Source organism: Mercenaria mercenaria, chromosome 13 (assembly GCF_021730395.1).
Source record: "Mercenaria mercenaria strain notata chromosome 13, MADL_Memer_1, whole genome shotgun sequence".
NCBI classification, from domain to species: domain Eukaryota; kingdom Metazoa; phylum Mollusca; class Bivalvia; order Venerida; family Veneridae; genus Mercenaria; species Mercenaria mercenaria.
Genome location: NC_069373.1, coordinates 45,231,326 through 45,334,484, shown reverse-complemented (window position 1 = coordinate 45,334,484; position 103,159 = coordinate 45,231,326). Strand labels below are relative to the sequence as shown.

The window sequence follows — 103,159 nt, the reverse complement described above, 5'->3', positions numbered from 1 at the left end:
ATTAATATGAAAATTTTGTCTATTTTTTATATTGATTTTCTATAAATTGATTTTCTGATATCAAGAAATCGAAGAGACGAGAAATTTCTTGGTATCAAAAATGAATGTTTTGTATAAAGAAAGTGATATTCTGATATCAAAAATTATATTTCTTGACACGAAGAAATGACTTTTTAATATCAAAATTATCTAAAAATAGCGGCGTGCCGTAAGAACTTGTATTTCGTGATACAATAATAAATTTTTGATATGAAGATATCGTTTTTCTGATACCAAAGAATTCATTTCTTGATATTAAGAAATAATGCTTTGATATCAGAAAATGCATTTCTTGATATCAGAAAATGCATTGATTAATACCAGATAATGCTTTGATTGATACCAGAAAATGATTATTGATATCAAGAAATCGATATTTTTTGTATCAAGAATTGACTTTTAAACATCAAAATACGTCTGAAAATTGTAAAATGGCGTCAAATAGAAAACTCTTGAAATATCAAAATAACGAAAAGTCATACATAAATGCAGTGGAAATCAAGAGAATTCTTATTACTGTGTGCACGTAAGACAATGTATCAAAGAGTATTGCTTCCAGTCCATTACATTTTGCAAACCCTTCCGAATTTTCTTTCCCAAAAAGGTGTTTGCGGTCAACTTTCATAAATCAAGGGCTTCTTATTTGCTAGAAACATACTATCTTAATATGGAATTTAGATAGATAGATAGATACTTTATTTAAATCCATTGCGTTTTTAAATACTTGAGGATAATAACACAATAATACATGATGAACAAACAGTGTGAAAACATGTAACATTTAAATATAAATCATTTGCCATGGGCCTAAATATCGTTTACTGCATAGTGCAATGAAAACATATCGACATAATCAGTGACTTTAGTCCATTTAAGTACAGTGTTATGTGTTTCAGATATATGAGCCGTGCCATGAGAAAACCAACATAGTGGGTTTGCGACCAGCATTGATCCAGACCAGCCTGCGCATCCGCGCAGTCTGGTCAGGATCCATGCTGTTCGCTTTTAAAGCCTACTGGAATTGGAAAAACTGTTAGCGAACAGCATGGATCCTGACCAGACTGCGCAGATGCGCAGGCTGGTCTGGATCCATGCCGGTCGCAAACCCACTATGTTGGTTTTCTCATGGCACGGCTCAATTATAACAATAGCAATACAGTCAAACCTTTATTGCGCATGCATTAATGCAGGTGGCTGCATACTACAGATGGTCACTTAGGCAGGTTCAGAGGTAAAGGAAACGTGTGGAAAAAGAAAAATAACAATACTTATTTTCTCGTCATAGTTTTGTCGCTAGCATATATTTTGAGTGAGACAACATACATGTATGTCTAAATCGTATTTAAAATGGTATTTCGAAAGGAAACATTAGCTGTGGTATAAAGCCTAATACCTTTGAAAGTAAAAAAATATATATATAATACATTATTTAAATTGTCTTGATTAAATAATATTCTTAGAGTCATTACGCTTTAACATTTCTCAAAACATGCACTGTCGTAAATGTTACGAGTTAACACTATTTTGAATTTCTCAAAACATTTTCCCCGTGAAGGGTCAGGTTTATTCTTAAATCGCTGAACTGAAATTTGCATCTTTAAAAGCCCCATCAATTCCTGTAAAGGTTCCGATCAAACCTAGTTCTGAAATGTTCGTAATGAAAGTTAGATTTTACAAATGTTCTTTCACGTGAATGTTCAGAATTATCCTCCTATTCTGAAATGTATGTAATGAGGTCTTTGCATCTCCGTGAATTTTGGAATTTCTCATTATTCTTCAATGTCTGTGATGGGGCTTTCATCTCTCAAAACCATTCTTCGCAATAACGGTCGAATTTTGCCTTATTCTTAAAACATTTTCATCTCTCAAAAACGTTCAATTCTACGAGGGTTTGAACTTGTCCTTATTCTTCAATGTCTGTAATTGGGGTTTTCATCTCTCCAAACCGTTCGTTTCAACGAAGATTGTAATGGAGATTTCATCTCTAAGAACGTTCTTCTCCGTATTCATAAATATATGTTATGGGGCTTTCATCTCTCAAAGCGTTCTCCTCATTGAAAATTCGAGTTTAACCTTATTCATAAATGTCTGTAATGGGATTTTCTCATCACAAAACGTTCATCTCATTAAACGTTCGAATTTTACCTAAACATTCTTAAATGTCGACAATAATTGTTTCATTTCTCAAAACAATGATTCAAATCTTATATTGTTTACTTTCATTCAACAATCCGATAACATTACCTTTATCACTTCAGATACATAGACACTATATTGTATTGAAACAATGAAACATCATACAATTGTTTTTATTTATACGTAGAAAGTCATGAGCATAAATATTTTTACATTAACTTTGGTGTTTATTAGTAAAATTACAAATTTTGAGTAGGGAGGTACCTTCATATTGTGCAATGTAAAATGAAAAATTCGGGACTTTACGTTTGTTTGACATGCCTTTCTCTGATACAGGTTTGCAATATCTATGTTCCATTTTACTTTTATTTTTATAGTAAAAGAAACCAGAAAAAATCAGCCGTCAATGAAAACATTTGATAAGAATTACGCTGGTAAATGACCTAGTCAAAAATATCATTCGTTGCTTTTTATTATTGTTGTGTTTACATTAAATTGCAGATAATATTCACTGTAATTACCAACATAATCGATATAAAATTACTCATATTTTTTTCATTTGTAATTATAATTATCATTTTGATAAAACTTTGCCACAAACTTCATTCTTTAACTTGTAGAATTCCAAAACTAACTGATATATATTTTTTTTTTCTGAAAAATATCTGGAATTCCCTGTTTCGATAGTATATGTGTTTTTGTCATGTGTATTAAACTGTGTATTTTTTAACTCTTCTTATAAAGAAATAAAATACCTTGTATCTTCTTTTTTTTTAAAATCGAAGAAGGTTAAAGATATAAGCAAAAGGGTCGGTTTATCATGTGCGTACAAAAAACTTGTATCTTAATATTTTTTTCAGCTGTTTAATTGTTTCATAACATTATTTGTTATGTATTTGTTCAATGTCTTCTAAATTGTGACGAACAAATATAAATTATCATTCTAAAGCCATCCTGTTGGATACCTTTCTCATGTCATTATATTTTCATTTTGAAATCCATGTTTAAATGTATCCAATATTTATACCAATGTTGCATTTTTATTTATGCAGACTAAAATATTTGCCTTTGTTAGATAAATAATCTTGCAATAAAAAATGATGTCATCGTTTATGTTAAGTAAATACATGTTGTCCAAAATGACTAAAATTCACAAATAAAAAAAATAACCAAAAGGGGTTTCTTGATAAAACTGAAAATATTCGAAATATATTTAAAATGATAATCATAATTCCAGTTTTAATCTACTTGAGAAATTGTTACATAACTAATCTATATATTATAGATCAAATTATTCATTCCAACATTCATTAAAAAATCGAATTACGTAATAATTACATTTAATATGAACTATACTTTTAAGTATTGAATGGCAAAAATTCCTGAAATACGTAAATTGAAAGTTACGCTATACTTGGACACAACTGAAAATTATTCTTTGACGTCCATTCAGGTAAACAGACAATGTATAACAAAATGGCGCGAAAAAAAGTAGTCAAGTATTGGCAGATTCAAATAGTTCTCATTTTTGCTTTTTACAGCTTTTTTTCTTGTTTTATTTCCATTTTTTGCTGAAATAACATGAAAGATTTATATTCGACATAAAGGTAATACTATCATTTTCAAATATGAAATAATGGCATTACAGACTTTGTCATGGAAACTTAAGTCAAACACTACCACTATAATCTGGGGTCTCGATGTTTAGCTAATTTTTCAGTGTGCTTGTTTGACTGATAATATTTTCCTTCAATCAAACTTGACACCCAACTTTCTTATATCTTTATTCAGCACTGACAATACATAGAGAAAATGTTGCAGACATTTAAAATGGGCCTGGTGTGTGCAGCAGTCTTTGGAAGTTTCTCAATTTTAAATATGATATATTGATTATGATATAGAGTAATGAAGACCAGCTGTTTAGCGTATTTATGCTGCTAAAAGTTTACACTCTACATTTCCTTAAAATTGTTAATAGTTAATTGATATGTTTTCGCATTTATTTAATTAATTGCTCTGTATATGTGTTTTAGAGAAGTTATGTCATTTACGAACAGCACAGAAAAGATATGTAGCATGCCTTTTTTATTATAGATATAATATCAAAATGTAAATTATTCATGTCTCATTTATATGATCATTGCGTTTATTATTTTTGCTTTATTATTTTATAGTATAGGAACTGTATACAAGTGTTCAGTACATAGTATTACGTCTATACAATTAGTTGATATACAATTACCTTATAATAATACATTGCTTCTATCAACATTAAAGGGTGTATCATGTCTCGTCGACTTGGAGTTATCAGTGTTACAGTTTGACAACCCACTTGGAACCTCGTACACAGGACAAAATGTCGAAAGTGATAGAAAATGCTGTGATTCAGGGGGAGGTAACTGTCAAAGCGCCGCAGACAAATGTGATGTTTATTTCACAATTTGCATCGGCAGGTCAGTGTCAGTGGACGGAGAACAAGCGTTCTTCTTTTTGTTAAGAACCCGCCCGAGATAATGTCACAAATACTATAAAAAGACATTTCAAACAACCGTTTGCTCTCTAGAAATCAGAGATTAAGATTTCAAAATGTGTACATATACATAAGGCCGTTGCGGATGGTCCGGCTAGTCCGGCCATGACCGAACCACTTTTTTGGCCGAGCATAATATCGGCCGTAATCGGCCGTACCAGTATTTTTGCATTAAATTTCATCTTTTGCTTTGATCAACAGTGCCGAAATATTGCCTTGTTAATGTAATTATCCACAACGAGCGCTATCTGTAACTATTGCCCGCGGTTGTGAAACAACTTCGGCACACTTCGTGTCAGACGTGTCGACCCTGTTTGACTGGATTAATCATAACTAAAAGATGATCCGACGGATCTTTAGGACTATATTCATAGTCGTTACTCAAACTCACACTTGACTCAAACTTTGGTATCACTCAAGTGGACCTCGAGTAGACCTTGAGGGAGTGTGAGTGGAGTGTGGGTGTATTACACCCTTGTGTAGAAAATACCTATACAGAGAGGTATAGATATCGTCAAAAGCATCTCCTAAAAGTGCCTGAAAACATAATATTGAGTTTCCAACTGAACCTAAATGGACACGTTCGGAATTACAAAACTAGGCTTAACAAGTGTTATCATGTACATGTACGTCGAATTTCGGATGTCTGTGACCGTCCTATTACAAATTATCTATGAAAATAAAATAAATGAGCCGTGCAATGAGCATAGTGGCTTTGCGATCAGCATGGATCCAGACCAGCCTGCGCATCCGCGCAGTCTGGTCAGGCTCCATGCTGTTCGCTAATGGTTTCTCTAAATGCAATAGGCTTTGAAAGCGAACATCATGGATCCTGACCAGACTGCGCGGATGCGCAGGCTGGTCAGGATCCATGCTGGTCGCAAAGCCACTATGTTGATTTTCTCATGGCTCGGCTCAAATGCAGTTAACCATTTTAGCATGAAACAAAACATTAAAGGGTAAGACCTTTTACTGATATGTTTCAGCCTCAGTAATGACCCGAAAAACGCAGGGTGTAACGGAACGTCTATAGACATGCAGAAAGATGTATCACACGACGTGTTGAAAATCACAGATAACAGAAACCTGAAACGTTTCGTCAATGTTACATCGTGGACAAAGGTATTTTTTCATAAAATATGTTAAACTACTGGCAGAAACCTTAAGCTAAGTATTAAATGAAGAAAAAATATCATTTTTAATAGGATACATATTTTGTATAAAAGAAATGTTCATTATCTAAATTAAGAATAAATTTCTTGTCATATGAGCCTTATCTATACGAGTTCGCAAAATAAGTGTACACTTTGGTAGGTATTTTCGTACGTTTCAGAACCTACTCTGTTCTAATGGCTATTATTATTAAAACAAGCAAGTATGATTTAGCCTTCCTTTCAGTTATAGCATTGCTGGAGGGTTTATATTAATCAGCAAGTAAATTTTATAGTTTTGTGGCTGCAAAAATAGCAAGCACACGGACATGTTCTACAGAATTACGTTTCCGATAGAATGAGAACATATTAAGCTACCTTTAAAATTACAGATTACAGATCTTTTAAAGTTTTAGGGGCTCCTTGGCCACGTGGTTAAGGTCACTGTTTTCGGATAACTTGTTCCTGTGTGTTCGGAACCTCACTTCTAGATGCAGAAGTCTTTCACGTAAGGAAGTCACGCTGCTGGTTGGCTCTACTAAGGTGCCCGTCCGTGCTTGAAGGGGCATCTGGGGCTTTCTACCAGAGTTGAAATGCTAGAAAATGGCCACAGCACATATGAAATATAATTATGTCGGTCTGGAGGAGATGTGCCGTAGAAGAACATAATTGTTCAATTTGTTGAGAGCAGTGCTATTGTTTGAATTTTTAGGGAAGCACTCAAATGATTGTAAATGTTTTGGACATAGACGAATTGCCAAGTACAAATACAGATCCTCATATCTTTCCTGATCTGATCGATGCTTTCAACAAGACTATTGACTTCGATCCTGCACAGAACTACTGGACAGCGAAGGAGAGAATAGTGTCAATGGTTGGACATGTAAGGTATTGTATAGAACACGAATTTTTAATATGTATGGGTCATTGAAGGTTTTAAAACCACATTTACTGATATGTTACGTAGGTATTTAAAACTTTAGATGAAGTTTATAGAATAAATTGTATTAACAACCAGGAACGAGAGTTCGGCTCTCGACACGGAATATTTGAGAAATCATATAAAAAATGCTTAAGGAAATATGATTTTAAGTAAGTGTAATTTATATACAGAAAAGAGAGTTTTATCAATGTGTCACTGTTGTTATCTAACGGGATATCGAATGTTAAAAGGCTTTATTCTTACTCTGGTTTTGTTAAGATTACTGTCTTACGGTCTTTAGATAGTTACTAAATGTTAGCTTTCTTTGGTGTTGATGTATTGCAAGAGAGCCAAATTGGATTACCATTAACAAAAACAATCTACTGAAATAAAAGGTCTTAAACATATACATTTACACTACAAAGAAAAATGCATATCGTTTATAGCCTTGACATTCGATTACGTGCCTGGTGCGCTGTAGGGTGGTATGGAACATCGTGTGAACACCGTTGTACTGCGGATTCCTTTCATGAATGTACAAGCTCAGGTGCAAAAATATCCCACCAAGAATGCACAGATCCAGGTATTAAACATTTTCATGTTAAAAAAACGTTGATTTAAAACAATATATGATAAAAATCTATAACGCGTCATTGTAGAATACATACTCGTATAAACAGCAAAATCTAGGACGTACATGAAGATACAGATAAAAATAATAAACAGACAATTCAAATTATTTACAAATGGTAAAGAACTTGCCAAACGGCTAGAAATAATTCATGTAATGTTCGACTTTTTAACATGTTAATATCGTACACACATTATTATATAGACTTTAATTCATTGCTTCTCTGTGTATAACTCGGGTCTTTTTGTTGCAAAATAGTTGTTGTTGTTGTCATTTGTTGTTTTTCATAGGTACAATCGTTCTTAGCGTAAGAGAGTCTATTTCAACTCTGCCAAATGCTACCAATATCCAGAGTTATATGGTTGACATCTTAGCAAATTACGCTTGCGTTAAAACAACGGGTAACATCAGCGTAAACATCTTTGAAGTCAGAGAAAACAGGTATTTCATCTATCTCAACTTCTACTAATGTATAGACATGTATAGAAAAGACGTATGTATACACGTGACATAATACCCCACTCACGGTCACATTTTATTGTCACCTGGTCGAAGCTACTAGTACTGTTTTTCACGTCTTTGGTATGACGCGACCATGGTGCGAACCAATGGCCTGAACTCATGTTGAATAAGCGATTTCATACCCAAAGTCAAAGAAATGTAAATATGTACCAGTGATCTGCCTTACACATCTATGCATATGCAGGATGAACTCTACCATAAAAATCGAGGGCATTTCATAATCAATCGATGTGTTGGCAAGCAGTTTAATTGCCATTCATTTTGATATTTCAATTTTACAGAATGTTTCAAAACAAGATTGAGCTTTATTGTGATTCGTAGATAAGTGATGTTTTTTTTCCCTTTATTTTCAGAAATGGTTATGTAGACATTGTTTTCAACGGCTACTGTGACAACATACCGGTCTCTAGTTTAAAATTTACAGAAATGGAGTATGTGATGAACACTGTGAAAACCAGACTGGTTCCTCTGGATGATTACTTTGGTGCCCCTATCAAAACGCCAGCAATAAATTTCGTCCAAGATAATGCGGTACATACCTTTTTATTCTTAACAATTTAGATATAAAAGGAAAACAAACGATGCATAATATAATTCAGATATAATGAGTTTCATTTAATTCATTAATTTTAAAATCACCGTAGTTAATTAAATAAAAGAAGGAACTGGTCAATGCTTTCTATTGCGTACTAATAAAAGCATTGAGATGCCTGGTGGGGCGGATTTTTTGTATGTTTTCCTTTTTATGACTGTGCGCCTTAGTGGTACTCATTGACAGCCGGATGAGGATATAGAAAGTTACATTTTGGCTGTTAAAACGGCTTTAAAAATGCCATGTCATTTATGCAAAATACAATTCAATAAAATCTATTAGGGCACAATTTCTATCTCACGATCAAAAAAAAAAAAAAAAAAAAAATTGTCACCGTGGGTAAGGCTACCACATACATGATCTGAATGGTCAACGTGAAAAGAGAACTGCTTTTCCATTGATGATTCATCCGCGATGTTGGTGAAATGAACTATTTACTGTAACACTGGGAAGTATATTTGACGTACTTAGGAATAAAATAAAGAATATATGATTTTCAGAAGTGTTCTTACACCTCTGGTAGCGGGTAAAACCGCCCTGAAAAACCCAGTGGATATACATCACACAGGAAGATCCAAATTTAGATATTTCAACAAAATGTATATCTTTTGGAATCTGTTAATTAACGACTGAAAAACGATATTTTAAATGGTTTGTTTGAATACTTTTATTATTTTGTGCACTCTCTGCATTTTGAGATTTGATACATGATATGCCAGTCATTTTACTGGTCTGTTCAAATCAATTCTGATTATCAGTTTGATTCGTTTCTACGAAACATGTTATAAATCTTTATCATTATAACTTGATCTATAACACTATAACTAGAATATGGAACAATAAGATTATTTAGTGAAGGCACACACAAAGTGTACATAACAAAAACATGTTTAAGTATTGGCGTCACAACAACAATAATTCTTCTCTTCTCTTCTCTTCTCTTCTCTTCTCTGATAACCTCGTGGCAATTAATGATTTCCATCAGAAATGAGGTATCGAATGTGATTAACAGAACTTTCTTCGAAATCGACCTAAAATAAATAAGTATAAACTAACAACAACCAGAAACAAAACATTGCAGTGCATCTGCTCTATCACCAATGTTTAATATTTATGTTATAATTAAAATGAGCTGCGCCATGAGAAAACCAACATAGTGCGTTTGCGACCAGCATGGATCGAGACCAGCCTGCGCATCCGCGCAGTCTGGTCAGGATCCATGCTGTTCGCTATTGGTTTGTCATTGCAATAGGCTTTAAAAGCGAACAGCATGGATCCTGACCAGACTGCGCGGATGCGCAGGCTGGTCTGGATCCATGCTGGTCGCAAAGCCACTATGTTGATTTTCTCATGGCGCGGCTCAAATAATTATTCGGTATCGTAGAACATTCTCATTCGTTCAACAAATACTGATAATGTTGTTGTTAATATATACTGACTTAGAGAAATACATGTAGCTTTTGAGTAACTTTTTACATGTTTAATATCTTAAGGTTGTGTGACCCATATATTGATACTAAAATATTATTCGCCCTGTCCTTTTTCAGGGAGAAATGATCATTTTAGTCAGAATAGTACACTTCAAACATTTGCTGGTGGGAGACTGTTCGACGAGAACAGATACACGATGTAATCCTACATTTCATATTTCATTTTCATGGACCACGTAAGTCATTTCTTTTAAACTATTTTTGAGAGCAACCTTATAATAATAATATGTAAATGTAACACTAAAAGTTATATTGAAACTGAAAGAAATACTCGTTTTAGATACATGTATTTTCAAGGAAGGAAGGAAGGTAGGTAGGTAGGCCGGTAGGTAGGTAAATAGGTAAGTAAGTAAGTAAGTAAGTAACATTGTTGGAGGTATAAAATAAAAGGGGCATTATAACAATAGCTTTATCTGAGATGCTTACGCGACTCTCGTGATCTAGGCCTAGCAAAATCTACTTGAGTTGAATACACCCTTAGTAAAGGCCATTTATGGCCAAAATGCAAAATAAAGGAAAAAACTCGCAAAGAATTGATTTTTTGTGTAAGTATTACACAAGATGTATGCAACAACATATAAAAAGTATAGAAAAGTATCATGATGCAAAATGTCTATTTTTGTGGTTAAAATGTTTAAAATATTAATGAAACTGCGGATTTCTGGAATCGGCTCATAACAACAGATTTATGCATCTAACGAGGTCCAACTTTGGCACTACATTAGATTGCTATATTGTGCAAAATGTAAACTAATTAGAAATTTAGAAGAAAACAAAATGGCGTCCTAAATCCAATATGGCCGCCATTAAAACGACATTTAAACCAGAATTGTCGTCGATTTTATGTCAAATTGTCTCATATCATTGCTTTTACATATAATAAGCTGGTTATTGTTAGTAACAGTATGCAGTTTACCTAAGATGGAAAACATACTGCCAGCAGGTTCAATACGGGGCAACAGTGAAGTATACAGACAAAATTGCCGAGTCATTCGGCAGTAGAAATTGTCGTAAAGCAGCGATAAATTCCTTATTTATTAACAAAATATATGAGTATGGGTACTTTTCTTTCTTAGTAAGATCATTTCCAATATCATAATCATGGTTTTGAGGCAAAATTACATTAAAAGGTGTTTTCAGTTAATTTTCTTTTTCATTAAATAGGAAAATGGCACAAAAAATATGGTAGATTCAAATAGTCCTCAGCCTTTTTTCTTCCCTTTTTTTGCTCTGTAGAGCTATTTTCCTTATATTTTGCAATTATTTTTCTGAAATGACATGCTTGACATTGAAATAATAAAATGACATAATTTGTCATGGAAACTTATATCATACACCACCACCACAATCTGGGGTCTCAGTTTCAGCTGATTTTGCAATTTGTGTGTTTGACTGAAAATATTTTTCTTGCATCAAACATAACCCCCGCTTTTCTTTGATTTTTATTCAGCACTGATAATATTCTTCAAGAAAATGTAAGTTACAGACATTCTAAATTGGTCCTGATGTGTGCTGCAGCCATTGCAAATATGTCAATTTTATATAGTATAATTCTTCATGTGAGGAAGCCATCCAGCTGGCTTACGGAAGGTCGGTGGTTCTACCCAGGTGCCCGCTCTTGATGAAATAATGCACAGAGGGGCACCTGGGGTCTTCCTCCACCATCAAAAGCTGGAAAGTCGCCATATGACCTATAATTGTGCTGGTGCGACGTTAAACCCAACAAAATAAATAAATCTATATAGTATAAAGACGAACAGCTATTTAGTGTGTTATAACCTTATGAACGACTTGGGTTAATAACAGTCATAGCTCATGGATCATGGATCTCAGCATCACACATCATGTTAAATACAATCGTATAGTAAAGAGAACCAACTATTTGTTAGATCAAGTACTCGTGTATTCAATGTAAAATATGTTCGAATTTGCACCAGTCAGAAACAAGTTTCATAGATAGCACCAGTCAAAGCACACCTCTGATAGGGTATAGATAAGTAGATGATGTACAATGAAGTCATTCTGTATCCACACATCAAGGATTCAACTTATAATATATTCCAGTACCTTGAAAAAAGAGCTGTTGCAGCTACACTGTCAGGGCAGATAAATTATATAAAAATGACGTTTGAGACTAAAGAAGAGTTGCAGTATTGTATTTCGAGCGTTAAGGCCAGCGCATAGAAATGAAACCTTTACGGGATAGATGATAGCAAATACAGGCTGATCATCGGAAATCTGAGACAGAGACGTTTGGTTTGGTCATCGTCTGAGTCAGTAAGAGAACGAGGTTCAACGTTATCGGCGAAGTACTGCCAAGGCATTGGGGTCATTTTAATGCTATATTTTATAGCATATAAGCGCTGAGAATCCAGGAGTTACGGCAATCATACTGAGTTGCAGCTTCATGTAAGAGAACACCGGCTGAACATCTATGCGAAAGGGCACTCGTATGTTGTCGATTCAAAGACATTGGCTGACAGGAACTTCAAAAAAAAAGAAAAAAAGTCTTATTATATAGGAGTTTGAGCTGATTATCATTAGTTGAAGATTATTAGTTTGAAACATTGAGTGATTCGCCTGACCCCTGAAATCATTACAGTCATGAATCATTTAGGCGAGGTAGCCAGAGAAAAAAATATTTATAAGGTTCTGTATATAGTCTCACCAGCTCTACGTTATAACATAGGACAGTCACCATAGCGATTGGACCAATTACATTGTTCAAGATACTAACGGCGTAAGCATTTTCCTGTGTCATATAACTCGTATCCTGATATTTACATATGCTATGTGGAAGTGTTGTTATGATATAGATTTCTATGCTACTGCGAATCGTACTTTAGTAAAATGTATTCAATTAATGTTTTTGTTAAAGGTTATGACACACTTAATAGCTGTTTTTTTTTAATTCTTTATAACATTCACATATTTCCAATGACTGCAGTGCACATCAGGACCTATTTTAAATGTCTGTAACTTATATTTTCTTGCAGAATATTGTCAATACTGAATAAAATGAAAAAGGAATGCAGAATAAATATTTTCAGTCAAACACACAAACTGCAAAATTAGCTAAACAATGGGATCCCAAACTATAGTGGTAGTGTATGATCTAAGTCAACATGACACATTCTGTAGTGTTATTATTTTATTATGAAAATGCTACCTACATGTCAAGCATAGATCTATCATTTGATTTCAGCAAATATTAAAAAGAAAATAAGGAAAATAGCTCTAAAGAGCAAAAAGTGAGGACTATGTGAATCCGTTATTATGCGACTACGATTTTTTGACCATTTTCCTATTAAGTGTCTGTATGCCTATGAGAAAAAACTTTTTTCTCTAAGATTGTGACAGTTTCATTTGAAATGTGTAAATACAAGGTTTTAGTTTACACCAACAATTTCTAAGGTTTTATGGCAATTTCAGTAACGTGTGACAACTCGTCAAATTTTGGCAAAAATAGCTGTCACAACATAATTTTCAATCAGTTATCATAACTGTAGCCTACTTTTGCCCTGTTTTGTCATTTTCTACTGTGATCTGCTACACTGTCGGGGCAAATTACACATTTAAACTGTAAAATATGTTCAACTGTACCTCTAACTACCAGAAATTAGCAATCCTTAGGATACCAAAATGTAGTTTTGAGAAAAAATACTGTGCATACACACAAATACATTGAAAATGTGTTGTTTTTTTTGTGTTTATCAACATTTAAAGCAAAATTGCAATAAATTTATCATCTTTAATCAAATTCTAGTCAAAGTAGACCTTTCCCATCCTCATCAGGTCAAATTTCAATTTTTACCAATGTTCCCTTGTATGTTACAGCACACTAAATAGCTGTTCTTCGTTATTCTATATAAAATTGTCATATTTCCAATGGCTGCAACACACATCAGGACCTACTTTAAATGTCTATATCTTACATTCTCTTGACGAATATTGTCAATGCTGAATAAAAATCAGAAAAATGGGGGTCATGTTTGATGCAAGAAAAATATTTTAAGTCAAACCATTTTAAGCGCCTTTTTCTTTTTCGGGGTCTGTATTGTCTAAATGACCCTGTGGCGGCCATTTTGGAATTGAGAAGCCATCTTGAATTTGTTTAAGATTGAAGTTTGTGTGTCTTCTATGATGCTGGTCATTTTTCACACTATTTGAACTTTGTGAAATGCTTAAACGGTTTTCCTGTGTAATGAGAATTTAATGGCGGCCATCTTGGATTTTGGTGGCCATCTTGGATTTTTTTTAAAAAGTCATGAGCTTAATTTTTTTAAGTTATAATTCTCTACTACCATGCAAAATTTCGCTTTCTTAATAAAAATAATGACATCATTATGGGCCGATTCCAGAAATTCACAGTTTCAATTATATTTTTAAACTTTTTACCCCAAAAATGCATTTTGCACCATGATAACATTCTATACTTTTAGTATGCTGTTACATACATATTGTATAATGCTTTCACCAAAAATCAATTCTTTGCGAGTTTTTTCCCCTTTTTTCATAAATGGCCTTTACTACCTCGCAGATCAAGTTGCTGCTGTTATAATAACCCTTTTTATGTGACTAGCATGTATTGCTTTGGCTAAATACTATGGTGGCATATTTCTGCATACGATAACCAAATAAGTTTCGAAAAAAATGTGTCTAGTTTTCACGAATAACAGAAAAGTTTTCGCGAAAATATAAAAGCTTATTTTCACGAAAACATTTTATTTTCACGAAAATTTTACCTCTTTTTCATGAACGTTTGGTTCATTTCCGCGAAACTTATCTGGTTTTCTTATGCAGAAGTGGGCACTAACGCATTTTTTTCCACTTAATATTTACAGTTCTTTTCGTGAAATGCTCTTATGTTTTCACGAAAACTTTTCTGCTTTTCGTGAAAACTCGAAACTTGTCTGGTTACCGTATGCAGAAATATGCCACCATAGAATACTTTTAAACTGTGTTTCCAGGGCATACGCCATCAAGCCCGTGGTAAAATCTGGAGAACTAACGGACTGTGATGGTGACCTTGTTGACCTTAATAAACATCAGTCTACCGCGAGCACACCCAATTCTACAACGCTCTTTCTTGTGGGGAGCTTACCGGAGAAGATGGTATACGTACTGCACTGTATTATTTTGATTTCTCAACAAAATAAGACATTATAGTAGTATAATTCATTCTATATGAAAGGAATTTGGAAATTAAGATCGTGTTGCATAAAAGTTTACTTTTGTAGTGTATTCAATTACGTTTGTAGTTGCGCCGGAGGTCTAAAAAGAAAGCAGATGATTTTGATTTCGCTACATATAGAAAGTACATATATTTGTGTAAGTTAAAATTAATCAAAATCGTAGGCAAAATGAAAAATATTGTACTTCCAGAATGGTCAAAGCAACAATCTCTATGTGGAGGTCCGTACCAGAGGTTCCAGTACTTCAATGGCGAGACACATATTTCCTTTGTCTGAAGTAATACTTGGGACAAACTTCTATGACTCTTACCCGAAAAGGTTTCAAAATTCAACGACCGGAAACACAACGTATGTTTTTGTAGTGTAGCAAGCTAGTGGACCCGTAATGACACTTGGCAATGAGCTTCGTTTACTTTCTATGTTTTTCTTTTAGAAAATCAAAACAATTTCAAATTGATAAGGAGGTATTTCGTCCTACCTGTGACTGTGCCAACAGTAAGGACATTATCATGTGCACGTTACTTTGTCTGTGCGTCAGCCACTTCTGTACGAATAGCCATGTACATTTTTTTCCCACGTAAACACAGTTTATAACAAAAACGTCCACATTCCACCCCCGTATTGTAAGATGAACATTAATACAGAGAAACATTTTCTGAACTTTGTATAAAAGCCATCCTGTTTTAACTTATTTAAATGATTGTTGATGTACATGTCAGAAATCTGTTGTAGACTGACTCTAGAGGTGATGGCGTGGTGCGGTAATTGTCAGCAAGGTGACGGTTGTCGGAGAGCAGTCACTCAAAAGTGCGATAAAAGTGTGACAGTAATAAAATCCGACTGTATTTGTAAGTTATTCAGATTTAAAACTATTTGAATACATTTTGTACACTTATATGCCCTTACCAGTGTTTCTGCGCCTGTATCAAAGAATTAGTTTTTTTTCTTTGTAGCTTGTTACCTTAATTTATATGGAATGTTCGTCATATTCGATGACTCATAAGTACGGTGACACTGATTCTATCTTTTTATGAGACAGTCGGAAAAAGAGCCACTGATTCTTCCGAAGAAATTATTAAAATATTTTGCAAACCGTACGCAAAAAAGAGATTTTTAAAAATCAAAGCCCAGACAGGACTGATAGCCAGTGCTTATTGAGTTATATTTCAACCGATACATCTGAAGAATCAACATTTCATTGTGCATAGACCGGTCATGATTTGAGCAATGTTGGTAGAGGTCCACTAGACAATGTTACATGCCAAATAGCTAAGCTCTGTGCATTAATGTGGTTGAGGACAAGAATGTTTCTTAAGCTTTTCCCTATAAAACTCTATGTAAAACTAAGTTTAATATCAACCCTTAACCTTTATCATAAACCCAAAACATTACCCTAAACCCTATTCCGAATAATTCGAATGTGAATAATAAAGTTCATAATTATTCTAGAATCCGTTGTTGCTTGTTTTGTTTAAAACAGTAGTCCCCAATTGCTCACACAATCCCACAATACCAAGATGATAAAATAAATATGGGACTATTTTTTTACGTCCAGAATATTTGTGTGATGTGGTCACATAGAAATAGAAGGAAAACTCAAACGACGATAGGTTAAAACTTGGTAGTTGATTTAGAGCTATAGCCAGTTGTTAGAGCACTGGTTAAAATGTGTAATTTAGTGCCACTAAGAAAAGATTGGAAGTGATAATATAGGGTAGATATAAACCGAACGTTGACACACTCGCAATTTAAAGGTTTAAAAACATAGTTCCGTGATTGTTGAGAACCAAATCTATTCCAAAAGTGTCGAGGCCAGTGATAATCTGCTAAGATACACTACAACATTACAATCATTACTTGAACTGATTTACTGTTCACTAACTGCCACTACACATGAAGATATAAGCAAAAAAAATCTGTTTTGATTTCTAACTTACAGCAAATGACGATTGTAAAAATGGCGGGAGATGCGTAGGACGAACTTCCTGTATTTGTAGATCAGGTTGGACAGGCCCAGTATGTTACACGGATATAAATGAGTGTGCACTTGGGGTTTGTGCACATGCCGATTCGTGCACAAACACACATGGAGGATACTCTTGCACGTGCTCAAAGGGGTTTACTGGTAAAAACTGTGATGTTGACATCGACGAATGTGTCACTCAACCTTGCAAACCAGGTTTGGCATGCTTAAATGCTTATGGAACTTACCATTGTATTGGCGTCTGCGCAAACCGTAAAGTAGGTGAAAATTGTAATGGCAGCATTGACTTTTGTAGCAACGACCCTTGTCTACATAACGGAACATGTTCAAGTTCGGCTTTCAATTTTTCTTGCAACTGCAACGACGGTTGGACAGGCTCAACTTGCCAAACAAATGTGAATGAATGTACAAACGCAACTCTGTGCCAAAATGGCGGAGTCTGTAAAGACACACCGGGATCGTTTAACTGCGCATGCCCAAACAATTTCACCGGAAATTACTGCGACATTGATGTTGACGAATGTCTGGATCCTACTACGTGTAAAAATAATGGTACATGTAATAACAATGAAGGAGGATTTTCGTGTAATTGTCCCGCCGCATTTTCAGGGGACACGTGCGAGCAAGATGTAGATGAATGTGCCAGTTTTAACGTCTGTCTAAATGGTATTTGTACCAACACTATTGGAGGATATAAATGTGATTGTTTGTCAGGCTGGGATGGTATCAGTTGCGACGTCGATATTGACGAATGTTTAGATCCTAGCTCGTGCAAAAATAACGCTACTTGCGTAAACCAAGATGGCGGCTATGCATGCAGGTGTCAAAATGGCTTCACCGGAACCATGTGTGAATCTGATATCAACGAATGTGGTAGCAGCCCTTGTCTTAATGGTGATTGTCACAATTCGTTTGGTGGATATAAATGTAGTTGCTACCCGGGTTGGAATGGCGATAACTGCGATATTGATAGGGATGAATGTCTATCTAGAGATCCATGTGTTAATGGCGGCACTTGTGTTAATACTCCTGGTAAGATCCTATTTCAGTATTGCTAAAGGCACGTCTTTTATCTTCTTTATTAATAAAAACCATTTACTCTCGTAATAAATATCTGAATGTTCGGTAATTGTTTTTGCGGTAACTCTCGTTTCCGCCCAAAAAGTTACCTTCCAGCCAGATATTTCTATCCGCGCCTTCAATCAATTAAAGATTCTTATGTTGTTACTTATTTTTTCGGTGTTTGTGATTCGTTTGGATCATTGTATACTCATTGCTTAATGAATACAATTGGTATGCTGTGGATGGATTTGTCATTAGCCTTCTTTCCAAATACGAACTGAAGTCTGTTTTTTGCAATCTTCGCAAAATTTCATGCCAGCGAATTTAAGTGATTTCACAGTACAATATGCTAACAAAAACTTGTCTACCAAAATTTTGTAATTGTTTTTTTTTCTAATATACGTTATTGTGTAACAATGTAGTAACTAAAAAAAAACATGTTTGGTAAGCATATTGTTAGCACGGCGGCGTTTTTAATCGCGATTTCCGCCGTTTATAAAGTTATCGTTGAACTCAGAAGGAGTTCGATAATCGGTTTATCGAACAAGTTTACACAATGTTTTCGTAAGGGTCTGTTTTTATTCGGTATTCTGTTCTTTATAGGTAGCTACGGTTGTAACTGTACTGAGTACTGGACCGGAGATCACTGTCAAACTGACGTGAACGAATGCGTGGAAAGATACGCTTGCAATTATAACGGAAACTGCACTAATTCAGTAGGCAGTTTTAGGTACGTTATTGCCAGACGTATCTTGTAATGTTATTCGTACTTTAATTCTTCTGTATTCTCATTTTATTTTCTTCATGGAAGGTAAAAATCTAATTAATATAACAGAAACACGATTAAAATCTTAAGTAGAACTAATGATATGTACAGAGTATATAAGTAATTCTAACACTGTCTGAATATTTCCCTATTAAACAAAGAAGCTATACAGCACATGTACTATTTGTACGTCACAGCTATCAGTGCGTCATAGCATTGAAAGTCATAATGGCGCGCTGGAAAAGAAAACCACACAAAATGGGCAAACATTTGGTGAATATCTTCAAAGTTTAGAAAATTATCGTTGTCAACGTGTTAGAATCAAAATAATATATCACAAACAGTGATTTGCTCTTGAATAAAATCATTGGTTTTCATTTGGATGCGTATTATTATATAAAATGTATAATTCCTTCGCATCTGAACTCCAAACTCCAAACAATGATTTTATCCAAAGACAAATCACTATTTTTGATAAAAAGCAGCTCATATGACTGAAATAATGTGTTACTATGAAACAAAGTCACTATTGTTTGCATGTTACAAGGATTACGTCATAGCGCCAAACGCCATAGCGGCGCGGTGGCACAAAACTAACAAACATGCACATGTTTGCTGGATGTCGTCAAGGATGTAGATGATACTCTTTGGTATCTTGTTACATTTGAAAAAAAATCAAACAGTGATTTTCCCAAGAGTAAAATAATACAGGATCTCAGTGTTCTTAAAGCGATGACTTATTATTTGAGGTAATTGACATTCTTTGCCTTTCTGGGGCCGTTAGATCTATTTATATTTTGTAAGCTACTTTAAGAGCCCGTGCTCTCCAAATAGGAGTTATAGTTTCAGTCTTCCCCAAATGTGTCGTTGTCTTTCTATGCCATACTACAAACAGATGAGATTCCGATGCTAAGTGTGGAGACCAGTTCATAACCTCGTATCCTCATCGGTCATTTTTAGCTCACCTGTCACAAAGTGACAAGTTGAGCTTTTGTGATCGCGCGGTGTCCGTCGTCCGTCCGTGCATCCGTGCGTGCGTCCGTGCGTGCGTCCGTAAACTTTTGCTTGTGACCACTCTAGAGGTCACATTTTTCTTGGGACCTTTATGAAAGTTGGTCAGAATGTTCATCTTGATGATATCTAGGTCAAGTTTGAAACTGGGTTACGTGCCTTCAAAAACTAGGTCAGTAAGTCTAAAAATAGAAAAACCTTATGACCTCTCTAGAGACCATATATTTCACAAGAATTTCATGAAAATTGGTCAGAATGTTCACCTTGATAATATCTAGGTCAAGTTTGAAACTAGATTACGTGCCATCAAAAACTAGGTCAGTAGGTCTAAAAATAGAAAAACCTTGTGACCTCTCTAGAGGCCATATATTTCAAAAGATCTTCATGAAAATTGGTCAGAACATTCACCTTGAAAATATCTAGGTCAAGTTCGAAACTAGGTTACGTGCCTTCAAAAACTAGGTCAGTAGGTCAAATAATAGAAAAACCTTGTGACCTCTCTAAAGGCCATATTTTTCATGGGATCTGTATGAAAGTTGGTCTGAATGTTCATCTTGATGATATCTAGGTCAGGTTCGAAATTGGGTCACGTGCGGTCGAAAACTAGGTGAGTAGGTCTAAAAAATAGAAAAACCTTGTGACCTCTCTAGAGGCCATATATTTCATGAGATCTTCATGCAAATTGGTCAGAATGTTCACCTTGATGATATCTAGGTCAAGTTTGAAAGTGGGTCACGTGCCTCAAAAACTAGGTCAGTAGGTCAAATAATAGAAAAACCTTGTGACCTCTCTAGAGGCCATATTTTTCATGGGATCTGTATGAAAGTTGGTCTGAATGTTCATCTTAATGATATCTAGGTCAAGTTCGAAAGTGGGTCACGTGCCATCAAAAACTAGGTCAGTAGGTCAAATAATAGAAAAACCTTGTGACCTCTCTAGATTCCATATTTTTCATGGGATCTGTATGAAAGTTGGTCTGAATGTTCATCTTGATGATATCTAGGTCAAGTTCAAAAGTGGGTCACGTGCCTCAAAAACTAGGTCAGTAGGTCAAATAATAGAAAAACCTTGTGACCTCTCTAAAGGCCATATTTTTCATGGGATCTGTATGAAAATTGGTCTGAATGTTCATCTTGGTGATATCTAGATCAAGTTCGAAACAGGGTCATGTGCGGTCAAAAACTAGGTGAGTAGGTCTAAAAATAGAAAAACCTTGTGACCTCTCTAGAGGCCATACTTGTGAATGGATCTTCATAAAAATTGGTCAGAATGTTCACCTTGATGATATCTAGGTCAGTTTTGAAACTGGGTCACGTGCCTTAAAAAACTAGGTCAATAGGTCAAATAATAAAATAACCTTGTGACCTCTCTAGAGGCCATACTTTTCATGGGATCTGTATGAAGGTTGGTTTGAATGTTCATCTTGATGATATCTAGGTCAAGTTTGAAACTGGGTCAACTGCGGTCAAAAACTAGGCCAGTAGGTCTAAAATTATTAAAATCTTTTGACCTCTCTAGAGGCCAATTTTTTCAATGGATCTTCATGAAAATTGATCCGAATGTTCATCTTGATGATATCTAGGTCAGTATCGAAACTGGGTTACGTGCGGTCAAAAACTAGGCCAGTAGGTATAAAAATAGAAAAACCTTGTGACCTCTCTAGAGGCCATATTTTTCATGAGATCTTCATGAAAATTAGTGAGAATGTTCACCTTGATGATATCTAGGTAAAGTTCAAAACAGGGTCACGTACCTTCGAAAACTAGGTCAATAGGTCAAATAATAGAAAAAACTTGTGACCTCTCTAGAACCATATTTTTCAATGGATCTTTATGAAAATTGGTCAGAATTTTTATCTTGATAATATCTAGGTCAAGTTCAAAACTGGATCACATGAGCTCAAAAACTAGGTCACTATGTCAAATAATAGAAAAAAACGACGTCATACTCAAAACTGGGTCATGTGGGAAGAGGTGAGCGATTCAGGACCATCATGGTCCTCTTGTTATTTTATGCATGCCAAAGGAATGAGTTATATTCTGGGGTTCTTTCAAAAGTCTACAATTCATGGTTTGTTTTGTTTGGATTGAACGTGACATCAAACATATATTGACTTTCGAAGATGGGAGAAGACCACCCCCGCCCCACCCCCTCTCCTGACCGGAGGTGTCCTCCGGCATTGTTTCATGTACGGGCCGTAAGCAATCGATGGCATCCTCAAATATAAGACGTCTACATCCCGAACGATGTTTCAAACCCACAGTAATGAGAAGCAAGTGATATATTCGAAGCTAACGACCCTTAGCCACTTGGCCGTGGAGACCGTTACTCTCAAATTTATAATCTTAGACCAAGGTAATCTGTTGTCAGTTGAAATAAGCAACTTAAATTGATTTTTACCTTTTAGTTGTTCTTGTTTCCGCGGATGGATGGGAGACACTTGTAACGATGATGTGGACGAATGTCTCACGCAGGTCTGCAAAAATGGCGCCACATGCATAAATAATGATGGAGGGTATACATGTAGCTGTCCGAGTAACTGGGGCGGGGATAATTGTACCAATGATGTTGATGAATGTAATTTGTATTCCCCATGCAAAAATGGAGGCACGTGTAAAAATAGTATAGGAAGCTATAAATGCGCATGCCCAGCAACGTGGACTGGTATAAACTGCACCGATGACATTGATGAATGTCTTTTAGCGAACCCATGTCTAAATGGCGGAACTTGTAACAATACAGACGGATCATACACATGTAATTGTCCATCCGAGTGGACAGGTCCTAAATGCGAAAGCGATGTTAATGAATGCCTTTTACTGAAATGTGCACACAACGGTAGCTGCTCTAATACTAACAATGGATATGTCTGCACATGTACCGCCGCGTGGACTGGTCCAACTTGTGCTGTTAATGTTGACGAATGTTCTAAATATAGCGGAATATGCAGTCACGGTGTTTGTAAGGATTCTGTCGGAGGTTACCATTGTGATTGCATTAACGGATATCAAGGCCAGAATTGTTCAATAGACATTAATGAGTGTAGTGCATCTGATGTGTGTAAAAATGGCGGTACTTGCGAAAATACGGTAGGTTCATGTATTTGTCATTGCCCGAAAGGATGGTCCGGAAAAAATTGTACTGATGATTTTAACGAGTGTCTGAATAAAAACCCTTGCCATAATGGCGGTACTTGTGTAAACGTTAAGGGAAGTTTTCGTTGCGCTTGCAACGCAGGATGGACTGGAAAAACCTGTGAAACAGATTTTAACGAATGTATTAAAATACCGTGCTTAAATGGTGGAAATTGTATCAATACACCGGGCAGTTTCCATTGTGATTGTGTAGAAGGGTGGGATGGAAATATCTGTCAATCAAATATAGATGATTGTTCAGCGGTCAAATGTCAAAATGGTGCCAAATGCCAAGATTTAGTGAATGATTATACATGTGTTTGCACGAACGGTTATACAGGAAAAGTGTGCGACATTAACATTAACGACTGCAAGCCAAATCCTTGTCAAAATGGCGGAAAATGCCATGATCATGTCGGATATTATGAATGCGTCTGTCCGAAAGGATGGGATGGACGTGTGTGTAGTGCAGACGTTGATGAGTGTAAGGATCGGCCATGTCAAAGAGGGCAAGCGTGTCATAATAACCAAGGCAGCTATGCGTGTATTGCGGATCATTTCGGATCTCTGTCTACTCCCTCATCTACTACCCATGTCCAGGCACCAAAGATAGTAGGTAAGTATTCAGTATTGTTTTAGAAAATTGATTTTATATCCATAACACGAGGAAAGTTCTATTTCCGTAATGTAATTGTGAAATCCTGTGAAAAACGATTTTGATCAATTAGATGAAGCAACGACCACCTATGTTAGCCACGACTGTTACAATGAGGGGAAATTGGCTTATGCAGTTATACATGTATATGCATTAGAGAATATTTCTGTATTAAAAATTGTAACAATAATACAAAGAAGTAAAATTCATTTTCCGTGATTTTTGTAAATATATTTTCTTTGTTTCAGATATTTTCTCGTTGCAATTCACTGGCCCGGTATCAGACGCACAAAGACCGCAAGTAAAGACAGGAATTACTACACTTCTTCAAAAACTAACCTGCCGAGACTCCAAAAATGTATTCGTTTCACTTGTTCACAATTCCGTAAACACGTTAGTATATATTTATACTACACTGCCGTATGATATTCGAGCGACAAAAATGCACAAACTATGTCGTTTAGTTCAAGTCTATATCCATGTTATAGCTTGGTAAAATGCAACTCACCGAAACAGAAAAGTCAAAGAAGCAGTCTTATACTGTTTTAGGTCTGCAAGATTTTTTGTTGTTCTCGTTTAGCTGGTTCACACGATTTATTTGAAGATTTTGTTTTTCTGAAATCTCTAAATGTGAAAACAAAAACACCAGAACTGAACAACGTCCCATTTCATAAACATACTACATTATGTTTTTAAATAATTTGGTATCAGTATGCATTATAAATAATACATGTATGAACTGTACTCTCAACTGAGAATAACCAGTACATATAAGTTTTGTTTTGCAGTCCAAATATCGTTGAATTTCATGCCCAGTGTGATGGTCACCACTTAACGAATGCGGAAGTGAACTCGGCTATTCGGACGTTTTCGGATAATACCCTCGCACAGTACTTCCCTGTTCAGCTGGCAAACACAAATAAAAGTCCAGAAAAACAGGTATATTTTAAAGGGATTTGTTTACAGATTATGTATATAAATGAAACCCTTTTTCAAAGCGTGTTGTAATTGCACTTTGCATCTGTTTGATGTAAGAAAATATGATTTGTTATAACGAAAAATCAACATTTTGCATGTGTTTTAAACAAGTATTTAATTCTAGTTTGTATGTTTCAGTTCTTATTTTTCTATATAAAACATATATACTATACAATGTATAAACAATCTGTGTATTGTCCGTAAGTATTGACCTGGCACTCATTAATCTTCACCAATATTTTCGGGCGTTTTCGTTAATTTACGCAATATTAGTATCCCGAAAGTATCTACATTACTAAAGTAACATGTAAAGTTTATCGATGACACGGTGGCGTAGAGGTAACGTGTCTTACTTCCACGTTCGTTACCACGGGCTCGAAATCACTTACGTGAATAGAGCTTTTTTTTTTTAATTTCTTCAGTTTAATGTAGTGTAATGTTAACGTTTATATTATTTTATGTATCACATTTCATGAATTTTAATTCTTTTCTCTTGTATTTTTTTCTGGAACGCTGGTGACAGGTAATTTGTCTTTTTATCTAAGATACTTTTAAAACAATTTTATTCCACTTTTTACAACGGGTAAATATGATTACTTCTAATAAATGAGCCATAAATATCACGATACGTTTGATCAAATGAGTAGTATTCAGTCTGCATATAAACTTTTTGGGGAAAAACGATATGGTCAGACGTAGGACTCGAACCCACAATCCTGATATTGGCAGGTAAACGCTTTGTCCGCACAGCTACCTGCACATGTGACAATATATCAGTTAGGAATTATATATGTAATATTTAGTTATATCGCTATTTTATTTTCGTACACCGAAAATTAATAAGGGAATATTCATGAGTGCCAGGTCAATATTTACGGACAATACATGAATATATTGTTATCGTCTTAGTGGAAGCAACTTTAACGCTGAACTGACTTTTTTTAGAACAAGATAGGCGCGTGATCTCGTCAAAAAATGTCACAGGGTGAGAAACATGTGCAGTCAGCCGGGGGCTCGTACCCGAGACCCCTCGCTTACAGAGCGAATGTTCTACCGGTTGTCTCCCCTAACGTGACAAAGTCCGTACCGTGACATAGGCAGTAATACATTTTGCTTGGTCTTTTATTTTTCAATGCACTAATGTGAAAACAGAATAAACGAATGAACAAAGTAACGCATAATTGAGCCGTGCCATGAGAAAACCAATATAGTGGCTTTGCGATCAGCATGAATCCAGACCGGCCTGTGCATCCGCGCAGTCTGGTCAGGATCCATGCTGTTCTCCAACAGTTTCTCTAATTGCAATAGGATTTGAAAGCAAACAGCATGGATCCTGACCAGACTGCGCGGATGCGCGTCTGGTCTGTATCAATGCTGGCCACAAAGCCACTATGTTGGTTTTCCCATGGCACGGCTCATATTATAACAGGCTCAAATATTAACCAGAATGCACAATTCCATGTAATTCCTTTTTACGTTCTTAAATCTCATGCAGTATAGTATTTGAATAGTTTTTTACAAGAATAAGTAAAATCATAAACTTAAAAAATCTAGGCGATGCTTATCGAACGAAACCTCTAGTGCATTATTTATAATTTGAGCCAATTGCTGTAATTTACAATTCAGAGTCAATCGCTTTGGTTGTACACGCCAGCCTGACTGCACGGAAGGGCAAGATTCTAGTACTAGTCTTTTTTCCCTTTTTTAACCTCCTAACGTCTTTCTTTCTGCACAACAGTTTGTGTGTATTCATATATTTTGCAGTTTAGGGTTTAAAGGTTTAAGGTATTTTTATCATAACTGTTAGGAAGCACTAGGTGGACTGAGTAGCTTAGGAAATCTGACAGCCGTACTTTCTTTAACCTCCCACCCGTGTCCATAATGTATCAATATTAAACGTTTGCTATAATTGCAATTGATGATGATAAAACTGAAACATACATACAGTATCTTGTAAAAAAAACATGCTTGGTTTTCCATCGCCGTTTTCCCTCTTTACATGTCAACGCATACGGTTTTGCATAAATAAATATATTTGTGTATAATATTGTTGAATTATTATGTGATTTTCCTCATATTTTCAAAATGTTGAACTGCTGCTTAAAATGCGTGGACATTCTGCCTGTAAAACAGAGGTATCCTTTATATAAACTCTCAGCACAAAATAAGGAAAATGTTACTCTACATTAATGAATGGATTGCTACATGTCAAATTTAAAGGGAGTGGTGATCTAGTGGATCTAGTGGTCAGGGCGTCGATAGCTCGTTCCGGTGGTGATGGATACGAGCCCGACCGGAGCCACGACCTTCTCATATGACACCAGCACTGGATTTTTTAATTAGCGGAAACGAGAGTGGTTGAAACAAGCACGAAGCATTCATTACAGTCTAGCTAAATCGGATTAGTATAAACTAAACTATCAACCTTGAATTGAGAGTTAATTACACGTCTTAAATAAAATGATAGTGTTTTAATGCATGTATTATTATATTATAGACTTGGATAGCCTCTCATATACCTACAGTAGCATGTGCTGCCGGCGGTGTTGTGGTTCTGGTTATCGCCATTGTTGTTATTGTGCGCTGTAAAAGGTACCTATATTTTTTTAAATCATATATTTGTCATTAGTGTCAAAACCTTGGACGCTTATTTGAATAATGTGTCGTCTTGTACAAATCTGAGAGAAAAAAGCAACCGGTGTCTTTCATGATAAACGGATTAAAATCCTAAATGAGTTACTTCATCCTATATGAAATATAATACAGTCTGTAAGAGAATCTTTTGGATGTATAGAAAAAACGACAAAGCCTTACACGTGGACAGTGTGCTGTTTCGACTGGCTGTTTTGCCAAGCACTGTTTATTCATAATGAATAAATTACATGGAATATACAGTTAAGATATTTATCAATTTTAGAAAGAAACCAGAACCAGATATATTCAACAAGGAAGTGGTAGAAGAACTTCAAGATATGGACGGAGAAGCAACTATTACTATCCGAAACCCAGTGTACGACTCACTGTATGCTCCACAGACACAAATATAACATGGATGGGGCATGGGGTTTCCAGGGGTAGCACATAGATTTCAAGGAATTACACGTTTAGAGGACACATCACACGAAAACTTTTGTTTATAAATGCAGTTATAGAAATATTAAGAACGGAGGTGACGCATTGTTATGTTCTTGGTTTTAGTCAACTTAGTGCACGTTTTCTTAGGTTTAAAATGCTTTGTGGAAGATTAAAGATATAAACTTGTACACTGATTTATCAAGTAAACTATTATAGTAGCACCGAGGATCAATTTATAATTTTAGATTTAATAGTTTTGCATTTATTGTTCAACCATAACTACACAATGTTAATTAAATACAAATAATTTTGTTACGTACACGTGGTATATGATAATATTGTAAAATATGTTATTTATTTTCATATTTCAAATAAAATATCTTCCGTTACAACACTTTTTGCCTCCATCAGCAGCAACAATTTAAGGATGCGTTGTCAAATTAAAAATGTTATAGTGTCCTTATAAAATTGTCAACCGTTTCATTAAAATAGAAGGCAGTTAAACGATGTTTTACTCGGAGTTTAGCCTGCTAGTGGCAAGTGATTTTGCCTTTGCGGCAAGTGCAGACCAAGGATGTGATCATGGTCAGCACTGTTTTGCTATTAAGTCAGTAAATATTTAGTAAACACCCCTTTGAATAATAAGTGGTACTGCCCAAATGGAATGATGAACCAGTCCATTGTAGAAATTTAGCAGGGTAAAGGTTAAAGATATTTACTTTACAACGGCTGCGGACTCCCGTCAGAAAGACTGGACTTTGTAATGTATATGTAATAATCTGACGGATAATTATGTTAAACCTTTAACGTAATTGTTTTGAACGGAAAAAGGAGTTTTTCATAAACATGTAGAAACGCTGTGCATTCAGTACACATCCAAAATTTTGGAAGAAACCGACGTTATAAGAAGCTGGTTTAACATAGACCCCAATAATATACAGAAGGCTAGTTAACATATTCGGTATCCACGCTAACAATGACTCGAGCTCGACAATTCTTTTACCGTCCGCATTTTCGTTTGGTTAAATTGTGGCCACATTGTGACCTTCTTGATTTCCTTGGACGATCAGCAGATTTTTATGTCGGGTTAGACTGAAAATTAGTGTCTAGAAAAAAAAAACAATTATTGAGTTTTGTTAGTGACCCACAACTAATATGTGTGGGCCAGTACTTTAGAAATGGGGACTACACTAACGCTTTGCCCTCCCAAAATCCCATCATATATATTTTAAATACCGACACCACACATTTCAGGTCACTAACAAAACCCATAATTAATAATAGTAAGTTTCCCGCATATAGGGGGCTCTGTGACCGAGGGTTAAAGTCGCTGACTTCAAATCACTCATCGATGTGGGTTCGAGTCTCATTGGGGCGTTGAAATCTTTGTGTGAGGAAGCCATCCAGCTGACTTACGGAAGTTCGGTGGTTCTACCCAGTAGCCACTCGTGATGAAATAATGCACGGAGGGGCACCTGGGGTCTTCTTCCACCACCAAAGCTGGAAAGTTGCGATATTACCTATTATTGTGCCGGTGCGACGTTAAACCCAACAAAAATAACAACAATAAACACACAAAAAATGAAATGACATGGAACGGTTGAATTCTGCTGTCCTTCATTGTCACGAAAATTATTGTGTTTATATTACATGTATTTGACATTTGAATAAAAGCAATCGAGAAAGAAAATATAACAACTGCAAACCAAACGTAACATTTTTTATTTCTTACGTTTATTTATTCCATTTGACATATATGTGTGTTGTCTTGGTTATTTTTAAACTTTTTAAATTATGAATATATCCCCATAGTAATGACAATACTTGAAAAAAATCATGCATTTAAATATAACAATGACAGTGTATATATGTATATAGTTTACATGTCTTATATAAATACAGACTGTTGCATTGAAGTTCAAATTGTTACCTTGATAGTGTACAAATATTCCATTTACAACATTTACGTAGCATCTTGTGAATTCTGGCCATGGTATAATATCAAGTATACATGTATCAAAGACGATAGTAGTTTAAAACTTTAATTTAGAATTCGACTTTATTGATGCAGTAAATTAATCAATAAAATAATATAGACATTTTACAGACATAATATAAGTGATTACGTTTGTGAGAATGACTACATTCAAATTGGTTAATTTCATAATTCATTTATCTTAAATGCATGTCATCTAAAGTAATACTTGTGGAATAAGCCTAATGTAACAGAAATATCAACAGATCAAAATAACTGAATAACCGTTTGATTGAAAGGCAATAAGTGTTTGGAGTCACTTCAGATACTCGTTTAATTAACGTTTAGTTGTGGCATTTACAGCCATAAATAATAGTTTACATAATCACAGCAAGTGAAAGGAAACACACTGGCACCAAAGGTTTTGATCTCACAGAAGAAACATAACTCTGACGTCAATATTTCTTTTTGCAAACAACAGTTTTGATACCTTGTGTACAACTATTTTGCCAGCATTTGTTTCTGTTTCAATCCATGAAAAAATGAAGTAACTCTCTGCTAACGTATGGGGAAAGAAAACTAAGTTTTAAAATTGATTTTCATCTGAGAAATGACACTGAAACAAGATTTCCTTATTTAAAAGATATGGCCAGGTCAGGCTGAATTTTAGAACATGCATATTTACATCCCTCGATGCAATCATATACACTGAAATGAAACATAAATGAATATCATTTATCCCACTTTTATCATCTTTCATAACGAAAAAGGCAATCGAGGAAATGTGGACACATTTGATCGACTCACCATGCAAGTTACAATGTCATTAAACTTAATTATTCAAATATTTGTTGTATGCATATAAATTACATACATGCAGTTCCGGTACTCGAAGTCTGATCTATAACAATTATGGAGTTATTTTTATTTATATCTTTTTAGTGGGATACTATATTCCAGAAGTAACATGCGCTCATATGATGATATTTGTACAATTACAATCCTTATAGTTACAGTTCATTGAAATGCAATGTGTGCACACCTGTGTGGCACATGTGAAATAATATTCCTAATGGTTAGACAAATCTTTGCATAGAAACAAAACGTGCATGATGTCTTTATAATTCTTAATATTATGACCTCGCTGCCATTTGAATAGAAGTAAAATAAGCAGAATTTACATCTACATATTTACATGCATAATTTATATCTCTTATAGGAATAACGTAAACCGCATTATCTATGAAATTACAGTCACAAAACGTATAAATAAAATATTGAAAATAATCATAATTAGAAATGTCATTATTAAGCACTAGAACATTTCTAGATGTAAAGACAAAAGAAACAGAATTCAAATTTGCAATTTGCAAGAACAATAGATAGTCATACATCGTATGCATTATTTTGTTATTGCTCAAACACACCATTACCATTGTTATAACGATAAAAAAAGAATAAAAATTCGTCTATAAAATATACATTCACAGGGCGTATATATTCTGTTGTTGAGAATAATCAAACACAATTTTAGCAATGTCATCACTATTCGTCTATCTGTAAAATATAGGTAAAATATGTATTTAAGAACTCATGACTTTCGTCAACGTGATAAAAGTCAATCATTAAATTACATTTTTGAGAGTTATACAAAAACACCATTTAGCAATATTAACACTAGGCGTTAGTGCTTTCTTTACTTGTAGAGGCAAACGAGTCATAAAGTGGATTTTCTCTGGCTATAACTCTTTCACTTAAAGTGCTGTCTCTGTCCTTTAGTTCAACGAATGTAGGTGTGTCATCATAAACAGGTTCATCTTCGCCGCTTGTGACATGTCTCCTAGATCTGTAAGAGATGATGTACGCATATTAACTAATGAAATACTGTGTTCTATCCGTTAAATATTTTTATATCTCATCACACACACTGAAAATATGAAATCTATATTTTCTCACTGTGAGAAATATAGCTCCGATCTACTTGTACATTGTGTATGAATCTTAAATTATTTGCTTAAAACAGGATGAAAATTGTAGTCGCACTGTGTTCATTATAGTATATTTCTCGACTCAAATTATTTTACTTAGTGAGGATTTCATTACGTTATAAAAAATAAAATAAAAAGGAACTTCATGTTGTGTGCGTCATTCTAACGTCACAACTCGTCTGACGTCATTCTGTTTACGTGCGCCTGTTGCCCGCGCTGAGATTAAAATTTGTTGCAAAATGCACATCTGAACGTAATTAAGCATAAAATAAAAAGAAAATTTGTTTGTTTTTCGTGAATATGGAATATATCTCACCTCGAAGCGAGATCATTTTCACATTTTCACTCGTGCTACGCGCTCGTGAAAATATTTGAAATTTTCTCACTTCTCAGTGAAATATATTCCATATTCACGATAAACGAACAAATATCCTCTATTATGTATTTGTTTTTCGTTAAGCATATAGTATATACGGCGATTATCATCTTTCCTGTAGCAATAGTGTTTTGATAATTCAATACAAATTATTGTTGTAATACTATACGAAAATCTTCTTGAATGAAATTGAAAAAGGAGGATGCATCTATTTTATAATTCAACACAGGTTTGGTAGACTAAAGTCAAACACTTATTGGACGGATTGTCGCAAATAGCTGAGAGTTTCAGTCTTAGGTTCTTCGGATCACAGGCAAATAGTTTTAATTATTGACAAGCAAGCCATTCCATAATTGTATCTTGTTTGATGGAAATCAATTAGATATAGTCATAACTTACTACCAACTATATTGAGCAGATTTTTAATTAACCAGGAATAGAAATCACATCTCGATACGCTTATTATATGAACTTTATTTTAATATACTAACCACATTTGAAATAGACAGGCACTTGACTAAAACAATTTTATAATAACCTTTGACCCTTTGCATACCTGTAACATTTACATCCTACTGCTACGGCACTGATAAGCACAACACCAACAACAGCACCAACAACAACCATCATGTTCTTCTCAATCCATGATTTCTAAAAATGGTATGCATACAAGTACACAGTGCTACATGGAGAATTCTCGAACAAGACTACTCTTGACTTATGTATTTTTCTTAGTTTAGTTAGATATAGCCAACTGATTGCAAGGAATGGTTTTTGCAAGAAATATTCAGCCACTCCGCATATGGTATTGAACTTTCTGTGCAATGTTTCCGGCTCATGCACTACTAAACCATACACCATTTCCGTTAAACTGGCATTAGGCAATACATGACTTGTTTTTCTAATTGAGAATTTTCATTCTATATCCCTTACATTGTGTTATGCAATATTTTCAGATATGGGAAAGTGTAACTTAGTAGCTTGCTCACCACCTCTTACGACTATGATCACATTAAAATGTTTCATTGATACTCATTTACTGGAATGATTGAAGCAACTTCCGTTGTGGGGAAATACAAATGAATGTTTTACTGCTGTTTGGTTTTGATAATGAAAAAAATAAAGATTCTTCCGAACATGTTGTTCGTTCAACTTAATCACAACTTGCACAGCTACTTACTATAATAGTTCAGTATTGAAAATTTCTATTTGACTTACATAACATAATGCTTAGAATATTTTAAAGAGTTGAATATACCTCAGGTGCTTTCCCCCCTTTCTGCTTAACTTCCAAAGGGAAGAGGGACTTCAATTTTTCTGGGGATAACGCATTAAATGCTTCTGCAATCTGTTTATTTGAGACATCTTGACCGTCGCACTGTGCATGGAATTCCACGGAGAAATTCCTGTTTTCATTATAAAGTACATTCAATTTCTACACAGTTTATAAGTAGTACCAAAATAATAGAAAATATCATATTGTATCTGTACTTAATGTATGAAAAAAATATAGTCATATCCTCAAACTGGCATATTTGTTGAATATGCTCAAATTGGCATACTTAAAGAACATGTTTAAAATGGTATACAAAGAAATACAATATTGCACAGACACTATAAATCGAAACTGGTCAAACATTATATGACTTCGCGTAGCATTACACGTTTGAAAAGCGGAAAAGGAAAATACAGAACAGCAGAATATATATTATTAATTGTTGTGCTAGTCGACGAAAACTGACAGAAAAAAAAAAACTTACTTTTTCTTGTCATTGTTCAAAAGTGTTACGGCAATATTTTTGCTATTGCGACAAGTCGTGATATTTAGTACACCTTTTATTCCGGCTGTAATGTTGTCATAATATGTCGAGTTTACCTCCTTCACAAACTCTAAGGTGTAGCTATCTGTGATCATAAATCATATATTCATTAGCTTTTTTAATGTATCAAAGAGACAAGCTTAAGAAACACGAGAGTTAGAAGTTATTAAAAATTTACATTTACTGTTCAGTTTGGGTACTGGTAACAATTATACACTTAAGGATTGCATAATCAAAACATGTCTGTCTAAGATATTTACCTTGTTATGTTAACACGAATGTGTATGATTAACGATAATTTCAAAACATGTATTTTAATTGAACGTACGATAAAAAGTAAATAATACGAACCAAAGCCTGTCGCTGCAGTAACAGTCAGTCTGGTGCTGCTTGTTTGTGTCGATGAGGTAGCAGCAGGTAACGTACTGCTTGTTTGAGTCGATGTGGTGGCAGCAGGTGATGTTCTGCTTGTTTGTTTCGCTGTGGCAGCAGCAGGCATTGTTCTTATTTGTGTCGATGTGGTAGCATCAGTTGTTGTTCTGCTTGGTTGTGTCGATGTGGTAACTGCGGGTGATGTTCTGCTTGTTTGTGTTGGTGTGGTAGCTTTGGGTGTTGCTCTGCTTGTTTGTGGCGATGTGGTAGCTACAGGTGTTGCTCTGCTTGTTTGTGGCGATGTGGTAGCTACAGGTGTTGTTCTGCTTGTTTGTGGCGATGTTGTAACAGCAGGTGCTGTAATTCTTGCTTGTTTCGACGTGGTAGCTGCAGGTGTTGTAATGTTTGTTTCGACAGATATGGTAGCTGCAGGAGTTGTACTACTTCTTTGTCTTGATGTGGCAGCTGCATGAGTTGTACTACTTGCTTGTGTTGTCGTCGTAGCTGTAGGAGTTGTAGTACTTGTTTGTAATGGTGTGGTAACTGCAGGTTTTGTACTTTTTGTTTGTGTCGTAGCTACAGGTGTTGTAATTCTTCTTTGTGTCGATGTGGTAGCTGCATTTGTTGCACTCGTTTGTGTTACTGTTGTAGATCCAGCTGATGTGCTGCCTGTCTGGTTTGGTGTGGTAAGAGTAGAAGCAGTTGTTGTAGTATGAGATGTAAGAGGCAGCGTCGAGGATGTTGAACCACGTTTACATACATAACTCCCGTTAGTATTACTACATGTATCTCCATTTTTACATGGATTGTCGCTATATCTACACTCGTTAATATCGCTTTCGCAATTCTTGCCTTGCCATCCTTGCATGCATCTGCAGATATAAGATCCAGCCAAATTAACACAAGTTCCATTATTTATACACGGGGAACTTTTGCATTCATTTACGTCCGTCTCACAGTGGATGCCGCTCCAGTTTGAAGAGCAGATGCACGTGTACCCACCGTCCACGTTAGAACATGTTCCGTTATTCTTGCAGGGAAAACTACCGCATTCATCCACATCGTCTTCACAAGTGTTTCCGGACCAGTTTGGAGGACAAATGCAGGTATAACTTCCCTCTGTGTTAGAACAGTTTCCGTTATTCTTGCACGGGGAACTACTGCATTCGTCCACATCGACGTCACAGTTGTTGCCGGACCAGTTTGGAGGGCAAGTGCAGGTATATCCGCCTTCAATGTTATTACACGTTGAATTATGTTTACAGGGTGAATTGTTGCATTCGTTTACATCAACAGAACAGTTTTGTCCTCTCCATTCTACAGGACAATGACATGTATAACTTCCATTCGTGTTGACGCACGAGCCTTCATTCTGACAAGGTCGAAATATATCACATTCATCGACATCAACAGAGCAGTTTTGTCCTGTCCATCCTACAGGGCAATGACATGTATAATTTCCATGCGTGTTGACGCATGAGCCTTCATTCTGACACGGCTGAAACATTTCACATTCATCGACATAAACAGAACAGTTTTGTCCTTTCCATTCTACTGGGCAATGACATGTATAATTTCCTTCCGAGTTGACGCATCTACCATTGTTGTGGCATGGATGAAACGTTTCACATTCATCGACATCAGCAGAACAGTTTTGCCCTTTCCATTCTACTGGGCAATGACATGTATAATTTCCTTCCGAGTTGACGCAAATGCCATTGTTGTGGCACGGATGAAATGTTTCACATTCATTGACATCCACAGAACAGTTTTGTCCTTTCCATTCTACTGGGCAATGGCAAGTATAATTTCCTTCCGAGTTGACGCATGAGCCTTCATTCTGGCACGGATGAAATGTATCACATTCATTGACATCAACAGAACAGTTTTGTCCTTTCCATTCTACTGGGCAATGACATGTATAATTGCCTTCCGAGTTGATGCATGGTCCTTTATTCTTGCACGGATGAAACGTATCACATTCATTGACATCAACAGAACAGTTTTGTCCTTTCCATTCTACTGGGCAATGACAAGTATAATTTCCTACCGAGTTGACGCATGAGCCTTTATTCTGGCACGGATGAAACGTATCACATTCATTGACATCAACAGAACAGTTTTGTCCTTTCCATCCTACTGGGCAATGACAAGTATAATTTCCTACCGAGTTGACGCATGAGCCTTTATTCTTGCACGGATGAAACGTATCACATTCGTTGACATCAACAGAACAGTTTTGTCCTTTCCATCCTACTGGGCAATGACAAGTATAATTTCCTACCGAGTTGACACATGAGCCTTTATTCTGGCACGGATGAAACGTATCACATTCATTGACATCAACAGAACAGTTTTGCCCTTTCCATTCTACTGGGCAATCACAAGTATAATTTCCTTCCGAGTTGACGCATGAGCCTTTATTCTGGCACGGGTGAAACGTATCACATTCATTGACATCAACAGAACAGTTTTGTCCTTTCCATTCTACTGGGCAATGACAAGTATAATTTCCTAACGAGTTGATGCATGAGCCTTTATTCTTGCACGGATGAAACGTATCACATTCATTGACATCAACAGAACAGTTTTGTCCTTTCCATCCTACTGGGCAATGACAAGTATAATTTCCTACCGAGTTGATGCATGAGCCTTTATTCTGGCACGGATGAAACGTATCACATTCATTGACATCAACAGAACATTGTTGTCCTTTCCATTCTACTGGGCAATGACAAGTATAATTTCCTTCCGAGTTGACGCATAAGCCTTTATTCTGGCACGGATGAAACGTATCACATTCATTGACATCAACAGAACAGTTTTGTCCTTTCCATCCTACTGGGCAATGACAAGTATAATTTCCTACCGAGTTGACACATGAGCCTTTATTCTGGCACGGATGAAACGTATCACATTCATTGACATCAACAGAACAGTTTTGTCCTTTCCATTCTACTGGGCAATCACAAGTATAATTTCCTTCCGAGTTGACGCATGAGCCTTTATTCTGGCACGGGTGAAACGTTTCACATTCATTGACATCAACAGAACAGTTTTGCCCTTTCCATTCTACTGGGCAATGACATGTATAATTGCCTTCCGAGTTGACGCATGAGCCTTTATTCTGGCACGGGTGAAACGTTTCACATTCATTGACATCAACAGAACAGTTTTGTCCTTTCCATTCTACTGGGCAATGACATGTATAATTGCCTTCCGAGTTGATGCATGAGCCTTTATTCTGGCACGGGTGAAACGTATCACATTCATCGACATCAACAGAACAGTTTTGTCCTTTCCATTCTACTGGGCAATGACATGTATAATGTCCTCCCGAGTTGATGCATGAGCCTTTATTCTTGCACGGATGAAACGTATCACATTCATTAACATCAAAAGTACAGTTTCTTCCTTTCCATTCTACCGGGCAATGACATGTATAATTCCCTTCCGAGTTGACGCATGAGCCTTTATTCTGGCACGGATGAAACGTATCACATTCATTGACATCAACAGTACAATTTCTTCCTATCCATTCTACTGGGCAATAACATGTATAGCTGCCTTTCGTGTTTCTGCATGAACCATTATTTTTGCATGGGTGAATTACATCACACTCATTTACGTCCTCGGAGCAGGTCGTTCCCGTCCATCCTGCAGTACAGTCGCACGTGTATCCTCCATCTGTGTTTTTGCAATTACCCTTGTTCCTGCAACGATGAAGAGTATCACATTCATTTATATCAGTAGAGCAGTTTTTTCCCGTCCATCCTGTGGAACAGTGGCACGTGTATGCTCCTATGCTATTGATACAAGTTCCATTGTGCAAACAAGGATTGTCGTTACACTCATCTAAATCAATGCTACAGTTCTTGCCAGTCCAGCCAGTGTTACATGAACATATATAATTTCCATTTTTGTTACTGCAGTTTCCATGAACACAAGGATGAATTTCTTTACATTCATCTGTATGATGCCGACATCGACTTTTAGGATCCCAGCCTTTGAGGCAATCACATCGGTATCTTTTAGGATAATGTAGGTTTACACATGTCCCGTTGTTTGCACACGTAACTACGGAACATTCGTCAAAATCATTTTCACAATGTTTACCTGTATACCCTTGGTAACAGTTGCATTTATAACTTCCGATTGTATTATTGCATGTTCCATTTTTGCAGGGATTACTTTGACATTCGTCAATATCATTTTCACAGTGTTTTCCTGCCCAACCAGCGTCGCAAGCACAACTGTAACTGCCGACTGAATTCGTACAGTTGTTACTATGTCGACTACATATCTGAAAATGCAGTTAATTTCTTTATGAAGTATACATTTAATTAATATTGAATTTTTTTAATATATTAAGAATAAAATATGAGATTCGAAGTAAGCAATCAAAATGGTAAACAGAATACACCGGAAAATACAAAATTATACCTAGTTATAAATGAAGTTTGAATGAGGAACTTGTATATAATAAACAAAGGTTATTTGAAGAAATATAATTGTTTGTTGTGTGTGTGTTGATTTGCCAGCAGTTGCAAATGATTAAAAATATTTGAAGTGGATAGGGGTTTAAAACTTTAATAAACAATTACATTGGCGAGTTATTACAATGATAAAGATTGCGGTAACTATCACAGAATACAATAAGGAATATTTTAAGGCATTCCGACTGGAAGGGGATAGTGAGCTATATAAATAGATGAAACGGATGAAGTAAAATAAAAAAATTACAACAAGAGCTTTGCAAAGTGGGGCAATATACGACCGAAGTTCTAGGAGGAAGTAAAATTTAAAGTTTTTCTCGCGTGTGTATAATTGAGGTGGATGTACTGTGGCAATGGGTGGGATGATTGGAAGTTTAGTGTGACAGCGGTCATGGAATACGATATTTTCTTATATTTCAATCTTGAGGTTGGGCTTGGGGCGGGGGATAATATGTATGTCTGTATGTGTGGTGGCGGCGTCGAATAATGTAGACTGATGCACTCCTGATATCACCTTATCGCCACCCACCTTTATTCCAGGTTAAAGCATTGAGTACATGCCTTTTGGTATGTGCACTACCCTTTTTATGGATATTTAAAACATGTAGACCATTGCCAAGAACAACAGAATGGTACATAAAATTTGTACTGGAATCGTAAAGACAGTACCTAATGCATTTAGTCTTCGTGTCATGTTTAAATGCAAGAATAGCGAAGCGAAATGCACGTTAGTTTCGTGTATTAACGTCTGCAGAAGCCCAGATATGTTGGTGACCCCGATCATTTGTCTTTGTAACTATAGCAAATCTGTGGGATTCTGTAGACCTTAATACACAAAAACGTACATTATCCCTACATCTATCCAATCCTAGGTTTTAAAGCAGACGCTGTTTTTTTCCTTTCTTTCTTTAGTAATGGTAACATTACCTTAACAGCCTTTTCTCATTACCAAAACAGCTCAAAACATCGTGTGAAATTGTACAGGTACACGCCAAGTTTCGTGTATCTTAAATGTACCAAAGCCTAATACCGCTCAGTGGAATGTTGATAAAGGTGGGAATATATCTGTCAAAATTTGTAATTGCATAAAACCTTTTCATTTTGCCTATTTCGGTCATGCACAGACAGAGAAAAAACGTATACAAACAAGATTTCCGTGGGCAACCGCTGTTGATGAACGTTTTGGATATGCTGTTACGGGACAAGCATAAGCAAATAATGGATCTCGAATCAATTTCGACCGAAGTCGAATAGCCCAAGACTTTTGAAATCTTTTTATATTCCTTTTAATTTATTACAAATTATCATTTTTCAACTTAACTTTACTTTATCTTGTAATAAGTGCTACCTCTACTGATACGCGGCTGCGTTGACGTTCAGTATTATTGTATTATTACGCGTATCTGACTCAAAGTAAGTTAACATGCCGTGATTTAATCCCTGGCAATGATAGACAAATAACATTCACAAAAGTACAATTTCGTTTGTTTTCCTTTAAATTTATTTGAGTCGAGAAAGTTGACATGCTAACTGTAAAGAAGTTTTCCGCTGTCGTTAACAATAGCGCTGTTCAGTGCTCGTTAAGGTGGAATAGCACTTTGTACTTTTTTTACAACCCGCATATGACTTTGATATCATATTAAAGTAGGAGTTATTCCCGGCATGAATGTGTAACTGTTTTCTTTGTTGTTGGTGAAACTTTTTAGCTATGACGCCGCAAACATTATCATGCACTTCTGTTTTAGCGCCACGTTTAAAAGCGATAAAAATCGGTTTATTTTCTCTGATTTGTTTATTTTTCAATTTACGGCAAAGACATTCTCAACTTTATGTTTGTTATTCAAGGGTCTACGGCGCTGGACAGTATTTGTCACTTTTGTTTTCAAAACGATGAAAAATAAAACAAAAAAAACAACATTCTCAAAATCTTAGGTTTTTTTTGATGAAAAAAAAAAAAAAAAAAAAAAACGCACACTCGTTTAAATGACGGAAAAACGGCTCGAATTTTTTTTGCCAAAGTTTTATATATTCAAGAAAAAATTATTTTTGATAAAACAAAGAAAAATTGAGAACTTTTACCATCTAGTATTCTTTTTAATCACTGACTTTGTCCCCTATCCGACGAACAAAAAGTGACGTCAAAGTGCGTTCTTAGATACAACGCGGATGTTTTCGTAAAAATATTCTATATACTTAAAAAGGCATGTATGCATTGAATATTGCCGTATAATTGTACTTCTTCTTTACTCAATTCTTTTTTGTTTTATGATAAAAATATTTCATGAATGAATTTTATAACAATTCTGTTTCCAGATGTTTTTTAATTTGGCAAAAATGTGCCGTCATGTAGGCAATCAAGGTCATTTATAAATATACCAATTTTTCATTTTTTTATGAAAAGGAAATTTTTAAAAAAATTAATAGCTAAAGAACGTAAAACCTGAAAAACGTTAAAAAAGATCTCGAGCCCGTCCGCTTCGCTCAATAGGGAGAGCGCAGATCTACAGATCGCGGGTTCGTGAGTTTGAGACCTGAGCGAGACGTACGTTCTCCGTGACGATATGATAAAAGTCAGTGTCTGAAATCATTCGTCTCCCACCTCTGATTCATAAGGGGAAGTTTGCAATTACTTGGCGGAGAACATGTTTGCACTGGTACAGAATCCAGGAAGACTGGTTTGGTGAACTGCCCGCCGTTACATAACTGAAATACTGTTGAAAAACCTAAGACAAACAATCAAAAGAAGGATCTCATGACTACAGTGAGGTCACACGAACATGTGACATAACAGATTCAACCAAGTGTAGTGATAAAGACTTTCAGGACGACTTTTCCGCAGCTGAAATAATTTTTTCTAAAATGTAGTACTGTTTGACAATACCTTGTTTTCCTTTATAATTGTAGTACTTTGCAGTGATAGGTGTTAGTATACAGAGGTTTAGCTTTTATACACGTACTTTTACCCTTGCTAGTATTTAAAGTAACAGTACGTACTTTATTTTGTTAAGCATCCCAGATGTCGCAGTTGTGAGCATTACAGTTTCAATTCACGCATATAATTACAAGTGTGTGAAGTTGGCGAGAAGTTCGACATTCGACATTGAACATTTGATCTCAGAACGACATTGGACATTTGAAGCGTGAAGTTGACAATAAATTAAACTTTCGACATTGAACATTCGATCTCAGGACGACATTGAACATTCGATACCAGAACGACATTGGACATTTAATTTAGAACACCATTAGACATTCGAATCCAGAATTACATTGGACATTCAATTTTAGAACGACATTAGACATTCGAATCCAGAACAACATTGGACATTCAATGTTAGAATGACATTGGACATTTGATACCAGAACGACATTCGACATTCGATTTCAGATCGACATTGAACATTTGATTTCAGATCAACATTGAAAATTCGATTTCAGAACGACATTCGACATTCGATACCAGAACGACATTCGACATTTGATACCAGAACGACATTCGACATTTGATACCAGATCTACATTCGATTTCAGAACGACATTGGACATTCGATTTCAGATCGACATTGAACATTCGATTTCAGATCGACACTGGACATTCGATTTCATAACGACATTGGACATTTGATACCAGAACGACATTCGACATTTGATACCAGAGCTACATTCGACATTCGATTTCAGAACGACATTGGACATTCGATTTCAGAAGGACTTTGGACTTTTGATACCAGATCGACATTGGACATTCGATTTCAGAACGACATTCGATACCAGAACGACATTCGACATTCGATTTCAGATCGATATTGAACATTCGATTTCAGAACGACATTCGACATTCGATACCAGAACGACATTCGACATTCGATTTCAGAACGACATTCGACATTCGATTTCAGAACGACATTCGACATTCGATACCAGAACGACATTCGACATTCGATTTCAGAACGACATTGGACATTCAATGTTAGAACGACATTGGACATTTGATACCAGAACGACATTCGACATTCGATACCAGAACGACATTGGACATTTGATACCAGATCGATATTCGACATTCGATTTCAGAACGACATTGGACATTCGATTTCAGAACGACATTGGACATTCGATTTCAGAACGACATTGGACATTCGATCTCAGAACGACATTGGACATTCGATACCACAACGTCATTGGACATTCAATTTTAGAACGACATTAGACATTCGAATCCAGAACGACATTGGACATTCAATTAATCCAGAACGACATTGGACATTCAATTTTAGAGCGACATTAGACATTCGAATCCAGAACGACATTGGACATTCGAATCCAGGACTACATTGGACATTCGATTTCAGAACGCCATTGGACATTCGATTTCAGAACGACATTGGATATTCGATTTCAGAATGACATTGGACATTTGATACCAGATCGACATTCGACATTCGATTTCAGAACGACATTGGACATTCTATACCAGAACGACATTGGACATTCGATTTCAGAACGACATTGGACATTCGATTTCAGAACGACATTGGACATTTGATACCAGATCGACATTGGACATTCGATTTCAGATCGACATTCGACATTCGATACCAGAACGACATTCGACATTCGATTTCAGAACGACATTGGACATTTGATACCAGATCGACATTCGACTTTCGATTTCAGAACGACATTCGACATTCGATACCAGAACGACATTCGACATTCGATACCTAGAACGACATTGGACATTTGATACCAGATCGACATTCGACATTCGATTTCAGAACGACATTCGACATTCGATTTCAGAACGACCTTGGACATTTGATACCAAATCGACATTGGGCATTTGATTTCAGAACGACATTCGACATTCGATACCAGAAAGACATTTGACATTCGATTTCAGAACGACATTGGACATTCGAGCCTAGAACGTTATTGGACATTCGAGCCTAGAACGTTATTGGACATTCGAATCCAGAACGACATTAGACATACGAACCAAGAACGACATTGGACATTCGAATCCAAAACGACATTATTAGTGTCAGTTAGCACCGATTCCTGAAAGTATGGGAGTGCTCCTGAAAGTGTCACAGACCACTTAAAAGGATTTAAAAAGAAACAGGAACTACTTGGTTAGTGTTATCACTCCTGGCACCAGTTCTTGAAAGTCTGCGAGCCCTCCTAATGTGTCGAAGACCGTTCTGAATGGTTTGAAAGGACACGTGGATTTCTGGGTCGGTGTTTTCTACCTTTGCACCGATTCCTGAAAGTCTGCGAGTGCTCCTGAAAGTGTCGCAGACCATTCTAAATGATTGATAAAGAAACATGGACTATTGTGACGATGTTTTCTCCCTTGGCACCGTTTCCTGAAAGTCTGCGAGTGCTCCTTAAAGTATCGTAGACCATTCTAAATTACTTAAAAAGAAACATAGACTATTGTGACGATGTTTTCTTCCTTGGAACCGTTTCCTGAAAGTCTGCGAGTGCTCCTGAAAGTGTCGCAGACCATTCTAAATGATTGAAAAAGAAACATGGACTATTGTGACGATTTTTTCTCCTTTGGATCCATTTCCTGAAAGTCTGCGAGTCCTCCTGAAAGTGTCGTAGACCATTCTAAATGATTGAAAAAGAAACACGGACTATTGTGACGATGTTTTCTCCCTTGGCACCGTTTCCTGAAAGTCTGTGAGTCCTCCTGAAAGTGTCACAGACCGTTTATAATCGGTTGAATTAATACAGAGGCTAATGGGACGGTGCTTTCTCACTTGGCATCTATTCTTGAAAGTCTGCGAGTGTTCCTGAAAGTGTCGCAGACCATTTTTAATGATTAAAAAAGAAACAAGAACTACTTGGTTAGTGTTATCTCTTTTGGTACCGGTTCTTGAAAGTCTGCGAGTCCTCCTGAAATGTCACAGACCGATCTTAATGAAATGATAGTTCTGGTGAACTTCCAAACAAGAACTATCATTTCAACCCATTTAGAACGGTCTGTGACATTTTTAGGAGGACTCGCAGACTTTCAAGAGTAGATGCCAAGTGAGAAAACACCGTCCAATTAGCTTCTGTACCAATTCAACCGATTATAAACGGTCTGTGACACTTTCAGGAGGACTTTCAGACTTTCAGGAAACGGTGCCAAGGGAGAAAACATCGTCACAATAGTCCGTGTTTCTTTTTCAATCATTTAGAATGGTCTACGACACGTTCTGAAATCGAATGTCGAATGTCGTTCTGGTATCGAATGTCGAATGTCGTTCTGAAATCGAATGTCCAATGTCGATCTGGTATCAAAAGTCCAAAGTCCTTCTGAAATCGAATGTCGAATGTCGTTCTGAAATCGAATGTCGAATGTAGCTCTTGTATCAAATGTCGAATGTCGTTCTGGTATCAAATGTCTAATGTCGTTATGAAATCGAATGTCCAATGTCGATCTGAAATCGAATGTTCAATGTCGATCTGAAATCGAATGTCCAATGTCGTTCTGAAATCGAATGTAGATCTGGTATCAAATGTCGAATGTCGTTTTGGTATCAAATGTCGAATGTCCTTCTGTGTTCGAATGTCGAATGTCGTTCTGAAATCGAATGTCCAATGTCGATCTGAAATCGAATGTTCAATGTCGATCTGAAATCGAATGTCGAATGTCGTTCTGGTATCAAATGTCCAATGTCATTCTAACATTGAATGTCCAATGTTGTTCTGGATTCGAATGTCTAATGTCGTTCTAAAATTGAATGTCCAATGTCATTCTAGATTCGAATATCTAATGTCGTTCTAAATTGAATGTCCAATGTCGTTCTGGTATCGAATGTTCAATGTCGTCCTGAGATCGAATGTTCAATGTCGAATGTCGAACTTCTCGCCAACTTCACACTCTTTATAATTACATTGATAAATAATATTCAGATGTAGGCTTACATTTGTGATTAAAATTTTTTTTCAAGCGGATGTTAAAACTACGGTGGTTTGTTTAGGACATGCATTTCTTTAGTTTTTTAAAGATTATTTTATTTTACATCTTATCTCGTGCTCTCGACAACTTATCTCGTGTGCAAGGAGCGCACGACATTTTGGCATTTTAAAATTAGCATAGCGCACTGGCATTCCACAGTCTCATTACTTCACTATTATAAATGAAAACCGTTTCCAAAATGATAAAAATGGAACTGCTAAACAATAAATTATAATATATAAAAATAGCCGCTGTGCCATTCAGTTATTTCGCCTATCTGAACATCAATACCCCTCCTACCCCACCTCCAACAAAAAAATATATTAAAAGAAAAAGAAACGTCGTATCAATTTTGGCCTTCCGGAATAACGAAATACGATTGTATTAATCAAATTTGAGATAAAAAGTGGTGAAAGTAATGAATAGTTATGGTATATCTGTCTGTCCACAACGAAATATAGTCTATCCCCACTTATCTGACCCCCACCCAACATCCTTCAATCCATCAGTGAGTTTAACAATGATACGATGTGTAACTTTTAAATAACGAACATTTTATATCATATAGATACAGGGAAGTTGTCATGCATGAGTGCGTGCGTACGTGCGTGCGTGCGTATGTCCGTCTGTCCATCTGTCCGGCTAATTTTTGTCCAGATCATAACTTCGTCGTATATTTTGAAAATACGTTATGCTTTACTCAGTGAGATCGATTCTCGCGTGCAAACATAGGAACTGTATCTTTAAGATAAATGTCACACTTGACTGAGGGGGTTAGACAAAGTTTGTGCTCACAAAAATCATCACACTGAGACAAGCATGTAGCTTTTTACCAATGTGGAGCAAAAAAAAAAAAAAAAAAAAAATAAATAAAACAAAATAAAATAAACTGACGGATGTTGAGAATGACGTCACACTGACACAATTTAATAGCGGCTTTCCAGCTTCTGATGATGTTCCCGTTATTTGTGCATTATTCAAGGGAAGAGATAAGCAGGAGATTATATGCGCGCACGAGATAAAATGTCGAACACACAATATTAGATGTCATGCGCTTGAGATAAGATGTCATGCGCTCGATATAAGACTTCGTGGGCTCGAGATAAGATGATTTAATCTAAAATAAATGCCTTTTCCCTAAACATAACATCGCATAAGACAGTGTTGTTATCCTTAAAATATTAACACTGTAAAGGTCGATCTTGTTTGTAGACAGGGATTTTTCTATAAAGAATAAAGATGTCAACATTCAAATTATTTGCAACTTTTTTTCCAACAATATGAAATGCTTAAATTGGCACATTGTCGTGACCGTGAGCAGGGTATACACTCAATATTAACTGAGACGGTCGGAAAAAGTGCTAGTGTAACAAACAGGTCAAAATTAATGAACTCACTGTCATCATATTTTTATAGGAAATGAAAATGTACTTTAGCAAATGCAATTTTAGTGTACATTTCAGCACTATTGTAAAGGCACAAATACGAGCAGCATTTCATTTCTAACTTTCGTATTTCTTTGAACTCCCTAGTTATTGAAATTCAGAATACGACAGCTTAGCTTGTGCAATTTCATTGTTGACGCAACATTAATTAGATAGAACTTTATGCGTTATATTTTCAAATGATTTTGACGTCACATTTTACTGACGGATATGTTTAATAAACCATTAACTAAAAATAACTGGATGGTAAAAGTACTTATTGTCTTAATATTCTATCAAACATAAGTCTACCTTGAATATATAAAATGTGGCAAAACAAATTTAGAGCCGTTTTTCCGTTAATTAGACAAGTGTGTCATTTTTCTAAAAATCTAAAAAATTGAGAATGTCGTTTTTCTTCATTTCTTTTCCATAATTTTGATAATAAAAGTAACAAATACTGTCCAGCGCCGTAGACCTTTGTATAACACACATAAAGATGTAAGTTTCATTGCTTTAAATTGAAAAATTAACAAATGAGAGAAATTAAACCGAGTTTTTATCGCTTTTTAACGTGGCGCCAAAACAGACGTGCATGGTAATGTTTGTGACGTCTTAGCTAAAACGTTTCACCAACAACCAAGAAAACAGTTGCACATTCATGCCGGGGACAACTTTTACTTTAATATGATATCAAAATCATATGCGGGTTGTAAAAATGTTACAAAGTGTTATTCCACCTTAAATATAGATATTTATGATCGAGGCAGTTTAAATCGAGTAAAGCGTTACAAACACTTTTCGATTTTCAGCATAAAATACGAAACACCGCTGGTGACATTTCAATTTCAAGAATTCACGATTTTTGAGTATGAATTCGTGAAGTAGAAATCATGAAGTATTCAAATGAAATCGTTAATTCTTGAAGTGGTATTTGTAAAATCATGAACTCGTAAATAATTGAATTCTTGAATTTTTGACATGAAATACAAAAATCGTGAATTCATGAAGTTGTGAAATATTGAATAATTGAAATATTGAATTAGTGAAATTCTGAAATATTGAAATCTTGAATAATTGAAATCGAGAATTTTTTGAAATTGTGAATTACTGAAATATTGAATTATTAAAATAATTGAATTTTTGACACGAAATATGAAAATCGTGAATTTATTAAGTTGTGAATTATTGAATAATTGAAATGTTGAATTTGTGAAATTGTGAATTATTGAAATCCTGAATAATTGAAATCGAGAATTTTTGAAATTGTGAATTATTGAAATATTGAATTATTGAAATATGGAATTTGGAAATCGCAAGTTATTGAACTTCAGGAATTCAAGAATTCATGAAATCAAGAATTCACGAATTCAAGAAATAAAGAATTAACGATTTTTGCGTGAAACTTGGAAAATGTGAATTATTAAATTTCAAAATTTGAGTGAAATTTAGAAATCGTGAATTTGTAAATTGTTGAACTTCATGAATTCATGAATTGACGATTTTTGCGTGAACTTTGGAAATCATAATTTGTAAAATTGTGAATTATTGAACTTCAAGATTTCACGATTTCAAGAATTCACAATTTTTGCGTAAAATTTGGAAATTATGAATTTGTGAAATCGTGAATTATTGAACTTAAAGATTTCACGAATTCAATATTACACATTTTTTTTGGAGATCGTGAATATTTGCATTATTGAACTTCAAGAATTCATGAATTTATGATTTCAAGAATTCATGAAACCAACAATATTTCACAATTTTTGGAAATCGTGAATTTGTTAATTATTGAACTTCAAGAATTCATGAATTCAGGATTTCAATAATTCGCGGTTTTTTGCGTGAAATTTGGAAATCATCAATTTGGGTTCTGGGTTCGAATGTCTAATGTCGTTTTGGATTTGAATTTCCAATGCCGTTCAGGGTTCGAATGTCCATTGTCGTTCTGGGTTCGAATGTTCAATGTCGTTCTAGGTTTGAATGTCCAATGTCACTTTGGGTACGAATGTCCAATGTCGTTCTGGGTTCGAATATCCATTGCCATTATGAAATCGAACGCCCAATATCGTTCACGATTTTTGCGTGAATTGGAAATTATGAATTTGTGAAATCGTGAATTATGGAACTTCAAGATTTTACGAATTCAATATTACACAATTTTTTTTGCGTGCAATTTGGAAATCGTGAACTTGTGCATTACTGAACTTCAAGAATTCATGAATTCACGATTTCAATAATTTACGAAATCAACATTTCACAATTTTTGGAAATCGTGAATTTGTTAATTATTGAACTTCAAGAATTCATGATTTCAATAATTCGCGATTTTTTGCGTGAAACTTGGAAATCATGAATTTGGGTTCTGGGTTCGAGTGTCTAATGTCGTTTTGGATTTGAATGTCCAATGTCTTTGTGGTTCGAATGTCCATTGTCGTTCCGGTTTCGAATGTCCAATGTCGTTCTGAAATCGAATGTCCAATTACGTTTTGGATTCGAGTGTCTATTGCCTTTCTGGTATCAAATGTCGAATGTCGTTTTAGAATCGAATGTCCAATGTCGTTCTGGGTTTGAATGTCCAATGTCGTTCTTGGTTCGGTTCGATTGTCCAATGTCGTTCTGAAATCGAATGTCCAATGTCATTTTTATTCGAATGTCCAATGTCGTTTTGATATTGAATGTCCAATGTCGTTCTCAGTTCGAATGTCCAATGTCCTTCTAGGTTCGAATGTCAATTATCAATTTGGATTTGACTGCCCAATGTCGTTCGGAAATCGACTGCTCAATGTCGAATGTTTAACTTCTCGCCAACTTCACGCTGTAAATGTCCAGTGTCGTTCTCTAATCCAATGTTCAATGTCGAATGTCGAAGTTCTCTCCAACTTCACACACTTATTGTTTTAACATTATTTTATGAAACATTTCTGAAGTATTTCTTTTATTATTATTTTTTATCGTGTACTGACACCAGTAGCTTGAAATGACCGCGGGGGCCTCCATGACCGAGTGGTTAAGGTAGCTGATTTCAAATCACTTGCCCCTCATTGATGTGGATTCGCGCCTTACTCGGGGCGTTGAATTCTTCTTGTGGGGAAGCCATCCAGCTGGCTTAAGGAAGGTCTGTGGTTCTACCCAGGTGCCCGCTCGTGATGGAATAGTGCATGGAGAGGCACCTGGGGTCTTCCCCTACCATCAAAGCTGGAAAGTCGTCGTATGACCTATAATTGTGTCGGTGCGACGTTAAACCTATCAAAATAAATAAATGAATTGACCGTTGAATAAACGAACGCTTTTTAAAGAACGGTCTACTGAAATATACGTAGGAGAATGTTTAATACTTGAGTATTTCTTTCAGTTAAGGAATAAGTGTGACAATTTCATACGCCTTTTAAGTTTATTGATGGAATAAATAATGGTATGTTCAGACAAAGGTCTCAAACTCACAACCCGGGATTGGTAGCTGAACGTTTTGTCCGCACAACCATATCTCCAAATGCTACTTGTTGATAAAGAAAATTTATGCATATCTTGCATTCAATTTGGTATGGCTATTTTGGTTCAGGCCCCGAATATTAATTTACGGAAACATACGGAATATCCATGAGTCCCAAGTCAATACTTATGGACAACATATATGTTCCAGTCTCATTTGTTGTTGTTTTCAAATAAAAAAGAAACAATAACTTATAATAAGATAAACATAAATAGAATCGTCTACTCATGAATATCACAGATCCAGGTGTTCCTGTGATTTCAAAGAACAAACTTGTTAAATTTTCCTTTTTCATTGTACAACATTTATTAGCAACAAGAGTTTTAGATACATTGAGTAATGAAGAAAACTGAAGTTAAGCATATTTGATCCAGTTGACGAAGTGGATGTTTCTTCATAAAAGTTTGCGACGGCCGACTCAGTTTAGCAACCCGACCAAGCAAATATAGTCAACAACTTCGTCTGTCGTTTGATATTTTCAGAAAGCTGAAACATTCAGTCAGACAATACACTACACTTAATTTCACATCTATTTTTCAGACCTTATCTCATGATGACTTCCCATATTTAACATATCCAGGAATCTGTCTTCTTCAACGAAAATCATTTCTTGATATGACACATTAATTGTACATACTGCAGCATTAAGGAACTAAATAAATAGCATCACTCTATTAATATTAAAAAGAAATATTTTAAAATAAAATTCTAACATTATTCAATTTGCTGTCCGGTTTAATAGCCCGGTATATTTAAGAAATAATAAATTTAATAATTTGCATTTTAGAGTACTACATTTTAAGCGTACTACGTCATTAAGGTCATATGCTGTTACAATTTACCCCCATGGTTAGGAAGCCAATTGAAGGTATAGATATTTGCTTCTTCTTTTTTTAGCTGAAGTTTGAGAAGTATTTTATAAACTAGTAATCTATCATTTCGCAAACTATTTATGAACAGAATCATGAGCGATTCATCACATTAGATCAGTTGACCTTGTGTTACGAGTTACGAGCTTAACTTTTATAAGACGTCACATAATTATGGCGTCAAACTTTACGTCATATACTTATGAAGTCACCACGTCGTAATTTGCTCGTAGAGATCAAAACCTGTTACGGTCCTACATATAATTCATTATGACTTTTTATCATAATTATGTTTTGAAATGCTGTTTTTAACCGTTTTGCCGTGAAATAATTCGTATGTAATGGAACAGAAGTAGAATCTCTTATTTCACAATCGTACATGGACCGGTAAGAGACCATTATGACGTCACTGATGACGTCAAAATACCGCATGGCGTTCAGTTAATTACAACTCGAATAAATGAAGTTGAGCAAAGGTATTATCAAAATATTTCAATGAGCCTATAAGAATGAAAACAATCAAGACCCTCTTGTGGTTAATCGTCTGATTAACCATGCTACAGAGTTAGATACTTTGATAACGCCCTCGTCGTTCAATTCCTGCTCTCCTAAACTCATAACTGTGATTAATCCGGCAACAAACCATCCAAATTCAGTGATTATTTAGAATCTAATAAACGTATCAATGTTTGGTTTATTCTAAAATGTTTGCTTGGCATCGAAGCAGCATCGACTCATTGATAGCGCGTAGTGATATGGACTGTGATATACATTATCTATTTGTAAGTTCTGTACTTGGTTCCAACAGATGATATCTTATTCTGTTGGTTTTTTAGAAGACAAAAGATTGAGTATAAACACTTTTGAAATAAAGAAATGATACATTACTAAAAGCTATATGAAGATGTGTTGGAAGCATGTAACACAATCAAGCATGCTCGGCCTGGTCAGGTATATTCACGAGACGTAATGAATTGCGAACCCTAGCACCCACTTAAGGAAAAGCTTTCGGACTGGACTCCATAATCTACCATGGCCAGAAAATATATCAATACTGATGAAGTCGTAATAGAAAAATATAAAGACAGACAACAAAAAATAATATCTGATAAAATTTAGATATACCCTTTGTTTAAAAGTACACAGTACCAGTAATTTATATTTGCAAAATGAAAATATACTGCAAATAGTCTATGCAAACATACAAATTACGGGATTATGCGTACAACAGTACTATGCATTAGATTTAAAACAGTTAAACACAGTATAAATGTGAGCTACTATCAAGAGCCCAGAAGATTTATTAATGAATAGTTATTACTGTTATGCCATTTAATTGTGAAGTAGCTTTTATTTCCAAAGCTACATACGAGCGTATTAAGTAAGGTTAGATACATCTGACTAGCATATTCTGCATTAGATTTGTTTGTTTTGGGTTTAACGCCGTTTTTCAACAGTATTTCAGTCATGTAACGGCGGGCAGATAACCTAACCAGTGTTCCTGGATTCTGTACCAGTACAAACTTGTTCCCCGCAAGTAACTGCCTACTTCCCCACATGAATCAGAGGTGGATGACTAACGATTTCAGACACAATGTCGTTTATTAAATAGTCACAGAGAACATAAGCCCCGCCCGAGGATCGAACTCACGACCCCGCGATCCGCAAACCCAACGCTCTATCTACTGAGCTAAAAGCGGGCGGGCTAAATTCTACATTAGAAGTAAATATTTAAAGACAAATATTGTAGTGTTACTCGTAGATGGACATTGGATATCTTTAAAGAATTTTACATATTTTTAAGAGCAGTCTTTTGTCTTAAGGTTAAACTTCCAATGAATTTAATTTCAAAGAACAGCGTTATGCATGTTAAATCTATCACAATTTTGCTAGAGAGTTTAAAACTACTTTAACAGTTAAATTTTATTAATGTACTAAATGTAAAAAGCAATTATAAAAACCATAACATCCTTTTACATGAAAATATTATTTTATTTTTACAAACCACTTACTAAAATGAATTTGAAAATAACTCTCTGTTGTATATTAAACGTTCGAATGAGAGCGTTTACAAACAATCGAGAATATCTCAATATCAAGAGTCTGGCTAATACGAGTAAAGTTCTATATTCATTTGGATCAGTGTTTATCATCTGGATTTAATCGCTGTAACTTTATATGTAAAAACTGATTGCTCAAGTACAAATCTGTGCAAACACCATTATCATGATAAAGCCGCAGACTTACCGATAAAGAACACTCATCGATGTCGTTTTCACATCTGGCACCAGAATACCCTTCACTACATATGCAAGCAAACGATGCATATTGATTCAGACAGATGCTTTCATGCTGGCAGAGTTTCATGGGAACCTTGCATTCATTTGTATCAGTACATTGTCTACCATGAAATCCTCTATTACACCTGCAGTGAAATGATCCTGGGCTGTTTGTGCAAGTCGAGGCGTTTGTACAAAAACCTAGGTCACATTCATCTATGTCGACTTCGCATGTTGGACCTGTCCAACCTGTCCGGCATTCACATATAAACGAACCTATTGTATTTTTACACGTACCACCGTTCTTGCAAGGGGACTGATCACTACACTCGTTTATATCTACACAAGCTTGTCCACCATACCCTAGTAAAACCCCAAATGAGGAAAGTTTCAATGCAAAATGGTAAAGTTAAATCTTAAAACCTACAAATATGAAGACTGAAGTTTGCAAAGCAAACTCGAATATAGTAAACTAAAGGATATTATAAGAATAAGAATTTTTCACTGGTTGAAGGTGTGGATGGAGATATCTGCCTCTAGGGTAACTGTAAAGGCGATAACGAGTCGACCTCTGACGAGTTACCGCGAAACAGTTACACAGAGCCAGATATTTACATCAGCACAATCAACTACTGATATATTCTTTTTCTTGCATACCGCATTCTTTCATGAATAGATGAATTAGAATAAAAAAAGAGTATTTCGTTTAAGGACTACTTTATTATATTAGCTTATGAATTTACGCATTCATTCATAAATTCCAGTACGTGAGTTACCTTACACCCCGGGGGTGTAAGACGAGTTTTTCCAGCGCTAGCAAAAACACGGGAAAATCCTGTCTGGCATGCAAGAAAATTATTTCCTGTGTTTAGTAAGTTTTATTCATATCACATATAGATATAATCTTTTATTTCCTCCAATCACGAAGAGCACAACATACATAATGAAACATATAAATCAATTTGAATATCAAGTTCTACATTACAAACATTTAGTAAGTTTTTTTTTTAAAAATATTTTACTTATTATATATTGTAATAAAACTGAAGTTCTATATACATATTATCAAAGACATACATTACTGATAAGTAGTGATAGTTACTTTAACAACAATAATATTGATGAAAATTAAAAGTAATGAAACATATATATGTTAAACAATGGAGAAGCAGATCATTGTGTACTATGAACTGCACAATTTGGAATATACAAAGAGAATATCATAAATGTTTTCTATAGAAAAACACTGTTCTTGTATAGATTATTAGATATTTAGCTATTAATTTTCTTAATTACCAAACAACGCCTATTTACAATCTGTATATTAAATACAAGAGCTGTCCGTAAGACAGCCAGTGCTCGACTATTCGAATTGTTGTCCTAGAAGCATGAATATTACCCTAAATGTTAAAAGATATATAGTGTTTCAATCCAGTATCTGCGTTAGTTTTGGAGACAGAAACTTGCATGCAAAACTTTAACAAGAAGTTTTAACTTCAAAAGGGACATGATTTGGCCAAAATGCACGTCGGAGTTATGGGACTTGATGCAATCAACTAGTTTTATAACCCAAAAGACACATGTGATGTTTCAGTGTAATATATGCATTTGTTTTGCAAATAGTAACTTGCACACAAAACTTTAACCAGAATTTTCTAAGTCCGAAAGGGGGCATATTTTGGCCAAAATGCATGTCAGAGTTATGGAACTTGACCCAGTGAGGTTGGTAATTGACCTAGAAAAAGAAAAAATAAGTTTCAAATCTATATGCCTTTAAGTAATAGCTATATGTACTTGCATGCAAAACTTTAACCAGGATTTTCTAAGTCCAAAAGGGGGTATAATTTGGCCAAAATGCAGGTCAGAGTTATGGGACTTGATGCTATAACCTAGTTTCATAACCCCGAAGAAACATGTGAAGTTTCAATTCAATATCTGCATCAGTTTTGGAAATAGTAACTTGCATGTAAAACTTTAACCAGGATTTTTTAAGTTCAAAAGGGGGCATAATTTGGCCAAATGCATGTCAGAGTAATGGGACTTGATCCAGTGAGGTTGGTAATTGACCTAGAAAAAGAAAAAAAAATAAGTTTCAAATCTATATGCCTTTAAGTAATAGCTATATGTACTGGCATGCAAAACTTTAACCAGGATTTTCTAAGTCAAAAAGGGGGCATAATTTGGCAAAAATACAAGTCAGAGTTATAGGACTTGATGCTATCACCTACGTTTATAACCCCGAAGACACATGTTAAGTTTCAATTGAATATCTGCATTAGTTTTGGAGATAGTAACTTGCATGTAAAACTTTAACCAAGTCCAAAATGGGTCATAATTTAGACAAAATACATGTCAGATTTATGGGACATGACCCAGTGAGGTTGGAAATTGACCTAAAAAAAGAAAAAATAAATTTCAAAACTATATGCCTTTAAATGATAGCCATATGTATTTGCATGCAAAACTAAGCTCGAAATCGAAATAGACTTGCACAAGCCCACGTGCAAAACTTGTTTACCGGTTTTAAGCAGGCGAAAATACACATGCAGAATATCGATTTGGTTCAGTATTTTAACAACATCTCTGACATTATATATATTCCGTTTTTTTGTGTGTTAATTCTAAGGTAATAAAATTGCAAAACTAGTCGTTTCTGTAACATGAAAAGGATAGCGAATCGCTAAAATAATTCCAAGCAGTTTTGTAAAATTTTATATTTACCATGTTTACAAACACATTTTCCGTCTTTGTTGCACATTTTAGTTCTAGTAGAGTGACATTGATGTTGACAGTGATCTCCAGACCAGCCTGAAGCACACCATAGCATCATGTCCAACACTAACCTAATATAAATATATTAGTAATTATACAACTCGGACGAGTAAAGCCTTTTAATTTAAAATTTACCAAAATTTGTTAATTATGAATAATTCCTCGCAACATGTAAAATAAATCATAATCGCGTTCAGTATTTGCAGACGAAACATTGATCTGCTTTAGAGATTCCTGTAGATGTGTATAAAATGTCAAAAAGAAACTCATAAAGTCAATTTATAAATTGTGTTAGGATGTGTCTGGCCAGACGTTGCCGAGTTATGTACCTGCTATTCTTGTTCAACATCAAAATTGTTGTCAAAGTGATAATCTGTTATTATGTAGGGAAAACGCATTTTCGTGTTATAACGTCTGCAGAATCCCGAGGGATTGGTTGGTGCCCGAACCCGGTAGGGCGGTGGTACCAACGTACTCCGAGGGATTCTGAAGATGTTATAATACGAAATGAACATGCGCTATCGCTATTCTAACATAAAATGCCTAAAAACTAATAAACGAATAAATTATCCATCGACGTTATTAAATTTCCATGAAACGCGTGGGAATAAGAATGTGAGTGAAGGCGATAAGAACGTGAAACATTCATTAAATTGAAACACAAAAATAATAGTATCAAAGGTTGAATCAGCCATTTGACTGACATATGTCTGTCAAGTAACAGAAAAGAACAAGCTTTTACTGATCTAAAGTTTTATATTAAGGTATCAGATAAACTTTAACTTGCTTTGAAGAAAACGTTTATTAAGAGAACACTTTCTTAGGACCACTTTTTCAGGTTTCATTTATGTAAATAAAGAAAACATGTGTTGTATTAAGAGACCAGTTGTGTTAAGAGACCACGTTTCATCCTTCCATTGGAAGGTCTCTTAAGGAAACGCATATTGCCACTTTCACACTTCATGCAGAAATGAGGAAGGGGTGGGTTTTTAAGAAATGGATGGCGGGAAGATAAAATACATATTCCTAAATTGATATAATACCCATGGACACATGTAATATTCAGTACTTTTTGGATAAGGATGTGGTACTATGAATGCAATAAGAAAACAGAGGTCTTCGTGAAAGTACATCCAACACAAATATTAAACTTTTATATAAGAAAACATCAGGTTTTGTACAATACCAGTGTAACAAATAATGTTGTACTTCTAAGATTTTCTTTCTAACGTACCAGATTTGCTTGAACAAGTAAAAATTTAACGCCCCGTCATCTCAACTCGGGATCGACGCCATCTTTCTCATTGTGAAAAAAAAAATCAGTGTGGGATTAGCATTGCAAGGGCATAACATGACATTCTACACAATGAATACCTTAGTACAGGTATCTAAGATGCTACGCTGCTCTGATGGGTTAAATGCATATCACTTGAAATTGATCTTGAAAAAGTGGTTAATTAAAGTTTATTTACATGCTTTTTAATTTTCCCACGACTTCTCGGCGATTCACTGCAAAAAGTATTACTGCGCTGGACTACCGGTAACTCTAATCATACAACGGGAGACAACATAGGTGTCAGCACGTGTATAATTTAAAAAAAACTATCAATGTTTATAATTTCATATAACGAATCCTATTCAGAAAATGCGTCTTTAATATCTGAAAATTATTAATTTCTATGGCCCTTTATCAAAAAATATTACTTACAACGGACTATTTTCCGAATCGAAGTCATTTCCGCTTTCAGTTGTGAAGTACTTCCGTTATACTTTTTGACAACAATAACAAATACAAAATGAATTAATCATAAAAACTGACTTCTACTCAGATCAGTGTACGTGTAGTTGTTAATACAACATTATACTTGTTCACTACGTTATGAAGTAAAGTATTTTTCGAACTGCATTTTCAATTAATCAACCAAATACGTTTGCATTTACAATTTGTCTGACCCCGATTTTTTACGTGAATGCCAGCAGACTAATAAAAGTATGGTGGAGAATTTAAGGACACATTTTAAATGGCATAAAAGTGAGGTTAATTGCATTTTTGTCGAGTTTTGATCATTGACATTCATGCTATGTATTAGTAAGTTATGTGAATGGGGTTTGAAAGTTATTTTGCACATATTCACATTGATTCGACCTCCAAACAAAATTCCATACCATATTTTAAAGATTTTTATGAAAATACATTTTCAAAAGTTTTTGAATGTGTTTCGATATTTAAGTGCATTGTATTCCGTGAATACCAAGTTGAAAATTAATAATGTAATCATTTATAGGTCCTTAGTGCAAGCAACTCACTTCTGTAACAATAATCGTTTAGGTAGCAGGGTACACTTCGAATTTTGGCTCCCGTCAATATTTGTAATAATTAGAACTTCTTGATTTTGGATGTCTGTAAATTAAGGTGAGAGATAATGATTATTAATTCTTTAGAAAATTTATACAGCCGATACATGTAAAATTCTGATGTCAGTTGGAAAACTAACTGCTGGTAGCTTTGTATGATCAATGAGACACCTTTTCGCGGAAAAAATCAAATCACGGAAGGGTTCTGTGCTTGTTGATTGATACTCAGGAACAGTTTCGCTATTGTGTGAAAAAAAAAACGAGCTGGACGGGCCCCATTCCGTTTATATCCTGACGTTCAGTAAGGACTATTAAATTGAGAAATGCAATAAAATTGGGCATTGTTCTTGCAGCGGGATCATTGCAGGCTGTTCAAAAAGTGCAACATGCTATTTTTCATGGATGGTGTAAACCTTTCGTTTTGATAACTTTCTTTACTCTTGTATGAGAATCCTGGTCTTGCCATTAATTAAAAGCATAAAAAATGCACGCAATTTATAAAATGGCCACCCTGATTCTGCTCATAAGGGAAGTGCAATATTGCGACTCGCTACATGTAAGACAATCCGTGCCCAAAATTTTCGCATCTAAGTGTACCCTGCTACCTTAATGTACTAAGTATTAAAGGGAATATACTCTTTTTGTTTTGGAAGGTGGCCTTCCTCCACCACCATATTTTTTCATATGCTTTACTTTGTAAACAAACTAAATACTGTGTTTGAGCTTACGGTATAAAGATAGTGAATTTATTTCACTTCTTTTCTTTAAATTAGAATCTGTAGGATATTGATAAATGTTTGGACAAGGTAAAGTGCTATTATTTTCACACAAAAGATTATTAATTGTTGACTTTGAATTTTCACAATGAGTCGTATGTAATTCAACAATAACTTTCTTTGAGTTTTTTTCATCTTTATTTTAGTGAGCATTCCTTTATGTACTAATAACAGTCGAAACAGTATCCATTTCATGTACCGAAACTTTGTATTTTTTTTTTGCAGATAAATTCTATCATACCACAATCACCTTTTTCTAATTTCAAAGTCTGCGGCACCTTAATGCAAATTGTACTGTACATACTGATTGGCATATTGTTCTGCTTAGTTAATAATAATTTATTTTAGGTCGATTGTGAAACAAGTTCTACAATTTATATTAATCAGTCTAGACACCTCATTCCTGATCGGACGCTCTACCACTACGCTATTGAGGCGGTCGATTGTTCTGTTTGAACTTACTACCATTTAAGTGATGCCAGTTTGAAAGGCAATATGTATAACCCTCTATCCGATCTAAACCCAATGGCTGGAATTTTCAGTAGCAATATTTACAATAAAACGGGTTAATCTTTTATCAGTAAAACAGAAATTTCTGTTTAGCCTCCCCTTCTCCCCACCCCAAAAAACAACAACAACAAAAAATCCAAATAGGTGTGTCGCCCGACCGACCTGAACCATTTCCCCTGACCTGAAACATTTTTGTTCCTGTGGTCGAACACGCCTAGAGACGCTGCAACGATCGTAGAGAAAGGTACGGTACGGTAACAGTTATTATACACGGATCATGTACGTTACGATACTGTAACCGTACATTACACAGGGATCAAAATGGCAGCGCTCCTGCACGGTCATGATTTGGCTGTAGATTTTCGTTGTAAATTTTGATGTAAAATAGTTCTGTCTTTAACAATACATAGGAGGATTTGTATATCACTGCATCAAAAAGCCTGACGCATGTGAAACTTCTGAAAAGTTGAAAAAATCTACTGGTTACTAGGACCGACAGAGCAAAAAATATTGCCCAGACGAAAATTTTCCGGTCAGAAAGTCGCCTCTTTTTTTGGTTTCCTAAGAAGAGCTACTTTAAATAAATGTAAACACCAAAAATATGTGAAAAGAATGTGTCAGTAGTGAGGCATTTGTCAGATACAATTGGAATTGTATCCTGAATTATTGACATGGTACGACAGGATTCGTATTCCTTCTTTAAATAAAGTATTTCTTTCAAAAAGCTTCGGACATACGGTCTGGCAGTTGCTCAGAAATCGTCGGACCTAGTGCAAAAAACTCTGTTCAGGACCAATGACTTTCCAGAATTCTGTCCAGGCGCATAAAGTTGTGCATTGTTTTCTTATACTATATGTACCCGTATAATTAAAATTTTATTGCGCCGTCAACTTACTGTTGGGTGAACATTTTTCGCACATGACTTGTATGATGTCACCCGCATGTTGGACTCCCTGGTCTCATGTAGTAATGGTAGAGCAGCGGACTCTAAGATCCAGGGGTCACTGGCTCAAATTCTACCAGAGAAGAGATTTTGCTTTGACTTTGATTCACCTCAATTGATATTTGTGTAAGGACTGGTTAGACATCAGCACTTTACAAGAACAGAATAAAATGTAGAAGTTTTATTGTAATTTTTGGCTCTCTGTTTTAATTGGATTGTTGTCTGCAGGGGACCGAATGGCTTGTCATTTTTTTTATTGTTGCATTCTATATTTAAAAACTTGACTAAAACAGTCATCAAAACACTATGATGCCATAATGCCACTTGAAATAAGACACCATGATTTATCTGCTCTGTAATAATATTATACATGTATAAGGGTATGTAACTGTATAAAAAGAATTATGTGCATTTATACTTCGTTTTATTAGTGGCTATGCCTATATCTCTTCCTTATATGAGTAAAAACTTTAAACGGTTTAGAATTTTTAAAATAGATAAACATTTTTATATTAAAGCAGCATGCCTCCAGATCGTTCGACAACAAAAATATATTATCTTTTTTTAGATATCTTGAAATAAATGCTATATTTCTAAGAAGGCTTTAAAACTTAATTACTAACAAACTTTATGTTATGGAAACACATGAGAATTTGCTGTTTTTACTACTTTTTACGACGAAAATCGAAAAGCGTTTGTCACGCTTTTACTCCAGGTAAACTGTCTCGATTATAAATATCTATATTTTGAAGTCATTATTCATTACTTCAGCTATAGCGCTATTGGTAATGACGACGGAAAAATGTCTTTATTGTCGCGGCGGTCCGGGGTTCCATTCCCGGCGCGGTCATATTTTTCTTGATTTGGAATTTTTAATTAAAATATTTTAGAAACAAATATTCATATTCTAATGTTTATAATATGACCAAACTTCAATTTGAAAGAAAGATTTTTTTAGCCAAATCTGGAGGCATGTTGCTTTAAAAGCCAGTTGTCCACTGGTTCCATATCTTTAGGAAAATTCTGGTTTTTCAAGCTGGAAATCATACAAACACTTATAGATGCATATGTTAAAGTTCATCTATAAAACATATTTTGAATATAACAGATTTTAATATTTCTGTCTGGTATTTATTTTTCACCCACCTAGCATATAGATATAGACATAACCATTTTAATGAAAGAGTTACGTAATATGCAACAACTGTTCTTTTGTAAAGCATTGCCTTTACAGCGTATGAATACTTAATACACATGTATAACATTTGAAATTATAGTTTTCTGGCATATTATTTTAAAATCTATTTTGGTAGCTGTTTTATTTTATAGTAGTTTGGCTCTTAGGTATTAATAATTGCTTAAATATAGTCAGGACACAAAGAGAATCGTCTGGAACCAAAGAATGTAGTCAGCGGGTCAGGTTTTATTAAGTCTGTTCGCTGACACCATGTTGCATGCAAATGTCAAACGCCACTTAGTGATCAATGCTTTCCTGGCTTTAATCGTGCCACAACAACATGAACAAAATGAAGAGGTCAAATCCATTTCCCCTATAAAACACCTCTTGATATCAGGATATTGTATTTGTAAAGGAATTCAGCAAAGGTCCCAGAGGACCCAAAAATATATAACAACATGTTCCAAGTTTCAAATTGTCATTATTTCCAAATAATTCTATAGGATTTTGCAAGCAGAAACACTCAGCATGTTTACTTTTTCTTTAAGGAATTCTCCCTCGGTGTCTACATCATATTGCGTTAGTTAAAAATTTAGAATTTTGTTCTGTCCTTCGATACCAAAAAGAAACAATTCCTACCTACCTACCTCTTTTTTTTCAAGGAGACTGGAAACACACATACTGTTTTTGGCCTTAGTCAGCCTTTGCAATAGATTTCCTCTCTCTTGAGATATTGCAGGGTGAGAGTAAATTATGTACGATAAGTGCTGTTATTAACCGACTGGGGCTAAGGGGCCACTAACGCTCTCAGATAACTTAAGACAAATTACGTCTCATGGAATTTAGCAAACTACAAGGGTTCTACATGCATTTTGCTGACTTATCAACTACTGTTTATCATTGTTGAGAAGATGGTCTCCGGTTTCGGCTTAAGCCAACATAGTGTCTGTCAACAACAGGCTTGGACAGAATTACAAATTTATCTATTAACTATCCAATACACGAAGCAACCTCACAGAAGGTTGCAAATTAAATTACTGATCCAGGCAACATTCGGGTTAAGATCTGAAAAAGGACGGAACTCTTGTCCTTCCCCAAACTGGAGAAGGTGTCAATCAATTACGGTAATAAAGGCACTTTATATTAGGCGATCTTTGCATAAACTGATATGTGTCGGAAATGCCCATAAAACTTTACTAAACATTCAGTACTATCACTGAGACTCACAAAAGGTTGGTGTCGTTTTAATTCATTACTGCAGAAAACAAAAATTTAGCGCTCCTGATTTCCCCTTACAACGTTATCAAAAACTAAATTTTCAGGACACTTCATAAAGTCGGTTTGTATAAATGCGGGAGAATACATACGTCTGATGCTGATCATTGGATTTTATTGTCATTCGATGGTTGGTTGTTTCATTATATGTCACTCCAGCTGTGTATGCCTGCAAATTTTGATTGTTCCGATCCCATTTCGACTGTCCGTTATATTTCACTTCAACATTTAAACTCTGAAATATGATGCATTGATGAATGGATTTTACATGCTTGAAATATTTTGCGAATATGACTAATCAATTAGATTAATGGACAAAATTACTTTATAAATTAAAAATGTAAGGTTAAAATGTCATAAACAACAATAAACATGATTGTGAGTTTCACAAATATTATTTGTTAAAAAATGTCCTTTAACTTTGCTCTGTAACAACAAAATAAAAATCCGAAAAACAATTGTGCCAACGTTTAAATGGTTAACATGTATTGTTTCTGGTAGTTCAAATTCGTAAAACATACTTTGTAAGTAAATCAATGACCGGAATGTGTTACAAATAACATTTCTGAATTATTTTTATGAGATAACAGTTTCTTCTGAGCCACAAGAAGATAATTTGGAATTTCTTGACTTCACAATAAATAAATGAAATTGCAATATAGTCATACATATGTGTAATTTTAGTTCATTCCTAGTCAGATAAATATTTTTACATGTTTTAGAATCAACAGACGTTCAGTGAGACGAGTACTAATTCATATAAAGAACGACATTTATTTTAAGTGTTGTAATATATCAGAAACTATTTTACATCGTATTTTGTTCGACAATACGTCACATTTTACAAGTATTCTCAATTAAATGATCTTTTAGGGTTTGAGAGCTATCTTATAATTGTTCAAGGTTTCTATGTTCCCTACACAGCACATATGTACAAGAAAAATCCACTAATGTTCAATATGATATGCTCTATATCAGTAGTGGAGGCTACACCATTCTGCTGCTGACTGGATATAATCCTTGACATTTATATTCAATTCAAATATTTCTGTGTTTTTTTTTTTTTTTTTTTTTTTGCTTTCAATAATGTCAGAATGTTTGGTGTTGTGATTATGGATGCTATGGATCAGCTGTAACTGAGACAATTATCAAATTCATTTAAAATGCGTTTATTTGACATAATTCAAGAAAATATCACTTATACAATATAATGTTTAATGTTCGCATGTGAATAAAATTTATCATTCACGATTTGATTTTCATAAGTTTGTGTGTCAGCATTTTAGTAATTTTATATTCAATGGATTTTGAGTGTATTACGTCGGTTGTAATAAAGTATGAACAAAATTTGAAAATAACTTAAGTTACTTTTAATGTTTCAGGCTATATATTATTTTTAAATGTTTCTTCTTCTTCTCTAAACCAACAAATTAACAGGACCAGTTCGATTTAAAGCATCGTGTATTGATGAAATATGCTTTTCTTTTTTCATGCGATCTGTTTAGCTTATATTCAGATAATTATATATCTTATGCATTGACTTTGCAGAATAATTTCATAATCTGACAAGTAAACTAAACATTTCACTCCAACCAATGCAGTAGGATACTAAAGGCATGGTTGTCAACTTAAATTAAAGTACTAAAACTGATAAACGAAAATAATTGTCATTAGAAAAATCCCTACCGAAATGCCTTTTAAACCAATATAAGCAGACGGTTGTGATAAATGGAAATCTGATCCTAGACATGACGTTAGACTACTTCCTCTCAAATGAGTTGATACTATTTCTACTTTCTTTTTGGGTCCACAGTTCCTACAATCAAAGACGTCTACACTAACAAACATTACCACGAAGTGTACATTTAAAAAGGTGACGAGCCTCTTTACCTTTGTAACCACAAAGTCCAGTAAGTGCTGAGAACACAAATTGAACTGACAAATTGAAAAACGATCTTTCGTTATATATACTTGGCGTCATTGAAAAGTTACCACTTAATATATACCTCTTTGCTTGTTTATACAATATCGACATCACATTTTCATTGCCTGTGCGCGGTCTATTACTCATAGACCATGTTTGATCATGTCTCCTAACCCATTTCATGACTGTCAGGTGAGAACAGCACATACGACGTGCAATTTCACGACATGAAAGTTCGGCGTCAACCATGCAAATGGCCTGATGGCGTTGATCGTGCCTTAAACGTGGCATTCTTAGCAAGGATATTCTGGATTTTTTAACGTATTCCTTTTAGTCTGTCGACTAACTTTCAAGTGCGATGAATGATTTGCGATAAAATTTTCGTACATGTCGACATTGCTGGAAAAAGTCATTTTGCACGTGCAGCCCGTGCCTCAAATGGAGTTAATCGAATTTGACAAATCTTTACACCAGTGACGTCTCAGTTGCGTCAAAAACGTAGTCGTGTTATGCTTTTAACACAGTCCAGTGCGATTTTTAAAATATAAGGGCCATTAGGGTGGTAACTTTTCAGTGACGCTGAGTATATATTTTTATCCGTACACAAAGTAATGTCATGAAATTTTTAGCATCATAACATGTCAACGTAATGAACGAAAGGATCAAAACTACTATTTCTTTAAAGCGCACTCTTTTAAGCAATTGAACAATGTTAGCTGATCTTAAAAACATTTTACGAAAGCTGGACGACAAATGATGTTTGAAAATTGACGAATATTCAGCTAATCGGCTCTTAATTAATTATCATCATAATTAAGGACAGTCTGTTGACAAAAATGGTGGTTATCGGGCGGTTGTTTAATACTTATTCAGAGTCGAGTGTGTCGTAATGTTAAAAACTGAGGTGATAAGTGCAAGTTATGTGCAAATTTATTCGATAAAGCTATGACCAATAACCCTCTATACTACTATCTCTCTCTTCCTCGCTTTACTTTCCCAGTCACATCTCTCTCTCTCTCTCTCTCTCTCTCTCTCTCTCTCTCTCTCTCTCTAACAACTTCTAGCACTCTAGCGTTTGGGGAAATGGGCAAATACAGAAAATCTATGTCTCCCAAACAGATTTATATTCGAATAAATTACACTGATGAAGGACATCCGGATTTGCTGGCACCAACGTGTCCAGAAGAGATGGCATTTGTATCATCGCGAAACAAACATGCGTAAATGCTGTTACAGCTTAAAACGTAAAAACGATTACAAGCTCAGTATGTCGATCATTAGACCAGCTCCTTTCCATTACATCAGGTTACATAATATAACTCGATTATATATCGTGTTGTTTTAGTGTTTGAATTATGCATTATGAGCCGAACACGTAAATAGTTTTTTGTCGGCCATCCTTAATTACGATGGTGATATTGTTTACGATATTCTGGATTATATGTAAGCTTTGAGTACTTGTTAGTAGATATTTGTCAATGTTTTCAAGGTAAATTACAGAAATTTCCAATTTGGACCTATGGAAGGGCGTCCATTAGAAACATACAAACATTGAGCGCGCATATGTAAAAATAACAACATGAGAGTGCGAGAACATCTCATCTTTTGTATACAACTTGTAGAAGAGAAAATAATTTCTTTCAGTTAAAAAGACCCTAATTCAACATAGTTTATACTAGCAAAGTTTAAAATAGCCCTGGCTTCATATTGAAAAGAAGGACACACCATATTTTGAAAGTTAAGTAAGGCAGTTATGAAATAATTATTGAATGCAAATTAGTATAATTTAGCAAAGCTTGACAGGATAGACCATGTAACAACATTTTTTATCTTAGTATGTGCTAATGAATAAGCAATGTTATTTTACTATATTGGAGTAAGCTTTAGGCATTTTAGACAAGTAAATGCAATGTTGTTAACTAATAAGTGCAATAAGTTAACTATTTGAAATGAACTGCATGCTATTTTAAATTGTTATACTTGATTAAACGCGATGTTACTCAGTTGGGGCAAAACTTAACAGAAGACTGAAAATATGTATGAAACCCTATATTCTGTTCTTTTCTACAATCTGGACGGATAAGACTATTCAAATTTGGGTTCATTAACTTTTTCAACAAATAGAAATATTGTTACTACTAGTAACGTTGGAAGTTTATAATAGCTGCCTTAAAACTTAGAATCAACTTGTTTATATTTCAGCATATGTATTTTTCTCATTTTTTATATATAATGATATACCATTTGGTATGTACTTGCATCATTCTGTCAGTAGTAATAAATGTTATTTTTGTATCTGTCACTATTATAAATGGTAAATTATGAAATAAACACCAAGGAATAAAACAAACATTAAATCAAAAATGTCATACCGGCCATGAGTTAAGGCCTATGAAATATGTGGTTGACTGTCCTTGCCCAGCTGATGACCGGTCTATCAAATGCCCGCTGCACAGTGCCAGGTTCGTGGTAGAAAGTGTGGATGACATGATAACGCAACTTTATAAGAAAACAGATGAGAAGTGGATTCATATGACATCTTTATAAAAATAGCAAATTATTATATTATTATTATGAAGAATACGCTGGAGAAAAGAGACGGAGCTGAATTAAAATGCTAATAAGTTAAACACAGATGCTTCACTATTGTTAAATATTCAGATACTTTTAACGCGTTCAGTTTGTCGCCGCTTATTGAGCCACGAGCAGAACAGAAAATGACATTCCTTAAGGACGATATCTACAGTTTCCGTCCCTATGAAATCTTTTTGTGAATTTTCGTGAAAGTTTGGTCATTTGTAGATCTCAGAAATAACTGACAAAAATGAAGGTCATCGAGATTCTTCTAAATATATTGCTTTTTCTACTATTTAAACAAAAATGCAAACGAATGCCAGATTAAGAAAAATATCATGAAAGTATGCTAAATGTTCTCGATCTATTTAATATAAAGTGTTTTGAAAGTCATGTTTTCTTTTGTTACAAGTGCTTTATGGTTTTGGAAATTTGATGACATTAATTACATCATCCCATTATCATGGTGAAAAATGTCAATTACCTCTCTCTTTTCTCACTCACTCGCTATGTATGTATTTAAGTATGTATGTATGTATGTATGTATTCCAATCTCAAAGTCGAATAAACAATATGTTGATGTATACACATTAAGAGAAAAACTGTTTTATGATTCTTTTAAAACTGATTCCCTAAATCCAGTACATAAATGTCTTTAAAGATATATAAAGGTATTGGTAGGTCATCGATATAAGCCGGAAAAAACTTCCTTTTGATTAAAATCTTAGTTAAAATTGCCTTAAACACCAAAATGTCTGATTTCTCGGACTTAATCATTCCAGTTATGTCAACATTGATGATGGTTTCCTCATAGGTAATGACAGATGTCGTCTTTAACTGGCTGTAAATATCACGAAATTCTAATTTGTCAGTTTTAAATTGTAATCAGCTTCTAGATCTATACCGACAAAACTTATTTTTAATTGACTAATTTTAAATAATAATGATACCCCTTTATAAACAGTTTTTAGAAATGAAAATATTCGACCAGTCTTTTGTCGTTGAGGTCGTAAACAAAAATAAGTCGAAAATTATTAGAGCTGAAATTGGAGTAAAAAAGAGAAGGACAGATTTTTATTAATATTTAATTTGATATGGAAAAGGAATATACATTTATGATATAAATGCACAATAACGATACAGTAGCGATCCTATCTGAACTCTAAAAAGCATAATGAAAGGCACCTAGTATCTTTAAAGTTAAAAATAGATAAATGATGTTTGCTTAAACAATAAAATAAACAAGAAGGTCATGATGACCCTGAATAGCTCACCTGAGTAATATGAGCCATATGTTTAAAATGGCAAACTGATGCTAAAATGTAAGAAAGAAGGTCAGTAGATCGCATTCATGGTCAGTGAAAGTCAGTTTTAAGATCGGTGTGCAAAACTGTACATGTCATCCAAATTTCACGGCTATATCTTAAAAATCAAGAAAGTAGGTTAGTAGGTCAAGATCACAGTAAAGTGACACATAATCTCTTGGGATCATCCGGTAATTATAATTAAACAGTCTAAGAAATTTGCCCCGATAATTTTTGAAGAATTTATTCCTATATAATTCGTATAAGAAGTGACCCCCAGGGCGGGGCCTCTTTTCAAACAAGGGGCATAATTTGAACAATCTTATTTGAGATCAACTAGGCAATGCTACATACCAAATATCAAAGGCCTAGGCATTGAACTTTCAGACAAGAAAGTTTATGTTAAATTTGGAAACCCCAGGGTAGGGCCTCTTTCCACCCCAGTGGCTTAATTTGAACAATTTTGGTAGAGGCAATGCAACATACCAAATATCAAAAGTTCTAGGCTTTGCAGTTTCAGGCAAGAAGATTTTTAAAGTTTTTCCCTATGCAAGTCTATGTAAACCTTAAGACCCCCGGGGCAGGCCCTGTTTTCACCCCAGGGGTATTATAAGAATAATTTGTGTAGAAGACCACAAGGCAATGCTACATACCAAATATCAAAGGCCAAGGTCTTTTGGTTTTAGACAAGAAGATTTTTAAAGTTTTTTTCCTATATACGTCTATGTAAAACTTGTGACCCCCAGGGCCAGGCCTCTTTTCACCCCAGAGGCACAATTAGAACAATCTTCACAGAAGACCATCAGATGATGTCACATGCCAAATACCAAGACTCAACGCTTGCGGTTTTGGACAAGAAGATATTTAAAGTGTTTCTTTTCGGTTTCCATGGCTACCAAAGTTCTGCATGGAATTCAATTATTTGAACAATTTTGAAAGGAGGCCACCAAAGGTTCGTTTCTATAAAGATTGATGTAATTCTATCCAGTGGTTTTCAAGAATTGTTTTTTTAAAGAAATGTTGACGGACGCACGGCGGACGACAGTCACTGACGACGGACGATGGACATTGAGCGGTCACAAAAGCTCACAATGAGCCTTTGGCTCAGGTGAGCTAACAATTTGTCCAACCGATATAAATCAGTAAGGTGCAGGCTCGGTTTGATTGAGCCTGTTCATGGACTGAAGTGGGGATGCAGGCTGTAAGCTAAATGATTCAATCAGATTACTCAGTTTTAACGATTAGCTTTATCTTATAGTGATGAGTTATATAGTAGTTTAGCATTCTCACTTGTTTTGCTGCGGATGTATGCACACAGTTATCCGTATATTACAGCTATGCCTACATGCTGAACTCTTGTCATGATAACTTATCACCCTCAACATCATAAACATGTGTGCCTGCAAAGAAGCCAGAGTGGAAATTAATAAAGAATGTTATTTTGATTGATATCAAAAAGTGGAAGAAGTCAGTAAAATACCTTGTGCAAGTATAAAGCAAAGACAATATCAATACTTACTAAAAGGAAAATAACAGAAGCTGTATACTAGTGTATACAATGTCATGTATACTAGTCTATACTACCGGTATCTCACGAAAAGAACTAAACTGTATAAAAATTACATTCAAAGTAAATCAATGATGTGCTTAAAACATGATATGGTAAAAAAAAGATATCGGAATATTTACCCCTCTAATATTGGTCTGTGTAACTGGTGGTGTTTTCAAAAGAATGCTCGGGAAATAGTGTGACAATGCAGTTTTATTTGTCAAGCTTAGAATGTACAAATGCGTACTGAACGTTAAACTGCTGATAGTAGCATTATCACACGTAGCTTTGAACTCGACAACTCTGGAACATAACAAAAAAATATTATTTTATAAAACACCGATCATAGCTGTATATATAATCATGGGAATAGTTTTGTTAATGAAACTGATGTCTTAATGCAGTAGGACAATTCAGAAAAAAATGCTCGTTTTCTGTCGGCATAAGCTAACTTACCCAGATATACTAAAATGCACGATCTGCACATGTACATTATGTGCTTTAGAGCAGATTTCTTGTAGAACAAACTTCATTAGTAGAAGTTGGAGGTTTGCGGCTTTGCAATTCAGAATTCTGGTAAATTCAAGTCTGGAAACGTCTGAAACAGAAGTGTCATTGCAAACATTAGAAAATCCTGACTGCAAAAGGTCAAGTAAATAAAATTTGAAAATATAATTTGTAATAAGCGTAATGTCTTGTGTCAATACAAAATAAACCCGTAAAACATTAAGCTAACAGAAAGTTATATAACGGCGAGCAGTTAAGCTAAATAGCACTTATCTGTGCTCCAAACGTAACTGCCAACTTCCCCACACAGGTCAAAGGTGGAGGACGAATGTTTGTAGTCGTTATTGAGAACATACTCCTCGTCCGGGTATTTGCGGCGCTTTCCCTATAAAGCTAAGCGGACAGACGACATATGATATTATACCTTAAAAAACCTTTCTTAACATAGCTTAAATAATTTTTAAAAATGGAAATAAAGTTTGCATTTGAATTTAATTATCAGCAGATAATACATAGTTCGATGGTACAGTATTTAGGATTGTCTTAATCATGCCGGGTATGGCAGAATAATAAAATGTTGTATTTCACCATTTATTGAAATTTCTCTCCCTCTGTTTTTTGTGTAATTTATGTAATGGTTACTGACCTCGTAGTTCAGTATTCCTGAATATGAAAAACCTGCGCACGTGAAAAACGTGTTTACCGTTTTTCAAGTGCGCAGGTTTTTCATATTCAGGAATACTGAACTACGAGGTTAGTAACCGACTTACACAACTGCGGACAAAAACGCACATGTCATCATGTCTGACAAAGAATACGATTCGTATCACAGGCTCTGGACATTTTCGATGAGCATAAAGCCAACAAAATCTTTCTGACACAGAATACTAGTCCAAAATATTAGACGTGTACATACTCATTTTTCCTTCAACATTCATTATTTTATTATTTTACATTTTATTTTCAATCTGCATTGTAACGTCTAAAAGGGCACTAATCAGTAGAATGTAGCATTTTCTCACACTTGAAATATACGATATACACAGGTTTAAACAGTCCAGCCTACCGTTATTTACCATATTCTAGTAATATATCGTTTAAATTTACCTTTAAAATCCCTCATATCCAATATATGTCAATTGTGTACAGTTTTCAATACACATTCCGCCATTTTTCAGGCATATTCAGCAGGTTATAATATATTTAGAATCGACTTAGACGAAAACAATTTTCCACGTGAACTATTTGCCAATTGATCTAGAGGGAAAATATTTCGCCTAAAATTGATTCTCAAAATAAACTGTGTTTACACAACATTCGGAATAGACCGGCAAAGTTGCACACCATAATACAGATACACGGCGATACAAACAGTGCAGTTGAAAAAAGGATTATTTTCGGTGTAAGTAGTGTTCTTTCACTTCGAATTGGGTTATGTTGTTCATAATTTGAAGATTAGAGGCGACATGAAGTGTGTTCGCTTCTCACTACATGTTATAAATGGCGATCCGATAAGACCTGACATAACTGATAGACGTCAAAATATGTTATGTCAGGTCTTATTGATAGGACTAACAGAATACGTACAGGTAAATTGGTAAAGATAATTACTGATTACTTTTAGGACTATGCTATTTTGAAATGTATGAATCAGGTGGGTCGAGAACATGGTACTGTTTCTGAGGAATTTCAAAGTTAGGGGAAAAAACAAATTTTATTCCAATGTAACAATACGTTAAAAACTCTTACTTCAATAAAAAGACTAAAGTTGGAAATCGTGCTATAATTTTCGGTACAAGAATTCTATGTCATCAAGCAGAAATGCTAAAAGCTTTATAGGACAACATTCGTTACAGATCTCATTTGTAACAGATTTCGCACGTATGCGATCGCATTCATAACAGGTAAAATGTGTTACGAGTGTGTTTGACCATCATGGGGATTGACATGAGAAGTACATATGTATCCTATTGAGTTTTATACTGCAAATGTTCAATCAGTTGGTTATCATCGCAACATCAATAAATGACTGCCATAAACATCATCACAAGTTAGCGTCATCGTCGTCGACGTCAATGACGTCATAAAATTATTTGAGCCGCATCATGAGAAAATGGACCTTCAAAAATCTTCGAGAATTTTGCAACCAGTGTGGTCCAAGATCAGCCTGCACATTCGCGCAGTCTGATCAGGGCCCACACCGTTCGCTGTTATTTTAAAGAAGGCTTATTCTACCTGAATATGAAATTTTCTGACCCTAATTCAGATGCATAAATGCACAGGTCAGTCTAAATATACCCTTTCCGGAAATTCACGAAAATGTCCGAATGCCAGTTTTCCCTTGACGTGGCTCAGTTTTTATTATCATTTCTGCATCCACTGCCACTACCACTATAAGATGATTACATCTTCAGCTACTTATACTGTTACCTCGACTAGCTGAAATGTAGACCCACATGCTCAGGTCACTGGTTCGGACCCGGTGGCGAAATATATCATATATTTGTAGCTTTCTTTCGTCATCCAGAGCTGTTTCAAGTTGGAAGACAAACAGGACGTTGCCATGTCCTTGGACAAATTATATACAACTTGTCATGGACGGAGTCGTTAGCCTGAAGTCTAGCAGGGTCCGACTTTGTGCTGCGAACTAATGTCTATTAGATTTAAAGAAAATACACCTGGATAAAATCAGTAATTATTGCCATCTCAGGGGCCATAACTCCAAGACGAATAAGGTTATATGACTAGTTTTCAAAAAGAACCGAGATATCATTTCTATATAAGTTCTGAGCAAGTTTTGTCAAATCAAATAAATGTTGTCTCTATCGTATTCACAAGAAAAATGTGAACGGACGGATGACGGATGACGTACAAAGGGTGATCACAATAGTTTTCTTTGTCACTTCGAACAAGTGAGCTAAAACATGTTACAAATGTGTTTCAGCTGTAAAATGCACATTTTTGTTCATTTTTCCGATCGAAAATGACATGCGACAAATGTGATCAGATGTCACATCAAAAATAGACATCAATCACATTCGTCTCAAAAATTGTTACATATGTGCTTGATTTCTGTTACATATGCGATCTCATTTGTAACACATGTTACATATGCGATCGCATTTGTAACACCTATTAAAATTCGATCTGATAAAAATGTGGTCCTACATAGCTATAACATACATAATAAAGCTGAAAACCTCTGTAATTGAGCTGAGCACTATTTTTTTTATTTCCATTTATTACTTTTTCAAAATCACATCTACAATTAACCACATGTGTCATTTTTTGTGCACATGCCTTTACAAATTAAAGAAGTCCGGGCTATATGGTGTGCGAGAATGGCCCTGAGCGCTTACGTGGAGCGCATTTACACGGATTTTGCTGCTCACAAAAATATACATATAACATTACCATCAATATAAATATAAAAAAATATATAAACTCCTTAAGAGCTTCAACGGCCAGTAGACTGTTTCAAGATAATGTCCAAGAACAATTAAAACTGGCCCAAACAGGACACCGTAGTACTGTCGTTTATAGTTACAAAAGGCCAACTGATGAACAGAAACAGGAGGTTTCAAAATGTTTACAATATGAGCGCATCGATTCCTCTGTCTCTGTCTCTGCTTCGGGTACATCTGCATCTTTGGCAATGTCAAAAGTATTTAACATTTCAAATTCAGAAATCATTTTCACAGAAGTTCTGATTAAAAAACTGCAAGTATTGTAAACTTTGTCACTTAAGTCACGTAAAGTGGAACTTTTTTTCATCTCACAGCATAGTAACAACATTTGCATTTTATGTTCGTTTAATGGAGGGTCACATATTTACAATAATTGAAAGGTGTGATTATAAATAATTTAAGCGGATTGGTTGCTAATGAAACTATATGAATTCACGATTACTTCTTGAATTTATCAATATAGATCCACAGTGACCTATGACATTTGATATTTTCGGAAGAGTGTTTATAAATAATTCAAACAAAAAGCATTTTTATTTGACCGGCATCAGAATAATTCATTTTATAAATAAACGCTTTTCTTTTTGTCTGAAGAGGTTAAATCTCACAGATCAGTGTTGTCCTATAATTTGACATTTAATGTTGGTTGACTGAACATGAATAAAACTTGACTTCGCATTCAATGGTGTTTTCCTGTATCATAACTCTAGCTAAGGTATGAATGCACGTGCACAGGTTAGTAACTAAATATGAAAAACCAGTTCACGTGCACAGGTTAGTAACCAAATATGAAATACCTCTGCACGTGCGCAGGTTAGTAACAAAATATGAAATACCTCTGCACGTGCAAACTCGGGTATTTCAAGTGGGTTATTAACCTGGGCCAAACAAAGAAGCAGTTGTGTAAATGATATTACAAGTCAGGAAATGTAAACGTTTTTGACTGGGTCAATTTCTGTATTAAGTCAAGTTGTCTAATTAGGGCGATTCCAGAATTAACTGTATGGGGGAGTCGGAAGGCACTTTTTGAAAATACCCACCACCCATAATTATTTATTTTCCTCTAACCCCACAACCCATGATTTTTAATTTTCCTCCAACCCCATTACCCATAGTTATGAATTTTCCTCCAACCCCAACACCTATAATTATTAATTTTCCTCTGACCCCATCACCTATAATTATTTTTTTCCAACATCAACCTGAATTTGTTTTATACCTCGAAATTTCCCAATCAGATCCCCAATCCCAACATTGTGCAGCCATTTCGCCACCTCTTCTGTGCTCCAGTTTTTCCACATGATGGCACATGCTCGCTTTATTACTCTGCGCATCTGTACGTCAAGGAAGTAATGTCTGTACAGTTGTCTGACGGTCGGCGAGGTCAAAATTTGTGGCTCGTGTATCGCGGTCGGTTAAGTAGCGACTTGTACTCTGTCCGGAATTAATGAAGAGAGATGATCAAACACATCCCCCATCCCATAACTTTTTATTTTTGTTCAATTTACCCACCACCCAAATAAATTATTTTGTGAAGTCCACTACCCATAATTATTAATTTCTGATGGACCCCACCACCCATAATTACGATTTCTGTATGGACCCCACCACCCATCAATAAAACAATCGGGGGCCGACCCCCCCCCCCCCCCCCCCAGGCCACAGTTAATTCTGGAATCGCCCTTATCATATTGCAAATTGTTTAAAACGCATTTTTCGCCACCAAAGCATGCAGCATCTGATTGTCTCATATTACAGAGATCCATTTTAATATAAAGTAAGATCTACACTTATCATTATCACGCACATCATTTTACCTGCGTCATTGCACGATGGTAAAAGCGTTGCTTGACTGTTTATACAAACACTATAAGGGTTGCTGGTACAGTTACGACTACAGTCAGGGCCGGAGTATCCATCTTGACACCATATCCTTATACCGAGATCTAAACTGGAAATATGAAAAAGGTTCTGTGTTTGAATTCTTGCACTTTCTTTCCCTTGCGAATTGTCCTGGTGTAATACATACCTTAAATTGCTGTCTATTGATATTTAATAACACTTTAATTATTATTGCTTTGTAGTTATTCTATCATACAATTCTCTCCCATAAATTTGAGACATAAGGACTAAGACAATTTTAGGCTGAAGGCAGAAATTATATTTTATTTGTTCGTTTTGCTATACCCCATTCAACAGATACAAGATTTACAACGATAAAATAAAGGCATTTGCACACAAGATCCTTGCAATAACACTGCAAGCATAGAAAACATTGCAAAAGTATCTGCCGGTCTCCGATCATTCAATGTTACAATGTTTACAATCAGATTCTTTGAACTTTAACATGCTCTAAGGTTAAAGTTTACAAAAACTAGTCGATCAAAAAGTAGCATTATATATGTTTTGAAACTAATGTTTGAGAATGAATGCAAAACAATAAGTATTATTAACTGACAGCTTTTTTCAAAATATAGTATACATGTTATTAGTACAACTGTTCAATACATCGTATTAATTAATCATGCAAAATACTTCTTTGACGATCAATTCAGTTCGTTTTTATATGTTCTCTTACATAATATATCAGATGATACAAACGACTGCTCAGCCCCGCCCCTCCCAACAAATAATAGATATAAAACAATAAAAAAGTAGGAACATTGAAGGGTAAAATAATGTAAGTCAGGACAAGATATCAAAAAGGAACTTATTGCTACATCGAAACTCTAACATTCCAATCGCAGTGTTACAATTACCAAACGGAATAAAAGAGTATGTCCTAACAGAATATATAAATTCATGCAGAAGAACACTGCCGACATAGTAAATGTTTATACTGACTGATATATAAATATGCAATGTGTTCACATAACAAAACAACTACAAATGCGAATGAAATAAAACTGAACAAACTACATCACCTCACAAAATTTGTAAATGATAACACATGTTCAGTAGAATTTTCATAGCTGGAACCAACGGTTAGTGCTCTGGTCGATGTGAAGTTTTCAATAAGGTCGTCGTTACCACTGTCTTGATCCACCACATTAGCCAAATATTCAATGCCTCCCTGAATTTAAGGTATTGAGATAAGTAGTATACGCATACATATGTCGCATGTGAATTATATACAGTTATACAACTCAGATGCATTAAGAAAACAATAAAATTATAACATGTACATCTGGAATTGTAGAAACCTGGTTGTTCAAGCGAGCTTTATGCCTTATAGTGGTATACGTACTTAAATGCTTTTAAATATCTTTAATTGTTTGGAAACTGTTCACTTAACACAAATATACAGTCTGGTCATAAAGGTTAAGCAAATACGAATAAGTATTGTCTTATTTGATAACCAGGGCATCAGTCAAGTGTTTAGACACTTCTTCAAACGGAAGTAATAAAAACATACAAAAGCACGCCATAAGTTGGATCACTCGGGAACCAGCTTCTGAGTTATTTTATGCAGAAGTCATGGAAGGAAGTTTGATCATGCTGTTATGTTATTTGAATTTATTTATCTATTTGGTTGGATTACACGTCGAACCGACACATGATAGGTCATATGGCGACTTTCCAGCTTTAATGGTGGAGGAAGACCCCAGGTGCCCCTCCGTGCATTATTTCATCACAAGCGGGCACCTGAGTAGAACCACCGACCTTCCGTAAGCCAGCTGGATGGCTTCCTCACATGAAGAATTCAACGCCCCGAGTGAGGCTCGAACCCACATCGATGAGGGGCAAGTGATTTGAAGTCAGTATGTTATTTGAAATCAGAAGCTTTAGGAAGACTATCATTTACATCGATTTTAACATTGCAACTCATAATGACATAAAGCTTATGGACAGAAACACAGAAGGGTACGTATCTTACCGAATGCCAATTATTCCACTTAAATGACTGAATCAAAATATTGTCGTGCGATGCTCCAAACAAGTTAGCATTCATGAAGACTTTTGTTGTAACCTTCGGACCGCTACAATGACTGTCACGACCGCTTTTTGTGATTCTGTGAAAAAATAATTTGTTCGAAGCATATGACTCTGTCACCATATGAGCATATATAAAATAAAAGATTATGTGTCTACTAGCATCAATTTACATTGCTTTGTTATTATCTAAGCTTTTCTACTTTCCAGATTTTTTTTTTATTAACGTTCTCATGTTTCAATTGATGAAATGCTTTATTTGAGATTGGTACATGATTTGTTCTAAAACCTTAGCTATAAAGTGACACTTTAAGTGAAACGGCCATTATGTAGCATATACTGTTTGTTAAGCAGCAGATACTGTATTCATGCTTCCAGTATGGTGCAGTCTTGCAGAAGTATTACTGCATAATAAATAATTGTTCTGCAAATGCAGTATATGATGCACATATGCTGTTTTCACGTTGCTTTGATATAAAACATGTAGCGTTATGCTGCGTTAGCAACTAGACCGCAAATATACTGCAAATTACATTGCAACTATACTGAATTGCATATGAATAAAAAAAATGAAATGAAACATACTACTGAAGGCATGCCGCATATCTGCTACACGAAACGTTTTTAAATGAGTCAGTACTGCATTTACATTGCAGTTATTGCGCAGATAGTTACGTTTTGGGCTTAATAAACTGTAACTATGATTTATTATCTAAGCATAAAAATGATGTACTGTATATCAAGGAAACCTCTTTTCACTGAAGACAAAAAAAAAAAAAAACACAAGATATTGAAGCAAAATAGTTTTTGGTCTCGTATGGTACTTACCCACCAATACAGATGACAAAGTATGAGTCGCAAACGTCTGTCGTATTGCATGCTGTAACTTGACCTTTATCACAACATTTTCTCTGTGAGGTAAAGTTTGAGCCATGGTATGATGTCCCTAAAGGGTTGTCGTATTGAAGAACCTCGACCTGGATATTCACGTGACCTGTTGCGAATAGTGACTAAAATGAAATGAAATTATTGTATTGTGATTAAGTTTGCTTGAGATCGAAAGATGTTTCATTCAATTTCAATATAAGACGAAAGGAAAATTGACAACAAATCCATGTCTAGCTCTTAATATCAATATATTAGGCTCTGCGATTGGCTTTATCTTGCTTTATGCTATTTTATTCTATCTGGCACAAACATTTTCTTGATAAAAGTGCAATAGAGTTGGATTCAAAGATGTTAATTAACTGAACATTATCTTGTTAAAGATTCTACATTGAAAACACTTAAGAAACGTTCAATCGCAACTCTTGGTATTTTATCAATACCTAAAAGATAACTATATGACATTTAGCAGAATATCAAAACAATTTGTCGTTAATATTACATCAAAATGTAAAGACAATTAAATCAGCAGTTATATGACTTTTCGCCATACCCCAATTCTATGAGACACAATAATACACATAAATGTTTAGCTTTTTATGAGCAAAGAAATCCACTCACAAAATGATTATTGACTTTCACTAGAATTTGGTAAAGACTAGACAGTCGTTTTAGATCTTGCACGAAAATCACGTTATTTTTTACATGCCGGCATTTCTGTACAACTTTTTCTAAAATCTAGTTTTAGAATTATTAATTTTAATCATACATGTGGTATTTGCAGATGGAATGAAACACTATATGAATAAAATATATGAAAAAATGTTCAGTTTTGTTACAATTTTCATATGCTATCACCAACGTGTTATTTTAATGGTACATGAACTATTTAAGGTTTATGGATATGTCATCAAACACGAAGAACATCTTTACTAACAGGCTACCTGTCTTTTACATGTTCTACTGTAGTGCCCTTTACTACTGGATACTTAAAATATTCTCAAAAAGTTGCTCCCCTTTAAAGATGAATACCATTTGTGAAAGGAAAAAAATAAACAATTTGCTAGTCCTAGTTATGTGAAATTTCAGCACTGGGACATTATTGCAAATGCGTCAAAAATGAAGATTTGTTACGACTGACAATGATGAGTTTTTAAAGGAGTTGAGTTGTCCAAAAGTCTTGCCCATTTATGCAGTCCTTTTACGGAATTCAACGTATATATCAGTAAATTGACAATCTTTTATAGAGTAATACACATGTTGTATTTGCTGTTCATTTTCATGTAAAACAACTTTTTTTTTTCAATGATTTCCCCATGAAATTAAAATAGCTGACAGTCTTGCAAAAGAATTTCAAAATTTGTGCATTGCACTGGTTGTTTTTCATGATACATACATAATGATTTGAAAATTATATCTAAGTTGCACGGGCGAAAGTAGGTGATAACTTAGAGACAAGAGTGCTTTGGCTTTTAAAGACTAACCAATCATATAAGAGTATATAAAAATGGTATATGAGCTCTAAAATGACATTTCTTTCAGCCAGCCGCCCAATATTTGTAATAAAATTTGATTAAAATGCAACAAAATCGCTTTTCGGATTTCAGTAAACGAAGCACAAATAATCTACTGTGGCAACACCGGTTATCATATCCATCAAACGTCAATCAACCGAGGCAAGGGCAGATGTCAGTCATGTCAGAAGTGTCTCCAAATACTTTATTTTAAAACAAAGGAGCAACATTTTAGAGGATATGATATCACCAGTTCAACAAATGGAGGGCAAGGTCCTAATAGCTATATGACTAATTATTGGGTTTGTTAGTGACCTTCAAAGGAAATATTGAGCGGGGGAGGTGGGGATGAGGCGTTAGCAGAGTACTCATTTTTATCATAATGACCCCATATATTTCCATGGAGGGTAACTAAAAAACCCAATAATTGATTTGTTTTATCGACCAATAATTTTCAGCCCAAACCCAACATGAAAATCTACTGACCACCACATGACCATCTTTTAACCTGTGAGATTGCTTGAATCTCGTTTGAGGTAAAACAAAAGAAATTATGCTGTGGGACTGTTCAAAACTTGTTTTCGTTTAGGCTTATAATGGGCCGTAACGCTATACAGAAAAAGGTGGCAATAATCGTGGAAAACTTTTCCACTGAAGATCTCCGTGCTGACCAAACGAAACGTTTACAATCTTTGTAGGGTACCACTAAAAATAGGATACAAAATATATCCTATATATCTTGCACGTTTGGAACACACATCCCTTTAGGGCCACTATACATGTATAAGCACTGTTTATGTAAAATATCTTACCATTCTTATTAAGAGTTGTGAATGTTTTCATTATGCAGATCTAAGACAAATCGCTTATTTCTTTGGCGGCAAACCTAAGCAAACCATTTAAACTAACTTAAAAGAGACACATTCAGTGTTGCTACAGGTAAAGCTTGGGAAATGTCCATCTAGAATTACATACAAAGATGTCCTTATACCAGTATTTCACCCTGATCTTGTCCTTCAAGTTTACTAAATACTTGATTTGTTCTTAGTCTACCCTGTATTTACCTTTCTTGCAAACCAGCCTTCCATGTTCATTGCAAGCTTTGTTTCCCGCATTTTGGCACGTAAGTTGACATCGATTTCCAGAGCGACCTTTTGCACACCACATCATCATCTCAACAACCAACCTTGAAATAAACATTTTTCATTTAGAAAAAAACACATGTATACAATTAAGTGCAACTGATGCTTGTTACTATAACTTATCCGCTGTATTTGTCGTCAACGCTTCGCTACTATGTCAAAATAACGTAAACTTTATGCACATTTTCAGGCATTTCGTCAATAATCTGTATTATTCTGAGGAGAGAAACCTTGTCTTTTTTTATTAAACGTTTAAAAAAGAAAGCAATATGTCTGGTTCCAGATCATTGCCGTTGCTCATGGTATTGTGATTTTGGCCCTTGATACTGTAGTTTTTTCCACCATTCAAGAGCACTGACGGATTGCTACAGTCTAACGGCTCCTAAAAATGTAACTGATCACTGCTACTTTGACTACACTTTTTCAGTCATATTTCTGTCGCATTCTCTGTCTGTAAACCTTTAATTTAGAAACTAATAATTCAGATCATTTCTTTTAATGTATTTACAGATACAAGATCTTTAAGTTATTTTAAACGCCTTTCAGCTGTGTTTCCTTACAGAATTTGTTTCATTTCATTGCTTTGAATAACCGAGTATTGGAAAACAGGAATAAAAACTTACAGTCAAAAACGCATTTATTACTATTGCTTTCTGTGTGAAGTTTTATAATAGCAATTGTGAATTTATTTATTTCTATATACATTTCAAACTAACTAACCCAAAATTCCATTATTTTATTACCAAAGCTACCCAGATATTTTATATAATTAGCTCCGAAAGGGTTTACCTTATTCATGTAAGTTTGAACTGTGTGATGCAATAACGCCGAAAAACTATTTTTAAGAAATATTTCATAAGAAATCACACAATCCGTAAAAATAATAGCTTGCGGGATAGCATTTTTGATCACATACGACTGAGCTCCGTTATTGGCTGTAAACACCATTTGATGAAATTTGGCTTCCTTATACGTCCGCCCGGCTTTGTACGACTGTATAACCTGTCGGTGACGTTGAAAAATATTTATATTGTGATTTCGATTGTGCTTCGTTATATCAGCATCTACAACCTAAAAAAGAGACACATTTTTCTTCACTAAAACATGAATTTCATGCAGAATTTGATTTACGGTCTAGAGAGAAATTGTTTGTTTTAGTAGAAAACAAAATTACAAATAACTTCGAGGGAGAGGGCATAGGAGGAAAGGGCGCGGTTACAGCAGATATTCTCATTTCGTTTTAAGACTAAATATACAATATCCCATCCTCCAAACAAATACAGTCAAGTTCAAAAGATAAGTTCAGTGTTCTCTATAAGACAACAATTTCTACAAATGAGCATACACTACATAGTCTTAATATAACCAATATGTTACTTTACGAAATATATCACAGGTATACATTTCTGTTGTACAGACAGCAGCTAGAACTAAATGCAATTGTATTTTCAAATTTAGTTAATAACGATAAATGTTCTATTAGACCTTTTCGCAGTAAATAGAATGTACACGAGTACGTAAATGTATACGTTGTACAATCAATTTCGAGAGGTTTCTCAAAACACTGGACAGAACAAATTTTGAATACAAGTTATTCAGCCAGTTAACATACAAAGTCAAAATAGGAACGTACGTAGTTCTAGCAAAAACCATCAGTGCGATAAACAAGATCAATTATTCATTTTCCTGTCTAACTCAGCTGTGCCATTACTGTGAGACTTGGTATTGATATTAACTAATAATACACAAAATGTATATAATATTCGTCTAGAGAAAAGAGGCATGCCCACTTGATGTTAGTGACTTATAGTAAGTTTTATTTGAATTATATTAGTATAGTAAAAAGAGTTGGAAATGTTATTGCGAAGGACGGATAGACGATACCGTATGCCTCACATCTCTTTGATACCCAGGAAACAAAACTCGGCTGACGGTAGTTCTGTCCAGAAAAAAATAGGCAACGACTATTAACAAACTAGAGGAGCTTGAGCTGACAAGTTATGCTCAGACTAGTTTCTCCTTTATTTATGTACGAAGAAAGCTTGGTCCAAATAATCCATTTACATAGAACTCTTTAAAATGACTTAGAAGAAATCGTCCGCTGCATATTGAAGAAATTAAATTAAAAATGCGTTACAGTTCGTCTCGTTAGTTAGCGGAAATTTTTTGGTTTTACTGTCATTCCGGTCTTTGTTGATTTTTCAACACGTATTTTGATAATGTGAAAATAAATCAATACAAGTAAGCAAATGATAGTACAAATGTACAAGTACATGTATATACTACACATGATTTATGCTCTTTATAATATATTATTTATATCATTAATTCTACAGACTTACACCAACTACATTATTAAACATTAGTTCTTGATGGACAGACAGTCATTACATCGACCTATTATTACATAAGAAATGATTCATACCGGCCATGCTGAAAGACCAACATAGTAATATCCGTGCGCATTTGAAGAGGAATCAATCGGATGTCCACTGCATATCGCTATAGTCCCGTTGTGGAGGGTAAAGTTCATTTGTACTTTCACTTCACAACTGTTGTTGGAAATATAATTATTTTTGATAATTCTTATTAATATGTTAATCTCTTAAGGAAATCATGCTAACAGGAAAGACTATAGTGAAAATGCATAGCTGTGGTTGCAGAGGCAAACTAAATGTTCCATGGATAAATATAACTGAGAATGAAGGGATCTCGGAGGCAAATTATAAACCAGTTTTAAATGTTTATACATATTGATGTCGGTAAATTATGCCTGGTTTCACCAATGTCAGACGCTCGAAAAGGGACTTTCTAAAAACAAACCCGTTAACTACCTAATTCTAATCTTGTGGAAAGACTGTTATTTACGCATTAACAAAATTGTTGTTACATTCATTCTTAAATTCAGACAAATACACTGTAAGTCGTATGGAAGAAAGACATATTTTACTAAATGAAGTTCAAATAATGTTCTGAAATGGAAGCCATTAACAGACTCAGATTATTTAAAAAAAATATTTTATCATTGTTTGCTTTTAAAGTTCATGCGAGATTAAGGATGAATTAAGATAGGCAAATCCATGATTTGCGCCCATTATATTTTGTCGTACATTTTGTTTGAACTCCAAAAACATTTTTATATAAGCATTATATTTCCCATCTCTTCCATTCGTTAACAATTTTTCATAAATTGCACATTTGTATTGACTATTAGAATCTGCTTTCCGGACACTCTGTTCAACTGACAAAAAACTTCGACGTCATCTATACAACTTTCTCTCACACTTTACGACGGATGCGTCACGTTATCACTAAGCGGTGATTTAATAAGTTCGGAACTATTCCTTTACATATGTAACAGTTTATTTGGATTGAACGTCATAACTTTCAATGGGCCATTATGGGAAAATGTAAACCTTTATATTTTGGACAATTTCGGCGATCTGTTTGCAAGTTACAGCTATTTTAGTATATGTAATGTCAAGATACTGCTAGCTGTAATATTGAAGTCATTTGCAATGAATATATTACTTGTCACAGGATTGCATGAGCTATTTTTACACTGCTTCGACATATGAGATTCTATTATATACCTATATAAATTCTGTAAAATTCTTGTATTTCACAAATGAATATGAACAGACAGACAAAAATTCCGTATTGTACCTTTTAAATTCCGTATTTAGTTCAAGAACAAAACAAGAATCAAAATGGTAAAGATATGTAATAAAAGGGTCATCATAACAGTAGCTAGATCTGGGACTTTGTACTCGGCTCTTGTGGATTTTGCAAGGTCGGATCACACTCGGCGCTTGCGCGCCTCGTGAGATCCGATCTGGCAAAATCCATTCGAGCCGAATACTGCATCCCAGATCAAGCTATTGTTATAATAACCCTATTATATATAGTGATGGAAAAGAGCACGAAATTACCGGAAAATAACGAAAATCCAGTATAGGCTACAAACGCTTACATGAATCTCAAGAAACTGTAGGAAAGAACAATTGTTGCACCAAAAAATCGTTGTGTATTCCTTACTCTTAAAAATTACATCATTTGTATGAGATTTTTCGCCAAAATAAATGATGCCAAAATAAAAGACCTGTGAATAAGCGACGCATTTTTCAAACATTCTCTTTGTCCGTTTCACCATGCCAAAATATTTGTGGGTTTTTTTCTAATACATGGAGATTTTGGAATGCAAATTCTTTCTTAAACGAAATATTGAAGGATAGGCCGAAGTGTTCAAAGCTTTTATGTTATTTTCCGAAGGAGCCATACTGATGTAAATTTTGGAACGTTCAATATTGTCAATAGTATTCATTTACGAACAATTGATTATGTACTTCAGTATGTTGTAAACGTGTTTCAGCTATTTATTTCACCAAAAGTCATTTTTTCTTAAAATTATTTGTGATCTGTAATAATTTGAATATTTGTACCGGAGTTAGACGCTTATTCACTAAATATATTTGTTTATTTCCAAGTGTTAATACATATCTTATCGGCATGTAGTATAGCTTTTAGACATGCGTATGTAAAATTTCATGAGTTAAAACTGTTAGCATAAAACAATTTACTTATAATGTGTCCAGCAAAAAGTGTTAAAATGATTGTTGATACGAGATTACGACTATCAGAAAGTTCATACATTTTAATAATGCGATTAATCCCTGCGAACTTAAGTATGTATATACTATCTTTGTTTTCACACATGATCTATAAGTAACCTTATACCTTTGTTTTGTTCGTCGTCATGCCAACTCATCTACACAAAAAAAAACGGGAAGGAAAAATGATTAACGACATAATGTATTCTACCAAATCGTCAAGTAGAGACTGCGCCCCGACATGGGATCAAACTCGTGGTCTAACGATCCACAGATCTTTGATTTCCCTAGTGAGCATGACGAATACGCTCTTTTGTAGTTTTTTTTTGCAATTAATGGGGCCAAAAGTCGCACGTACTCCTTTGAATGTTATCGAGAAATGTGTTTCGTGTAATGTAGAATATTATCAATAATTATTCATGTACTAAGTTTCGTTAAAACTAAGTTTCGTTAAAACATGTCCTTTACTTTTAAGGTTATCGTAGGACCCTACACTAAGTGATAAACTGACACATGAACAGACGGCTGCAAACCGTAAGTCCTTGTAGTGAAACACTGATATGAGACTAATATTTTAGTCCAATAACATTCTAAACGAATACCTAGTACAATCAAAGAGTTCTTTTTATCATATCTTCAAATTATAGATGGAGTGAAGTACTGCATAATATGCAAAATGCAAGTGACAAAGTTCTGTTCAACTCATTATGCAACATACTGCAAAATTACAATGCTGTCAGGTAGTTCTGTACGTTCGGATCAACTTTTTTCTACAATGTAGAATTTTATTGAACCCTAATTTTGCAGAATATACTCAGAAAATTCAGCAAATAAAAAAAATGCTTGCGTATATGCTAGACTGATTTGAAAAAATTTGATCTCAGGATTTTTTTCATAATGGGAGTCTATGGGAAAATCACAACATCCATTTTCGCGAACAGAAATTGTTCTACAATGTAGATTTTAATGAAACTTCTCACAGTCATAAGCAAACATATGTTCTATAATATGTTATATTAAATGTATAAGTTTGTATTTATATTAAATGTATAAGTTCGTATGCTTATTATTCAGATATCTGACTATGATTAAAGCGAACCGCACATTTCAAGCTAATTTTGAGACATTTCTTAAAAATTACTTAACATGTCAGATGTTTTAATATCATATTTTATCTTTAGAAAAGATAGTAGCAGCATCATTGTAATAAATTTACTTACAGGTTGCTATTAATTCATAAAATGATTTTCATTTCCGTACGCCGAATCCAGGCTTTATTCTAAGTTTTCCGGATACATGACATTACGCCATCAGTTCCGGTTCATCAAACCTAAAGAACTACAAAATGTAGCTTAATTAAACATATTTATTATCATCAGTTACAAAAAGCAATGGAAATTTTCCCTCATAGATGTACGCTTACCTTCGGCCAGATTCGTGGAAACAAACGGTTATTTGTATACTACAGTGACCGCTGCCTTTATTTCCGCATTTTGTGATCGAGTCATGATAACTTGTAAGTTTCAGCATCATTGAAATGTGCACCTGGAAAGACAATTTGAACGTTATCATCATACATTTGCATTTTAGTACATTTATTCATACACAACTAATTGTCTTTCTTTTGTCTATATTGAAATTCTGCTAAAGAGTATCAATAGTAGTGGAGAAGGTCTGTCCTTACGAAAATATAAAAAAACATGTGAAATATGCATTATATTCTAAGAAAAAAATAGTGATATGTTGTTTTTTTTTTTATAAAAGAAGGTTTTACAGGCATACAATTCCTTCAAGTAAGAAAGAAACGCTAATATTCAAATAATCTGGTGCTAAAGTTTTCTTCAGTTAATAGAAAAGTAACAATATTTATATTAAATTTTAAGTGCATGTACATGAAATGTATTGTAAAAACATCAATATATGAACCGAAACATTAAAAGTCAAGAAAAAAGCAATGTATTTAACTCAATTTATCACCTACATTGATGAAGTATATCTAACTGTAGATTTAAGCCGAGTACTTGCTAGTTGTGATACTGAAATATCGTTGGCCACTTAAACGATAAATGTACTATATGAAGCACGTATTGTCTCCCACTACATAAGTGTCTGCTTCTCAGTTCCGTTCCGCGTACACAGACTTATAATCGCGAGAGTGAACACTGTTTACGCCTTCACGCCACATCCTGAATAGAGCGTGCAGCCAATCAAATGTTTTTAAAACATATATCAAGAAGAAAAGTGTCCATAAGCGGGAAACGACAAATTTAAAATATGAATGCGCACCATGTTAATGCATATGTGCAACGTACAGACGTTTGCGTGATAAATAATAAATGTTATCATGTAGACGTTTTAACGTAGGTAATATGGGGCTTTTATAAGAGCTGCTTTTGAGAAAAACGCATGTCTCCAACAACTGCCTAATTATTTAGTTATTCAAAGTGGTTTGGGTGAGTGGTTCATATAGTGATTCAAAGCGGTTTGGGTGGTTTGAGTGAGTGGTTCAGATCAGTAATTCAAGGGCCATAATTCAAAAGTGCCTGGGTCGATTTGGCTAGTTATCGAACTTGGCCGTGGACTTATTGGCAAATAAATTTTGTTCAAGACCGGATGAGAAATGTTCGACTTAGAGTGCGGACAACATTTGTGACACACACACACGCATGCACATACGTAAACACATACAGACACACACATAGGAGTAAATCAATATGTCTCTCACACCGCTGTGTGGTGGGAGACATAATTAATGATAAAATGGTGAATTACCCTAGAGCTTGCAGGATTTGTCGCATGAACATTTGGCTTATTAAATGGTATGTTTGGGAAATACTGCGAAGTAGCTGGATTACTATTTTGGTTTTGACTAAGTATGTACAAATGCGTAGTGAGCAGCAAACTTCTAATAGCTTTATTGTCACATGTTGCCTTGAACTCTATCGATCTGAAATTGACAGAACATGTTTGTAACAACCATTAACTTAAGAAGTTTTAATGAATCTTTTCATTATATATGATAATTTGATACACGGTGAAACGTAAACAAGGTAACCGCAACGCACAATTCAAGTAGAAAGCGCAATGCATTTAACAAATGTAGCTGCAGTAATGACCGTAAGACCGTATCCTAAGTTTGAAATATTTTTTTTTAATTTGTTCACGACTATTTGAAGTTATTAAGTCATTACTATAATATCAGAAGGTGGTCAAGTGAGTCAAAGTCTCCATCTCCTACCTCTCCGTTTACTAACTCTGGGATAGCTAAAGAATCGGGAAAATTTCTTGCACTATTCTGCAACTAAATTACTAGCAATCCTCTGCAGGAGTCGCCCATATTTGTGTCCAGAAAGTTAAACAATATTAAAGCTACCCTGTGAGTGTGAAGTAAACAACTGAAACGTTGAAGTGGACTGATTCTGGACAAATTTCTTCCATCACAAAATGCCTCAATAACTTTTCTGTGAGCGCTGGGGTGAAATCCACTGGTAATGTAGAACCAGATAGAGACGGAAGTTGTGTAATATCTGAATTAAAGAAAAATAAGTTATAAAACTATTGAAATGGCAAGGTAATCATAGTGAATTTAAATATAAAAATTTAAGAATACCAATAGCCGAAACAATGAAATAATGACTAATTATAAAAACTATTGTACACAAAGTTAACTATGCAGCTTCTGCTAGACGATGGGTCCTGATTTTCTGATAAGTATATCCATGAGGTTAGCAAAATACTTACAAACGTTTATCTAGCATCAATAAATATATTAAACAAGAACTGTCTTTAAAACGACAAACGGCGTGGGTAATAATATTTTGGGCATGGACTTTCAGAATTAACAGGCTGCACAGACAGAAAATATTTGGATATGCATCTATGAACACATGATTCATATTCAACTATTTTAACTAAAGCAAAGAAGTATAAAATACACAGAATGGCAACTGGCTGTAATCTCGCGTGATCTCGTGTCAGAGCGTGAATCGGCGTTATCTTAGTAAAAACAAACATCGGCGAGTGTCGTAGGGTCAAATATTTACTATCCATTGTATTAAATAAAACAGTTACAAAACATGATATTCATTCAGCTTGTTGTTTTCGTTTGTATTATTCCCTTTTCCTAAACCTTACAATTAAGGGGAAATAACTCAATTATTCCTACAAGTCCAGCGTATTACGAAGTACAATCAAACTCCTGGCCCTATCTCCTATATTTTGATCGCTTATGTTGTCCTATACATTATCCCGTTATACGTTCACTAACATAATACTAACCCGTCACCCGTAACATTACAACAATGTTGTTATGAAATAAAGCGATGGATCATTGCACTCGCCATCGCTACAACAAGTAGTAAACATTTATACATTGTTGTTCTGACAATTAAATATATATATCTACGATATATCTATTGTCTTTGCAGGTTAGTTTAATAGTTTAGTTATTGTTTATACTCTGAACATAAAAGATGCTTTAATTGTCTACTTTGTAATTTATATTAGATAACAGTTGTAAAGGGAAACGTTCTCATTTCATCATGAGTGTGTATTGTACTGTTTTATATGATATGCTCTATTCATTAATAATTATGTGATGTTATACTTTATTCGATTGCACTCGCCATCGCTACAACAAGTAGTAAACATTTATACATTGTTGTTCTGACAATTAAATATATATATCTACGATATATCTATTGTCTTTGCAGTCCTTTGCCAGCAGAGTCCAGAAGGTAGAACCCTCTGCCCATGCAAATACAATATGTTGCCATGGATAGACAAAGGTCGCTCTAGTAGCAACATTCTAAGCTCTACCGAAGCAACCCGTGACAACTGGCGCCCAACAAGAATTCTGGATCGAAAGCATCAGGACATTGCATTTTATTGATCAATTTTGAAATTGGAATTTTTCCAAATCAATATGGAATAAATGACGTCACCAGTCAAATTGGAATTCCATTGGATATCGTATCCATTTTACCTGTTTACAGGTAAACGTTTGTTTACATTCAACACGTGCACGATGACACCGTCTACTTTCGTTTTACACAAGATCTTGAACTTATCATTTATACGTCGACGTAAATGATGTAGGCCTACATATCACGTTTATCAACGATCAGGAGTATAGTGCTTCGTCGCCGTGGATTGTTTACATCAGGACAGTGTGCATTTTACACTGAGGAATTATGGAACTCATGTTAGTGTGTGTGTGTTTGTTATTCCTTTGTGCATATATTGAATGTGTTTAGTGCTAAGTGTATATAGTGATTTGTGGAACTAACTGTTTTTGATTTGGATTTAGGAGTTAGAAGTAAGTGTATTTTCTTCGGGTTACATTTTTACATAAATTTTCACTTAGATTTAAATTTTTGAATTAGGCGTAATTTTTGTTTCTAAAGCTCATTAATAGATTTAGTTACAAAGAGTACAATTTTGCTCTCAGTAAGATATAAGATAGTCCTTTACTTCGGAGTATTAAGAGGTTTTGACAGGTTTTTCAGTTGTTAGTACACCCACTCTAAAAATTCCTAACACATAAACGTTTTTAACTCCCCTGATTTCCTATAATTAGAATCACTATAGAAACTATACCCAATAGACGCGACTGCCCCGATAGCTCAGTGGTTTCGCCATTGGACTTGTAATCCAGTGGATACTTAGTCCGGTGGTTCGCTCCCTACTGGCGTCAAGTGTTTTTTTTTCTCAAAGTATAAACTACTTTGCTTACATTTTTTTCACAAGATCCATATTTCTTTTTGCTTTAAGAAAAGCAGATAGAAATATTTTTATTGAATTATCAATACAATTAAGTTTAACATAAAACAATTTATGAGAAACTTAATTAGGCAGAGCTAATTACAAAATTATAAAAATACCAGTTCAGACGTAGTGCACTAATTTTCGGTCGGGAGATAGCAGCGTTTGTTAAAAAGTCTTGAAAGTGTTGCTAGTAAACGCAGAATTTTGATATGTTTAGCAACTTTGAAAAATTTCAAGAATTTTAACTTACACTCGAAAATTTCAAAAAAAAAACCGGTCGACTTAGCCGCGCGATATATTTTTTTGAACGCAGTTTAAATCTTAGTCATTGTTCATACCAAAGATTCTCGCATATTGTTATACATTGACAAAGTGTACCTGTGACTTCAATAATTATTGATTATACCCTAAACGTAACGCATATATATATCAATCCTCCATAGCTCAGTGGATAGTACAGGGAGTTAGGAAGCGAGAGGTCTTGGGTTCGATCCCCAGTCAGAGAAAGTATTTTTCTACCTTCATATAGTAAGAAAAGGGTTTAAGAACAGAAATTAGTTCATAGAAACATGATATGACAAGTAATTAGATTAATTAACTAATTAAGCAGCATAGTTACCGCATACATTACAAATGGTGTAACATAAAGTAAGGCTAGTAACTCAGGAAAGCTATAGTACTACAAGTGGTGTATGATAAAGTAAGGGAGGTAATAGTGTCAGAATATAGATCTACAAGTGGCGTCTACTAAATAAAGGTAAGTAACTCTGTGAAGATTACAAGTGGCGTATAGTTGAATAAGGGCAGTCAAGTAGTTAAAGTAGTGTATAGTTGTGTAAGTGGCGGTTACAGATACCGTATACTAAACAAAGGGAAGTAACGTGATATAATCTATAGAAATATACTAGATATATGCTAATGAAGGTTGTTGTTGATATGTTCTTCATCATTTATTGAACATAGATTTTTCTGTGTTGTAACCGGATTTAGTGTTCTATAAAAGTGATATATCTGAAGTGATAAACACTTACATTACTATGAGTGAAATACATATTCTGTGAAAGTGAAATATCTTCAGTGATAAACACTTATAAGTGAAATATATTACTGAGGGTGAAGTATATAGTCTATATATGAATGTGATAGTGTGTATTGTGTGTTTATGTTAACTAAAGTGTTACTTAATGTGAAATTGATGTGAATTGACTACTGTGCGTGAAAAATAGAATTGTGTTGAAACAAATAGTTCATAAAGGAAGGAGGCTCAATATATGTCAATAAAGAACTCAGATTAAGGAGAAGAGAATTCAAAAGGATGATGAGGAGAGGAAACGAAAAGAACAATTAAAATAGAACTAATGGAAAAGAACTTGACTAATAAGAAAACAAAGAGAGCAACTGAGACTGAATAGACAAAGGAAGAGAATAACAGGAGTAGATGATATAGATGTTCAACATATGGAAACTGTTAACCATAGAGAAAGATATGGAGAAATTGCCAATAGAACTGAGGATCTTGATGAAGTTATATAGAAAGAGTTTCCTGAACACGGAGAAACTGATAACACGGAGTTCAACGTAGTTGAGAAACAGGATTTGAAGAGGAATATATCTCACACAATTCAACTCATATACTTGAGACAGAAGTGATTCAGAACAAAGATGATAACGATAACATGAATGAAAGTCATGATATCAGTGCTGAGATTGAACAATTGAATACATTTTTAAGTGAGTTAAATGGTCCAGATCAAAGAGCAAACTTTCTCAAAAGTGACAGAACAATATACACAAGATAAAGGATACATCTATAGAAAGCCCAGCCAGAATAAATGGAAAAATCCGACTGTAAGCTTCACGGACATGAGGCAGGATTATACAAATAAAGGAATACAAAGCCAAGATAAAGGAGAATTAACAAAAAGATAGTTATAGAAAACATAAAGTCTTAAGAAAGGAAGGGGATGAAAGGAGAACACCCATGTCTGATGTAGCAAGTATTTGGACCAGATAAGATCTCATAGAGCAAAACAGATGACAAGTCTGAGAAATCACGGCAGTACAAGGAAAAGGAGGCCATAGAAGAAAGAATTAAACAGAAAGAAAGGGAAATGCAATTATTGAAACAAGAAAAAGTATGAGAGAAAGGAAAGCCACTGAAAGATTAGAAAAGAAAGAGTATGAGTTGGACAAACTGATAGCTGAGCAAGAAGAGTATCAAAGGAAGTTAGTTGTAAGACAGAAAAGAGCAAGAGTTAGAGTTTTTGATGGAGAAGAAAAGATTATCAGATGAAGTGGAATCATTTAAGCAGCAATTAAATGAGGATATGTTCAGAAAAGAAACAGAAATGAGACAAAGGCATGACATGATAGAGGAGATAGTAAGGAAAGATATGGAAATGAGAATTAGAAAAGAAATGGAGGAAAGTATCAGAAAAGAATTGGAAGTAAAAATGCAAAATGATACAAAGGAGGAGCGACGAAAACAGGAGGAATCGGAAAGAAGGAAGATGTTAGATAGTGAAAGAGAAATGGAAGCAAGAAACCGAAAGGAAATAGAAGAAAGAAGAAGAAAAAGGGAAGAAAGCGAGAAAGCATTGAAATTAAGGAGAGAGAAGCAAAAGGAGGAAGAAGATGAGCTGATGAAAAGCATACAGAGACTTAAAGTTAGAGAGGAGGAAGTAAATGCTGAACAAGAGACGGAAAGCACTGATGATGATGAAGGCAAGGAAATAGAGGAGAGGATAAGACGATTAAGGGAAGAAAAAGAAAGCTTGGAAAAGAGACATAAAGAGAGAAGGGGGAAAGCAAAGGATGATAAAAAGGAGCAGAAAGATGAAGAAGATACGAGAAGATTACTCAGCAAGCCCAAAATACCACAGTTTGACGGAAACCAGTTTGAAGAATGGAAATTGGAAATAACAAGTCTCATTGAAACAAAGCTTTACAAGGAATACATATTAGCCCAAGCCGTAAGAAATTCGATAACAGGAAAAGCAAGAAAAGTTCTACTGACTCTGAAACCATCAGCTTCCACTAAGGCGATACTGAAGAAAATGGAGGACATTTATGGAAATATTAGAAGTGGAGATTCCATCATACATGATTTTTACTCGGCAAAGCAGACCAGAGGAGAGCCGTGTTCAGAATGGGGTGTTAGAATAGAAACGCTATTTTATCAAGCACTGGAGAGAGGTGAAATAGAAGAATCTAGAAAGGATTCAAAGTTAAAAGAGCGATTTTGGAGAGGACTTTTATCTGAGAAAATAAAGATAGCTACAAGATCAGCATATGAATCATCAGGATCATTTGATACCCTTCGAAAGAAAGCAAGGATTGAAGAATTAGAAATAGAAAGCGAAACTTTACCATCAGAACATGGAGTGAAAGATTCAGATATCAAGTCAGTGATTCGAAATATTCCAGAACAAGTGAATACACACCAACCAATACGTAGAGCAGAAGAAACGAACGCAAAGATGGATGAACTATTGAAAAAGATGATGGAATTAGAGAAAGAAATCAGAGACATAAAAAGTAACCAGAGTGGAAATACAGAGAGTAAAAGAGGAACAGGCGGATACAGACTACGACCATATGGAAGGCCTTATAGATGGAGACGGTATGAAGTTGATAGAAGTGTTGATGATAATCCGAAGAAGTCGGAGGAAAAGAAGAAGGAAACCCCACCAAAAGAGCACTCATCAGAGAAGTCAAAAGACAATTTAAACTAGATGCGGTCTCTGTTGAGGGGCAAACAAGAGACAAACATCAAAGCCCTGACTTGAAAAGAAATATGTTTCATAGAATAGTTGGAGAAAGCAATGAAAGTACAATCATAGTTGAAGATATAACAACAAAAGGCCTCATTGATACTGGATCGATGGTCACAACAATTTCTGCCAAGTTTTATGAATCATTAGATCCTGTTCCACCATTATATTCACTAGACGAGTTTGAATTGGACATTAAATGCGCCAGCGGACAAAGTTTACCTTATTGTGGCTGTACTGAAATAGACATCAAAATTCCATCATTATCGGACACTATTTTCACTATTCCTGCACTAATCGTTGAGACCACCGATTACCATCAATCTGTCCCAGTTATCATTGGCACGAACTTAATTAGAGAAGTGAAGGCAAACTCGGAAAATAGATCAGAAAGTGAAGCTTCAGCTTGGAATATGGCATTTGAAGCAATTTCCAATTGTTCAGTCGGAACCGTTAAATCAACAAAACCCATTACTCTACATCCAATGGAAACAAGAACAGTAACGGGATTTATCCGGAAGCAAAAGAATACAAAGGCAGCAGTAACTGAACCATTAGAGGATACATTTGAAAGTCGAGCAGCTGTATGTCCAAGGGTTGTCAGTCTAAACAATCCAGGAAAGAACGCAAGGGTCCCAGTTAGAATCTGCAATCTATCAGCTAAGATGATAAGTATTCCAGCAAAGGCCAATCTATGTCAACTCCATGAAGTGAATATCATACGGGAAGCACCTATCTTCGACCAGAAGGCAACATCTGAAAAAGAAAGTGACAAAGGTTATAATCTTGATCCATCGAAGTCTGCAAACATCCACCAGCAGCAAACAGCACCTAAAAAGAAAACAAAGATATGAGTGAACATAAACAATCCAAGAACAATCCTGAAAAAGAAATAACATATACAAATACATATGGAGTGGACTTGGAAGATTCCAACTTAACAGTAGAACAAAAAGAAAAAGTAATGCTCTTTTTGAGAAATGGAAGTCGATATTTCCGAAGAGTCCTACAGATCTTGGCCATACTTCAGCTGTAAAACACCACATCGAGTTAACAGATGAGAAGCCATTCAAGGAGCCTTACCGGCGTATACCGCCTGGACTCTTCAACGAGGTCAAAGAACACCTGCAGGAAATGCTTGCCAATGATGCCATAAGAGAATCCAATAGCCCGTGGTCGTCGAATGTAGTCATTGTACGAAAAAAAGATGGCATTATCCGTTTTTGTCTGGACTACAGGAGATTGAATAGCCGCACAAAGAAAGATGCATATGCCATACCACGAATCGATGATACACTTCAACTATTGGCCGGTTCAAGATATTTTCTAAACTTGACCTCAAAGCCGGTTATTGGCAAGTTGAGCTAGAGGAGAAAGACAAAGAGAAGACGCATTTCAAGTGGGAAGTGGACTTGGCTTTTACGAGTGCAAACCGAATGCCTTTGGGCTATGTAATGCGCCAGCCACTTTCCAACGCCTTATGGAAAGATGTATGGGTCAGCTCAACCTCCGCGACTGTTTAATCTACCTGGACGACATCATTATCTTCAGTGTCGACGTCGATAGCCATATTAACAGACTTGATGTAGTTTTCGAACGACTTGCCGAATACAACCTGAAAATAAAACCATCTAAATGTGAATATTTTAAAACAAAAACAACTTACCTTGGTCACGTCGTTTCACCAGAAGGAATCCAGGCTGATCCACAGAAGATAGAGGCAGTTAAATCTTGGCCTACACCAAAATCCGTCAAAGAAGTACGCCAGTTTTTAGGATTTGCTGGGTACTACAGGAAGTTCATTAAAGGATTCGCTTCAATTGCTCGACCTCTCAACAATCTCCTCATCGGCCACCCAACAAAGAAACAGAAAGAGAAACAAAAGAAACCAGTTAAAAGAACACCGTTTACATGGAAGGACGAACAGCAAACATCATTTCAAGCAGTCAAGGACATACTTACCAATCCTCCCATCCTGGCATATGCGGATTACAGTAAACCATTTAAGGTACACACGGACGCTTCATGTACAGGACTAGGCGCAGTGCTTTACCAGCGACAAGACGACAAGGATAGAGTAATTGCCTACGCCAGTCGTAGTTTGAAAGCAGCAGAGAGGAATTATCCTGCTCACAAACTTGAATTTCTCGCTCTCAAATGGGCCGTGACTGAAAAGTTACACGACTATTTGTATGGCGGGAAATTTGAGGTTGTGACAGACAACAACCCTCTCACTTTTGTGAATACATCAGCTAAGCTAGATGCTACCAGCCATAGGTGGCTTGCTGCTTTAGCAAACTACGACTACAAGATAACGTACAGGAGTGGTTTACTGAATGCCGATGCAGATGGCTTGTCACGCATTAAACATAATGAAAATGCAGAACTAGGAGTTATACAGGCATTGAATTTGGCGACAACAATAGATACAGGACCTTTTGTCCATAGCCTACAACTTCCTGATGACACCGCCAATGATGAAACAGACCAGCAAATACCTACAAACTTACTACTTGCAAGTAGTCTGTCAACCAAAGACTGGATGAAGTCTCAAACTCAGGATAGAGTGATATCATGCATTGTTGAGCATGTCAGAAATGGATCGATACCGTCTAAGACGACCGAACGCAGTTTTTCTGACATCAATACTTACCTGAAAGATTGGAATAGGCTCACATTAATGCAAGGAGTACTCTACAGAAAGTCTTCAGTCTTTGGTGACACACGGCTACAATTCATCCTTCCAGAGAAAGTACGACCAGATGTTTTTCAAGCGCTACACGATGACCTTGGTCATCAAGGTCGAGATCGCACTACATCTCTCTTCAAGGAGCGCTTCTATTGGCCTGGAATGGATGCAGACATTGCTAGAATGGTCAGGAATTGTGGACGATGTACACGACAGAAAGCAACTCCAAGAGAGCTGAACTTGTCCCCATTCAGTCCACGTTTCCCATGAAGTCGTATGCATAGACTTTCTGTCATTAGAAAGGTCAAAGGGAGGCTATGAAGACGTGCTGGTGATCACGGACCACTTAAGTCGATATGCACAGGCATATCCAACAAGGAACCAGACGGCAAAAACAACGGCTAAAGTGCTCTTTGAAAACTTCTTCGTCCACTATGGTTTCCCAGCGACCAGGGTCAGAACTTTGAGACCCACCTCATCAAGGAGTTATGTCATCTTGCCGGTATTGAGAAAAGTAGGACAACACCATATCACGCGATGGAAAACGGTTCTGTCGAAGGGTTTAACCAAACATTGCTCAAAATGCTAGGTACCCTAGAAGATAGCCAGAAAACTGATTGGAAAGCGCATGTAGCTACTTTAGTTCATGCTTACAATGCCACACATCACGAGAGTACAGGGTTCTCTCCGTACTATCTGATGTTCGGCAGACATCCACGACTGGCTATTGACGCATACTTCGGGCTGCCAACAGACAATGTGTCTGCTAGCAAACAATCGGAGTATGTGGTTAAACTCAGAGACAGTCTCAATACGGCCTACCAGAAGGCTAGAGAAACCGCAGCCAAGACAGGAAGACGAAACAAACACGTCTACGATGTGAAGGCTCGAAGTTCTGTCCCGGCTCCTGGAGACAGAGTCCTTGTAAAGAATGTCTCCATCCGAGGGAAACAGAAGTTGGCGGATCGATGGGAACAAGAGCCTTATCTTGTCGTTCGACAGCCAAACCCTGACATCCCAGTATATGAAGTGAAACGAGAAGGAGGAAGATACAAGAAGTCACGGATGTTACACCGTAATTTGCTCCTTCCGTTCATGTCTACAACGGATGTTCCAACAGACCTCACAGAAGACAATTCGGAAAATGATGACAAAGTTCAGGCTTCTGAAACAAGCTCCAATGGTCCTTATGTCATCCCAATGCGTAGACCAAAGGGAACTCCAGGGCTGTCACCACCATCGAGGCCTAAAAGACAACGACGAGAGCCAGACAGATTTGGAGATTGGGCGTAGTATGCCATGACTGTGTTATTATTCGTGTGTGAGTGATCTGATTGACAGTGTTCCTGTTTATTTTGTATATGATTACTTATGTATATGTATATGTATGTATACATGCATGTTTTGTGTTACCTCAGGTAGCTATGTAGATTGACAACATAGCGGTTCTCAATCAGTTTAATTAATCCTGCTGTTTTATGCTAGAGGTACTATTTCAGCAATATTTTATAAACAGGTGGAAGAATCTCAGGAACCTTAGAAGTGACGACTTCGTTTTTCCTGTGTGATACTAATTATGTACCTTGGGTACTTTTCTATTCATTTCAGGAATCAGACGAAACAGGATATTTTATTTCTATTTGAATACAAATGTTTATTGGTATTGTTATTACATACGTAATTTTCAATCATTCATACATTCATTCATCTAATCATACACTCATTCATTCATCATTATTAATGTTTCCTTTTTGCAGCGGAAATGTCGGGACGCCATTTTTTAAGCAGGGGGAGTATGTCGTAGGGTCAAATATTTACTATCCATTGTATTAAATAAAACAGTTATAAAACATGATGTTCATTCAGCTTGTTGTTTTCGTTTGTATTATTCCCTTTTCCTAAACCTTACAATTAAGGGGAAATAACTCAATTATTCCTACAAGTCCAGCGTATTACGAAGTACAATCAAACTCCTGGCCCTATCTCCTATATTTTGATCGCTTATATTGTCCTATACATTATCCCGTTATACGTTCACTAACATAATACTAACCCGTCACCCGTAACATTGCAACAATGTTGTTATGAAATAAAGCGATGGATCATTGCACTCGCCATCGCTACAACAAGTAGTAAACATTTATACATTGTTGTTCTGACAATTAAATATATATATCTACGATATATCTATTGTCTTTGCAGGTTAGTTTAATAGTGTAGTTATTGTTTGTACTCTGAACATAAAAGATGCTTTAATTGTCTACTTTGTAATTTATATTAGATAACAGTTGTAAAGGGAAACGTTCTCATTTCATCATGAGTGTGTATTGTACTGTTTTATATGATATGCTCTATTCATTAATAATTATGTGATGTTATACTTTATTCAATTGCACTCGCCATCGCTACAAGTAGTAAACATTTATACATTGTTGTTCTGACAATTAAATATATATATCTACGATATATCTATTGTCTTTGCAGTCCTTTTGCCAGCAGAGTCCAGAAGGTAGAACCCTCTGCCCATGCAAATACAAATATGTTGCCATGGATAGACAAAGGTCGGCTCTAGTAGCAACATTCTAAGCTCTACCGAAGCAACCCGTGACACGAGCATGGAGTTAGTGTCAATCTGTACCTTTAAAACTACATTTAAAATACATGTTAGCTTCTGAAACAACATTAATTTAATGTGAAATAGTCTTAAGACACAAAGTACACGTTTCTCGCCATCAAAAGAAGCGTGGTCATACGGTGATAATTTTTTACCGATGAATAATTGCTTTCGCATACAAAATGGCGCGTGGAGAAAGCGCCACTTCCTGTAAACGAGATCTCATTCCGTTATCACGGGATGTTGGCGAGATTTTCTCTATATGCCTTTAAGTTGCCGATTTATTTATTTTTATAGCTCTTTGACTAAAGCAGCAAAATTAAATGATCGGTAGGCATCCTTTCAGTAATAGAAGGTCAAATTGATTTGACATCCTGTGCTGATTCTGAAATAATTTCATGTTGGATCAGAACTCCCCATAAGTAACCCGCTAGCACAATATCTCCACCAGCATACAATTAGTTGGACTAGAAATAAAATTAAAACCCTAGATACCTTTAAACCTCTAGTGACCTTAAAAATTTTAATTGCTCTATAAAGTTTTCTATAAAGTTTTCGGTTTTAATAAAACTTTAAGCAAAACAGTCAAGTTGAAGTCAGTTGAACATTGACTGTGACAAAAGACAGATCTTGATGCGCCTGTGATATATTACAGAGTCCGCTATATACCGCTATTATTCAAGCGATTTGAATGTAAATAACCATGGTAATCTTAACCCTAACCTTTAGTAAGTATATTATACATATTATACATTAAATGCGTGCAGACATGCAATACATTAAATGCGTGCAGACATGCAAAGATTTGCGTATTTTTGCAGTGAGCTCCAATACTTTTGTGATATGCGCAGAACGACTGCATCAGATCTATATTGAAAAACATTTGAAGATTTTGAGAGCTTCATTTACTGTTGAATTTTTTTTATATCGGTAAAGTAATTCATTATTTATTTTATTGGTTTAACATCGCACAGACACAATTATATGTCATGTGGCGACTATCCAGCTTTGATAGTGGAGGAAGACCCCAGGTGCCCAGCTGGATGGCTTCCTCACATGAAGAATTCAACGCCCCCGCACATGAAGAATTCAACGCCCCCGAGTGAGGCTCGAACACACAAGTGATTTTAAGTCAGCGACCTCAACCATCTGGCCACGGAGGCCCCTGGGTAAAGTAATA

The 103,159-nt window shown here is 35.2% G+C and overlaps 3 protein-coding genes across 3 annotated transcripts; 2 read left to right on the top strand and 1 right to left on the bottom strand.

The window, feature by feature from the left end:
- Window positions 1-2,365: 2,365 nt before the first annotated feature.
- Window positions 2,366-28,212, top strand: LOC123528474 (neurogenic locus notch homolog protein 1-like). The gene is made up of 18 exons (XM_053521681.1): window positions 2,366-2,511; window positions 4,453-4,628; window positions 5,692-5,827; window positions 6,569-6,744; window positions 7,225-7,361; window positions 7,700-7,850; window positions 8,285-8,462; window positions 10,071-10,189; window positions 14,984-15,128; window positions 15,399-15,556; window positions 15,941-16,056; window positions 17,148-18,224; window positions 18,858-18,984; window positions 22,439-23,781; window positions 24,069-24,213; window positions 24,609-24,759; window positions 27,296-27,390; window positions 27,716-28,212. Exons 1-18 carry the CDS (start codon window positions 2,461-2,463, stop codon window positions 27,843-27,845), a joined length of 4,611 nt encoding a protein of 1,536 aa, XP_053377656.1. The 5' UTR covers window positions 2,366-2,460; the 3' UTR covers window positions 27,846-28,212.
- Window positions 28,213-29,580: 1,368 nt separating this feature from the next.
- LOC123530371 (neurogenic locus Notch protein-like) lies at window positions 29,581-68,147 on the bottom strand. Its single transcript, XM_053521680.1, has 9 exons — window positions 68,025-68,147; window positions 63,821-63,963; window positions 56,642-56,763; window positions 53,889-54,283; window positions 34,384-38,707; window positions 33,973-34,117; window positions 33,471-33,618; window positions 32,769-32,863; window positions 29,581-31,694 (listed from the first exon to the last, which is right to left on the bottom strand). The coding sequence occupies exons 1-9, from the start codon at window positions 68,139-68,141 to the stop codon at window positions 31,526-31,528; spliced, it is 5,658 nt and encodes a 1,885-aa protein (XP_053377655.1). The 5' UTR covers window positions 68,142-68,147; the 3' UTR covers window positions 29,581-31,525.
- A 27,023-nt stretch (window positions 68,148-95,170) lies between these two features.
- Window positions 95,171-96,637, top strand: LOC128547733 (trichohyalin-like). The gene has a single exon (XM_053520856.1). The coding sequence runs from the start codon at window positions 95,171-95,173 to the stop codon at window positions 96,635-96,637; it is 1,467 nt and encodes a 488-aa protein (XP_053376831.1).
- The last annotated feature ends 6,522 nt before the right edge of the window (window positions 96,638-103,159 follow it).

Excerpts from the sequence above, each read along its gene's own strand:
- LOC123528474 (XM_053521681.1), top strand. The coding sequence starts at position 2,461 with ATGAAAAATTCGGGACTTTACGTTTGTTTGACATGCCTTTCTCTGATA. Across the intron at positions 8,463-10,070 it reads ATTTCGTCCAAGATAATGCG|GGAGAAATGATCATTTTAGT; the intron begins GTACATACCTTT and ends GTCCTTTTTCAG. Across the intron at positions 23,782-24,068 it reads CCAGGCACCAAAGATAGTAG|ATATTTTCTCGTTGCAATTC; the intron begins GTAAGTATTCAG and ends TCTTTGTTTCAG.
- LOC123530371 (XM_053521680.1), bottom strand. The coding sequence starts at position 68,141 with ATGTCATCCACACTTTCTACCACGAACCTGGCACTGTGCAGCGGGCAT. Across the intron at positions 54,284-56,641 it reads AAAATGTGTTTGTAAACATG|GGTATGGTGGACAAGCTTGT; the intron begins GTAAATATAAAA and ends GGGTTTTACTAG. Across the intron at positions 38,708-53,888 it reads TCGATGAGTGTTCTTTATCG|ATATGTAGTCGACATAGTAA; the intron begins GTAAGTCTGCGG and ends CTGCATTTTCAG.
- LOC128547733 (XM_053520856.1), top strand. The coding sequence starts at position 95,171 with ATGGAGAAGAAAAGATTATCAGATGAAGTGGAATCATTTAAGCAGCAA.